The sequence below is a fragment of the Dermochelys coriacea genome, chromosome 4, assembly GCF_009764565.3.
Source record: "Dermochelys coriacea isolate rDerCor1 chromosome 4, rDerCor1.pri.v4, whole genome shotgun sequence".
Taxonomy (NCBI): Eukaryota; Metazoa; Chordata; order Testudines; family Dermochelyidae; genus Dermochelys; species Dermochelys coriacea.
The window spans coordinates 69,597-213,775 of NC_050071.1; the positions used below are offsets into that span (position 1 = coordinate 69,597).

Below are 144,179 nucleotides of genomic sequence, written 5' to 3' on the forward strand. Positions count from 1 at the left end.
AACACGCTGGCCAGTTACATATAGTTCCACAGCCAAAACCTATTTGGCTTCCCTGGGCTCCTTTCTACCCTCCCCAGCTTGGGGTACCTGGGTTCCAGGGTCATCCTTGGTCTTCCCTGGGTAGACGGGCAATGGAAGCCCTGGCAGCTCATCAGTGTTGCTGGTCTCCAGCAATTCAGGTAGCTCCTCTGGCTCCCCAGTCAGGCAGTCATCTCCTGGATGAGGTGGATGAGGCTTTCTTCCGGCAACTCACGGAAGCTACTAGATCGCATGCCCTGATTCTCATGGGTGACTTTAATTTTCCTGATATCTGCTGGGAGAGCAATACAGCGGTGCATAGACAATCCAGGAAGTTTTTGGAAAGCGTAGGGGACAATTTCCTGGTGCAAGTGCTAGGGGAGCCAACTAGGGGGAGCGCTTTTCTTGACCTGCTGCTCACAAACCGGGTAGAATTAGTGGGGGAAGCAAAAGTGGATGGGAATCTGGGAGGCAGTGACCATGAGTTGGTTGAGTTCAGGATCCTGACGCAGGGAAGAAAGGTAAGCAGCAGGATACGGACCCTGGACTTCAGGAAAGCAGACTTTGACTCCCTCAGGGAACAGATGGCCAGGATCCCCTGGGGGACTAACATGAAAGGGAAGGGAGTCCAGGAGAGCTGGCTGTATTTCAAGGAATCCCTGTTGAGGTTACAGGGACAAACCATCCCGATGAGTCGAAAGAATAGTAAATATGGCAGGCGACCAGCTTGGCTTAATGGTGAAATCCTAGCGGATCTTAAACATAAAAAAGAAGCTTACAAGAAGTGGAAGGTTGGACATATGACCAGGGAAGAGTATAAAAATATTGCTCGGGCATGTAGGAAAGATATCAGGAGGGCCAAATCGCACCTGGAGCTGCAGCTAGCAAGAGATGTCAAGAGTAACAAGAAGGGTTTCTTCAGGTATGTTGGCAACAAGAAGAAAGCCAAGGAAAGTGTGGGCCCCTTACTGAATGAGGGAGGCAAGCTAGTGACAGAGGATGTGGAAAAAGCTAATGTACTCAATGCTTTTTTTGCCTCTGTTTTCACTAACAAGGTCAGCTCCCAGACTGCTGTGCTGGGCAACACAAAATGGGGAAGAGATGGCCAGCCCTCTGTAGAGATAGAGGTGGTTAGGGACTATTTAGAAAAGCTGGACGTGCACAAGTCCATGGGGCCGGACGAATTGCATCCGAGAGTGCTGAAGGAATTGGCGGCTGTGATTGCAGAGCCCTTGGCCATTATCTTTGAAAACTCGTGGCGAACGGGGGAAGTCCCGGATGACTGGAAAAAGGCTAATGTAGTGCCCATCTTTAAAAAAGGGAAGAAGGAGGATCCTGGGAACTACAGGCCGGTCAGCCTCACCTCAGTCCCTGGAAAAATCATGGAGCAGGTCCTCAAAGAATCAATCCTGAAGCACTTAGAGGAGAGGAAAGTGATCAGGAACAGTCAGCATGGATTCACCAAGGGAAGGTCATGCCTGACTAATCTAATCGCCTTTTATGATGAGATTACTGGTTCTGTGGATGAAGGGAAAGCAGTGGATGTATTGTTTCTTGACTTTAGCAAAGCTTTTGACACGGTCTCCCACAGCATTCTTGTCAGCAAGTTAAGGAAGTATGGGCTGGATGAATGCACTATAAGGTGGGTAGAAAGCTGGCTAGATTGTCGGGCTCAACGGGTAGTGATCAATGGCTCCATGTCTAGTTGGCAGCCGGTGTCAAGTGGAGTGCCCCAGGGGTCGGTCCTGGGGCCCGTTTTGTTCAATATCTTCATAAATGATCTGGAGGATGGTGTGGATTGCACTCTCAGCAAATTTGCGGATGATACTAAACTGGGAGGAGTGGTAGATACGCTGGAGGGGAGGGATAGGATACAGAAGGACCTAGACAAATTGGAGGATTGGGCCAAAAGAAATCTAATGAGGTTCAATAAGGATAAATGCAGGGTCCTGCACTTAGGATGGAAGAATCCAATGCACCGCTACAGACTAGGGACCGAATGGCTCGGCAGCAGTTCTGCGGAAAAGGACCTAGGGGTGACAGTGGACGAGAAGCTGGATATGAGTCAGCAGTGTGCCCTTGTTGCCAAGAAGGCCAATGGCATTTTGGGATGTATAAGTAGGGGCATAGCGAGCAGATCGAGGGACGTGATCGTTCCCCTCTATTCGACACTGGTGAGGCCTCATCTGGAGTACTGTGTCCAGTTTTGGGCCCCACACTACAGGAAGGATGTGGATAAATTGGAAAGAGTACAGCGAAGGGCAACAAAAATGATTAGGGGTCTAGAGCACATGACTTATGAGGAGAGGCTGAGGGAGCTGGGATTGTTTAGTCTGCAGAAGAGAAGAATGAGGGGGGATTTGATAGCTGCTTTCAACTACCTGAAAGGGGGTTTCAAAGAGGATGGCTCTAGACTGTTCTCAATGGTAGCAGATGACAGAACGAGGAGTAATGGTCTCAAGTTGCAATGGGGGAGGTTTAGATTGGATATTAGGAAAAACTTTTTCACTAAGAGGGTGGTGAAACACTGGAATGCGTTACCTAGGGAGGTGGTAGAATCTCCTTCCTTAGAGGTTTTTAAGGTCAGGCTTGACAAAGCCCTGGCTGGGATGATTTAACTGGGACTTGGTCCTGCTTTGAGCAGGGGGTTGGACTAGATGACCTTCTGGGGTCCCTTCCAACCCTGATATTCTATGATTCTATGATTCTATGATTCCTTCCTCTCCTGACTCTGGCAGCGGGGAAGAGACGTTCTGCTCCTCCGGCAACTCTCCCCTTACTGAGCTGGGGGCTGGCCTTTTATAGTCCAGCTTCCTGTCCCGCCCCTCTGCTTCTGGCAAGGTGGCTGCAGATGTCCCAGCTCTGCCCACCGGGGGTGATTGCGGGTCTCTCCCCTTCTGGCAGGGCGGGAGACCATTCCTGTATAGGCTCCCCCTTTCCCAAAAGTTTCCCCAGTTCCTAATAAATCTAAACTCCTCCTCCCTACTCCATCGTATCATCCACACATTGAGACCCTGCAGCTCTGCCTATCGTTCTGTATGTCACTGGTATCTACATGTACCATGACCACCGGCTCCTCCCCAGCACTACACATAAGTCTATCTAGATGTCTCGAGAGATACGCAACCTTTGCACCAGGCAGGCAAGTCACCATGCAGTTCTCCCGGTCATCACAAACCCAGCTATCTATATTTCTAATGATCTATCGCCCATAACTATCACCTGTCACTTCCTAATAGCTGGAGTTCCTTCCTCCGGAGAGGTATCCTCAGTGCGAGAGGGTACCGCAACATCATCTGGAAGGAGGATCCCAACTATGGGATCGTTTCCCTCTGCTCCAGTTGGATGTTCTCCTTCCCTGGGACTTTCATCCTCCTCAACAGCACAAAGGCTGTCAGACCAGGGGTGGGACCATTCTACTGCACCCCAGAAAGTCTAATCTATGTACCTCTCTGACTCCCCCAGCTCCTCCAGTTCAGCCACTCTGGTCTCCAAAGCCCGTACATGGTCTCTGAGGGCCAGGAACTCTAACATTAGCAGGTTCCTAACATTTTGTTTGTTTTGTTGCCTGCTGCTGCACTTTGAGCATATGTTTTCAGAGAACTATGCACAATGACCCAAAGATCTCTTTCTTGAGTGGTAATAGCTAATATTGACTCCATCATTTTGTATGTATAGTTGGGATTATGTTTTCAAATGTGTATTACTTGCATTTTTCAACATTGAATTTCGTCTGCTGTTGTGTTGCCCAGTCATCCAGCTTTGTGAGATCCCTTTGTAACTTTTCACTTAAGTATCTTGAGTAATTTTGTATCATCTGCAAACTTTGTCACCTCACTCTTTACCTCTTCTTCCATACATCATTTAAGGATATGTTGAACTGCACTGGCCTAATATGGCCTAGTCCTTGGGGTGCCCCGCTATTTATCTCCTTCCATTGTGAAAACTGACCATTTATCCCATAACAGCTTAGTCGCTTAGAGTCTTTGGTGACAGACCTTAAGAGCTTTCTAAAAGGCAAAAGGAACTGGTTCAAAAATAAAACTAAAATGGAAAGTGAATGTGCACTAGTAATGGATATTCTCCTCATCAAGATGCTTCCTCTCAGTTAGAAAATGAAATACAGGATGCAAAGTTTGCTGACTCCTTTGTGCTGACATTACCATCTTGCTCTGGCCCAGGACCCCAGGAAACCTTAATCCACCCCAGTTCACAATGTGCTTCTGCATGGAGCCAGGGAATGTGCATGTTAGGCAGGAAAGTTTATGCTGCAGTTAATGGCTGTGTAACTGAAATATTTACTTCCAAAACCATTGAAGATTAACTCAATAACTTTGGTCTCATGATCTCATTCTTTTTGATCACATGCTTTGGACTCATGGCTCATGCTAATATCCCAACTCAGTTAAAAACCATAGCTCACCTAAATCTATGTGGGCCTGTATTCCTACAGAAGGGGATCATCCTTAACATCTCATTTTGTACCCCAAATGGAAAAAGATTTATAACTTGATAGGTCAATAGAAAAGGAGTACTTGTGGCACCTTAGAGACTAACAAATTTATTTGAGCATAAGCTTTCGTGAGCTACAGCTCACTTCATTGGATGCATTCAGTGGAAAAAAGTTTTATGCTCAAATAAATTTGTTAGTCTCTAAGGTACCCCAAGTACTCCTTTTCTTTTTGCGAATACAGACTAACACGGGTGCTACTCTGAAACTTGCTAGGTCAATATGCATGTAGTCCTTCCACTCTTAGCTCTTAATATAATGTACCCGGAAACAAAAGCTAGGAATACAGGCCCACATAGATTTAGGTGAGCTATGTTTTTCTTGCTTCCTCTGTCACCCCGCAGCTTCTGCCGGGAATGGGTCAGGGGCGCTGGTGGGGGCTTCCCTTATCCCGCAGCTGCTGCTGGGGAAAGAGATACTGTGGGAGCTTCCCTTATTCTTCAGCTTCTGCTGGGGATGGGGTCAGAGGCTGCTGGGGATGGACCTTCCCCATCCTGCGGCTTCTGCCGGGTACGCAGTCGGGGGCCGCTGGGGAGGGGGCTTCCCCTGCCAGCACTGCTGCTGCAGAGTGCTGTCAGAGGGCAGGGATGTCCCCTGTCTTATCCATCCGGCAGCCGGGGCTTCAGGTTTATGCCGGTGGTGGCAGATTTTTCTGGTAGCTCACCAGTTGTCCAGGACCTCTGGGCACGGGCCCAGTCAGCCACTAATAGAGAATATTCTGAGCAAACAGGCGCTAATAGAGAATATTCTAAGCAAACTGTTTTGTTTGTTAGTCTCTAAGGTGCCACAAGTACTCCTTTTCTTTTTGTTTTACAACAGATAGCATTAGAGGAAAACAGGCAGTGGCTGTAGATTTCAAAGTGGAATCCAGCTAGAACAGTGTCATGCAAATGCCTGTTCTCACTTTCAGGTTACATTGTAAATAAGGAGCAGGCATTATCTCCCATAAATATAAACAAACTTGTTTGTCTTAGCAATTGGCTGAACAAGAAATAGGACTGAGTGGACTTGCAGGCTCTAAAGTTTTACATTGTTTTATTTTTGCATGAAGTTATCTTAACAAAAAAATCTACATTTCATAGAATCATAGGACTGGAAGGAACCTCAAAAGGCCATCAAGTCCAGCCCTCTGCACTCATGGCAGGACCAAGCACCATCTAGACCATCCCTGACAGGTGTTTATCTAACCTGCTCTTAAAAATCTCCAATGAGGAAGCTTCCACAACACCCTAGGCAATTTATTCCAGTGCCTAACTACCCTGACAGTTAGGAAGTTTCTCCTAATGTCCAACCTAAACCTCCCTTGCTGCAATTTAAGCCCATTGCTTCTTGTCCTATCCTCAGAGGTTAAGGAGAAATATTTTTCTCCCTCTTCCTTGTAACAACCTTTTAGGTACTTGAAAACTGTTATCATGTCCCCTCTCAGTCTTCTCTTTTTCAGAGTAAATAAACCCAGTTACTTCAATCTTCCCTCATAGGTCATGTTTTCCAGACCTTTAATCAATTTTGTTGCTCTTCTCTGGACTTTCTCCAATTTGTCCACATCTTTTCTGAAATGTGGGGCCCATAACTGGACCCAATACTCCAATTGAGGCTTAATCACCGCGGACTAGAGCAGAAGAATTACTTATCGTGTCTTGTTTTCACCACTCCTGCTAATACAACCCAGAATGATGTTTGCTTTTTTGGCAACAGCATTACACTGTTGACTCATGTTTAGCTTGTGGTCCCCTATGACCCCTGATCCCTTTCTGAAGGACTCCTTCCTAGGCAGTCATTTCCCATTTTGTATGGTGTGCAATGTTGTATGGTATGAATGTTCCTCCCTAGGAGGAGTACTTTGCATTTGTCCTTACTGAATTTCATCCTATTTACTTCAGACCATTTCTCCAGTTTGTCCAGATCATTTTGAAAGTTCATCCTATCCTCCAAAGCACTTGCAACCCCTCCCAACTTGGTGTCACCCACAAACTTAATAAGTGAACTCTCTTTATGCCATGATCTAAATCATTGATAAAGACATTGAAAAGAACCGGACCCAGAACTGATCCCTGCAGAACCCTACTCGTTATGTCCTTCCAGCCTGACTGTAAACCATTGATAACTACTCTCTGGGAACAGTTATCCAACCAGTTATGCACCCACCTTATAGTAGCTCCATCTAGCTTGTATTTCCCAAGTTTGTTTATGAGAAGGTCATGTGAGACTGTATCAAAAGGCTTACTAAAGTCTAGATATACCACATCTACCACTTGCCCCCCCATCCACAAGTCTTGTTACCCTGTCAAAGAAAGCTATCAGGTTGGTTTTACATGGTTTGTTCTTGACAAATCCATGTTGACTTTTACTTATCACCTTATTATCTTCCAGATGTTTGCAAATTGATTCCTTAATTATTTGCATCATTATTTTTCCTGGTATAGAAGTTACGCTGACTAGTCTGTAATACCCTGGGTTGGTCTTATTTCCCTTTGTATAAATGGGTACTATATTTGCCCCTTTCCAGTCTTCTGGAATCTCTCCCGTATTCCATGACTTTTCAAAGATAATTGCTAATGGGTCAAATATTTCCTCAGTCAGCTTCTTGAGTATTCTAGGATGTATTTCATCAGGCCCCGGCAATTTGAAGACATCTAACTTTTTTTAACTTGTTTTTTCCCTATTTTGGCCTCTGATCCTACCTCATTTTCACCAGCATTCACTTTATTAGGCGTCCAACTGCCACCAAACTACTTGGTGAAAACCGAAACAAAGAAGTCATTAAGCACTTCTGCTATTTCCACATTTTCTGTTATTGTTTTTCCCTCTTCATTAAGTAATGGGCCTAGCTGTCCTTTCTCTTCCACTTGCTTCTAATGTATTTGTAGAATGTTTTCTTGTTATCCTTTATGTCTATAGCTAGTTTGATCTCGTTTTGTGCCTTTGCCTTTCTAATTTTGCCCCTACATACATGTGTTTGTTTATATTCATCCTTTGTAATTTGACCTAGTTTCCATTTTTTGTAGAACTCTCTTTTTTGATTTGTAGATCACTGAAGATCTCCTGGTTAAGTCCAGGTGGTCTTTTGCCATATCTCCTATCTTTCCTATACAGTGGGATAGCTTGCTCTTGTGCACTTAATAATGTCTCTTTGAAAAACTGACATCTATCTTCAATTCTTTTTCCTCTCAGACTTGCTTTCCATGAGATCTCACCTACCAACTTCCTGAGTTTGCCTGAAGGTGGAAGACATGGACCTGAGTGTGAAGACACTTCAGGACCTGCCCTTCCTTCTCCAGGGGTAGGTGGAGAACCCCTGCAGGGACTCAGTGCAGTCCTGACCAAAAGAACTCCACAATTGATGTCTGGAAGTTGTCCAGGAAACTTGGGGCCGGGACCAGGGTGTTGAGCTGGGGGAGTCAGAGAGGTACATAGATTAGACTTTCTGGGGCGCAGTAGAATGGTCCCACCCCTGGTCTGACAGCCTTTGTGCTGTTGAGGAGGATGAAAGTCCCAGGGAAGGAGAACATCCAACTGGAGCAGAGGGAAACGATCCCATAGTTGGGATCCTCCTTCCAGATGATGTTGCGGTACCCTCTCGCACTGAGGATACCTCTCCGGAGGAAGGAACTCCAGCTATTAGGAAGTGACAGGTGATAGTTATGGACGATAGATCATTAGAAATATAGATAGCTGGGTTTGTGATGACCGGGAGAACTGCATGGTGACTTGCCTGCCTGGTGCAAAGGTTGCGTATCTCTCGAGACATCTAGATAGACTTATGTGTAGTGCTGGGGAGGAGCCGGTGGTCATGGTACATGTAGGTACCAGTGACATACAGAACGATAGGCAGAGCTGCAGGGTCTCAATGTGTGGATGATACGATGGAGTAGGGAGGAGGAGTTTAGATTTATTAGGAACTGGGGAAACTTTTGGGAAAGGGGGAGCCTATACAGGAATGGTCTCCCGCCCTGCCAGAAGGGGAGAGACCCGCAATCACCCCCGGTGGGCAGAGCTGGGACATCTGCAGCCACCTTGCCAGAAGCAGAGGGGCGGGACAGGAAGCTGGACTATAAAAGGCCAGCCCCCAGCTCAGTAAGGGGAGAGTTGCCGGAGGAGCAGAACGTCTCTTCCCCGCTGCCAGAGTCAGGAGAGGAAGGAGATGACTGCCTGACTGGGGAGCCAGAGGAGCTACCTGAATTGCTGGAGACCAGCAACACTGATGAGCTGCCAGGGCTTCCATTGCCCGTCTACCCAGGGAAGACCAAGGATGACCCTGGAACCCAGGTACCCCAAGCTGGGGAGGGTAGAAAGGAGCCCAGGGAAGCCAAATAGGTTTTGGCTGTGGAACTATATGTAACTGGCCAGCGTGTTGCAGGAGGATCCCCGCTGACCTAGTGGCGTGCTACCCCGCCACTAATTGGGCCCTGGGCTGGGACACAGTGAAGTGGGAGGGCTTGTGTCCCCCTATCCTGGCCACCCCATTTGTGAAGGGTGGCCACCTCCCCACTGATAGGCCAGGAGGCCTGGATTGGTCAGGCGCCCACCCGAGCTAGGGCGCCAGGCACAGTTGCTGTTGCTCCCGCCTGGGAGCTAATTCCCCTACCCTGAATTACTGGGCTGCGTGGTATGGACCAAGCCCCAGCTATAGACTGTTAGCTGCCCCAACCTGAGGGAAGGATGGGGGCAGAAAGGCTTCTCACATCCTTTGCTGATTGCCAGCCAGACCCGCTAATTGCTAATTGCACTGACTGAGGGACTGCGGCCAAAAGACTAATTAAGGTCTGGACTGATTGCTGGCCAGACCTGCTAATTGTCCTGTCCTGATGGAGGGACTGGGTGGAGGGACTAACTGGTACTTGGATTGATCACTGGCAGGGCACTACCCGGCAGCTGCTGGCCCTGCTTGAGAAACAGCAAGGAGGCATAGTCTCCCGTCCTGCCAAAAGGGGAAGAGACACGCACCTCTCCAATACATGGTGGAGAATGCAGGCAACAGCCACGCCCTGAGACAGAGGGGGGACTATGAGTGTGTCTAACCCAGGAGAGACCTGAATGGCAGGATGAAGCTCCAGCCCACTGAGGTGGGCTGAAACCCAGCAGCAGCTACTCCGGGAGTTGGGGGCTGAAACCCAGCAGCAGGACCAACAGAGGCAATGCTTTCAACAACTCACCACCCTGCTCCCCAGAACCCCAGTCCCGGAGGGGCAGGAGCCCCGGTGACCCCACCCTATCCATCTGGCTCACAAAGATGGGTCCTGAAGATGACCCAGGGGCATTTTTGATCACTTTTGAGAGGGTTGCCTCGGCTGCATGTGGGCCCCAGAACAATGAGCCATGCTCCTAGCCCCATATTTGACGGGGGCCGCCCAGGCCACCTACCAGGGCCTTCCTAACGACGAGGTCCGACACTACAGGGCCATTAAGGCTGCTATTTTGGATGCTCTGGACATAGCACCTGAAACCTTCTGGCATAGGTTTTGTGGGAAGACTTATCTGCTGGGGGCGTGACTCTGTGTCGTGGCCCAGGAGTTTAAGGATTCCTGCTGGCTCCAATCGGAGCGATACATGGCCACAGAACTGGCAGGTGGTAGTGGAACAATTTATCCATATCCTCCCGCCCCGAGGGAGGGCGTGGGTTCTGCGGCACTGGCCTACAACCCTGAAGGTGGCAGTTGGACTCATGGAAGACTTCTTAGCGGCTGAGACCCCGGTGAGCCCTGGACCTCCAGGCCCGGTGCTGATGCCCCTGCCAAATTGAGGGAAGCACTCCATACTTCCGGCAGCACCCCGCCCACCCTCAGGCCATGAAAACAGCCAACACGATGGGGGCCCCTCTAGTTCGACCCTGAAGCCCCCCGGCCCTCTTATGAGCTGTGACAGCAGATGAAGGACTCCTCCAAGAGAGATCCCGGATGGTCCTCTGAATTCGGAGGCTCGACTGGATCCCACCGTGATTGGCCTCTGCTTCAGGTGTGGCCAGTTAGGGCACCTCCAGAGGCAGTGCCCTGCCATGGATTGTTCCTTCGGTGAGGTCTATGCCGGAGACTCCCATGCCTGACAATATTCCAGTCCCAAAGTGACTGTCCTGGCCAGTCTTGGGGGGGAAGCTGGTGGATGCCTTTGTGGATTCGGGGTGCAGCCTAACAATGGTGCAGGAAAGCCTTGTCCCAGCTGACTGCTTGACCCGCAGGCCCACCCGACTCCGCTGTGTACATGGAGATGTGAAGGTGTACCCCAGTGCTCTGCTGTCCCTCACAATTGAGAGAGTGACCTGGTGAAACCTTCCCTATCCTGTCATCCTTGGAAGAGACTGGCCGGAATTCAGCCGTGTCCTGCATGCAGCAACCCTCCAGACTGGACCGGAGAGGCTGGGGTTGGAAGGAGACCCCCTTGAGGATGATGAGGAAGGACAAAACCCCGGAGAACCCCTAGACCCCCCCGAGGGAGGTCTGACCAACCCTCCAGATGAACCCCGGGTGGCGCCTGAAGACCAGGGACCCCTCTAGGGCATAGAGGGGGAATTCTGTCGAGATCAGAGAGAGGACTCACCTTAAACTGGGCCTATAACCAGGTGACATATGTCGACGGCGTTGCTACAGACCCCCGGTGTGCAACTCAGTGGCCCTGGTTTGAACTCAAGGGTGATTGCCTCTACCGGGTTTACCAGGACCTCATACCCATGAACCCCGCTCCGACCTGGTGGTACCATGCTGTCACCAGCAGACTGTGTTGAGGATGCCAGTGGGCCACACTGGCCAGAGTCCCAAAAGCACCCCTGGTGCCTGTGCCAGTGGTGGGGACCCCTTATGAAAGCGTCGCTGTGGACCTAATAGGACCCCTCACGAGGCACACAGCAGGCTTTTGTTACATCCTAGTCGTCATGGACTATGCTACCCGCTTCCCCGAGGCTATCCCCATGAGGTCCATCACCACCCGGAGCATCGCAGTGGAACTTTTGAAGATCTTTGCTTGGGTGGGCTTATTGAGGGAGATATTAACCTACCAGGGAACGAATTTCACCTCCTGGTTGCTCCATGAAGTTTGTCGCCTGTTAGGGATCCAGAAGTTGCAAACCTCAATTTATCATTCTCAAACCGATGGCCTCGTGGAATGATTCAATCAGACACTAAAGGGGATGATGTGAAAATTTCCCCCAGAAGAGTTGCACCAATGAGATCAACTCCTCCCACCGTTGCTACAGGCTATTCGAGAGGTACCACAAGCGTCCACCCAATTTTCCCTGTTTGAGTTACTGTGATGGCCAGTGGAGTTCTGTTAGTTTCTTTCTTGGGCTTGTCTGGAGCAAGGACGTGTGGTCTCCTGCCCTGCCAGAAAGGGAGAGACACAAACCCCTCCTACAAGGAAGGATGGGCTCCACCTAAACCAAAATGGAACCAGTCTTCTGGCACTTAACATTAAAAAGGTTGTAGAACCGTTTTTAAACTAAGGTCTGGGGGAAAGGCAACAGGTGCAGAGGAGCACATGGTTCGGATAGAGACATCCCTTGGGGAGGATCTATTAATTGAGAATCTCTATGTCCTCGTAAGGACGAAAGGATGGAAAATGATAAAATACAGGCAGGGTCTGATCAGAAACGGTAAAATAAAGAGTCCCATTCAATTACATCATGTAATGGCAAAAAAGAAAAGGAGTACTTGTGGCACCTTAGAGACTAACAAATTTATTCCACCATAAGCTTTCGTGAGCTACAGCTCACTTCATCGGATGCATTCGGTGGAAAATACAGAGGGGAGATTGATATACACACACAGAGAACATGAAACAATGGGTTTTATCATACACACTGTAAGGCGAGTGATCACTTAAGATGAGCCATCACCAGCAGGAAGGAGGGAGGGAAGGAGGAAAACCTTTTGTGGTGATAATCAAGGTGGGCCATTTCCAGCAGTTAACAAGAACATCTGAGGAACAGTGGGGGGTGGGGTGGGGGGGGAGAAATAACATGGGGAAATAGTTTTACTTTATGTAATGACTCATCCACTCCCAGTCTCTATTCAAGCCTAAGTTAATTGTATCCAGTTTGCAAATTAATTCCAATTCAGCAGTCTCTCGTTGGAGTCTGTTTTTGAAGCTTTTTTGTTGAAGGATAGCCACTCTCAGGTCTGTAATCGTGTGACCGGAGAGATTGAAGTGTTCTCCGACTCGTTTTTGAATGTTATAATTCTTGATGTCTGATTTGTGTCCATTTATTCTTTTACGTAGAGACTGTCCAGTTTGACCAATGTACATGGCAGAGGGGCATTGCTGGCACATGATGGCATATATCACATTGGTAGATGCGCAGGTGAACAAGCTCTGATAGTGTGGCTGATGTGATTAGGCCCTACGATGGTGTCCCCTGAATAGATATGTGGACAGAGCTGGCAACGGGCTTTGTTGCGAGGATAGGTACCTGGGTTAGTGGTTCTGTTGTGTGGTGTGTGGTTGCTGGTGAGTATTTGTTTCAGGTTGGGGGGCTGTCTGTAAGCAAGGACTGGACTGTCTCCCAAGATCTGTGAGAGTGGTGGGTCATCCTTCAGGATAGGTTGTAGATCCTTGATGATGCGTTGGAGAGGTTTTAGTTGGGTGCTGAAGGTGATGGCTAGTGGCGTTCTGTTATTTTCTTTGTTGGGCCTGTCCTGTAGTAGGTGACTTCTGGGTACTCTTCTGGCTCTGTCAATCTGTTTCTTCACTTCTACAACCTATCCTGAAGGACGACCCATCACGCTCACAGATCTTGGGAGACAGGCCAGTCCTTGCTTACAGACAACCCTCCAACCTGAAGCAGATTCTCACCAGCAACCACACAACAGAACCACTAACCCAGGAACCTATCCTTGCAATAAAGCCCATTGCCAGCTCTGTCCACATATCTATTCAGGGGACACCATCATAGGGCCTAATCACATCAGCCACACTATCAGAGGCTCGTTCACCTGCACATCTACCAATGTGATATATGCCATCATGTGCCAGCAATGCCCCTCTGCCATGTACATTGGTCAAACTGGACAGTCTCTGTGTAAAAGAATAAATAGACACAAATCAGACATCAAGAATTATAACATTCAAAATCGAGTCGGAGAACACTTCAATCTCTCCGGTCACACAATAACAGACCTGAGGGTGGCTATACTCCAACAAAAAAACTTCAAAAACAGACTCCAGCGAGAGACTGCTGAATTGGAATTAATTTGCAAACTGGATACAATTAGCTTAGGCTTGAATAGAGACTGGGAGTGGATGAGTCATTACATAAAGTAAAACTATTTCCCCATGTTATTTCTCCCCCCACCCCACCCCCCACTGTTCCTCAGACATTCTTGTTAACTGCTGGAAATGGCCTACCTTGATTATCACCACAAAAGGTTTTCCTCCTCCCCCCCCCTTCTTCCTGCTGTTAGTAGCTCATCTTAAGTGATCACTCTCCTTACAGTAAAAAGAAAAGGAGTACTTGTGGCACCTTAGAGACTAACAAATTTATTAGAGCATAAGCTTTCGTGAGCTACAGCTCACTTCATCAGATGCATTTGGTGGAAAATACAGAGGGGAGATTGATATACACACACAGAGAATATGAAACAATGGGTTTATCATACACACTGTAAGGAAAGTGATCACAAGAGATCCACTTCCTGGACACTACGGTGCTAATAAGCGATGGTCACATAAACACCACCCTATATCAGAAACCAACTGACCGCTATTCCTACCTACATGCATCTAGCTTTCATCCAGATCATACCACACGATCCATTGTCTACAGCCAAGCTCTACGATATAACCGCATTTGCTCCAACCCCTCAGACAGAGACAAACACCTGCAAGATCTCTATCATGCATTCCTACAACTACAATACCCACCTGCTGAAGTGAAGAAACAGATTGACAGAGCCAGAAGAGTACCCAGAAGTCACCTACTACAGGACAGTCCCAACAAAGAAAATAACAGAACGCCACTAGCCGTCACCTTCAGCCCCCAACTAAAACCTCTCCAACGCATCATCAAGGATCTACAACCTATCCTGAAGGACGACCCATCCCTCTCACAGATCTTGGGAGACAGGCCAGTCCTTGCTTACAGACAGCCCCCCAATCTGAAGCAAATACTCACCAGCAACCACACACCACACAACAGAACCACTAACCCAGGAACCTATCCTTGCAACAAAGCCCGTTGCCAACTCTGTCCACATATCTATTCAGGGGACACCATCATAGGGCCTAATCACATCAGCCACACTATCAGAGGCTCGTTCACCTGCGCATCTACCAATGTGATATATGCCATCATGTGCCAGCAATGCCCCTCTGCCATGTACATTGGTCAAACTGGACAGTCTCTACGTAAAAGAATGAATGGACACAAATCAGACGTCAAGAATTATAACATTCAAAAACCAGTTGGAGAACACTTCAAGCTCTCTGGTCACTCGATTACAGACCTAAGAGTGGCTATCCTTCAACAAAAAAGCTTCAAAAACAGACTCCAACGAGAAACTGCTGATTTGGAATTAATTTGCAAACTGGATACAATTAACTTAGGCTTGAATAGAGACTGGGAATGGATGAGTCATTACACAAAGTAAAACTATTTCCCCATGTTATTTCTCCCCCCCACCGCACCCCCCACTGTTCCTCAGATATTCTCGTTAACTGCTGGAAATAGCCTACCTTGCTTGTCACCATGAAAGGTTTTCCTCCTTTCCCCCCCTACTGCTGGTGATGGCTTATCTTAAGTGATCACTCTCCTTACAGTGTGTATGATAAACCCATTGTTTCATGTTCTCTGTGTGTGTATATAAATCTCTCCTCTGTTTTTTCCATCAAATGCATCCGATGAAATGAGCTTTAGCTCACGAAAGCTTATGCTCTAATAAATTTGTTAGTCTCTAAGGTGCCACAAGTACTCCTTTTCTTTTTGCGAATACAGAATAACACGGCTGCTACTCTGAAAAGTGTCAAAAGTGAAATCTGCAAGCTGCATGGAAACTTTTTAAAGACACCATAATAGAGGCTCAATTGAATGTATGTTCCAAATTAAAAAACACAGTAAGAGAACCAAAAAAGAGCCACTGTGGCTAAACAACAAAGTAAAACAAGCAGTGAGAGGCAAAAATGCATTCTTTAAAAAGTGGAAGTTAAATCCTAGTGAGGAAAATAGAAAGGAGCATAAACACTGGCAAATGAAGTGTAAAAATACAAGTAGGAAGGCCAAAAAAGAATCATAGAATCATAGAATCATAGAATATCAGGGTTGGAAGGGACCCCAGAAGGTCATCTAGTCCAACCCCCTGCTCAAAGCAGGACCAAGTCCCAGTTAAATCATCCCAGCTAGGGCTTTGTCAAGCCTGACCTTAAAAACCTCTAAGGAAGGAGATTCTACCACCTCCCTAGGTAACGCATTCCAGTGTTTCACCACCCTCTTAGTGAAAAAGTTTTTCCTAATATCCAATCTAAACCTCCCCCATTGCAACTTGAGACCATTACTCCTCGTTCTGTCATCTGCTACCATTGAGAACAGTCTAGAGCCATCCTCTTTGAAACCCCCTTTCAGGTAGTGAAACCCCCTTTCAGGTAGTGAAACCCCCTTTCAGGTAGTATTTGAGGAACAGTTAGCAAAAGACTCAAAAAGTAATAGGAAAAAGAATTTAAGTACATCAGAAGCAGGAAGCCTGCTAAACAATCAGTGGGGCCACTGGACTATCGAGGTGCTAAAGGAGCATTCAAGTATGATAAGGCCATTGCAGAGAAACTAAATGAATTCTTTGCATCGGTCTTACAGCCAAGGATGTGTGCAATTCTCAAACCTGAGCCATTCTTTTTAGGTGACAGATCTGAGTAACTGTCCCAGATTGAGGTATTATTAGAGGAGGTTTTAGAACAAATAGATAAATTAAACAGCAATAAATCACCAGGACTTGATGGTATTCACCAAAAGTTCTGAAGGAACTCAAATGTGAAATTGCAGGACTACTAACTGTAGTCTGTAACCTATCATTTAAATCAGGTTCTCTACCAGATGACTGGAGGATAACTAATGTAACGCAAATTTTTAGAAAGGGCTCCAGAGGTGTTCCCACCAAGTACAGGACTGTAAGCCTGACTTCAGTACTGGGCAAACTGGTTGAAACTATAATAAAGAACAATATTGTCAGACATATAGATGAACATAATTTGTTGGGGAAAAGTCAACATGGTTTTAGTAAAGGGAAATCATGCCTCACCAATCTACTAGAATTCTTTGAGGGGGTCAACAAGCATGTGGACAGTGGGGATCCAGTGGATATAGTTTTCAGAGTAGCAGCCGTGTTAGTCTGTATTTGCAAAAAGAAAAGGAGTACTTGTGGCACCTTAGAGACTAACAAATTTATTTGAGCATAAGCTTTCATGAGCTACATGCATCCGATGAAGTGAGCTGCAGCTCACGAAAGCTTATGCTCAAATAAATTTATTAGTCTCTAAGGTGCCACAAGTACTCCTTTTCTTTTTATGGATACAGTGTACTTAGATTTTCAGAAAGCCTTTGACAAGGTGCCTCACCAAAGGCTCTTAAGCAAAATAAGCTGTCATGGGATAAGAGGGAAGGTGCTCTCATGGATTGGTAACTGGTTAAAAGATAGGAAACAAAGGGTAGGAATAAATGGTCAGTTTTCAGAAAGGAGAGAGGTAAATAGTTGTGTCCCCCAGGGGTCTGTCCTGGGACCAGTCCCATTCAACATATTCCTAAATGATCTGGAAAAAGGGGTAATCAGTGAGATGACAATATTTGCAGATGATACAAAATTACTAAAGATAGTTAAAACCCAGGCAGACTGCAAAGAATTACAAAAGGATCTCTCAAAACTAGCTGACTGCACAACAAAATGTAGTGTAGTGGGGGGCGGTCACCCCACTCTGGTTTGGAAGGGGTTAAAAACAGCCCTGGGAAAGGGCTGTCCCAGGAAGCCAATCATGAGCGGGCTTGAGGCAGCCAATCAGGACCTGGCCAGGCCAGTGATGAGACAACTGGCTCTGTGGATATGGGGAAAGTGGTGCACGTGACATATTTTGACTTTAGCAAAGCTTTTGACACAGTCTCCCACAACATTCTTGGCAGCAAGTTGAATGGATTATAAGGTGGATAGAAAGCTGGCTAGTTTGTTGGGCTCAATGGGTAGTGATCAATGGCTTGATGTCTAGTTGGCAGACTGTATCAAGCAGAGTGCCCCAGGGGTCAGTCCTGGGGACGGTTTTGTTCAACACCTTTATTAATGATCTTGATAATGGGATGAATTGCACCCACAGCAAGTTCACAGATGACACTAAGCTGGGGGGAGAGGTAGATACGCTGGAGGGTAGGGATAGGGTCCAGAGTAACCTAGAAAAATTGGAGGATTGGGCCAAAAGAAATCTGATGAGGTTCAACAAGGACAAGTGCAGAGTCCTGCACTTAGGAAGGAGGAATCCCATGCACCGCTACAAGCTGGGGACCAAGTGGTTAAGCAGGAGTTCTGCAGAAAAAGACCTGGGAATTACAGTGGACGAGAAGCTGGATATGAGTCAGCAGTGTGCCCTTGTTGTCAAGAAGGCCAATGGCATATTGGGCTGTATTAGTAGGAGCATTGCCAGCAGATCAAGGGAAGTGATTATTCTCCTTTATGTGGTGAGTATTGTGTCCACTTTTGGTCCCCCACTACGGAAGGGATGTGGAAAAATTGGAGAGAGTCCAGCGGAGGGCAACAAAAATGATTAGGGGGCTGGGGCACATGACATCTGAGGAGAGGCTGAGAGAACTGGGGTTATTTAGTCTGCAGAAGAGAAGAGTGAGGGGGGATTTGATAGCAGCCTTCAACTACCTGAAGGGGGGTTCCAAAGAGAACGGATTTTGGCTGTTCTCAGTGGTGGCAGATGACAGAACCAGAAGCAATGGTCTCAGGTTGCAGTGGGGGAGGTCTAGGCTAGATATTAGGAAACATTATTTCACTAGGAGGGTGGTGAAGCACTGGAATCGGTTACCTAGGGAGCTGGTGGAATTTCCATCCTTAGAGGTTTTTAAGGCCCAGCTTGACAAAACCCTGGCTGGGATGATTTAGTTGGGGTTGGTCCTGCTTTGAGCAGGGGATTGGACTAGATGACCTCCTGAGGTCTCTTCCAACCCTAATCTTCTATGATTCTAAGGGCTCCTGTGGAAAAGGAAGTCAGTCTTGCTCCAGCAGTGGAGCAAGAAGGACCTAGCTGCCTCTTAGAGACAGGGGTACCTTGGGCAGAGTATTGCTGGGAAAGGGCAGGCTGAGCTGGGGAGCTCTGGCCTGGTGACCTCCCAGGCTGAGGCCTTGTAGCAAAGGCCTTAGGAGGTACCAGGGATGCAGCCAGGGCAGGAAAAGGCAGCCAGTCCTAACCCATTGCCAGTGATGAGTGGCCATTACAGACTGCAATTTGCCCCTGAGAGAAGGGGCTAGATGATGACTGGCAGTAGCCACTGAGGCAAAGTTTCAGAGTAGCAGCCGTGTTAGTCTGTATTCGCAAAAAGAAAAGGAGTACTTGTGGCACCTTAGAGACTAACAAATTTTAATTTAAATTTGTTAGTCTCTAAGGTGCCACAAGTATTCCTTTTCTTTTTGAGGCAAGGTTGGGATAGAGGGTTGGGGGTTCCCCTAGGAGGGGAGACCCAGAGTGTGGGGACACTGCTGTGTGGCAGCACCCCAAGGAAAGGGGCACTAGGGTTTAGGAGGGATGCGGGGCCTGAACTGGTGGATATAAAGGGACTGCAGAAGGGCGGGTAAGGGCAGGGAAGAAACCAGCCAGAGGAGGGCGCTCCTGAGTGGGATAAGCTAATTCCCATACAGACCAGCAGGAGGCGCCACGGTCACACCCTGCTACAGGAAGATGGAATTTAATGTTGATAAATGCAAAGTAATGCACATTGGAAAGTATAATCCCAACTATATAGATAAAATGATGGGGTCTAAATTAGCTGTTTCCACTCAAGATAGAGATTTCGGAGTCATTGTGGATAGTTAAGAATAATCTAGGCATGGCCCAATATCTAAACAAATACTTTGCCTCAGTCTTTAATAAGGCTAAAGAGGATCTTAGGAATAATGGTAGCATGACTAATGGGAATGAGGATATGGAGGTACATATTACCACATCTGAGGTAGAAGTGAAACTCAAACAGCTTAATGGGACTAAATCAGGAGGCCCAGATAATCTTCATCCAAGAATATTAAAGGAATTGGCACCTGAAATTGCAAGCCCATTAGCAAGAATTTTTAATGAATCTGTAAACTCAGGAGTAGTACCGAATGATTGGAGAATTGCTAATATAGTTCCTATTTTTAAGAAAGGAAAAAAAGTAATCCGGGTAACTACAGGCCTGTTAGTTTGACATCTGTAGTATGCAAGGTCCTGGAAAAAATTTTGAAGGAGAAAATAGTTAAGGACATTGAAGTCAATGGTAAACGGGACAAAATACAACATGGTTTTACAAAAGGTAGGTCGTGCCAAACCAACCTGATCTCCTTTTTTGAGAAAGTTACAGAGTTTTTAGACAAAGGAAATGCAGTGGATCTAATTTACCTAAATTTCAGTAAGGCGTTTGCTACTGTGCCACATGGGGAATTATTAGTTAAATTGGAAAAGATGGGGATCAATATGAACATCGAAAGATGGATAAGGAACTGATTAAAGGGGAGACTACAACAGGTCCTACTGAAAGATGAACTGTCAGGCTGGAGGGAGGTTACTAGTGGAATTCCTCAGGGATCAGTTTTGGGACCAATCTTATTTAATCTTTTTATTACTGAGCTCGGCACAAAAAGTGGGAGTGTACTAATAAAGTCTGCAGATGATACAAAGCTGGGAAGTATTGCCAATTCAGAGAAGGATCGGGATATCATACAGGAGGAGCCTTGAGGAGCTTGGCTTGTTTAGCCTAACTAAAAGAAGATTGAGGGGAGATATGAATGTTCTCTATAAATATAACAGAGGGATAAATACCGCAGAGGGAGAGGAATTATTTAAGCTCAGTACCAATGTGGACACAGGAACAAATGGGTATAAACTGGCCACCAGGAAGTTTAGACTTGAAATTAGATGAAGGTTTCTAACCATCAGAGGAGTGAAGTTTTGGAATAGCCTTCCAAAGGAAGCAGTGGGGGAAAAAGATCTATCTGGCTTTAAGATTAAACTCGATAAGTTTATGGAGGAGATGGTATGATGGGATAATATGATTTTGGTAATTAATTGATCTTTAAATATTCATGGTAAATAGGCCTAATGGCCTGTGATGGCTTATTAGATGGGTGGGATCTGAGTTACCCAGGAAAGAATTTTCTGTAGTATCTGGCTGGTGAATCTTGCCCATATGCTCAGGGTTTAGCTGATCGCCATATTTGGGGTCAGGAAGGAATTTTCCTCCAGGGCAGATTGGAAATAGCCCTGGAGGTTTTTCGCCTTCCTCTGTAGCATGGGGCATGGGTCAGTCGAGGGAGGATTCTCTGCTTCTGGAAGTCTTTAAACCATGATTTGAGGACTTCAATAGCTCAGACATAGGTGAGGTTTTTCGTAGGAGTGGGTGGGTGAGATTCTGCGGCCTGCATTGTGCAGGAGGTCAGACTAGATCAGAATGTTCCCTTCTGACCTTAGTATCTATGAATCTAGTTCTCTGAAAACATCCATTCAATGTGCAGCACAGTCGAAAAAGCAAACAGAATGCTGGTATAATTAAGAAAAGGATAGATAATAGGACAGAAAATATCATATTGCCTCTGTATAAATCCATTTTATGTTCACATCTTGAATACTGTGTGCAGATGTGGTCGCCCCATACCAAAAAACATATACTGGAATTGGAAAAGTTTCAGAAAAAGGCAACAAAAATGATTAGGGGTATAGAACGGCTTCCGTATGAGGAGAGATTAATAAGAATGGGAGTTTTCATCTTGGAAAAGAGACGGCTAAGGGGAGATATGATTGAGGTCTATAAAATCATGACTGGTGTAGAGAAAGTAGATAAGGAAGTGTTATTTGCTACTTCTCATAACACAAGAACTAGGGGTCACCAAATGAAATTAATAGGCAGCAGGTTTAAAACAAATAAAAGGAAGTATTTCTTCACACAACACACAGTCAATCTGTGGAAGTCCTTGCCAGAGAATGTTGTGAAGGCCAAGACCATAACTGGGTTCAAAAAAGAACTAGATAAATTCATGGAGGATAGGTCCATCAATGGCTATTAGCCAGGATCGGCAAGGACGGTGTCCCTAGCCTCTGTCAGAAGCTGGGAATGAGTGACAGGGGATGGATCACTTGATGATTACCTGTTCTGTTCATTCCCTCTGAGGCACCTGGCACTGGCCACTGTTGGTACACAAGATACTGGGCTAGATGGACCTTTGGTCTGACCCAGTATGGCTATTCTTATGTTCTTAACCATTAGGAAAGGAATAGATAAGAAGACAGAAAATATCATAATATTGTGACGGGTTCAGTCCAGAGATCCTCTTAAGACTGCCACTTGATGTGCTGGGATACCACTGAGAATAACCTCCCTGCCAGAATGGGTACCCCTCTGCAGTTCCTTAGACATTGAGATTCACTCAGCCCTGGGGTGTCTCAGTTAACAGGGATTTGTCCAGCACCCAGTGTACCACCTTTTTGGAAGCCTGAACCCCAAATAAATTCATTTTACTCTGTAAAAAGCTTACACAGTGTAAAGTCATAAATATTTGCCCTCTTTATCACTGCAAGAGAGATTGCACAGCAATTTGCCCCCCTCCCCAGTAACAATCACTTACACTGGGTTTATTAATAAACAAAAGTGATTTTATTAAGTATAAAAAGTAGGATTTAAGTGGTTTTAAGTAACAGACAGAACAAAGTAAGTCACAAAGCAAAATAAAACAAAACACACAAGTCTAAGCCTAATACACCAAGAAACTGATTACATGTAGCCTAATACACTAACAAACATACCCTCAAAGATGTTCCAATAAGCTTCTTTCACAGACTAGACTCCTTCCTAGTCTGGGCCCAAGCCTTTCCCCTGGTTCAATCTTTGTTAGTTCCAGGAGACATCTTAGTTGGTAAACCGGGGTTTTTTCATGACTGGCAGGCCACTTTGTCCTGCTCTACCCCCTTTTATATATTTGGCAGAAGTTTTGTGTCTCCATTTGACCCCTCCCCCACTTCTGAATGGAAAGGTACAAGGTTTAAGATTGATTCCAGCATCAGGTGACATGGTCACATGTCTCTGTGAGACCCCAGTCTCCATTGCCCATGCACTGGCCCTCACAATCACAGGAAGGCTTTCAGGTAAACAAGGCCATTTGTAGCCAATTGTCCTGGTAAATGGGAGTGATCAAGTTCCTAATTCCCCATTAACGGCCCTCACCTGGTGTGACTACATCAGTAACACAAGTTCATACCCCATATTTCTAACTTCACATATAAGAAGGATACATGCATACAAATAGGATGAACACATTCAGTAGATTATAACTTTTTCAATGATATGTTATGAGAGGTATTTTGCATAAAGCATATTCCAGTTATGTCATATTCATATTCATAAGCATATTTTCATAAAGCATATGGAGTGCAACATCACAAATCCCACTATGTAAATCCATGGTATGCCCACACCTTGAATACTGCATGCCATTCTCGTCACCCCATCTGCAAAAAGATATATTAGACTGTGGAAAAGTTCAGAGCATATTGACCTATCAAGTTATAGATCTTTTTCCATTTGGGGCACAAAATGAGATGTTAAGAGTGATCCCCTTCTGTAGGAATACAGGCCCACATTAGAGTAGGGTGAGCTATGTTTTTTAATTGAGTTGGGATGATAGCATGAGCCACAGGCCCAAAGCACGTAATAAAAAAGAATGATATCATGAGAAAGAAGTTATTGAGATAAACTTGTAGGGACCCTTCAAAATACTAGTGTTAACTTATTTAAGGTTTGGGCTGAAGTAATAGAAATAAAACATGGTTAATTGGGTACCAGGTGCAGTAAATAACTGGCTATATAAGAAACTGCTCTCACAGTCCCCAGCTAAAATCTGATAATTGGCAATGACACCACTTATTTGCTCAAGAGTATAAAAAATAATCTCTTAACAGGTTCATTGTTAATAGCTACCTGACAAACTGGAGCTGACCAATATTGGTCTAAGCACTCCTGGGTTTATCCTTTTTGTAATTATCTTGATCAAATGCTTATCAATGTTTTGTTCCTGTATGTGTAGTAAACTGCTTATTATTTAGGCTTTTTAGGCATGTTTAGAGCAATTGTATAAATACAGTTCAGCCTTTGTATTTAATAAAGGAATTTATGGTGAAATTAGTGTTATAGTAATACCTTGCATAAATAAGAAGAATTCCAACATCTTCCTTTCTCTAAAATCTTGTGGAAACCCATAACTATTTCACATTTGGTGACAATGTATACCTTCAAATCAGCGGCACTGCGATGGGTACCCGCATGGCCCCACAATATGCCAACATTTTTATGGCTGACTTAGAACAACGCTTCCTCAGCTCTCGTTCCCTAATGCCCCTACTCTACTTGCGCTACATTGATGACATCTTCATCATCTGGACCCATGGAAAAGAAGCTCTTGAGGAATTCCACCATGATTTCAACAATTTCCATCCCACCATCAACCTCAGCCTGGACCAGTCCACACAAGAGATCCACTTCCTGGACACTACGGTGCTAATAAGCGATGGTCACATAAACACCACCCTATATCGGAAACCTACTGACCGCTATTCCTACCTACATGCCTCTAGCTTTCATCCAGATCATACCACTCGATCCATTGTCTACAGCCAAGCGCTACGATATAACCGCATTTGCTCCAACCCCTCAGACAGAGACAAACACCTACAAGATCTCTATCATGCATTCCTACAACTACAGTACCCACCTGCTGAAGTGAAGAAACAGATTGACAGAGCCAGAAGAGTACCCAGAAGTCACCTACTACAGGACAGGCCCAACAAAGAAAACAACAGAACGCCACTAGCCATCACCTTCAGCCCCCAACTAAAACCCCTCCAACGCATCATCAAGGATCTACAACCTATCCTGAAGGACGAGCCATCGCTCTCTCAGATCTTGGGAGACAGACCAGTCCTTGCTTACAGACAGCCCCCAATCTGAAGCAAATACTCACCAGCAACCACACACCACACAACAGAACCACTAACCCAGGAACCTATCCTTGCAACAAAGCCCGTTGCCAACTCAGTCCACATATCTATTCAGGGGATACCATCATAGGGCCTAATCACATCAGCCACACTATCAGAGGCTCGTTCACCTGCGCATCTACCAATGTGATATATGCCATCATGTGCCAGCAATGCCCCTCTGCCATGTACATTGGCCAAACTGGACAGTCTCTACGTAAAAGAATGAATGGACACAAATCAGACGTCAAGAATTATAACATTCAAAAACCAGTTGGAGAACACTTCAATCTCTCTGGTCACTCGATCACAGACCTAAGAGTGGCTATACTTCAACAAAAAAGCTTCAAAAACAGACTCCAACGAGAGACTGCTGAATTGGAATTAATTTGCAAACTGGATACAATTAACTTAGGCTTGAATAGAGACTGGGAATGGATGAGTCATTACACAAAATAAAACTATTTCCCCATGGTATTTCTCCCTCCCACCCCACCCCCCACTGTTCCTCTGATATTCTTGTTAACTGCTGGAATTAGCCTACCTGCTTGTCACCATGAAAGGTTTTCCTCCTTCCCCCCCCTGCTGTTGGTGATGGCTTATCTTAAGTGATCACTCTCCTTACAGTGTGTATGATAAACCCATTGTTTCATGTTCTCTGTGTGTGTGTATATAAATCTCTCCTCTGTTTTTTCCACCAAATGCATCCGATAAAGTGAGCTGTAGCTCACGAAAGCTTATGCTCTAATAAATTTGTTAGTCTCTAAGGTGCCACAAGTACTCCTTTTCTTTTTAGTTGAGTGAAGTTTCAGGCATTTCCCAGAGCACTGCAGTTGGTGTTGATAATGTCAGCACAAAGCAGTTAGCAAACTTTGCATCCTTTATTGCTTTTTCTAACAGAGAGGAAGCATTTTAATGAGGAGAATATCCATGACTAGTGCACATTCACTTCCCATTTTTAGTTTGATTTTGATCAAGTCCCCTTTGTCTTTTAGGGACAGTGATTCATACCAGGGTTTCCTGGGCTTCCTTTTCTTTTTTCCTCATTTTGTGCACTTAAATAAATCTTTCTTTCCCAGCAACTGGCAGCTGCCAGGAAGATAGCTTTCTGCAAAAAATGCAGCACTCTCAGTCATGCAGGGAGGGAACTAGAAGGCTAAAAGAGAAGCCTGCTGGTCTCAGGAGCTCACTCTCCCATTTCTCTCCACATTTGTCACTTGAGGAATAAACCTGGTCATTTCCAAGGCACAGTTGCAATGAAACAGATGCCCAAACCCACCATACCTATAGTTATGCTAATGGGTGTTAAAGACAGAGATAGATAATTGCACCCTCAAAGCGATCTATTTTTAAAGTTTTATATTGTGATTTCGATGTTATTGATGTGAATGAATTTAAGTTTGTAGTTCTAATACATTCACTTTTGCCTTTTAGCTTTAAAAATCAGATGGACACTGGGCTCCTGCTGCTAACACTAAAGGAAGTCTCAAGGAAATAAATAAATAAATACTAATTAATGCAGGGCAGCTGCAGAACTCCATGAGCGGACAGATTAGGTTTCAGCACTTGCCAGCTGACATCCTGCATGTTTTGAAGATAATGGCTGGGAGGACAGAAACACTGGATACAATGTTAAACAGTATAGACAGCAAATGATTTAGGAATGAAAGTTAGATTATTCCATTTTGCAGGACATCTTGCAATTTTGAACAAAATGGATCAAAACCCAAAGAATTCAACATTTCCCACAAACCAAAATTCTGGGGGGAAAATCATTTTGGGTCAAGCAAAATGTTTCAAAACATTTTGCTCCAATTTAGACTTAAAAAATAGTATGAAATACAATTAATTGCTAAATGAAAAATTGAAATGTTCTATTCCAAAAATGTCAAATGGGACAGTTGCTACAATATCAGTTATGCACGGGTAGCATTTGTCTACAGTGTTTTTTAATCATGTAAAAAGAATGGAAAAAATGCACCAAGACAAATCAACTGTATCATCTTTGATTATAACAGCCAAAGCAGAGTCCCCACCATCGGTGATATTCACAGTTTAGAAAGGGTAATTGAAGAACTTCTTCTACCTCTGAAGGCACCTGCTATAATTGATAGACATGCACCATACAGGAATTCTTAAGAATCTTAAGACCACTACTGGTCTTCATGGTCCACACATGAAGCTCTAACACTACCACAAGAGGAGCAGAAGAAATTCCTCTTTTCTGATATAGCTGATCCCAATGGCCAAAAAAAAAAGCTCTAGTTCTGTGATATGTGTGTGGCTGCAGGTGACCCCCACACTGCTCTGTGGGTGTGTGTTTTCAGAAGTTCTTCTTTGTTTTTTCCTGTTACTGACGCCAGCAGCTGAATCTATAGATTTCCCTTCCACTTCTTTGTGGTCATATCTCAAACACAGATAAGCCTTGGCAGGGTGTTTAGGTGCAACCCGTGCAGTGTCGGAGGAAGAAGGGTCACGGTGACAATGGAGGGACTTCTCTCTATTCAGTTGCTTTGGCTTCTCCTTTCTTTTCACTCCACCATAGGTAAGTACCTGCTTTAGTTCTTAGACAAACTGACCCTAAAGGATTGTAATTTGGGGTCCAATAGGTTTTAGTGATTTTTTTTTGCTTTCAGTCACCAATGATGTAAAAAGTAAGAACTGTCTTCTCATAGAAAGAAAATTAAACTAAAGTTGTGTCTGTCTCCTGTAGATAAGTACCAGAGAGAAAGGTACTTCAATAGTTAGGGACTGTTCTCACTCAATCTGCATATTGTACAAAATATCTTGCTCCTGGAGCACTGTGAGCCCGGAACTGTTTATTAGCAGACCCAATGACTCCAGAACTAATTACCACTCAAGTAAAAGCATTAGGGCCAGATTCTTTTCTCAGTACAAGACAGAAGAATGAGGAAGGCCTAGGGACTGCTCTGACTTAGACCACCTGGGAAATGGTGCTCTGACTTAGACCACCCGGGAAATGGCAGTGCGTAGCTGTACTCCAGCAGGTCTCCTTTCATCCCCTAAATGCTCCCCACACCAAAAGTTGGTGTAGGAACCAGGTACACTGGCTTTATACCAGCTGAGAGCTCTTCTTCTCTGGGAGAATTCTGAGCAGGGCAGTTAGCATCAGACTCTGGCCACTCTGTACTCCCTGAGCTGAGTGGCCAGAAAAGGAGCAGACTGGGGGAAGAGAGTCTGGCCTTAAAGGAGGGAGGCCTTTGGCTGGTTTTTCTCACTCCAACTCTCTCCTCCAACTGCAAAATTCTTCCTGTATGCCCCTCTCTGACCCACACTAAACCATCCTATCGGAAACTTCCCAACCTCCTAGCCTGAGTCAAATGTCTGTCTTTTCACTTTGAAAATCTAGTTACCCTACTCTCTGGGCAATGACTGGGGAGGGAAAGGGGCAGCAGTGGGCGTGAGGGAGATCCACTGACTGGGTACAGGAAGGATGGGTGAGCGGGGAAGAGAGGTCATGCATGGCACTGATTAGGGGAGGATGGTGAGGGAAACGGGCAGGCTGGGGAGAAGGGGAACCATTTGCAAGTGGAGCAGTTGCCCCCACCCCCAACTTTTCATATATGTCTCATAACATCTTACAGTGCCACCCAGCCTTTGCAGGACAGACTATCCTATATAAAGGTCTATAAGCTGACATAATTCCCACACCCCTTACTTTTTTCGAAATGCCCCCTTGCTGGGGAGTTCTGTGAGAAGCAAGCGATTCAACAGCTGGTGGGGGTGGCTGATGCAGTGGGTAACTGCAGGTGCTCAGGTAAAGGGGAGGTTTGCTGATTCCCAATGAGAATGTTTTACAGTGATTTGGAGGGAAAGGAAGGTACTTGGTGTCTGGAGGAATTGGATCTAGTGAAAGGTCTCTTGCGGGCTGCCAGAAACATTGCTGTGTATCTTTCGACTGTGACTATGCTCAATATGCAACAGCCCAGATGGATGGTACAGGAGAAGATGAGTGGGATTCAGAAGGCAACACCTTTCACCAGGGGTTGGAACCACTATGTTGTGTGACAGACACTTGACAAAATTACCCTACTTAGTGACAGACAGGGAAGTTTCAGAGTAACAGCCATGTTAGTCTGTATCTGTAAAAAGAAAAGAGTACTTGTTGCACCTTAGAGACTAAAAAATTTATTAGAGCATAAGCTTTCATGAGCTACAGCTCATTTCGTTGGATGCATTCAGTGGAAAATATAATGGGGAGATTTCATATACACAGAGAACATGAAACAATGGGTGTTACCATACAGACTGTAACAAGATTGATCAGGAAAGGTGAGCTATTACCAGCAGGAGAGTGGAGGAGGAGGACCTTTTGTAGGGTCATTTCCAGCACTTTACAAGAACAGTAGGAGGGGAAATAAACAAGGGGAAATAGTTTTACTTTGTGTAATGACACATCCACTCTCAGTCTTTATTCAAGCGTAAGTTAATTGTATCCAGTTTGCAAATTAATTCCAGTTCAGCAGTCTCTCATTGGAGTCTGTTTTTGAAGTTTTTTTTTTGAAGAATTGCCACTTTTAGGTCTGTAATCGAGTGACCAAAGAGATTGAAGCATTCTCCGACTGGTTTTTGAGTGTTATAATTCTTGACGTCTGATTGTGGGGAAGGTTGTCATTCAGTCTTTCAATTTTTTTAAAATTACCATGGACCTCAATTTTTACCATGGACACTTGTGTCTGTGTACAGACATGCTGCTGACCCCTGCCTTCCATCGTCTGATTATAGTGAGTAACATGACTGGGAGAGGGGAGATGAAGCCCACTCTGGGATTTGAGTCATGATATTGACAGAGCCAGATGGGATAACTGACAACAATAAGGATGCTCTCTCATAACCCTGTCCTGTATCTGTCTGAAGGTGCTGATATTCTGAGGCTGGTGGATGGAGGCAGCCCCTGTGCTGGGAGAGTGGAGGTTAAACACCAAGATCAGTGGGGTATGGTGTGTGATGATGATGAAACAGAACGACAGTATCATTCAGTCATTTGTAAACAGCTGGTATGTGGATCTGCTGTTGCCACATCTGAAGCTTTAATTTTTGGAGAACATTCTGGACTGACTTGGCTGACAGAAGTTATTTGTCATGGTAATGAGTCAGCTCTCTGGGACTGCAAACATGGAGGATGGGAATTGAAATCTTGCCCTTATACTGCTGGAGTGCTCTGTTCCGGTAAGAAATCAGCCATCCAAGTCCGTCAAGGCAAAATGGTGTGTATTCATGGGCGATGGCTAACATAGGCAAGGGAAGGCATTGCCTTCCCAAAAAACCAGGGATGGCCTTGCCCATGCTCCAGCAGGCCAGGAATGCTGGGGCCATGGCGCGGATGCCAGGTTGCTCCAGGGGCCGGAGCCATTGACCGCTGGAGCCGCAGCGTGGCTGCCTGGCTGCTCTGGGGCTGCAGTGGATCTGGCGCTGCGCAGCTGCTGGACTGCTGGAGGAACTAGGGCTGCCTGGCACTCAGGGAGGGGGGGGAGATCTGGGGCCAAACGGCTGTCTGGTGCTGCGGGGGGAGAGGAAGGCGCTAGCCTTGGGCAGGGGCCAGTGGCCATAATGGGGTGGGGGTGGGGATGGGGGGCTGGGAGTGCAGGACAGTGGCCACAATGGGTGCTGCGTTCTGGTGGGTGCAGAAGGGGCGTGGCCTTTGTCAGAAAGGGCGGGGCTGTGGCTTGCCTCCCCAAGCCAGCCATTCACCCACCACCCATGTGAGTATCACATTTCTATGACCTGAGGGAGAAATGAATACAATCTGGATTAACTTCTGTATCTATTGCCATTTATATCACTGGCTAATGAGGAAATCCTGGTGTGACTGCTGTGATTTGTAAAGGTTCTGAATTATGCAAATTCCAGTCTTGGCATGAAGAAGCCCATCATAAGAAGGCAGAGATTCTGAGGTAGACTCCTCCCTAGCCAAATGGTGGTTAATTCCTCTCAGTATTGGTGATTTGATTGTCAGTGCATTCTTCTCTGAACTGTTATGTGGGGTGTTTCAGGGATGGACAGCACAGCTCCTCTTACCACCACCTGCTGGAGAAACAGCTTCACTCCATGCATTGTTTCCAAAGCAATGGCATACACAGCTATCTCATTCACTTATGTCCTCTTAAGTCTTCTTGGCAATGGATTAGGTTTTCCTTCCTTCCTGTGACAAGTGGGCAGAGATGTTTAAGAAAAGGAAGAGCATTTTTCTTTGAACTTAAACACTCAAAAGCTTGATCCTTGTCCCATTAAAGTCAATAGCAAAATTCCCTCAGCCTTCAACTGGAGGAGAATCCAGCCCTAAAGCTGTATCCTCCGCTACTTCCATGATGAAGCCTTTTGTATAAAGAGTGAAATTTATTATTCTTTTCTAATCACCTCTATTAAGTCCTTCTATTGCATCTCACCTGATTCCTGTAGGAAACAAGTGGGGGTTTTTAAGCATTGAAGATATTACCTTTTCCATCAGTGTTAGAAAAACGGTTCTTTCTCTCCACTATCTTAACTAGCATTTATGTGAAAATAGTGCTTTGAAAATTTCCATATTTCTGTCCCTCCCCCTTCTCTTTAACCAGGAGATTGGTTTCTTTCTCTGCCTCTTCACCCTCTCCAAGCTGTACATTTGTTTTTAAATCTCTCATCTCCACTTCTCATTTTGTTTTGTTTTAATGCAACATAGTAAGAATTTTTAGTAGTTTGTACAGTCAAAATTAGAAGCTTCGGCAGCTAGAGATCAGCCTGCTTTTGGATATGCTTTGCATTTTCAAAAATAGGGTGTAAATGGCCCTAAAGGAGCCTGAGGGTTAGTTTCCTGAGGGGATTTAGATGTTACACCTAACTTTTAGGTATCTTATCACCCAGTAGAATTCACAAAGACTGATTTTTAGGCACCCAGGCTCCCTATACAATACATGGGAAAAGTCAGATGCCCCAGAATGGGATTCACAAAAGCCAGCATGTTGAGTGAGAAGCTGCCTAAGCTAGCGAAGACTAGATGCTAAGGAGAGAGGTGTGTCCTAAACCCTGTCCCTCAAAGGGAGTTAGGTGTCTAAGTTTGGGCTGGAGAGAGATGGCAATCTCTGTTTGGCATTTACAGCTGTGAACCCTCTTCTGGAGTCAGTAGTGCGTGAGTAGCTCCACACACACACACAGATTGGGGTCTTACATGCAACATCTGGCCCAATGGTTAGAGCACTTACCTATGGAAGTAGGAGAGGCCTGGTTCAATTCTATGCTGTGGCTGATATTACTTGAATGCCTGAAGTACAAAGTCATTTTCAGTCCCTCTTTGGCCCCATGCATATTTAATTATTTAACATACAGTGAGAGCTTCAACAGGATAGCCTGAGATCCCTGTACGTGATACCCAAATGGTTAGGTTTCAAAGGGGTAGCCGTGTTAGTCTGTATCAGCAAGAGGAGTACTTGTGGCACCTTAGAGACTAACAAATTTATTTGGGCATAAGCTTTCATGGGCTACAACCCACTTCTTCAGATTAATGGAGTGGAAATTACAGTAGGCAGGTGTAAATATACTAACACATGAAAAGATGGGAGTTACCTGACCAAGTGGAGGACCAGTGCTAACGAGGCCAATTCAATCAGGGTGGATGTGGCCTACTCCCAACAGTTGACAAGAAAGCATGAATATCAAAAAGGGGGGAACTTACTTTTTGTAGTGAGCCAGCCACTCCCAGTCTCTATTCAGACCCAGCCTGATAGTGTCCAGTTAGAAAATGAATTCCAGCTCTGCAGTTTCTCATTGGAGTCTGTTTTTGAAGTTTTTTTGTTGAAGAATGGCCACTTTTTAGTCTGTTACTGAGTGTCCAGGGGGATTGAAGTGCTCTCCTACTGGTTTTTGAATGTTTCTAGTCTTGATGTCTGATTTGTGTCCATTTATCCTTTTGAGTAGAGACAGTCCAGTTTGGCCAATGTACATGGCAGAGGGGGCAAAGTATGTGGAGTTAAGCATGTTCTGAGCACACCTTCCAGGCCAGGCCTCCCAGATAAGATAGGCAGGGCCAGGTCTAGTTGGAGAATCCCGCTGGGTGTTAGGCATGAGATAGGTATCCAGGCTCCTGCCTGAGGCAACAGTACACATGCACAGAAGCAGCAACTTAGGTGCCCAGAGGTCTTTTATAGTGAAAATGCAGGGGCCTAGCTGGGAAGTTAGGTGCCTCAGGGTTAGATGGCTGCTGAGCAGGGATTCTGTCACTGCCAGTGGCACCTGAATGTTGGAGTTAGGCATCTAAAATGGGATTTTAGCACCTAAGCTCTGTGAATCTGCTGCTGAGTGCTCAGCTGAGAACAGGATAGTGATGAGAGGAGGGGCATAGTCACTTTTCCAGCATTTTTAAATGAGACAGTAATTGGTAGCATGGTAAATAACAATAGGGACACATCAGTCTCCACAGGGATGTAGAGCAATCTGGGTTGCTTGGTAAACTGGGTTTATTTGAACATGTTAACACTGCCAGAAAAAAGAATGGGCAGGACACCATTTGTGCAAAACCATAATTGTGAAAAAGGTTAAAGCCCATTGATTTCAATGGGACTTAGGTGCATAAGGACCTTTTGTGAACCTGGGCCTGAGGAGTAGTGGTGAATTACGTAATTAATGCATGAAAATTGTCTAAACTACATGTGAATATGTATAATTGTACATGAAATGTGCATACTAATTGTAGGTCAACACCAACATCTTGGATTAACAGATTATTTCTGTTGCTTTTCCATAACCAACCAGTATCACCTCAATAGTCTCTGAACTGAGTCTTAGCCAGTTTTCCTGCATCCATGCCCCAGCACAATTAACCCTTCTGGCGGGGCCAGGTAAAATGGAGACAAAGTTCAGATCTCCTCACTAATCTGCTCAACAGCTTCAGGCATGCATTGAACAGAGGTGGCATGATGGGGCCCAGAGGGCAGAGTAGCAATTGACCCACATCACCCTCTAGGATCCCTCAGCAAGGTAGGAATAGAATGACCTGAGAGCAATCCCATCCACATCCTATGATGTGTACATGAGTCCATTTATCATGGTCAGTAGTATCAAAGGCAGGTGACAGACATGTAATACCATTATGAATACCTGGTCTTCAGCCACTATTTCCCCCCCACACACTGTTACTCACACCTTCTTGTCAACTGTTGGAAATGGACCATCCTGATTATCACTACAAAAGGTGTTTTTTTTTCTCCTGCTGGTAATAGCTCACCTTAGCTGATCACTCTCATCATAGTGGGTATGGCAACACCCATTTTTTCATGTTCTCTGTATATATATATCTTCCTACTGTATTTTCCACTGCATGCATCCAATGAAGTGGGTTTTAGCCCACAAAAGCTTATGCTCAAATACATTTGTTAGTCTCTAAGGTGCCACAATTACTCCTCGTTCTTTTTGCTGATAGAAACTAACATGGCTACCACTCTGAAAACTGAATGTTGGGGAGAGGTCATCCACCAGTGCCAACAGAACTGTTTGTGTCATACCAAATCAATAAGTAGACTGACAAAGGTAAAGGATCTGAGGGAGCTTGCCACTACCTTTTCAGAAATTTTGACTCAAAGTGCAAAATTTGATACATGGCCAGAATTGTTAAGATTGTCAGTATGAAATATACTTACTTTTTGAAGAAGGTTGACCATATGCTTCTTTAAGAGAAACAGGCTAGCTGGCCTCCTTTAAGGAAGTGTTGACAAACTCCACACATCTTCCCCAGGCAAGAAGGACATTGTTCTCAAGCACAAGTTGATATTTGAAGGGCTTCCAGTTTCTCAAGAATGACACCAGCTAAAACACAAGAGAATAAGTACTTTGTCCCCTCAAGCACATACTCTCCTCATACAGGGGCAGATGACTGATCACATCCAAGAAATTTTACACAATTCCTCATAGTAAGAGGTACTCAAATGAACAGCAAAGAGGTGGTAGCTTGGAATAACCAAGATACCCATCTCTCAAAGTAAATCTAAAGCCTGAGATTTTATGGATGCTCTAGGGAGGCAAAAAACAATTTCTCTGCTACTTTCACACATATGGCATAAAAGATTTAAAAAAAAGCTTTCATGAGGAATCAAATTGGAGCCAAGGTGACCTGTGAGGCCAAAAGTGGAAGAGAGTTCCTAGTGCTCACTCTATCAACAGCTGAAGACAAATAAGTGTTAAATTCCATCAATCTGCTGACACAGTGGGCTGCTGAAGAACAATCCTGGCCCTCAAAGCCTTATGGAACTGTTGTGGTTCCATCCAAACAGTTACACTATTGCAACACGAGAAGTGAGTCCCCACTAAAATTGAAGGAAGCAATAAATATGTTAAATAATGCCAGGCATAATGACACCCCACCCTTAAACTTTCCCCACAATGAAAACTGACAGTTTTTTCCTGCTCTTTGCTTTCTGCCTCAGCCAATTTCTGATTCATGGCAAAACTTTACCTTTCACCCCATGACGTCTTTGTTTTCTTGATAGCCTCTTGAGAATGATTTTGGCAAAGGTTTTTGAAACTCCAAAGAAATTGTCAACTAGTTCTCCCTTATCTACTATACAGTAGACATTGAAAGAATTTGAATAGATAAATGAGACATGATTTTCCTTTGCCAAAGCCATGTTGGATAGTCATTGCCATGTCATATGACCACCTAAGTGTTTTATAAATCTGTTTTTAATTGGAAGGAACTGAGGGACTCACTATGCTTCGGGTCTCTCTTCTTCAGTTGGTCCATTTATCTTCCCGTTCTCTTCCGTCCATTCTCCCAGTTCTCCTCCTCTCATCCCTACCTCCTCCCTTACCAATCCTTCAGTTCCCTCAACCCTAATATTAGTCTCTCATGCCCCCACCCCCCAGTCCTTCTTTCTAAATCCTGTACTCTCCCACCAAGCCTCTCAGTTCTTACCCTTCCAGTCCCTCACATTTTCATCACACCCAAATCCATTAGTGTCTCAACACTAATTCCGCAACTCTCTGCCTTCCACCACTCCTCTCTGCCTCCTCCTTTACCAGTCCCTCAGTTCCCTCTCCCCTTCTCAGTCACCTCTCTCAGTTGTCTCCACTTTCCCCATACATGTCTTCAGTTCCCCCTGACACCATTCCCTCATACACAGATTCAGCTTTTCTCCTGCTGCTGTGATTCCCTCCCCCTTCTCCTCTTCCCCTGCCTGCTGTTCAGTGATTCATTTGTGGGTTCCTCCCCCAGCTCCCTCTGAAACTTTGCTAGTGGAGGTGAGGGGGCGGGTTCTTAATGTCTGTTAGGGTAATGAGGGAGTCTCAACCACATGCCAAGGCCAGAAAGGGGAAAATCTCAGAGGAAAGGTTGGAGAACTGGAGAAGGGGCCAGAATGCAGGAGCTTTCAGCCATCAGCTGGGGCTCAGATGGCTTTAGTTGGGTCAACACCAAGATAATCCACCTGAGGGAGAAATGGTGGAGGACTATGTAAGAGAGCAGTATGACTGCTCAGAGCTCCAATATGAAACTGGAGAAAAGCCTGTTGAGAGTCTTTGGGTTAAGTTTAGGGGCAAGAGTAACAAGGGTGATGTCGTGGTGGGCGTGTGCTATAGACCTGCGGACCAGGAGGATGAGGTAGACAAGGCTTTCTTTGGACAACTAACAGAAGTTTCCAGATCGCAGGCCCTGGTTCTCATGGGAGACTCTAGTCACCCCGACATCTGCTGGGAGAGCAATACAGCGGTGCACAGACAATCCAGGAAGTTTTTGGAGAGTGTTGGGAACAACTTCCTGGTGCAAGTGCTGGAGGAACCAATGAGGGGACATGATACTCTTGATCTGCTGCTCACAAACAGGGAAGAATTGGTAGGGGAAGTAGAAGTGGTGGCAACCTGGGCAGCAGTGACCACGAGATGGTCGAGTTCAGGATCCTGACAAAAGGAAGAAAGGAGAGCAGCAAAATACAGACCTTGGACTTCAGAAAAGCAGACTTTGACTCCCTCAGGGAACTGATGGGCAGGATCCCCTGGAAGGCTAATATGAGGAAGAAAGGAGTCCAGGAGAGCTGGCTGTATTTTAAAGAAGTCTTATTGAGGTTGCAGGAACAAACCAACCCAAATGTGCAGAAAGAATAGCAAATACGGTAGGCGACCAGCTTGGCTTAACAATGAAATCTTGGTGAGCTTAAACAGAAAAAGGAAGCTTACAAGAAGTGGAAACTTGGACAGATGACTAGGGATGAGTATAAAAACATTGCTAGATCATGCAGGGGTGTAATCAGGAAGGCCAAGGCACAATTGGAGTTATAGCTAGCAAGGGATGTGAAGGGTAACAAGAAAGATTTCTACAGGTATGTTAGCAACAAGAAGACGGTCAGGGAAAGTCTGGGACCCTTACTGAATGGGGGAGGCAACCTAGTGACAGATAATGTGGAAAAAGCTGAAGCACTCAATGCTTTTTTTGTCTCGGTCTTCACAGACAAGGTCAGCTCCCAGACTGCTGCACTGGGCAACACAGTATGGGGAGGAGGTGAGCAGTGTTCAGTGGTGAAAGAACAGGTTAAGGACTATTTAGAAAAGCTGGACATGTACAAGTCCATGGGACCAGATCTAATGCATCCAAGTATGCTGAGGGAGTTGGCTGATGTGATAACAGAGCCATTGGCTGTTATCTGTGAAAACTCATGGTGATCGGGGGAGATTTTTAAGGCCCGGCTTGACAAAGCCCTGGCTGGGATGATTTAGTTGGGGTTGGTCCTGCTTTGAGCAGGGGGTGGGACTAGATGACATCCTGAGGTCCCTTCCAACCCTGAAATTCTATCATTCTATAAACACAGCAGCATTCCCTGCAGTGGAGGTGTAGGAGGAGGCTTTAATGGCACCATATGTGCTTCCTCTTCTTGGACAACTTACATGGAGAAGGGTGAACAATAAGCTGCTGTGAGGTAAGGAGAAGCTCTGCCAGACAGCTCAAGGGACTGAGTGGAACTAAAGAGTGAGGAGACTCAGGGGAAGAGATGTAGACCAGGCTGGGGACTGAGCTGGCTGTCTTAGATCTAATTACTGTAGATTCCCAGAGCATTCCAGCTCTTTGTTACAGAACCCTGCTGAGAAGCAGATGCTGGCAAGTGCTAAGCACCTACAGCTTAGCTCCCCCTGTGGCACTGATCCAGGGTCACTGCTGCAGATTCTGCTATCTGTGTTTGCTGTCCCCCTCCTTCTCATGCAGCTGATTTAACCCATGGATTGGCACCTCTGTTAAATGTCTATAGCTGACACACACTAAAGAAACTCTGATTTCTAGGGAAGGAGGAGATCCACAAGCTCAAAGGTTCTCTGCATCCTGCTCCTGCCCAAAACCAAATGGACTCCAGTGCCTGTCAGATCTTCTGTAATTGTGGAGGTGATGGCAGAAGGCCACAATGAGTACAGATATGTGGACACAATATCTGTGTCCCTTTAAAACCCACATCTGTGAAGTAAAAACATTATCAAACATAGTCCTGGTCTACACTATGAGGTTAGGTCGAAGTAATCCATGTTTGGTCGAATTTATAATTAATACGTCTACACAACCAAGTTCATTCTGCTGACCTAAAGGGCTCTTAAAATCTACTGCTGTACTCCTCCCTGAAGAGAGGCGTAGTCCTAAAATTGACCTTCCTGGGTCGAATTTGGGGTAGTGTAGATGCAGTGCTGTGCAAGTTGATGTTCTTGGCCTCTGGAAGTTTTCCCAGAGTGCTCCAATGTGACCACTCTGGACAGAACTTTCAACTCTGCTGCACAAGCCAGGTACACAGGAAAAGCCCCGGGAACTTTTTAATTCCATTTCCTGTTTGGTCAGCGTGGCGAGCTCAGCAGCACAGGTGAGGATGCAGAGCAGACACGGAATTGCAAATGAGCTCCAGCATGGAGCGAACACAAGACACTGGATCTTTTTTCTGTATGGGAAATTAAATCTGTGCAGTCAGAACGCTGAAGCAGCAGAAGAAACACCGATATCTATGCCAAAATCGCACAGGGCATGGTGGAGAGAGGCTACACCAGGGACGCACAGCAGTGCCCCGTGAAAATTAAGGAGCTCAGGCAAACCTACGAAAAGACAAAGGAGGCAAATGGTTGCTCTGGGTCAGAGCCCCAGACTGCCGCTTCTATGAACAGCTGCATGACATTCGGGGTGGGGGGGTACCCTACCAGTATCCCAACATTCTCCATGGATACCTGCCAGGTGGCAGCCTCAGGAAACTCGGATGAGGATTTTGCCAATGAGGAAGAGGAGGAGGAGGAGAATGTGCAATAGACAAGCGGAGAATCCATTCTCCCTGGAAGCCAGGATCTTTTCCTCACTCTGGAGCCAATACCCTCCTCGAACCTATTCTTCCTGGAGCCTGATGGTGGAGAAGGCACCTCTGGTGAGTGCACATTTGTAATGGCACTGCAGGGGTTAAATGCAATTGTATTTAATGTTTGATCTGCCCCGAACAATTGGGGTGCATTCGCAGCCACTACAGCTAATGGAAAAGTCTGTTTATGTGTCTGGGGAATGGAGCGGGAATCCTCCAGGGACATCATTAATGATCTGGAGGATGGCGTGGATTGCACCCTCAGCAAGTTTGCTGATGACACTAAACTGAGAGGAGTGGTAGATACACTGTAGGGTAGGGATAGGATACAGAGGGACCTAGACAAATTAGAGGATTGGGCCAAAAGAAATCTGATGAGGTTCAACAAGGACAAGTGCAGAGTCCTGCACTTACGATGGAAGAATCCCATGCACTGCTACAGACTAGGGACCGAATAGATAGGGAGCAGGTCTGCAGAAAAGGACCTAGGGGTTACAGTGGACAAGAAGCTGGATATGAGTCAACAGTGTGCCATTGTTGCCAAGAAGGCCAATGGCATTTTGGGCTGTATAAGTAGGGGCATTGCCAGCAGATCGAGGGATGTGATTGTTCCTGTCTATTCGGCATTGGTGAGGCCTCATCTGGAGTACTGTGTCCAGTTTTGGCCCCACACTACAAGAAGGATGTGGAAAAATTGGAAAGAGTCCAGCGGAGTGCAACAAAAATGATTAGGGGACTGGAGCACATGACTTATAAGGAGAGGCTGAGGGAACTGGGATTGTTTAGTATGCAGAAGAGAAGAATGAAGGGGGATTTGATAGCTGCTTTCAGCTACCTGAAAGGGGGTTCCAAAGAGGATGGATCTAGACTGTTCTCAGCAGTAGCAGATGACAGAACAAGGAGTGATGGTCTCAAGTTGCATTGGGGAGGTTTAGGTTGGATATTAGGAAAATCTTTTTCACTAGGAGGGTGGTGAAGCACTGGAATGCGTTACCTAGGGATGTGGTGGAATCTCCTTCCTTTGAGGTTTTTAAGGTTAGGCTTGACAAAGCCCTGGCTGGGATGATTTAGTTGGGGATTGGTCCTGCTTTGAGCAGGGGGTTGGACTAGATGACCTCCTGGGGTCCCTTCCGACCCTGATATTCTATGATCTCCATGAAGCTCTCCTCGAGGTACTCTGAAAGCCTTTGCAGAAGGTTTCTGGGGAAGGCTGCCTTATTCCGTCCTCCACGGTAGGACACTTTACCGTGCCAAGCCAGTAGTCTGGAATCATCGCAGCACAAAGCATAGTAGCAAAGGGTCCTGGCTTTTGGCCACATTCCTGCAGCATACACTCCTTATCTTGCAAAAAGAAAAGGAGTACCCGTGGCACCTTAGAGACTAACAAATTTATTAGAGCATAAGCTTTCGTGAGCTACAGCTCACTTCATCGGATGCATTTTATCTTGCTGTCTTAACCTCAGGAGACTGATATTGCTCATAGAATCATAGAATCATAGAATATCAGGGTTGGAAGGGACCCCAGAAGGTCATCTAGTCCAACCCCCTGCTCAAAGCAGGACCAAGTCCCAGTTAAATCATCCCAGCCAGGGCTTTGTCAAGCCTGACCTTAAAAACCTCTAAGGAAGGAGATTCTACCACCTCCCTAGGTAACGCATTCCAGTGTTTCACCACCCTCTTAGTGAAAAAGTTTTTCCTAATATCCAATCTAAACCTCCCCCATTGCAACTTGAGACCATTACTCCTCGTTCTGTCATCTGCTACCATTGAGAAAAGTCTAGAGCCATCCTCTTTGAAACCCCCTTTCAGGTAGCTGAAAGCAGCTATCAAATCCCCCCTCATTCTTCTCTTCTGCAGACTAAACAATCCCAGTGGTCACCTAGTTGAAATAGGGGAAGTTTAATAAGGGAAGAGTAATTCCCTCTGTGTGCTGATCCCCAATACATTATGACCCCAGGTATGCTGGGCTGTTTGCACTTGGCTAAAAGGGATCACCCTGGAGAACAGCCAAGCTATGTGTGGGGATGGGGGGCATGCCGACAGTGCATGTTGTGCACATCCATCCCAAAACCGCAGCCCCTCCTCTTCAACTGCAAACACAAGCGGCATTGGTTGCTATAGGGAAGGAGGGCTCTGCAGTTTGCAACCATTCCCACTTGTTATCAATGCTAAAGCAAAAAACCCCACCTACCCTTTTGCTTACCATGGCTGCCTGGAAATCAAATTCTGTTGTCCAGCCACGTGTGTTGTGTCACCATACTGGTAGGTGCTCAATTTAAAAGGCAAAATGTGACCTAGTACCTAAAACAGATGTGCTGTCTGCTGTGAAGCGCTTCATTCATTGTAAAAGATTCTCCCTTTTGTTCTCAACAACGTATCTTCACAATGTATCTTCTGTAAAGTCTACCCTTGCTCTTTCCCCCCTGCAGCTGAAAATGTGTCTATACTCTCCGCATCAACTCTGTCCCTGAGGTTATCGCAGATTAGAAGGCAAAAAAAACTGCACTTGCGATGACATGTTTGCAGAGCTCATGCAGTCCTCCCACACCGATAGGGCACAGCTGACTGCGTGGAGGCACTCAGTGACAGAGGCCAGGAAAGCAAACAGTGAGCGTGATTGGAACACGTGGGAGGAGATGCTGAGGCTAATGGGGGAGCAAAGAGACATGATGAGGTGTCTGGTGGAGCTGCAGGAAAGGCAGCTACACTACAGAGCCCCGCTGCAGCCATTGTTGAACTACCTACCCTCCTCACCAAGTTCAGTATCCTCCTCACCCGGACGTCCAAGAACGTGGGGGAGGCTCTGGGCACCCTATCACTCAACTCCAGGGGAGGGTGGGATGATTCTAGCAGCAGAAGGCTGTCATTCAAACAGCTTTGATTTGTCTATGTGGCTACAATAAGCTGTGTGACCTTGTCTTTGCCTTCTTCCCCGCCATGTTATCAGACCCTTTGTACACCCGGGCTTCCTTTACTATTCAGCGGTGCCTATGATCTCAGGTTTTTTTATGAACTTTATTATGAGCTGTGGTCAAAGCAGGGATTGGTTTACAGGGAAGTACATTCAGCGAAGGGGGTGGCTTTGCATCAATGGCAAACACACATATCACAAAAGTGCCTGAAAAAACCCCTGGTTTTCAAAGCCCCTCTGATGAACAGCACGCCTTGATGTGCTCTTCTAATTGCCTTGGTATCTGGCTGCTCAAAATTGGCCACCAGGTGATCTGTCTCAACCCCCCATTCTGCCAGAAATGCCTCCTCCTTACTCTCACAGATATAGATTCATAGATACTAAGGTCAGAAGGGACCAGTCTGATCATCTAGTCTGACCTCCTGCACAGCGCAGGCCACAGAATCTCACCCACCTACTCCTATGAAAAACCTCACCTATGTCTGAGCTATTGAAGTCCTCAAATCATGGTTTAAAGACTTCAAGGTGCAGAGAATCCTCCCTCAAGTGACCCGTGCCCCATGCTACAGAAGAAGACAAAAAGCCTCGAGGGCCTCTTCCAATCTGCCCTGGAGGAAAATTCCTTCCCGACCCCAAATATGGCGATCAACTAAACCCTGAGCATATGGGCAGAATTCACCAGCCAGGTACTACAGAAAATTCTTTCCTGGGTAACTCAGATCCCACCCATCTAATATCCCATCTCAGGGGATTAGGCCTATTTATCATGAATATTTAAAGATCAATTAATTACCAAAATCATGTTATCCCATCATACCATCTCCTCCATAAACTTATCGAGTTTAATCTTAAAGCCAGATAGATCTTTTCCCCCCACTGCTTCCCTTGGAAGGCTATATTATGGATATTTTGGAGCACACAGCAAGCAGCAATAACAATGGGAATATTGCTTTCGCTGAGGTCTAACCTACTCAGTAAACTGTGCCAGCGTCCCTTTAGAAGGCCAAAGGCACATTCTACCACCATTCTGCACTTGCTCAGTCTATAGTTGAACTGCTCCTTACTACAGTCCAGGCAGCCTGTGTAAGGCTTCATGAGCCATGGGAGCAAGGGGTAGGCTGGGTCCCCAAGGATAACTATTGGCAGAAAATACTTTCTTGCAGCTTTCCGAAGAGACCAGAGTGCCTAAAGATACGCGCGTCATGCACCTTTCCCGACCATCCCACGCTGATGTCGGTGAAATGGCCCATGTGATCCACCAGTGCTGCAGCATCATTGAGAAGTACCCCTTGTGGTTTATGTACTGTCTGGCAAGGTGGTCCGGTGACAAGATAGGGATATGTGTTCCGTCTATCGTCCTACCACAGTTAGAGAACCCCATTGCAGCAAAGACATCCACTATGCCCTGCACATTTCCCAGAGTCACTAACCTTGTTAGCAGAAGGTCAGTGACTGCGCTGGCTACTTGGATCACAGCAGCCCCCACAGTAGATTTGCCCACTCTGAATTGATTCCTGACAGACCAGTAGCTGTCAGGCGTTGCAAGTTCCACAGGGCTGTCGCCACACGCTTTTCAACTGTCAGGACCAGTCTCATCATGGTATTCCTGCACTTCCGGGTGGGGGAAAGCAAGTCACAATCTTCCATGAAAGTGGCCTTACGCATGCAGAAGTTTCACAGCCACTGGTCATCGTCCCACAGCCGCAATACTATGTGGTCCCACCAGTCTGTGCTTGTTTCCCGAGCCCAGAATTTGTGTTCCACTGTATCACTGGCATGATATGCCAGTTGCCACATCCCATGCCTTCAGGCACATCTGTCTGCATGTCCTCCTCACAGTCTTCCTCGCGCTGGCGGCTCCTTGCTAGGCTTTGCATGTAGTGCAGGATAATGCAGAAGTGCTCGCAAAGCAGTGTACAGCGGAGCGGGATCCATGCATGCCAAGCTCTGGCATCTGCATGGATAACCCAAGGAAAAAGGCATGAATTGATTGTTTGCCGTTGCTTTCAAGAGGGAAGGAGGGATGCGAGACAGACGACATGTATCCAAAATCATCTGCAACCATGTTTTTGCCCCATCAGGCATTGGGAGCTTAACCCAGAATTCCAATGGACAGTGGGGACTGTGGATAGCTACCCACAGTGCACCACTCTGTGAGTTGATGCTAGTCATGGTATTGAGGATGCACTTCCCCGACCTAATGCACTTAGTGGGGACATGCACCATTGATTTTATAAAAATCGGTTGCTAAAGATCATCTTCTATAAAATCGACCTAATTTCATAGTGTAGACATGCCCATAGGTGCCTAAAGTTAGTCTCCTAAATCCATATTAACACATCTAAGTAAGAGTATTTATTTGAGTACCTAAATATAAATTTATAAGTCAAAATTTAGGTGCTTATATCTGAAAAGCCTGACCTGTGTGTTTCAAGCATAACCTGATTTTAAAAATGTTTGTGCATAGTGTCTGTGTGTGAATTCAAAGTGAAGAATGCACGGTAATAAAACAGTAATTAACAAAAATAATGTATTAGTTTAAAAACACTGGTAACAACTGTGTTTTTTAAATGATGTTGTCTAACTCTGCATTTTAAGCATATAAGACACTGCATCATTGAAACATACTCACAGTGTTATCTTATGGTTTCCCGTGAAAATATTTGAAAGTAATATTTCTCCAGATCAAGGTGTATAAGATGCTGCAGAATGTCAGTGTCTCACTTGCTGGCTTTATTGATTCTCTAGGCCATATTAAGTCCCAGCTGATTGGAGGGGACAGTATCTGCTCAGGACGTGTTGAGATAGAACATGGAGAAACATGGGTTACAGTCTGTGACGCTGACTTCGATCTCAAAGCTGCCAATGTTATCTGTAGTGAATTAAACTGTGGAGCAGTGGTATCTGTCCTGGGAGGAGCTCACTTTAAAGAAGGAGATGGGCCAATCTGGAATGAAACACTTCAGTGTGCAGGGAATGAGTCACAACTCTTCTATTGTCCCAGGGTATCACATTTGAATGAGACATGCTCACATGCAAATGATGTCAGCATTTTGTGCTCAGGTAAGAATTAAAGTGATGACTCTAAAATACTAGAGATGGTTGTTCTAGACTCATGGTATAACAATAAAATGTCTTTACTGCAGGGAGCTCAGATTACTGGGTTGGTATTCAATTGTTTCAAACAAAAAATACCAAAACATTTGTTGTGACAATAAAAGAATAAGCCCCCTTCTTGCCCCAGTTTAATTTTCTTCAAATATTTGTTATTCAAAGAGATCCTATCTCCAAGATCATGCAAGGATTAAGTAAGGAGCAGTGATCCTGTGTAAATAATAATCATGTAATTTACAGAGTGTATCATAAGGCATATGCCCAAGGGAAACAAATGAAAGATACATGGGAAACTTTAATTCTGGAATTTACTTTGCATTTCTCTCTCTCAAATTAATATAATGATGGATGTGTGGCTCATTGCTCTCTCCAGTAACCCCACAATGTGTCTCTTTTTGAAGGAGCTACTGATAAGCTGAGGCTGGTGGATGGAGGCAGCCCCTGTGCTGGGAAAGTAGAGGTTAAACATCAGGATCAGTGGGGGATGGTGTGTGATGGTTTCTGGGAAATGAAAGATGCTGAAGTTGTTTGTAGGCAGCTGGGATGTGGATCTGCTGTTAGTGTCCATGATCAAGCTCATTTTGGGTCCAGTTCTGGGCCAATTTGGCTGGATGAAGTTGCCTGTGATGGTGCTGAGTCATCTCTCTTGGAGTGCAAACACAGAGGATGGGGTGTGCATAGCTGTGATCATCATACGCCTGCTGGAGTCACCTGTTCAGGTAAGAAATCCAGCCTTAAAGGTAAAATCCTTCTGAGAGAAAAGGGAATTAATCTACAGTGTCACATTCCTCTGACCCTATTGAGAAATAAAAATAGAAACCTGTAATTCTTATTAACCTTACTGGACACTGTGGAAACAATTGTGTAATTCAGTCCTCAGTCACTTGTAAACAATTTTCACTATTCCAGCTGTGTTTCAATTTTTATACACCTCCCATTTTAAAGCAATTTTACAGTTCATTTTCTTAATTCCAGTCAGTGGCAGAGGGGAATCATAGCCCACCAGGAGTTCCAGGGCCGTGATGCAGGTGCTTGAGGCCTCTTTGTTGGACAGTTTGCTGTCCTGAGCATTGCTTGTCACTGGTTCTCCTCTCTCTGCCCAGGAGACCTGCCGCCTGTCACTGTTCTCTGTCCCTTGTGAATCTGGGGCAGGGGCAGGGGCAGGAGGAGGGATGCAGGCACTTAGAAGAGTTACAGGGAGGGAGGAGGCGGCTGGTGGAAGAGGCGCCCACAGCTGTATGCACGTTATGGTCAGTGTGTAACATTTTTACAGGTTTCAGAGTAGCAGCCGTGTTAGTCTGTATTCGCAAAAAGAAAAGGAGTACTTGTGGCACCTTAGAATGCATCCGATGAAGTGAGCTGTAGCTCACGAAAGCTTATGCTCTAATAAATTTGTTAGTCTCTAAGGTGCCACAAGTACTCCTTTTCTTAGTGTGTAACATTGGCAGCAGTCAGGAAAAGCAGTCAGGCTGCCCCACTGCCCACTCAGGTTTGGCCCCGTTGGCCTTCTATCCTGGTGGGGGCAGCAGGGCCAAACCTGAGTGGGCACACTGGGCAGTAGGCTGGCCAGCACTGATCCTCCTCACCATTGCTATTGGGCAGCTCCAGCACTAGAACTGCCTCCCTGGGGTCTGCCCAGCCTTGACCAGCATCCAACTGCCTATGTCCCTTCTCAGGGATAGGAAGTGACACTGCACCTGGATGGGCCAGGTTAGAAGGTCGGGGATGAGCGTTCAATGGGCGAAGCGATGGGGCTAACAACTGCAGTGGGCATGGCTCCAAAGGGCGAGACAGTGCATGCTGTGGGAAATTTCTGGGGGTGCCCTGGTTGGTTACTCTCACTCCTCCACTTCCCACTCTCTAGAGCAATAATCATATTCCTTCCTCGTGATAGGATAATGGTGGAGATAAAAAAGCAGAATACAAGAGCTGGCTGCTCTCCCTCTTCTGGGCATCTGTATCACATCATTCCTTCAATGGGCTTCCTACTTCTGGGGTTCCCATCTCCCCCTGCTTATATTCTCTTTACCTTTTAAGGTCCCTCTGTTTCCACCTCTGCAACATCACCCCTCACTCTGCTAATCCTAATGTTCCCTTGTCCCTCTCCACTTCTCTTGGTCTCCTAAGTTCTCTGACCCTCTCTCCCTTCCATATGTTTCTTCTCCTATTTGCCCATTCCCGCAAGGTCCCGAGTCCCGATTGGAATGCGCAGTGGTGAGGGGGCAGGGACAGACATGGGGAGGAGGGTGGCTATGCATAAGCAGGGAGTTATAACTACTAGACACAGGGCTAGATTTTAAATGAATTGGGGTGACTAAAGAAGAAGACAGGCACCTACTGGAATTTTCAGAAGTGCCTAGGGACCAAACTTCCATTGAAATCACTTCCCACCATTTCCACCAGTTCCTGTCTCCCATTTCTTTCCCCCTCCCACTTCTGGCTATGATCTCCTTCCTCTGCTCCTCCTCATGTCTACCTCCACATTACTCACCCTCTACATTCTAAGTTAAGCTGCTTTCCCCTTCTTGCTGCCTGGGGGCAAGCAGGGGGCAAGAAGAGAGACATCTCCCTCCCAGCTCTGGTGCTTAGACCACCTCAACCTGGAACAGCAATTGAAGGGAAAATCCTACTAAGCCCCTGCAGCCCTGGGATGGTGCATGCTCAGTCCGGTCACATATAGGAGCTGTGAGGGACTGGAGTATGCTCAGTACTCAGTATGGAATCTTCAGAGAATTTAGCAACTGAACTCTAACAGGTCTCTGCAGAGCATGTGTGAATTGCAGTTATTCAAAGGTACCTAACTTGGCCAGATTTGTGCAGGTTTTAATGAAAAAAACAAAAGTCATATCCCTGACACCAGAGTGACCTCCCTTCGAAATTGCAAGTCCCTGCTCCAGTGTAAGGAAGGACCAGAGCTTATCAATAAAATGTTATAAGCAATTCACCACTTGGGGAAAACAACATAGTTTTGTCTAATCTCATTCTTGTGAACAGCTCAACTGTCTTTAAAAACAAAAACAAACCAAAACAAGGCATATGCTTGAGATGGACAATCTCAGTGCAACTTGTGAAAGTTTGGCAACGTTGCCAAACAGTGTAAAGCAGGATTTTAAAATGGGAAGCGGCAGGAAATCTTAACTATAAGCATTACTGCTTGCAGGCTTAATGGATGTGTAAACTCTGCGTAATTTATGTGCCCATTTCTGTCTTTGTTTACATACAGTGTGTGTGTGTGTGTGAATGCATATGCAAGACTTAGCAGAATGTAACAACTTTTAAAAATCCTTATGATCATCTATTAATAATCATTGTTCTTCTCTCTTCCTATTCTCTTCCTCATGGTTTTCAGTACCATTCCTTGCATCTTTGTCTATATTTTAAATTGGAAGCAATGCTGGCAAGAAACTGTAATTTTTATGTGAGAGAATGATGTCTAGCATGCTTTGGAGCACTCATTGAATAAGTAATAATTATACAATATTTTTAAAACATTGATAACATCCTTTTCTAAATGGCAGTAGCAGATTGTGATTTAATGTAATGTTAATTATGATAATAGATCCAATGCGTATGTTTTAATGATGTAGCTATATCCTTAGATTGTACAGGACCAAATTTTATTCCTTTATTCATGCTGAATTGCATATTACTCCACAACTAGTTGTATTGAAATTAACATTATAATACATATTGTACATTGTTATAATATTCTCACTGAATATTTCCAGGTCATATTACACCCCAACTTGCTGGAGGGGACAGTGTCTGTTCAGGACGTGTTGAAGTAAGACATGGAGAAGAAACATGGTCTACAGTCTGCGATTCAAACTTCAGTCTCAATACTGCCAGCGTTATCTGCAACCAGCTAAACTGTGGAACAGCCATATCTATCCTCGGAGGAGCTCAGTTTGGAGAAGGAAATGGGACAGTCTGGAATGAAACATTCCAGTGTGTAGGGAATGAATCCCATCTTGTGTACTGTCCCAGAACATCATATGTGAATCAGACATGCGGTCCTGCTCATGTTGTCAACATCATATGCTCACGTAAGACTTCAAAAGGATGACGCTAAAATACCAGTGATATATTCTAGTCTACTGTGTGCTGTATCTCTTGAAGTAGAAAAAAAGACAGGACTTAGCTACAGTGAATGCAAAGGTGTTTGTTTATTTAGGACACTGAAAACAGGCCTTATGGTTGCCCGGCTATATAAACTGCAAACTTGGAACACAAACTGTGCTGCACAGTGATGTTACAAAGAAACTCCCTAAATCCTAGGTCAGATTAAACAATTATGGAAAGTATTGTGGACTACATTAATAAATATACTAGTAAAATGTCCTTATTCTGAATGGAACTTGGATTGCTGGGCTAGTATAAATTTGTTCTAAAACACAAACACAGACATTTTGATGGTATAAAGGAATAAAATTTCCTCATAATACTTGATAATGAATAGCTCAAAGGGTCCCCCTCTAAACTCTTCTCCCTTCTTCCCAGGGCACACAGGGTTCCGGCTGGTGAACGGCAGCAAAGAGTGCTCGGGGAGAGTGGAGATCCAGGTGCATGGTGCCTGGGGAGCCCTGTGTGACTCACATTGGGACTTATCCATTGCCAACGCCCTTTGCAATCAGCTTGACTGTGGATTCGCCATATTGGCTTCGGGTGAAGGATATTTTGGGGAAGAAAATGGCTCTGACTGGACAGACTCACTTCACTATAACAGTTCTGAACACCATTTGGGTCACGGCCCTGTTACCACGTTGGAGGCGTCTCAGTGCCCACATGATAATAATGCCAGTGTGATTTGTTCAGGTAGGTGTAGGAGAAATGCAGGATTAATGACACCTACCCCTCAGTGTGTGACTCTGCTTCTAGTACAGGAGGACCTCTGGGCACGGAGAGAGGAATAGTAGTCTAGATTCTAAATCAAGCTGTAAAAGGAGCAAACACAGCAGGCACATTGGGGGCACAACTGAGCCTTTATCTTCAAATTTTGCCCAGCATCCTTGTTGCCTTTTTATTTTTATTTTTTTCTTCCTTTTAAAAAATAGGCATCACAATCGTCACTTACTAGGCTTTGAGAACAGTTGCTGTTCAAGGATAGGGCATAAAGTTGTCATTAATTCCACTATTTCACACTTCACTTCCTCCAGAATCCATGAGTGCCATTCATCTGGATTTGAGTCTTATTTGTCCACATGTGGAAATAAATGGAAACTTTGAAACACAAGCAGGTCCTTTTCTTATGACAGTAAATTGGGTACTAACCCTTCTGATTTAGTAGCTTATACTGGTAATTCATATGTATAGACTATATCAAATCTAATATACAGTAGTTAGTTCTAGACCCCTATTCAGAAAAGCACTTCAATCCCATTGAAGTCATTGAGACTTGAACATATTTTAAAGGGCTTACATGAATCAGACCTATACTGTTTCCACTCCAGAGCATAGGTAGAGTCCTGCAAATCCACAGATATACGCTTTATATCCACATGGATCACAGATCGATGTAGATCCAAATTTTGTATCTGTGCAGGGCTCTAAGCATAGGACACTCTCTCTGAATAGCTGAAACTTTTAATGAACATAACTGGTGTGTGGAGTAAGATGAGAGTCCCCTTTTATGGTATGTTGGTCAGAGTCCTGGATGGTCTGTGGAACATTAAGTGTCAAGATGCAGAAAGTTTACAACCAAAGCTAGATTTTTGTCAAGACAAAAATTCAAAAGTCATAATTTTAGTTTAAAAACATAAGGAGTCATGACATACTCTGACATCATTTGTGATACAAAACTCAAAAAAAAATCAGCTAGTCTTTGTTTTACATGAATCAATGTTTGACATCAAGAAATAATAGTTTTAAACTATGGGTTGACTATTGGTAAGTCCTTAGTGCACTACACTGATCCAAAGCCCAGTGAACTCAATGGAAACACTCCCATTGACATCAATAGAATTTCCATCATGCTCCCAGAGAAAATATGAAAAAGACTGTCATAAAAATAAAGGGAAGGGTAACCACCTTTCTGTATACAGTGCTATAAAATCCCTCCTGGCCAGAGGTAAAACCCTTTCACCTGTAAAGGGTTAAGAAGCTAAGATAACCTTGCTGGCACCTGACCAAAATGACCAATGAGGAGACACGATCCTTTCAAATCGGGATGGGGGGGGGAACAAAGGGTCCGTCTGTCTGTGTAATGCTTTTGCCAGGAACAGATCAGGAACACAGTCTCAGAACTTCTGTTAGTTAGTAAGTAATCTAGCAGAAATGCGTTAGATTTCCTTTTGTTTAATGGCTGGTAAAATAAGCTGTGCTGGGTGGAATGTATATTCCTGTTTTTGTGTCTGTTTGTAACTTAAGGTTTTGCCTAGAGGGATTCTCTATGTTTTGAATCTGATTACCCTGTAAGGTATTTACCATCCTGATTTTACAGAGGTGATTCTTTTACCTTTTCTTGAATTAAAATTCTTCTTTTAAGAACCTGATTGATTTTTCATTTTTCTTAAGATCCAAGGGTTTGGGACTGTGTTCACCTGCACAAATTGGTGAGGATTTTTATCAAGCCTTCCCCAGGAAAGGGGGTGTAGGGCTTGGAGGGATATTTTGGGGGAAGACATATCCAAGTGGGCTCTTTCCCTGTTCTTTGTTTAACACATTTGGTGGTGGCAGCATATGGTTCAAGGACAAGGCAAAGTTTGTACCTTGGGAAAGTTTTTAACCTAAGCTGGTAAGAATAAGCTTAGGGGGTCTTTCATGCAGGTTCCCACATCTGTACTATAGAGTTCAGAGTGGGGAAGGAATCTTGACAAAGCCCATAGAAGGTAAAAAGCAGGCTGCTAAGAATGACAAAGAACATGATTTTTTTTGTGCAAAAAACCTAAAACCTTGTCACAGAACTCATACCATGGCAAACATTCTGACTCACTTTAACCCTCTTAAGTCTGAATAAGGAATGAGCTCTGTTTGGGTTGAGTATAAAGTTCATAGGAGATAAGACCATCTGACAACTTTCAACATCTCCACATCTGAAACAGCACAGTCTGGAATTGCTGAGTATGACAGTATCATTTGTTTATGTGTTTTTATTTCTGGAATCTCACAAACCTGGTTTTGTTCAATAGGAATATGACATTTTAACAACTGGGATTTATTCCTACAGGAAACAGACAGATCAGACTAGTGAATGGATCAGATCATTGTGCCGGGAGAGTGGAGATTTATTATGATGGCACCTGGGGGACAGTCTGTGATGATTCCTGGGACCTGTCAGACTCCAATGTTATTTGTAAAGAACTGGGATGTGGACATGCCATCACTGCAACTATCTCTGCACATTATGGGGAAGGATCTGAGCAGATCTGGCTGGATGATGTGAACTGCTCTGGGAATGAATCCAGTCTCTGGGAATGTCCATTTGGTGGATGGGGTTTGCATAACTGCAGACACAATGAAGATGCAGGAGTTGTCTGTTCAGGTCTGTTCTGTGAATGCTCTACTAAGCCCATTTAATTGGGAAATAATATATGAGGTAAAAAGAAAAGGAGTACTTGTGGCACCTTAGAGACTAACAAATTTATTAGAGCATAAGCTTTCGTGAGCTACAGCTCACTTCATCGGATGCATTTGGTGCATTTTCCACCAAATGCATCCGATGAAGTGAGCAGTAGCTCACGAAAGCTTATGCTCTAATAAATTTGTTAGTCTCTAAGGTGCCACAAGTACTCCTTTTCTTTTTGCGAATACAGACTAACACGGCTGCTACTCTGAAACCTGTCAATATATGAGGTGAATGTTAACTAAGATGCATCTATACTGCAACCTGCAGTATAATTGCATCACAGGTAAGACATATGTTAGTTTTACCTATATAAGCAGACCTAAAAATAGCATTGTATAAGTGGTACTATGGGCTTCAGCTTGGTTTGTACAAAACTCCAGAAACACTGGATAGGTACTTGCATTGCCAGCCTGTGCTGACCCCTACTACCATGTCTACAATGCTATTTTTAGCTGTGCTACTGTGGCTAAAACTAGTGTGGTGCAGTCACACCTTGGACTGCAGCGTGGACATACCTAAGACTCCTGTTCAGCAAATTATCCCTATTTAGCTAAGCACTGAAGGAGATGCTTAGGTTCCATTTAAATCAAAAGTGAACCCTGATTCTTTTGAATTCTATCAATAAATAATACAGGGAGTATATAAATATTTTATATAAAATATTTATTAATTTATCCAGTGTCAAAACAGTTGTAAACACCAAAAGTTTTCAGAGTCATGGGAGACCACTACAAATTATCATCTCCACATCTCAGTGTTTAATTTCTTTAGCATGCCATCACTATAGAATTGCTCTTCACTGCATCTAGCCCATGAGTCAGTGATCCATCCATATTCAGAAAAGCACTTAAGCATTTGCTTAACTGTAACTCTGTGTTTGAATCTCATTTACATCAATACGATTTAAGCTTGTGCTTAAAGTGAGAAATGCTTACAAGCCTTGCTGAATAAGGATAATATGCACTTAAAATGTTTCCTGAATTAAGACCCTAATCAGATTGACTTGTTTAGCAGAAATTATAAGATGTGGCTGCAATGAATTTATCATTTTCAGCACCAGTGAAATAAAATGAACAGTCTCAGAGCTCATATAATCATAGAAGCTTAGGGTTAGAAGAGGCCTGAGGAGGTCATCAAAGCAGGACCAAGACCAACTAAATCATCCCAGCCAGGGTATTGTCAAATTGAGACTTAAAAATCTCTAAAAATGGAGATTCCAGCACCTCCCTAGGTAACCCATTCCAGTACTTCATTCCCCTCCTAGTGCAATAGTGTTTCCTAATATCCAACCTAGACCTCCCGCCACCGCAACTTGAGACCATTGCCCCTTGTTCTGTTATCTGCCACCACTGAGAACAACCTAGCTCCATCCTCTTTGAAACCCCCCTTCAAGTAGTTGAAGGCTGCTATCAAATCCCCCCTTACTCTTCTCTTCTGCAGACTAAATAAGCCCAGTTCATAGATTCATAGATTCATAGATACTAAGGTCAAAAGGGACCATTCTGATCCTCTAGTCCGACCTCCTGCACAGTGAAGGCCACAGAATCTCACCCACCCACTCCTACGAAAAACCTCACCTATGTCTGAGCTATTGAAGTCCTCAAATCGTGGTTTAAAGACTTCAAGGAGCAGAGAAGCCTCCCTCAAGTGACCGGTGCCCCATGCTACAGAGGAAGGCGAAAAACCTCCAGGGCCTCTCCAATCTGCCCTGGAGGAAAATTTCTTCCCAACCCCAAATATGGCGATCAGCTAAACCCTGAGCATAGGGGCAAGATTCACCAGCCAGATACTACAGAAAATTCTTTCCTGGGTAACTCAGATCCCACCCATCTAATATCCCATCTCAGGGGATTAGTCCTATTTACCCTGAATATTTAAAGATCAATTACTTACCAAAATCACATTATCTCATCATACCATGTCCTCCATAAACTTATTGAGTAAAATCTTAAAACCAGATAGATCTTTTGCCCCCACTGCTTCCCTTGGAAGGCTATTCCAAAACTTCACTCCTCTGTTGGTTAGAAAGCTTCGTCTAATTTCACGTCTAAACTTCCTGGTGGCCAGTTTATACCCATTTGTTCTTATGTCTACCTTGGTGCTGAGCTTAAATAATTCCTCTCCCTCTCCTGTATTTATCCCTCTGTTATATTTATAGAGAGCAATCAAATCTCCCCTCAACCTTCTTTTAGTTAGGCTAAACAAGCCAAGCTCTTTAAGTCTCCTTTTATAAGATAAGTTTTCCATTTCTCGGATCATCCTAGTAGCCCTTCTCTGTACCTGCTCCAGTTTGAATTCATCCTTTTTAAACATCGGAGACCAGAACTGCACACAGAATTCTAGGTGAGGTCTCACCAGTGCCTTGTATAACGGTACTAAAACCTCCTTATCCCTACTGGAAATGCCTCTCCTGATGCATCCCAAAACCGCATTAGCTTTTTTCACAGCCATATCACATTGGCAGCTCATAGTCATCCTATGATCAACCAATACTCCAAGGTCCTTCTCCTCTTCCGTTACTTCTAATTGATGCGTCCCCAGCTTATAACTAAAATTCTTGTTATTAATCCCTAAATGCATAACCTTACACTTCTCACTATTAAATTTCATCCTATTACTATTACTCCAGTTTACAAGGTCATCCAGATCCTCCTGTATAATATCCCGATCCTTCTCTGAATTAGCAATACCTCCCAGCTTTGTATCATCTGCAAACTTTATTAGCACACTCCCACTTTTTGTGCCAAGGTCAGTAATAAAAAGATTAAATAAGATTGGTCCCAAAACCAATCCCTGAAGAACTCCACTGATAACCTCCCTCCAGCCTGACAGTTCGCCTTTCAGTAGGACCCGTTGCAGTCTCCCCTTTAACCAATTCCTTATCCACCTTTTGATGTTCATATTGATCCCCATCTTCTCCAATTTAACTAATAATGCCCCATGTGGCTTGGTATCAAACGCCTTACTGAAATCTAGGTAAATTAGATCCACTGCATTTCCTTTATCTAAAAAATCTGTTACTTTTTCAAAAAAGGAGATTAAGTTGGTTTGGCACGATCTACCTTTTGTAAAACCATGTTGTATTTTGTCCCATTTACCATTGACTTCAATGTCCTTAACTAATTTCTCCTTCAAAATTTTTTCCAGGACCTTGCATACTATAGATGTCAAACAGGTAACTGGCCTGTAGTTACCTGGATCACCTTTTTTCCTTTCTTAAAAATAGGAACTATATTAGCAATTCTCCAATTATTCGGTACTACTCCTGAGTTTACAGATTCATTAAAAATTCTTGCTAATGGGCTTGCAATTTCAGGTGCCAGTTCCTTTAATATTCTTGGATGAAGATTATCTGGGCCTCCCGATTTAGTCCCATTAAGCTGTTTGAGTTTCGCTTCTACCTCAGATATGGTAATATCTACCTCCATATCCTCATTCCACTACTCATGCTACCATTATCCCTAAGATCCTCTTTAGCCTTATTAAAGACTGAGGCAAAGTATTTGTTTAGATATTGGGTCATGCCTAGATTATCTTTAACCTCCACTCCATCCACAGTGTTTAGCTCAGTATTCTTAGTTTCTTCTTTCTTAGTTTTCTTCTTATTTATATGGCTATAGAACCTTTTACTATTGGTTTTAATTCCCTTTGCAAAACTCGACTCGACTTTTAGCCTGTCCCTACATTATCTGACCTCAATAAGGTAGCTTTCCTTGCTGATCCTTCCCTTCTTCCACTCCCTGTATGCTTTCTGCTTCTTCTTAATCACCTCTCTAAGATGCTTGCTCATCCAGCTTGGTCTGCAACTCCTTCCTATGAATTTTTTTCCCTTTCTTGGGATACAGGCCTCCGATAGCTTCTGCAGCTTTGATTTAAAGTAATCCCAGGCCTCCTCTACCTTGAGATCCATAAGTTCTTCAGTCCAATCCACTTCCCTAACTAATTTCCTTAATTTTTGAAAGTCAGCCCTTTTGAAATCAAAAACTCTAGTTGCAGATTTATTTTTGTTAATCCTTCCGTTCAGTTTGAACTGAATTAGCTCATGATCACTTGAGCCAAGATTGTCCCCTACAACCATTTCTTCTACGAGGTCCTCGCTACTCACCAAAATTAAATCTAAAATGGCATCCCCTCTAGTCGGTTCAGCAACTACTTGATGAAGCAAAAAGAAAAGGAGTACTTGTGGCACCTTAGAGACTAACAAATTTATTAGAGCATAAGCTTTCGTGAGCTACAGCTCACTTCATCGGATGCATTTGGTGGAAAAAACAGAGGAGAGATTTATATACACACACACAGAGAACATGAAACAATGGGTTTATCATACACACTGTAAGGAGAGTGATCACTTAAGATAAGCCATCACTAGCAGCAGGGGGGGGAAAGGAGGAAAACCTTTCATGGTGACAAGCAAGGTAGGCTAATTCCAGCAGTTAACAAGAATATCAGAGGAACAGTGGGGGGTGAGGTGGGAGGGAGAAATACCATGGGGAAATACCAATGTGATATATGCCATCATGTGCCAGCAATGCCCCTCTGCCATGTACTTTGGCCAAACTGGACAGTCTCTACGTAAAAGAATGAATGGACACAAATCAGACATCAAGAATTATAATGTTCAAAAACCAGTTGGAGAACACTTCAATCTCTCTGGTCACTCGATCACAGACCTAAGAGTGGCTATACTTCAACAAAAAAGCTTCAAAAACAGACTCCAACGAGACTGCTGAATTGGAATTAATTTGCAAACTGGATACAATTAACTTAGGCTTGAATAGAGACTGGGAATGGATGAGTCATTACACAAAGTAAAACTATTTCCCCATGGTATTTCTCCCTCCCACCTCACCCCCCACTGTTCCTCTGATATTCTTGTTAACTGCTGGAATTAGCCTACCTTGCTTGTCACCAAGAAAGGTTTTCCTCCTTTCCCCCCCCCGCTGCTGGTGATGGCTTATCTTAAGTGATCACTCTCCTTACAGTGTGTATGATAAATCCATTGTTTCATGTTCTCTGTGTGTGTGTATATAAATCTCTCCTCTGTTTTTTCCACCAAATGCATCCGATGAAGTGAGCTGTAGCTCACGAAAGCTTATGTTCTAATAAATTTGTTAGTCTCTAAGGTGCCACAAGTACTCCTTTTCTTTTTGCGAATACAGACTAACACGGCTGCTACTCTGATACTTGATGAAGGAATCCATCAGCTATCGCATCTAGGAAAATCTGAGCCCTATTATTATTACTAGCACTGGTCCTCCAGTCTATATCTGGGAAGTCTCCCATGATCATGCAGTTTCTATTAGTATTTACTTTATTAAAGACATTAAAAATATCCATATCCATATCCAAATTAGATCCCGGAGGTCTATAGCACACCCCAAGTACTATCGTAGGAGAGGCTTTACTAGTTATCTTCCCCAATGTAATTTTTGCCCAGACGGACTGGACTCTGTCTTATCCATTGCATCGCTTCTTATTTCTTTACATTCTACCTCATCATTGATATACAATGCTACTCCACCACCTTTACCTTTATTTCAGTCTTTCCTAAAGAGCACATACCCTTCAATACCTGTAGTCCAGTCATGACTACTATTCCACCATGTTTCTGTTATCCCTATAATTTCTGGTTTCACTTCCTGCACCAGTAGCTCTAGTTCCTCCATTTTGTTATCTAGGCTCCTTGCATTGGTATACAAACATCTTAATTTTTGCTATTTGGCCTCGCTCACATTTTGTACCCTATTAGGCACAGTCATTCTACAGCCAGTATAACCTATTAGACTAGTATCCACACTGCCCTCGCTCCTTATATACATTCTCCTAGCAACGGCTGTACCCTTTCTTACTTCGTCTTCTTCCCTCTCAATGCTAAAATCTGGCATGGAGATTACCTGGCTATCTCCCAACCATCTCCCCCAAATTCCTAGTTTAAAGCTCTCTTTATCAGTTGTGCCAGCCTTGATCCTAGAAGTCTATTTCCTTCCCTACTCAGATGAAGTCCATCCCGAGAGAACTGTCCTCTCTCCGTGAATGCTTCCCAGTGGCCATACATCCCAAAGCCCTAAACCATCTGTTGACAGTCATAATCTTGTCACACCTTTGTCGCCCTTCTCTAGGAACAGGCAGGATCCCACTAAAGATCACCTGAGCCTCAATTTCCTTAAGCGTCTTCCCCAGCCTAGCATAGTCTCCCTTAATACTTTGCAGCGAGAATCTAGCCGTATCATTTGTTCCCACATGAAGGATAATTAGGGGATTCTTTCCCGCTCCCTTTAGGATCCTTTTCAACCTCAGGTCTACATCCCGTATCTTAGCACCTGGAAGACAGCACCCCCTTCTATTCTCTGGATCAGCTCTAGTTACAGGCCTGTCTATTCTTCTCAATAAAGAGTCCCCTATCACATAGACCTGCCTTTTCCTGGTGACAGTGCTATTCTCCAGTCTCTCCCCTGTTCCCTCTGGCTGCAAGTTGTTTCCATTCCTATTTTCCCTTATAATCCTCTTCAACCCATCCTGTATCCTCCTGGGGCTCATATTTGGTGTAATCTCCATTGACTCTTCCCCTTTTCCTATAGGACTAGCCTCTCTTCTCTTCTTCCTTGCCCTTCCACCTGCAGCGACTATCTGCTGAGCCCCTCAGTTCCCTCAGCCTCTCCTCATAAGTCATGTGCTCCAGACCCCTAATCATTTTCATTACCCTCTGCTGGACTCTCTCCAATCTGTCCACATCCTTTCTGTAGTGGAAGGGCCCGAAACTGTACGCATTACTCCAGATGTGACCTCATCAGTGCCGAATACAGGGGAATAATCACTTCACTCGATCTGCTGGCAATGCTCCTACTAATGCAGCCCAATATGCCATTAGCCTTCTTGGCAACAAGGGCACATGGACTCATAGCCAGCTTCTTGTCCACTATAGTCCCCAGGTCCTTTTCTGTAGAACTGCTGCTTAGCCAGTTGGTCCCCACCCTGTAGCGGTGCATGGGATTCTTCTGTCCTAAGTGCAGGACTCTGCACTTGACCTTGTTGAACCTCATCAGATTTCTTTTGACCCAATCCTCCAATGTTTCTAGGTCACTCTGGACCCTATCCCTACCCTCCAGCATATCTACCTCTCCCCACTACTTAGTGTCATCCACAAACTTGCTGAGGGTGCAATCCATCCCATCATCCAGATCATTAATAAAGATGTTGAACAAAACTGGCCCCAGGACCAACCCTTGGGGCACTCCACTTGATACTTGCTGCCAAGGAGACATGGAGCCATTGATCACTATCCATTGAGCCCGATGATCTAGACAGCTTTCTATTCACCTTATAGTCCATTCATTCAAACCATACTTTGTTAACTTGCTGGCAAGAATACTGTGGGATACCGTATCAAAAGCTTTGCGAAAGTCAACATATATCACGTGCATCACTTTCCCCATATTCACAGAGCCAGTTATCTTATCATAGAAGGCAATCAGATTGGTCAGGCATGACTTGCCCTTGGTCAAGATGTGCACCATATTTGCCTTTTTCCAATCATCCAGGACCTCCTCCGATCTCCATGTGTTTTCAAAGATAATGGCCAATGGCTCTGCAATCACATCAGTCAACTCCCTCAGCGCCCTTGGATGCATTAAATCCAACCCCATGGACTTAAATAGTTCTTAACCTATTATTTCACCACTGAAGGCTACTCACCTCCTCCCCATACTGTGCTGCCCAGTGCAACAGTCTGGGAGCTGACCTTGTCAGTGAAGACCAAGGCAAAGAAAGCATTTGAGAACTTCAGCTTTTTCCTCATCATCTGTCAGTAGGTTGCCTCCCCCATTCAGTAAGGGCCTCACACTTTTCCTGACCTTTTTCTTGTTGCTAACATACCTGTAGAAACCCTCCTTGTTACCCTTCATATCCCCTGCTATCTGCAACTCCAACTGTGCTTTGACCTTCCTAATTACACCCCTGCATGCTCTAGCAATGTTTTTATACTCCTCCCTAGTCATCTGTCCAAGTTTCCACTTCTTGTAAGCTTCCTTTTTCTGTTTAAGTTCACCAAAGATTTCATTGTTAAGCCAAGCTGGTCACCTGCTATATTTGTTATTCTTTCTGCACATTGGGATGTCTTGTTCCTGTGCCCTCAATAAGGCTTCTTTAAAATACAGCCAGCTCTCCTGGACTCCTTTCCTCCTCATATTAGCCTCCCAGGGGATCCTGCCCATCAGTTCCCTGAGGGAGTCAAAGTCTGCTTTTCTCAAGTCCAGGGTCTGTATTCTGCTGCTCTCTTTTCTTCCTTTTGTCAGGATCCTGAACTCGACCATCTCATGGTCACTGCTTCTCAGATTACCACCCACTTCTACTTCCCCTACCAATTGTTCCCTGTTTGTGAGCAGCAGGTCAAGAGGAGCACGGCCCTTTGTTGGTTCCTCTAGCACTTGCACCAGGAAGTTGTTAGCCACTTGGAGACTAAAATTATTTGTAAGCTTAGGGTAAAACTTGTTAGTAAAAGGTGTTATGCATTTCAGTCATTTATATGCTTCTTATCTCAAATATTTGCTTTCTGAGAATGTAATGTAGAATTACAAAATGGTCACTTGGATAAATGGAAATAAAAGTACAAAAGAGTCTCTTGCTCTTTGACCAGTAAAGCAGTGTACAGAAGAATATTTCCAACTAGGATTTAAAGCCATTACTCCACTACACAGTGCATATAGTGAGACAAATTTGCAAAACATCATGGAGGAATCTTGCAGGCTACTGAGAATGAGAAAAGAATGACATTTTATGGGAGTAAATTTAAACCTTAAACATCATGGATTTTGTCACAGAGGTCACGGCCATGACAAAATATAACCCTCTCCCCCCTCAAATTTGACTGAGGTATAGGCCCTGTAGGGACTGAGAATTACAGAGTGTACAGGAGATGAGAACCCATCTGGAAACCTGAAACATCTTCACATCTGGAATAGCAGTTAGAAAGATGTCTATCATTTGCTCAGATGTTTTATTTCTAAATTCTTACAAAAAGTTTCTTTTTGTAGGATAAGAAAATGACATATTAACAAATGGGATTTATACCTACAGAAAACAAACAGATTAGACTGGTGAATGGGACAGATCACTGCTCTGGGAGAGTGGAGATTTATTATAATGGCACCTGGGGAACAGTCTGTGATAATTCCTGGGATCTATCAGATGCCAACGTTGCCTGCAAACAACTGAGATGTGGACACGCCATCAATGCAACTGGCTCTGCTCGATACGGGCCAGGATCTGGGAAGATCTGGCTGGATGATGTGAATTGCTCTGGGAATGAATCCTATCTCTGGGGTTGTCCTTTCAGGGAATGGGGTCAGCACAACTGTGGAGATCATGAAGATGCTGGAGTTATCTGCTCAGGTCAGTTTTATGAATGCTCTCTTTAACTTGATTAATTAAATTTAAAGCAATAAAATAAGAAGGCAGCAGATAAAGATAAAGGAGCATCTCCTTACTAGTCACACAATGTTTTGGTATTTGTAGCCTTTCAGATCCTGAGAAGCAAGTTCAAAGCCATATATGAGTCAGAAGTGAGAAGGAGTCTACTGTGTCTCTTTTCTTATTCACTTACTCACATATTTCATTACCTAATATTAAAAAAAGACAAAACACTCATCAAGAGAAGCAAAAGACTTGAGTAGTTAACTTGAATGATTGCTTCAGGTTAGAAATGCACTGGCAGAGCTGCCTGGGGCCCCAGAACAGAAATAGCATGTGAGTCCCAGTGTCTTGATTAATGTGAACTGTCAGCACTGAAATTATTGAGGTACAAAGGTTAATCACAAGTTAATCAATATCTCCCTACATTTGTACTTGTGCTGCCTGTTCATTGCACAGAGCTAGAGTTAATCAAACTAGTCCAATGGGTGTCCCTACTGTCTCCTACTCCCCAGGAAGAGTAGGATATTCAGATATTTATTCTAAATATTATATCAAATCAGTCTTATTATAAAGAGGTACTCACTTTAATTCTATAATATTCTGGGTAGGCAATTTTGGTATCAGTACTGAGCTATATGTCCCCAGTTCAGAATCTTCTCTATTTGCCAATTAGGCTATTATATGTCAGTTTCACTTACACTACTTATTTATTTCTTCAAATGTTTAGAGTGTAATTATAGGCCCTCTGTCTATGGATGTCAATTAAGCTTTATGGAACTGTTCAACCAAAAGTACATTCAAATCTGGAAATTTAAGAATTTAAATAAGTAAATAATTAGAGCTGTCAATTAATCACAACTCAAAAAAGTTCATCGCGATTAATCACAGTTTTAATAGCACTGTTAAATAATAGAATACCAATTGAAATTTATTAAATATTTTGGATGGTTTTCTACATTTTCATATATCATAGAATATCAGTGTTGGAAGGGACCTCAGGAGGTCATCTAGTCCAACCCCCTGCTCAAAGCAGGACCAATCCCCAACTAAATCATCCCAGCCAGGGCTTTGTCAAGCCTGACCTATATATTGTATTCTGTGTTGTAAATAGAAAAGGAGTACTTGTGGCACCTTAGAGACTAACAAATTTATTAGAGCATAAGCTTTCGTGAGCTACAGCTCACTTCATCGACATATAGCTCAGTACTGATACCAAAATTGCCTACCCAGAATATTATAGAATTAAAGTGAGTACCTCTTTATAATAAGACTGATTTGATATAATATTTAGAATTATTATTTCTTGATAATTTCAACACCCAATGTTAAATTCAATATTCTGTGTCAACTCTTATATGTCCAACTTTACTTTTCTGTCTGTAATTTGTTGAATCAATATTATAGCAAAACAACCTTAATTTCCATAAAGTCATACTGTACAAGGTGAAGGTAACAGTTTAATTAAACTCACTTAACCATCTTATGAACTTATATTATATACTGTAGATGCTAAATTTTGCAGTTGAGAACTCCAGAGATATAGCTTCCCTCTACAATTCCCAATCTACACTGGCAACATATATGAATTTCTGAAAGGATCATGGTCTTCCTGGGGAGTAGGAGACAGTAGGGACACCCATTGGACTAGTTTGATTAACTCTAGCTCTGTGCAATGAACAGGCAGCACAAGTACAAATGTAGGGAGATATTGATTAACTTGTGATTAACCTTTGTACCTCAATAATTTCAGTGCTGACAGTTCACATTAATCAAGACACTGGGACTCACATCCGATGAAGTGAGCTGTAGCTCACGAAAGCTTATGCTCTAATAAATTTGTTAGTCTCTAAGGTGCCACAAGTACTCCTTTTCTTTTTGCGAATACAGACTAACACGGCTGCTACTCTGAAACCTGTGTTGTAAATGAAATCAGTGTATATTATTTTTATTACAAATATTTGTACTGTAAGGAATAGTAAAGAAATAGTATTTTTCAATTCATCCACACACAAGTACTGAAGTGCAATCTCTTTATCATGAAAGTGCAATGTACAAATGTAGATTTTTTTGGTTATGTAACAGTACTCAAAAACAAAACAATGTAAAACTTTAAAGCCTATAAGTCCACTCAGTTGGACTTCTTGTTCAGTCAATCACTAAGACAAACAAATTTGTTTACATTTACCGGAGATAATGCTGCCCTCTTATTGGCAATGTCACCGGAAAGTGAGAATATGGTACTGTTGTAGCCGCACTGCAAGATATTTACATGCCAGATATGCTAAACATTCGTATGCTTCTTCATGCTTCAGCCACCATTCCAGAGGTATGCTTCCATGCTGATCACGCTCATTAAAAACAATGTGTTAATTAAATTTGTGATTGAACTCCTTGGGGGAGAATTGTATGTCTTCTGCTCTGTTTTACCTGCATTCTGCCATATATTTCATGTTATAGCAGTCTCGGATGATGACCCAGCACATGTTGTTCATTTTAAGAACAGTTTCACTGCAGATTTGACAAAACACAAAGAAGGTACCAGTGTGAGATTTCTAAAGATAAGTACAGCACTTGACCTAAGGTTTAAGAATCTGACATGCCTTCCAAAAATCTGAGAGGGACAGGGTGTGGAGCATGCTTTCAGAAGTCCTAAAAGAGCAATGCTCTGATGCAGAAACTACAGAACCCGAACCACCAAAAAGAAAATCAACCTTCTGCTGGTGGCATCTGACTCAGATCATGAAAATGAACATGCATCAGTCTGTACTGCTTTGGATTGTTATCGAGCAGAACCCATCATCAGCATGGACACATGTCCCCTGGAATAGTGGTTGAAGCATGAAGAGACATATGAATCTTTAGCGCATCTGGCATCTAAATATCTTGCAACACCTATTGTCACTTGTCACTTGTAAACAAGAAGTGGGCAGCATTATCTCCTGCAAATATAAACAAACTTGTTTGTCTGAGCGATTGGCTGAACAAGAAGTAGGACTAAGTGGACTTGAGGGCTCTAAAGTTTTACATTTGTTTTATTTTTAAATGCAGGTTTTTTGTACATAATTCTACATTTGTAAATTCAACCTTCCTGATAAAGAGATTGCACTACAGTACTTGTATTAGGTGCATTGAAAAATACTATTTCTTTTGGGTTTTTTTACAGTGAAAATACTTGATATCAAAAATAAATATAAAGTGAGTAGTGTACACTTTGTATTTCTGTGTTGTACTTGAAATCAATATATTTGAAAATGTAGAAAACACCCAAAATATTTAAATAAATGGTATTCTATTATTGTTTAACAGTGCGATTAATTACGATTAATTTTTAATCACTTGACAGCCCTATAAATAATGAAATGTCACTTCAGTTCAAGAGTGTAACTCATTTTCCCCATTACCATCTCAACGAGGAACCATCCCAAGAAGGACTGCTCTTCAGGTTTTTTGGTTTTCTTTGTCTGTTTCTTTTGCGAAAATGGACTTCATAATAGTGAATTTCCAGTAGAACTGTCCAGAAAATGGAATTTCCATCCCTTGGGAAATTCAGATATTTCTGTATTTCTTTTCATTCAGAAACAGGACAAAAAGATAAAATATCAATAATTTTCATGTAAGCAAAAGTTCCAAAAAGGTTCTATTCAGAAACGTTGGAATGATTTTTTTTTGGTTGGCATTATTGATTGAAATTAAACATTTTGTTTGAATGTGTTAAAATTTTTGACATTTCAGGATGGTCATTTGAAGCTAAATGTTTCTTGTCTAACTTTCCCATTGAAAAATTGGGAAATTTCATTGAAATTGACATTTTCCTGCTGGGGCAGGGAATCAATGTTGACAAAATCACATATTTTACTGGGGAAATTTTTCTGTTAAAAAATTTCAACCAGCTTTAAGAATGTAATTAAGTAAATAATAAAATGAGACTTCAATTCAAGAGTATAATTTCCTGTCTTGGGTCTCGATTCTGCAAAGTAAGCACACGTTTAATTGCTTTGCAGAATTAGGTCTACACTTCATTAACTCTTTCAGTTCTCCAATTCTGGATACAAATGTGACCTGGTAACAGAGGCTGCTTCTTTTATCAGTGGAGCAAATTCTCTACTGTGGACATTTGTTTAATAATTATAATTTCATACATATAGAACGTATAATTTGTAGTATACTGTAGTAAGTGCTATTCAACATAATCACATCACTCCAGAACTCAGGTCTGATTTGCTCAGAGTGGTGAAAGTTGGAATGATGGGAGAGTCAAGGTTTATCTCCGTGGTGTTCAATGCTGTATCCTGGGTGCCCTGTGGAACACTAATGATGCCAGGGTGGTGTGCAGGCAGCTACAATGAGGAGATTCAGAGAACGCATACAACAAATCCTGCACATTTGTCATAGCAAAAATGCAAAAGTCATCCTTTCAATATGTGAACAATAAGTCATGGCACAACCATTTTTTGAAGCTATGTTATAATTCTTATATAATAGATTAAAACAATGTATTAAACAATGTAGCACTGCACTGGACCTGTCAGTTTTGATCCAAAAGCCTTGTGAAGTGAATGGAAAGAGTCACATTGACCGCATATGGGCCCAATTGAAAGCAGGCTTAGGGATAGCCACATTTCTAAATTCATGGAAGAGTCTAGCTCAGTAGCTGGCTGTCTGTTATGACAAAGAGCAGCCATTTGAGCAGGGAAGCAACTTTAAATGTCTTGAATTTTGGCCGAGGGGTTATGGGCATTATCAACATACTGCCTCACTTACAGTCCTCCAAAGTGTGAATGAGCCACGTGGGAGCCGAGAACCAGTCTCTGCCACAGCACAGTAGGAAGCTGCTGAGGATGTTGGTATAGTTTGCTCAGCTATTTTACTTCTGAAATCTCATGATCATCATCTTGTTCCTATGACAAATTAACAGCTGAGATTTAACCCTACAGGAAGCAAACAGATCAGACTGGTGAATGGGGCAGATCACTGTGCCGGCAGGGTGGAAATCTATTACCAAGACACCTGGGGGACAGTCTGTGACGATTCCTGGGACCTGTCAGATGCCAATGTCGTTTGCAAAGAGTTGGGTTGTGGACATGCCATCAACGCACCTGGCTCGGCTCATTATGGGCAAGGATCAAGGGAGATCTGGCTGGATGATGTGAACTGCTCTGGAACAGAAACCAACCTTTGGGCCTGTCCTTCCAGGGAATGGGGTCAGCACAACTGCAGGCATCATGAAGATGCAGGAGTGCTCTGCTCAGGTTAGCTCTGTTTCTGCTCTATTTAACCGGGGTAAAAGCGAATTATGAATGCACCAATCACAGTTTCATAGTTAAGGATGAATTCTGTTTTGCACTTAAAGCAGGCATTCAACCTCTTTGTTATGTAAAAAACTACATCACACCCTCCCCAGAGTTACTACATTTATTCTATGAGTATAAACTTAATTTTCTGGAAATCACAAGTAATTCCAGTTTTTGAGTTAAAATATCCATTTTGCGTTAAAGTACTAATTTTTAAAAATGTGTCTTTTTGTCCCAAATGATTTTAATAATGGAATAAAACAGATTCTTCAAACTCTCCATACAGTTAAAATTTATTAAAATTTTGTGCATACACTATATTTCAAGAAATTAGGTTATAATTAAGCTAAGTTATTAATGTTTCTTTTATCTAATTGTTGTGAATATATATGCTACAGATAGGCTCAAATCAACAGCTCATGTAATTCTTTATTGGAATCATGGCAGCATCAGTGGTGACTCAATCAGTCACTGCTCTGCTTATACACCTAAACTGCATGCAACAATTTCTGTTAGTTGTAGATGAGTCATTGATATAAGGTAAAATGGGCACATGTTTCAAGAGTTCTCAGTGGTACATTACTTGACTACAACTGCTAGTGCTCTTTAAAGATTTGGTTCCACATGCTCTAATCTATGCTTGAAAGGCTTCCCATGGCATTGCTACCTTGGACCCACTGCACACTATTATCAACACTGCCAAGAGAAATGAGGCAGAAGCATAGATCCCTTAAAGTGCAGTGATATTGGGGCCCATGGACTCCCTTTCATGTAGAACCAGTTTCCAAAACATAGCCCTTTGGACTAATAAGTCAGCTGAAAATTAGAGTCCAGATTCACTAATACACTTTGGCTGCTTTGTTCTGCTCTTGAGGTACAAAGCAGCTGTAAATCTAGCTTCCCTGCCCTGACTGCTTTTACTAGTCGGGTGTACCAGTGAATCTACCTTTAGAAGTTGAAATAAATAATTATTAAAGTTGATATATAAATCTTCAAATCATTATATATACTGAATGGTAGCATTCTCTTGTTTCATATTCTTGTATGAAATGTTTAATAAATAATAGTATTTTTCAAAGGAAGTTCCAAGAAAAAAGAAAATCATAGAATCATAGCACTGGAAAGGACCTCGAGGGGCCATCAAGTCCAGTCCCCTGCACTCATGGCAGGACCAGCACCATCTAGACCAGGGTGGCCAACTTGTGGCTCCGGAACCACATGCGGCTCTTCAGAAGTTAATATGCAGCTCCTTGTCTAGGCACTGACTCTGGGGCTGGAGCTACAGGCACCAACTTTCCAATGTGCCAGAGGGTGCTCACTGATCAACCCCTGGCCCTGCCCCCCTTCCTGCCTCCTCCCCTGAGCCTGCAGTGCCCTTGCTCCTTCCCCCTCCCTCCCCCCGAGCCTCCTGCATGCCACAAAACAGCTGATCGGGAGGTGTGGGGAGGGAGAGGGAGGTGCTGATCGGCGGGACTGCCAGTGGGTGGGAAGCTCTGGGAGCGGTGGGGGTGAGGGAGCTGATGGGGGGCTGCTGACATATTACCGTGGCTCTTTGGCAATGTACATTAGTAAATTCTGGCTCCTTCTCAGGCTCAGGTTGGCCACTCCTGATCTAGACCATCCATGACAGGCGTTTGTCTAACCTGCTCTTAAAAATCTCCAAAGATAGAGATTCCACAACCTCCCTAGGCAATTTATTACAGTGCTTTACCACCCTGACAGTTAGGAAGTTTTTCCTAGTGTCCAACCTAAGCCTCTCTTGCTGCAATTTAAGCCCCTTGCTTCTTGTCCTATTCTCAGAATTTAAGGAGAATAATTTTTCTCCCTCCTCCTTGTAACAACCTTTTAGGTACTTGAAAATTGTTATCATGTCCCCTCTCAACCTTCTCTTTTCCAGACTAAACAAACCCAGTTACTTCAATCTTCCCTCATAGGTCATATTTTCCAGACCTTTAATCATTTTTGCTGCTCTTCTCTGGACTTTCTTCAATTTGTCCACATCTTTACTGAAATGTTGTGCCCAGAACTGGACACAATACTGCAGTTTTCAGAGTAGCAGCCGTGTTAGTCTGTATTCGCAAAAAGAAAAGGAGTACTTGTGGCACCTTAGAGACTAACAAATTTATTAGAGCATAAGCTTTCGTGAGCTATTTGCATCCGATGAAGTGAGCTGTAGCTCACGAAAGCTTATGCTCTAATAAATTTGTTAGTCTCTAAGGTGCCACAAGTACTCCTTTTCTTTTTGCGAATACTGCAGTGGAGGCCTAATCAGCGCGGAGAAGAGTGGAAGAATTACTTATGTCTTGCTTACAACACTCCTACTAATACACCCCAGAATGATGTTTGCTTTTTTTTGCAACAGTGTTACATTGTTGACTCATATTTAGCTTGTGATCCACTATGACCCCTAGATCCCTTTCCGCAGGACTGCTTCCTAGGCAGTCATTTCCCATTTTGTAACGTGTGCAACTGATTGTTCCGTTTAAGTGGAGTACTTTGCATTTGTCCTTACTGAATTTCATCCTATTTACTTCAGACCATGTCTCCAGTTTGTCCAGATCATTTTGAATTTTCAACCTATGCTCCAAAGCATTTGCAACCCCTTCCAGCTTGGTATCATCTGCAAACTTTATAAGGGTACTCTCTATGCCATGATCTAAATCATTGATGAAGACATTGAAAAGAACCAGACCCAGAACTGATCCCTGCTGGACCCTACTCATTATTCCCTTCCAGCATGACTGTGAACCACTGATAACTACTCTCTGGGAGCGGTTTTCCAACGAATTCTGCAACCACCTTATAGTAGCTCCATCTAGGCTGTACTTCCCTAGTTTCTTAATGAGAAGGTCATGCGAGACTGTATCAAAAGTTTTACTAAAATCTAGATATACCACATCTACCACTTCCTCCCTATCCACAAGGCTTGTTACCCTGTCAAAAAAAGCTATCAGGTTGGTTTGACATGATTTGTTCTTGACAAATCCATGCTATTACTTATCACCTTATTATCTTCTAGATGTTTGCAAATTGATTCCTTAATGATTTGCTCCATTATCTTACCTGGTACAGAAGTTAAGCTGGCTGGTCTGTAATTTCCTGGGTTGCCTTTATTTCCCTTTTTATAGATAGGCACTATATGTGCTCTTTTCCAGTCTTCTGGAATCTCACCTGTCTTTTCAAAGATAATAGCTAATGGCTCAGATATCTGCTCAGTCAGATCCTTGAGTATTCTAGGATGCGTTTCATCAGGCCCTGGTGACTTGAAGACATCTAAGTTGTCTAAGTAACTTTTAACTTGTTCTTTCCCTATTTTAGCTTCTGAACCTACCCCATTTTCACTGTTTAAGCAGAGTTCAGGTTGAGAGTACAGATCAGTAAATTAAATGTAAAAATCTGTAATTATCACAAACTTAAGTATTTCAAACCCAGGAAATTCAGAATTAAGGTTACATAAGGAATCTAAATTTGATAAGGTGCAGTAATGCAGAGTTAAAACACCCAACCAACCATCATTTCTGTATACCATTAGCTGTGTGGGTTTCTAACAAAAGTGCTTTCTTAGACTTCTCATTTTTATGTTTCTGTCTCTATTGTAAAAGTATTAAAAAGATTATAGAAATGGAGAATGTACCTGCTTACATATGTCCAAAACAGTGTAATTACAGACTCAAAAATTGAATATAAACTCCAAGATAGGCTGCTGGTTGTACATTTTAAAAAAAAAAACCCTCTCTCCAGAAAATACCAATTTGTTGAAACTGAAACTGGTTGTGGGAAAACAGCAGTTTCAACTAAATGATTTCTCCAGTGCATAATGGATTTATGTGCAGAGAGAGTGCACTCGCCCCAGAATTTCCAATTTCCAATTTTGATTCAGACACAGGTCTTGGACCACAATCACCCACATCCCAGGTACATCCTAATCACCTTGTTACTGGCTTTTTTCATCTCTCCTGCTGGAGCTTTCCCACTTTCTATTAAATAATGAAATATTTGTTGGACAAGGGACTTGAATCTGGACCACCAACATGCCCAGAGGGCACCCAAACTATCAGGCTATTGGCTGTTCTGGGGCTATTTTCTCTTGTGCGCTCACTCTCGCTCTGATTTTTCATGAAAACCTTCAAAAGGTTTCAGTTTCATCCCAACATAGAAAAGGAAAATTTTCAAAATCTTGAAATATTTTGTGGAAAATGGTTTCCTGCCCACACCTATTACTGAGCCAACAGAATGCAAATAATAATTTAAAAGTAATTCTAGATTTAAAAACATGAAAAGGCATGCACACCCCCAAGAATAACTATGCATACTCGGGTACATAGATCTTAAACCACCCATGTAAATCTAGACTCCTCTTAAGCAAGACCAAAATAGCACATAACAAAACATGTAAGATTAGGTCTACTCCCTGCCAAAGATATGTCAGTCCTCATACTCTGTAGCAACAAAAAATATATGACAGCTGCAGAATGCCAAACTGGAAGCTTAAGTTCCCCTATTAACTTCCGTACCAAATGTCTCCTTTTTTGTTCTTAATTTAAAAAAAAAACATCATGATGGTGATGTTCTAGTAACAGTTGTTTAAGAATAGGGCATAAATTTGTCAGTAATACCTTGAACACAGGCTGTTCCTTTTAGTAATGCAGTGCATAGAGTACTACAAGCTCTTGTTTAACCATTTATAATTTCATACTTGTTATAGAACTCCTACTTTCTAAAATATGGCAGTGGGTTTTATTCAGTGGATAACATCGTTCCAGAGCATAAGTGATTCTGAACTGCGGAGAGAGTTTAACTAACATAATCCATGTGCTGAGAGAGTCGATATTTCCGTTCATGACGTGTAGGCAATGTCCCAGATAACTTGTGGGATACCAATAATACCAATTTGGTATGCAAGCAGTTGCAGTATGGAGATGTAAAGAAAATTTGTAACTAAGGCTAAATGTTTGGAATCATTAATATACAAAAGTAATAATTTTTGTCAAAAAAAACAAAGGAAAAGGAAAAGTCATTGTTTTGGTAAATTATGAGATGGTAACTTTTTATTTTGACAAGAAAAATGGTTTAAAGCAACATATTAACTAACAGTCTAAAAATTTTAAAAATCACTTACCACACTGCACTGAACAGGTGGAGCGCCAAAATTCAAATATTCATGACTAAGTCTTGCTCAGTATCAGGATGCCCAGAATGACAGAGCATTATTTATGGGGAAAAATATCATAGATTTTGTCCCAGAAGTCATGTCCGTAACAAACACATAGCGTCACTTTTAAGCCTTGTCAAAGTCTGAAAGATGAACAGGCCCTAAAAGGGTAAAGAAATACAACTTCTGATGGAGATGAGTCCCTGAATAGCAATCTCCATATCTGAGATAGCACAGTAAGGAATTGCTGACAAGGTCAGTGTCTCTTACTCTGCCATTTTATTTTTGAAATCTTATAGACATCCTCCAGTTCTATAATAATGACACATTAATAGCTGGCATTTATCTTTACAGAACACAAGCAGATCAAACTGGTAAATGGTGCAGATCAATGCTCTGGGAGAGTAGAAATTTATTACAATGGCATCTGGGGAACAGTCTGTGATGATTCCTGGGATCTATTTGACTCCAATGTCATTTGCAATCAACTGGGATGTGGACACGCCATCAATGCAACTGTCTCTGCTCATTATGAGGAAGGAACTGGGCAGATCTGGCTGGACAATGTGAACTGCTCTGGAACTGAATCCAGTCTCTGGGCCTGTCCTTCCAAGGGATGGGGTCAGCATAACTGTGGACACGCCAATGATGCAGGAGTTATCTGTTCAGGTAGGTTGTGCAAGTGCTCTATTTTAACTCAAACAATAGAGTATTGATAGAGGTGAATTTAACTAATAGAATTATATTTAAATAAATAAAATATAAAGCATAACATAAAATTTAAAAAAATAAATTGTATTATAAATATTTAAATAAATAAAATAAAATAAAATGCAGCAACAAAATGAAAAGGTAGCTGAGTATGATAAAGGATCATTTCCATGTGGGATTCATGATTTTTTCTGGCATTCAATCCTGTGGAACGATAAGTAATCTTGCGACTCCTGAGGGAGAAGTTCAAATTGATGTTTGGCTCAGAAGTGGCTCTTTCTTTAATCCCCACTGTTCATGCCACAGATTTTACCACCAATGGCAATTTCTGTGAAAGACAGACACTGGACTAAAGCTTTACGATGGCTGAGATGTTAAATAGCAGGAGTCCTGCGGGTCTAGACAGATATGTGTTAGTAGAAGCAAGGACGTAGAGAGCAACAAGTTAATCAATATCTACTCACATCCTAAAAAGAAAAGGAGTACTTGTGGCACCTTAGAGACTAACAAATTTATTAGAGCATAAGCTTTCGTGAGCTACAGCTCACTTCATCGGATGCATTTCATCGGTGCTGTAGCTCACGAATTCTTTTTGCGAATACAGACTAACACGGCTGCTACTCTGAAACCTACTCACATCCTAGTTGCCCTATATCAGTGGTTCCCAAACTGGGGTTCACGAACCCCTGGGGGTTCGCAGAACGATACAGGGGGTTCGCCACAAAAATTTCATTAATTGTAGCCAGAGGACCCTGGGTATTGGAGGCAGCAGGTGGGACGCTGTTGCAGGACAGGCAGCCCGAGCCCCAGGGAGTGTGGGGCCGGGCAGTTGGGGCTGGCAGCCCGAGCCCAGCCCCTGTCAGTGGGGGAGCCAGCAGCCCGAAGTGCAGATATTGAATACTGAGGAAAAAGAGAAATTAATTGAGATCTCCTGTGATTACGAACTGAAAAGGAGTTTCGGAAATCTGTCATTGATCAACTTTTGGCTGAGTTCAAGAAACGAAGAAATGAGTTTTTCCCTTCTGGCAGAAAAAGCTGCTGCAGTTTTGTTACCATTTTCAACAACATACTTATGCAAGAAAGAGTTTTCCTCATATGCACATCTGAAAACCAAATACAGAAACAGACTTGATGCTAAACCAAACCTGAGACTTTATCTTCTCCACTGGTTCCGGACTTCCAAGAGTTGTGCAGAGCAAAGCAAGTGCTTTGCTTCACATTGCATCACATTGAGGAAATTGAAATTTAAATCCCTGGAAACATTCATTTTTAGGAGGGGGTTCACGAGATTTCACAATTTAGTGAAAGGGGTTCGCGGGCTGTTAAAGTTTGGGAACCACTGCACTATATTTATCCTTTGCACATGCTGAGCATTAGGCTAGCAACAATGACACAGCGCTTGACTATTTATGAGAGTCAAGGTGGGAATATAAAAGTCACAGGTTTTGTCAAAGAAACCACAGCCATGACAAATAAACATCCTTCTAAGTCTAAATAAAGAACAGGCCCTGAGAGGATTGAAAACTATGAAGTATGTTGGAGGTGAGATCCTGTGTAACTTTCTCAAAAAGAAAAGGAGTACTTGTGGCACCTTAGAGACTAACAAATTTATTAGAGCATAAGCTTTCATGAGCTACAGCTCACTTCATCGAATGCATCCGATGAAGTGAGCTGTAGCTCACGAAAGCTTATGCTCTAATAAATTTGTTAGTCTCTAAGGTGCCACAAGTACTCCTTTTCTTTTTGCGAATACAGACTAACACGGCTGCTACTCTGAAACCTGTGTAACATTCTGTTATGTCCAAGTCTGAGAAAACACAGTCAAGAATTGCTAAGGATGTCAGCATTATTTTCTTAGTTGTTGAATTTCTGGAACATCCTCATTTTTCAACAGTAATGGAATCTATTAACAGCTGAAATTTATTTTAACAGGGAGCAAGCAAGTCAGACTCATAAATGGAGCAGACCATTGTGAAGGGAGAGTGGAGGTAAATTACAGAGGCACCTGGGGGACAGTCTGTGATGATTCCTGGGACCTATCAGATGCCAATGTTGTTTGCAAACAATTGGGATGTGGACATTCCGTCAATGTAACTGCTGCTCATTATGGGGAAGGATCAGGACAGATCTGGCTGGATGAATTGAACTGCTCTGGAAATGAATCCTATCTCTGGGTATGTCCTTCCAGAGGATGGGGCCATCACAACTGTGGACACAAAGAAGATGCAGGAGTTCTCTGTTCAGGTCTGTTCTGCAAATGCCCTGTTTAACCTGATTAATAGGGAATTAATATGCATGAATGTTAACAAACACAAAGGCAACAATATGAGAAGGCTGCTGGTAATGATAAAGGAGAATCTCCCTACTGGTCACAATTCTTGATAACTTGTCTTTCAGATCCTGAGAGTAGTGTTCAAACCCAGGTTTGACTCAGAAATCAAGAGTCTGGTGAGTCTTTCACCAGAATCCCCATTGATCGAAACCACAGATTTCACCACTTAATTCTTCACAAATGGCAATTTTTGCCTAGGAGAGGCAAATGGGCTAGAACAGCAATGGGTGCTATAGATCGGGATTGAAGTGCACTGATAGAAATGTATGGAAACCTCGGACTGGAATAGAGTGGTGTGGTCCAGGTTTGGAATGAGGAATGCTAGCAGACCTAGGATGTAGAGAGGAGAAATTAATTAGGGCCAGATTTCCAAAGGCATTTAGGAGCCTAAGGAGGGAGATACACCTAGAGATGCTTTTGAAAATCCCATTAGGCACCTGCCTGCATTTTTAGGTGCCTACTTGCCTTCTTAAAATCTGGCCCTTGATGCCTTTGCTTGGTTTTTTTCCTGCTTTAATCCTCCATATTATAGAGGTAGAATTTATCAGATTAATAAAATAAATACCCCTAGTACTTCTACCTTTTGAAGATCATGATCTATTTGAAAAAGCTGCATGTACAATCAATAATAGCTCTAGGAGTTATGGAAGAGGTTAGGGTTAACTTTAATTTAATGGTCATATTCGTGAAACTTGCAAATGTGCATGTTTCAAGAATATGACCCATTACATTAAATTAAATTTGGAAAATCTACCTGCCTGTTAGGAAATTCCAAAATTAAGGTTGATGGCGCAAACTTACTGTTGCCTTCTTATGCATATGCATTATGATATCTTTTTGTTATATAATCCCATAATACTTTTGCTTCTGGAACCTTTCTCTTTCAATGCACAGGATTAGACTGCTGCTTGGTTATTTCTCTTTATACTCATTGTTCAGTGGTCTCCCTGGCCATATTTATTGCAAACCAACAAAACTCTCCATTGAATATAGTATTATCAAATCTGTCAAGAACTTTTCTCTGACACTAATTGCTTTAGTATCTGAATGTCTGACACATTTTAATAAATTAATCTTCACCAGGGCTTGGATGCGGTGTAGTGGGGCGGGGCCTGTGTCCCCCTACCCTCAGCCTTCCCATCCCCAGGGCGGCAGTCTTTCCATTCCTTAGGCCAAGAGGCCTGCTTTGGTGCTCACCCTGCCTGAGTTCTGTTTGCCAGCCCACCCTGTTTGAGGGTCTGGACTTACAGACTGTTACAGCTCTGCCTTGAATATAAGACAGAGTCCTAACTTCTTGTGGCTCTGCCCAACCCGGAGGGAGTCAGAGTTCCTGCATAGACGGTTTGTAGCTGTCTGCCCCAGCCAGGTGGCTGTGGGTTAAAGACTGTTGTGCTTCACCCTGCCTCAGGAGCTGGAGCTCTCCCCTATAAAACTGTTACCTATGGTCTACCAGTAGTGAGCTAGAGGGGGGTCCAGGAGGGCCATTTGGCCTGGGCTTCAAGCTCAAAGGGGGCCTCAAATTTAGACACGTTAATTTTTTGGCATGTCACAACTTGTTTTCCTCAGTAATTAGTGCATTTGCACAGAAAAGGGCTAGAAAAGCATTTGTTAAATAAAAAAAAATCTATATTAAGTGTCACTCTTTTTTTGGTGCCTTATTTTGTTTTCATGTGTCATCATTTTTTATTTTTATTATGGCTAGGTGCCTCAAAAGCTGGAAGTGGCCTGGGCCTCTCTGGACTTCTGAGAGGACCTGCCTCCCTCCCAACTTGTCTGTGAGAGACCACCACAGAGATCAAGACCATCATTTGCAAGCTATTCAATGCCCACACATTTTAGGGGGTTGAATAATTCAAACATCTAGGCCTTAATTTTTCAAAGGCACTGAACACTTGTTTGTACCTTGAGCACCTCTCTCTGCCTTTATTGCCCTTCCCAATCTTTGTCTGTATCATCTATTTTGATTGTAAACTCTTCAGAGCAGACACCATCTGTTACTATATTTTTGTTTAGTGCCTAGAACAATAAAGCCCTAATCTCTGTTGTCTACAGTAATAACAGGTTTCAGAGTAGCAGCCGTGTTAGTCTGTATTCGCAAAAAGAAATAACAGTATCACCAACTCTTGTTTTTTTTCTGCAAGTGACAAGATTTTGGAATGGGCTGGAGGCAGTTTGTGAAGACAGAAGAAGCTCCAGTCCTTTATGCATGAACCAAACGACTATCCTTTCTGTCCCTGTTGCCTCCTGCCTTGTCCACATCACACCTTCCAATTTCTGCAGGAAATCAGACAGGGATCCTGCAGACAACAGCCTCCTTCACTACATAATCCTGACTCATTCCCTTAACGCTATCCATGCTGTGCACTGAATGAGGCAGCGGTCCTGGTGAAATAATAGCATGTAATCATGTAATTAAAGACAGTATCTTAATGCATATGCATAGGAGGGCAAATTAATATTGCATCTTAAGTCTGGCATTTCCTAACTTTTGAATGCTTGACTTTGGAACTTTAATAATGGTCTTTTAACATAGTTTGTGTACTTGTGTGTGTAATATAAAAATTATTTGCAAATATGCTATTCAATTCATTAGATAATCTATGTAAAATGTCACACATGGAGCTGCATAAGTGTTGGAAGCTATATGAGTGTTAGTCTGTGTATTTCCCAACACTCCAGAACATAGTTCATTCTGAATTGTTCAGCATGTTGGTATGGGGAGTCAGTGTGACGAAAGAGCAAAAGCCTCTGTGATGTGTGGGGAAGCAAGCATGATGTGCCGGCAGCTCCAGGGTAGAGATGTGAAGAAAATGAAAAGACTAAAGCCGGTTGTCTGTTGAGGCAAAATAGTTGAAAAGCCATAATATTAGATTTTTTAAAAGGGAAAAAACATGGCACATAATATTATAATAATTATTAAGGTTTCTGTCATCCAAAAAAATTAAGAATTTAAAAAAAAATTACAAGAAAAAAATATGAGACTGTTTTATGATACTTAAATAGCTTAATACCATTTGGAAACACTTATTCCACTGTTCTGGACATATCAAGAAACAATTTTGTAAAAATTCATGGTGGACTTGTTCAATGGCAGATTCCCAGAATCACAAACTGCATAGAATCATAGAGTATCAGGGTTGGAAGGGACCTCAGGAGGTCATCTAGTCCAATCCCCTGCTCAAAGCAGGACCAATCCCCAACTAAATCATCCCAGCCAGGGCTTTGTCAAGCCTGACCTTAAAAACTACTAAGGAAGGAGATTCCACCATCTCCCTAGGTAACGCATTCCAGTGTTTCACCACCCGCCTAGTGAAAAAGTTTTTCCTAATATCCAACCTAAACTTCCCGCACTGCAACTTGAGACCGTTACTCTTCGTTCTGTCATCTGCTATCACTGAGAGCAGCCTAGATCCATCCTCTTTGGAACCCCCTTTCAGGTAGTTGAAAACAGCTATCAAATCCCCCCTCATTCTTCTCTTCCGCAGACTAAACAATCCCAGTTCCCTCAGCCTCTCCGTATAAGTCATATGTTCCAGTCCCCTAATCAATTTTGTTGCCCTCCACTGGACATTTTCCAATTTTTTCACATCCTTCTTGTAGTGTGGGGCCCAAAACTGGACATAGTACTCCAGATGAGGTCTCACCAATGTCGAATAGAGGGGAATGATCATGTCACTCGATCTGCTGGCAATGCCCATATTTATACATCCTAAAATGCCATTGGCCTTCTTGGCAACAAGGGCACACTGTTGACTCATATCCAGCTTCTTGTCCACTAAAAGAAAAGGAGTACCCGTGGCACCTTAGAGACTAACAAATTTATTAGAGCATAAGCTTTCGTGAGCTACAGCTCACTTCATCGGATGCATTTGGTGGAAAAAGCAGAGGAGAGATTTATATACACACACACACACAGAGAACATGAAACAATGGGGTTATCATACACACTGTAAGGAGAGTGATCACTTAAGATAAGCCATCACCAGCAGCGTGGGGGGGGGGGGGAGGAGGAAAACCTTTCATGGTGACAAGCAAGGTAGGCTATTTCCAGCAGTTAACAAGAATATCTGAGGAACAGTGGGGGGGGGGAGAAATAACATGGGGAAATAGTTTTACTTTGTGTAATGACTCATCCATTCCCAGTCTCTATTCAAGCCTAAATTAATTGTATCCAGTTTGCAAATTAATTCCAATTCAGCAGTCTCTCGTTGGAGTCTGTTTTTGAAGCTTTTTTGTTGAAGTATAGCCACTCTTAGGTCTGTGATCGAGTGACCAGAGAGATTGAAGTGTTCTCCAACTGGTTTTTAAATGTTATAATTCTTGACGTCTGATTTGTGTCCATTCATTCTTTTACGTAGAGACTGTCCAGTTTGGCCAATGTACATGGCAGAGGGGCATTGCTGGCACATGATGGCATAGATCACATTGGTAGATGCGCAGGTGAACGAGCCTCTGATAGTGTGGCTGATGTGATTAGGCCCTATGATGGTATCCCCTGAATAGATATGTGGACAGAGTTGGCAACGGGCTTTGTTGCAAGGATAGGTTCCTGGGTTAGTGGTTCTGTTGTGTGGTGTGTGGTTGCTGGTGAGTATTTGCTTCAGATTGGGGGGCTGTCTGTAAGCAAGGACTGGTTTGTCTCCCAAGATCTGTGAGAGTGATGGGTCGTCCTTCAGGATAGATTGTAGATCCTTGATGATGCGTTGGAGAGGTTTTAGTTGGGGGCTGAAGGTGATGGCTAGTGGCGTTCTGTTGTTTTCTTTGTTGGGCCTGTCCTGTAGTAGGTGACTTCTGGGTACTCTTCTGGCTCTGTCAATCTGTTTCTTCACTTCAGCAGGTGGGTATTGTAGTTGTAGGAATGCATGATAGAGATCTTGTAGGTGTTTGTCTCTGTCTGAGGGGTTGGAGCAAATGCGGTTATATCGTAGCGCTTGGCTGTAGACAATGGATCGAGTGGTATGATCTGGATGAAAGCTAGAGGCATATAGGTAGGAATAGCGGTCAGTAGGTTTCCGATATAGGGTGGTGTTTATGTGACCATCGCTTATTAGCACCGTAGTGTCCAGGAAGTGGATCTCTTGTGCGGACTGGTCCAGGCTGAGGTTGATGGTGGGATGGAAATTGTTGAAATCATGGTGGAATTCCTCAAGAGCTTCTTTTCCATGGGTCCAGATGATGAAGATGTCATCAATGTAGCGCCAATAGAGTAGGGGCATTAGGGGATGAGAGCTGAGGAAGCGTTGTTCTAAGTCAGCCATAAAAATGTTGGCATACTGTGGGGCCATGCGGGTACCCATCGCAGTGCCGCTGATTTGAAGGTATACATTGTCACCAAATGTGAAATAGTTATGGGTCAGGACAAAGACACAAAGTTCAGCCACCAGGTTAGCCGTGACAGTATCGGCGATACTGTTCCTGACGGCTTGTAGCCCATCTTTGTGTGGAATGTTGGTGTAGAGGGCTTCTACATCCATAGTGGCTAGGATGGTGTTTTTAGGAAAATCACCAATGGACTGTAGTGTCCTCAGGAAGTCAGTGGTGTCTCGAAGATAGCTGGGAGTGCTGGTAACGAAGGGCCTGAGGAGGGAGTCTACATAGCCAGACAATCCTGCTGTCAGAGTGCCAATGCCTGAGATGATGGGGCGTCCAGGATTTCCATGTTTATGGATCTTGGGTAGCAGATAGAATACCCCAGGTTGGGGCTCCAGGGGTGTGTCTGTGCGGATTTGTTCTTGTGCTTTTTCAGGGAGTTTCTTGAGCAAATGCTGTAGCTTCTTTTGGTAACTCTCAGTGGGATCAGAGGGTAATGGCTTGTAGAAAGTGGTGTTGGAGAGCTGCCTAGTAGCCTCTTGTTCATACTCCGACCTATTCATGATGACGACAGCACCTCATGGAATTAATTTGCAAACTGGATACAATTAACTTAGGCTTGAATAGAGACTGGGAATGGATGAGTCATTACACAAAGTAAAACTATTTCCCCATGGTATTTCTCCCTCCCACCCCACCCCTCACTGTTCCTCTGACATTCTTGTTAACTGCTGGAATTAGCCTACCTTGCTTGTCACCATGAAAGGTTTTCCTCCTTCCCCCCCCCGCTGCTGGTGATGGCTTATCTTAAGTGATCACTCTCCTTACAGTGTGTATGATAAACCCATTGTTTCATGTTCTCTGTGTGTGTGTGTGTGTGTGTGTGTGTGTGTATAAATCTCTCCTCTGCTTTTTCCACCAAATGCATCCAATGAAGTGAGCTGTAGCTCACGAAAGCTTATGCTCTAATAAATTTGTTAGTCTCTAAGGTGCCACGGGTACTCCTTTTCTTTTTGCGAATACAGACTAACACGGCTGCTACTCTGAAACCTTCTTGTCCACTGTAACCTCTAGGTCCTTTTCTGCAGAATTGCTGCCTAGTCATTCGGTCCGTAGTCTGTAGCGGTGCACGGGATTCTTCCGTCCTAAGTGCAGGACTCTGCACTTGTCCTTGTTGAACCTCATCATGACAGTATAGAAGGGGAAAATATTTAAATGTCATAAATTTCTGGCACAGAACCCATGGGCATAAAGACAGGTTTCAGAGTAGCAGCGGTGTTAGTCTGTATTCGCAAAAAGAAAAGGAGTACTTGTGGCACCTTAGAGACTAATTTGTTAGTCTCTAAGGTGCCACAAGTACTCCTTTTCTTCATGGGCATATAGTACACCTTAGTTATAAACTCTAAAATCTAAAAGAGGAACAACAAGACTTTTGACATTTGGAAATATATAGTGTGTTTAGGACATAGCTCCTTTGCTGCACTTCAAAATCTCCATTCCTGAGAGAGCACCATCAAGAATTACCAAGGATGTCAGCTTGATTAATTGTTTTATTTCTGATAACTTGCAAACACTGACTTCTTGTTCAATAGGAATATGACATATTAACAACAGAGATTTATCCCTACAGGAAGCAAGCAGCTCAGACTGGTGAATGGGGCAGATCGCTGCTCTGGGAGAGTGGAAGTCTATAATGATGGCATGTGGGGAACAGTCTGTGATGATTTCTGGGACCTATCAGATTCCAATATTGTTTGCAAACAGCTTGGATGTGGACACACTCTTCTTTCAAATCTCTCTGGACATTATGGGGAAGGATCAGGGAAGATCTGGCTAGATGATTTGAACTGCTCCGGGAATGAATCCAAGCTCTGGGAATGTCCTTCCAGAGGATGGGATCAACATAACTGTCATCACTATGAAGATGTAGGAATTCTCTGCTCAGGTGTGGACAATGAATTCTCTATTGAACCTGATTAACTGGAAAATAAATCATCGATTACAAGGCCAGAAAGGACCATTGTGATCTCTAGTCTGATCACTTATTAAAAAAAAGGACATAGGACTTTTAGTTTATCACTAGAGGCACATTTTCCAGTCCTTTAATAATTCTGTGGCTCTTCTTTGAACTATTCATTTTATCAACATCCTTCTTTAATTGTAGACACCAAAACTGGACATAGTATTCCAGCTGCTATCACTCCAGTGCCAAATATAGTGGTAAAATAACCTCTCTACTCCTACATGAAATTCCTCTGTTTATCCAAGGATGGCAATGCCCTTTTGGCCCCCCTGTTGCACTGGGAGCTTATGTTCAGCTGTTTATCCATTACTACCTCCAAAATCTTTTTCAGAGTCACTGCTTCCCAGGATAGAGTAGCCCATCCTATAAAGAAGGCCTACATTATTTGTTCCTAGATATATACGTTTACAATTAGCCTTATTAAAACACATATTGCTTGCTTCCACCCACTTTACTATGAGATCCAGATTGGTCTGTATCAGTGGCTTGGCTTCTTCATTATTAACCACTCCCACAATTTTTGCATCATCTGCAAACTTTATATTTTCTTCCATGCAATTGATAAAAATGTTTAAATATCGTAGTACCAAAAACTGATCTCTGCGGGACAACACTAAAATTACACCCACTAGATGAGGATTTCCCATTCATAATTACTAGGTCTGTCGATTAATCCAGTTACTGCATGTGATTAACTCAAAAAAATTAATTGTGATTAATTTTTTTAAGTGTCCCATTGATTTCTCATTATTCATTTTCCATGAGAAGGGGGGTATTAATGACAAGAATAGCACCAAGACCAAAGCTGACTTATCAAGGAGTTTAGATACTATGGTCAAAAATGGATGCCTAAAATTAAGGTCCATGTTTAGGCTTTTACTAGCCACTGACATATTTCCATCTATCACTTTCACCATGGGAGCAGGATGGTGGCTGTTGTTAAAGGACTGCCTTGAGGTTCCCAAGATCTAGTTTCCATTTCCAGCTTTGCTATAGGTTTTCTATTCACCTTGGACAAATAAGTTAGGTCCACGTTTTTAAATATTTTTAGGTGGTGCTTTGCTCCTTGTTTCAATGCTTAACTGAGTAGGGAGCCTAAGACTCATTTTCAAAAGTGACTTGGGCACTTAGATCTTTAAAGCAATTTAGACACCTAACTCACAGTGAAATCAGTAGGAGTTAAGCACCTAAATACCTCTGAGGATATGGCTCTTAGGAGCTCAAGTGCCATTTGACTCCTAAATATCTATCACTTTTGATAATGTAACTTAGCGTCCTAAATCACTTAGTTGTTGCAATGCAAAATGGAACAATGCCTAAATACCTTTTAAAAATCTGGATCTTAATCTATCTTTGTCTCAGTTCCCCATCTGTAAAATGGGGTTATTAATACTTTCCCCTACCCTTTGTCTGTCTTGTCTATCTAGATTGTAAGATGTTCAGGATAGAGACTGTGTGTTTAGCAAATATCTAGCACTATGGAGTCCAGTCTTGATTGGGGCCCCAAAGCAGTACTGTAATGCAAATAAATAAAGAAAATAATAATAATAATAATAGTAACTAAAAAGTAGCTTGGTTTTAAAAAATGCTGAACGGCTTACATTGAAAGACTTTTCCTTACAGGAAGCCAACAGGTCAGACTGGTGAATGGGACTGATCACTGTGCTGGGAGAATGGAGATTTCTTACAATGGCACCTGGGGGACAGTCTGTGATAATTCCTGGGACCTATCAGATGCCAGTATCGTTTGCAAACAACTGGGATGTGGACATGCCATCAGTGCAACTGTCTCTGCTCATTATGGGCAAGGATCAGGGCAGATCTGGCTGGACGAGTTGAAGTGCTCTGGAACCGAAGCCACTCTCTCAGAATGTCCTTCCCGGGGCTGGGGGCAGCATAACTGTGGGCATCATGAAGATGCAGGCGTGCTCTGCTCAGGTCTGTTCTGCGAACACTCTGTTTAACTGATAAACAAGGAATTAATATGAGAGATGAATATTAGAAAATGGAGATGGAAAATCAGAAGGCAGTTGAGTGTGATGGAGAAAAATCTCTCTGCTGGTCATGATTCTTTCTGGCATTTATTCCGGCAAAATTATAAATAGTCTCCTCCTAAGAGCTGAGTTCAGATCCATCCCCTTGACTGTAGGGCTTTGTGGGATGGGGACACACCTTCCCCCAAATTGTATAAACCCCAGAATTTTTCATGTCATCATGATGTTACTTATAGCAGGGGAAAAATCATATTACATGCCAGAGTTGGCCACACTGTATTTTGCAATCTAACTAATGTTTTAAACTCAGACTGTTGAACTGGGAAATTAAAACTGTAAATGGAGCTGTCAGCTACAGTGTGGAAATGCAGAGAAAACCTGCAACTTAGCCGCATTGTCTCTAAAGGCAAAAAACAGAAAAGTCATAATTTTAAATTGAAAAAAGAAAAGTCCCAGGATACGTTAAGTTATTTGCTATAAGAAATATTATGAGAAATTTAATATTCTTTATTTTACAAGAAACAGAATTTGAAACCAACTAATTATATTTATCTAATATTTTAAACCACTTAAAAACTCACAATCTACTATACTGAACATATAGAGACCCAAATTTGTAAAAATTCACAAAGTAGACTTGCTTACAAGCACATAGACCAGAATGACAAGAAATATGAATTTGTGGGGAGAGGGGAATCAAACACCATTGACTTCTGTCATGACTATGACACACACAAAATTTCACTCATAATCCCCTCAAGTCTGAATGTGCATTTCACTACCCTATGCAGTTGCAAAATACATTGTAAATTGGAGATGATACCCACCAGCTGCTGCAATACCTCCAGATCAGATATTTACTGTCATGAATTGCTGAGGTTGTCTTTGTAGCTCAGGTGTTTTCTGAAATCTTACTAAAGTCCTGTTCTTCGATAGCATCTGGAATTTCTCCCTACAGAAAGCGAACAGATCAGACTGGTGAATGGAGTAGATCGATGTGCTGGGAGAGTGGAGATTTATTACAATGACACCTGGGGCACAGTCTGTGATGATTCCTGGGACACATCAGATGCCAATGTTGTTTGCAAAGAATTGAGATGTGGACACGCCATCAATGCACCTGGCTCAGCTCATTATGGGCAAGGACCAGGGCGGATCTGGCTGGATGATGTGAGTTGCTCTGGAAGCGAATCCTATCTTCGGGACTGTTCCTCCAGCGGATGGGGTCAGCATAACTGTGGGCATGGTGAAGATGCTGGAGTTCTCTGCTCAGGTCTGTTCTGTGAATGCTCTATTGAATTTGATTAACAGAATTAATATAAGAGATGAATATTAACTAAACAAGATGCAATAAAAGGAGAAGGTAGCTGAGTATGATGGAGAAGAATCTCCCAATTGAACCCAGAATTCTTTCTCACATTTGTTTCTACTAAAATTCCTTGTTTCTGCGCTAAACAGCACAATGAAGTTGGGATGGAATTTTGTCCTTAGTGTTATCACCAGATTTCTCCAACTCACGGCCTCTTTCTGCTCCAAATCATTTGTAGTCTGAGGTTATGAATTAATAATTTAAAATATAATGAGTACATCAGGCGTGGCACTAGCCTATGAGGCATCATAGTATTCACGTTTTTTGAGGTGCAGCCCTTATATGATTCTTTTTAGCCCTTGACTTTGTACTATTACACAACTTTTTCTCTTACTGTGTGGTTATTTTCCTTAATAATTTTTTGAGATTTTATTCAAAGATTTTGAAAAATACAAGTAAATTACATCTCTCCACTTTTAGCTGCTCTTTTAGTGATATTTTAAAAACTCATATGTGAGAGTTTTTCCATACAAAAATGCCTTTTCAACCATATGTACTTATATTTAGCCATATTGTCACATCAACCTATATTTAATTAGACTAACAAGTATCATCACATGTTCCTGATGAAATACAAATATAAATTGCAACAGCAGTATGGGGGAAAGAAGTAAATTGGACAGAGACGTTAGGTATTAACCACTTCTAGTATTGTAAAAATGCTCATTATCTGGAGGGAAGAATTGAAATCTTCTAAAGAATGCATTAATATAGTAATATTATCAGGTAATATAACCTATGACAACTTCCCTCTTGGCCAGCACACTGAAAATTGAATTACAGACCTCCAGAACTAAACACAGAAGTTGCTAGAGCTTGAACTAAAGCTCTCGAGCTTAGGCTATAACAGACTCATATCCTCTGTGGATCAGGCACATAATGTAACACACTCACCAGTGAATTATTCTAATTCCTCCCCTGCAGATTTAGAAGGAATGCTCATTACCCAACAGTCAATTTTTACTGAAGTTTTCTAAGATCTCTTTCTTTTTAGATATTAACAAATTATCCTTTTACAGGACTTTGATCAATATTTTATTGTTCTGTTGTTTTATTTCCCGGGCTGGCTGACATTTTTCTCCATTCCATTTCTCAAAAGCTTTTAAATCCTGTCTGTCCTACTCTACAGCCGGGTTATCTTCTTGGCACTGTAGCTGCATGTAAGAGACTCAGAATACTCAATTTAGCTTCAAGGTGTTGGACTGATAAAAATCTCATTTCTAATGAAGCTTTAGGCATGATTCTGTACTCCCTGAGATTTAGAGTGAAATCCTCACCCCCCTGAAATGAATGGGAGGTTTGCCAACAAACGGAATGGGGCCAGGACTTCATCTGTTAAATATTCATTTTAACTCCCTGCAGTGGCATGAAGTGATGGGGGATCTCTACGGGAACTAAAGTATAATTATTCTCATCCTTATCAGCATCATTAATATCCTAGATGCAATGGGAGTTTCTAACAAAACGGTAAAATTGTAGCAACCCTTAGATGTAGGCGGCTGCACGTTTCCCACTATAATGCATTCTTGCAATCATTTTTCAAATTTTTTTTTAGAAGCTCTGACACCTTCATTGTTTGCAGCAGGCTTGGATATTTAGTAGGGGAAACTCCCTCAGTGTAGCAAAGTGTCTTGTCTTTGTCCTGTGAAATTTTGTTCTGATTTAGCTGAGCTGGCGAGTGTTGCAAGTCACCATTTCCCTTCTTTCCCTTGGGTTCTTCAGAAAAATGTCAGCCTTGAAGATTCCAAGGTTGGGCTCAGGCCACTGCCAAAGCAGCAGCAGCAGCTACTGTATTTTGACCTAGCAGAGCAGCTGTAGCAGGAGGGGGTGGAAAGAGCTCAGCTCACTCCCCCCTGTCCACCCAGCCCTTTTTCCTACTCCTTTCAGCCCAACACATGGTTCCCAATATGCCATCCTTCCCCACTCTGGGGCAACACATAGGCAGGAGGGGAGCTCCCCCAACTACCAGTATTGGCGAGAGAAAGTTGACCCTGCCTTGTGCAATCCACTTGGATGTATGCATTATACAACTGTCTTTAATTTCCACAAGACCCCTGCCTCATTCGGTGCACATACTGGATGCATAAGGGAGAAAAATAAGGTGGAACAGGCAACCATAAACCAGGCATTTCCCAACTTTCAGGTGTTTGACTCTGTAACCTACCAATGGTTTCAGAGTAGCAGCCGTGTTAGTCTGTATTCGCAAAAAGAAAAGGAGTACTTGTGGCACCTTAGAGACTAACAAATTTATTAGAGCATAAGCTTTCGTGAGCTACAGCTCACTTCATCAGATGCATCCGATGAAGTGAGCTGTAGCTCACGAAAGCTTATGCTCTAATAAATTTGTTAGTCTCTAAGGTGCCACAAGTACTCCTTTTCTTTTAACCTACCAATGTTTGTTTGTTTAACAAGTGCTTGTAGGTAATACATATAGCTATTAATGTTATTCACTGAATTTCCCATGACTACAGAGCAAAGATCATTCTGATTTGCATAGAGTGCTGAATGTAGAAAATCAGTGTTCTTGGAGCATGGAGATTTTCTTGCATGATGTGAAGTAGAATTCTGGATAATAATCTGCATGACACTAGTCATGCCAGTACAGTGTGCAGGTATCTATAGCGTAGAGATAGAGAGAAAGCTTATAACTGACTTTGTTATGACAAAAATTTCTTGTCATAATTTTAGTTAAAAAATAAAATCAGAACTTCAGAATCAGAATAGAATTTTAATTGTTTTTTAAAAATTAGGAATCATGAAAAGTGAAATCTGTTTTCATGCAAAATTGATTTGAACCATTTAATAATCTTTAACTAGCAACTAAACACAATTTTAAAAACATACTCAAAAATATTCATTATGTGGAACCTGTTGATATCAGTGTGATTCCTTCCATTGAGTTCAATGGGCTTTGACCCCATTTTAGGTCAATAAAAGGACAAAAGTGTAACATATGTAGAGGACTTTTGCTCAATAGCCAGCTGGTGAGAGTGAAAAAAAACTAAATGTCATGAATTCTGAAAAAAATATACAACCCTGCTTCTAATCATTGCTAAGATTGAATGTGGAATGGGCCTATGCAGTTCTGAAATGAAGGAATGTAGGAGACGAAACCCACCAGCCACCGCAATAGCTCCACAGAAGATATTCACTGTTGTAAATTGCTGAGAATGTCATGTTCATTTGCCCAGGTGTTTCCTGAAATCTTACAAACATCTTCTTCTTCAATAGGAATGACATTAACATCTGAAATTCCTTTCTGTAGGAAGCAAACAGATCAGACTGGTGAATGGAATAGATCCATGCTCTGGGAGAGTGGAGATATATTACAATGACACCTGGGGCACAGTCTGTGATGATTCCTGGGACACATCAGATGCCAATGTTGTTTGCAAAGAATTGAGATGTGGACTAGCCATCAATGCACCTGGCTCAGCTCATTATGGGGAAGGATCAGGGCAGATCTGGCTAGATGATGTGAATTGCTCTGGAAGTGAATCCTTTCTTCGGGACTGTTCCTCCAGAGGATGGGGTCAGCATAACTGTGGGCACGGTGAAGATGCTGGAGTTCTCTGCTCAGGTCTGTTCATTCTCTATTGAAGCTGATTAGCTGGGGATTAATTTAAGAATTGTGTATTAAGTGACAGTAGAGGAAAATCTTCCTGCTCATCACACACATATTACTGTCTGGCATTTCTGAGCACATTTCCCAATCTGAAATCAGGTGTATTGGCAGTGGTGGTGTATTGGGTGGTGTACTGTGTAGAAGCCTGCACAGTTCCTGCCCATATTATATTCATGCTATAGCTATCCACTACAGATCTCCAGAGTTAATCAGAGGGTCCAATGAGTGCCTCAGGGTACTGCCTAGCACTAGGAAAACCTAGTTTTTGAACAAACTGTATGAGCTGCAAATATTGCCTCCCATTACCTGCCTTTAGAGCAGTACAGCAGGGCATCAATCACAGATATATCATACTTGACACCCTCCACTCAACAAATACTTCTTCTCTACCTTATACAATACCATGCAGCACTGGCAGAATTTTGTCCTTAATGTTAACAGCAAACCTCATCAGCTTGCTACCCTCTGCACCTCCAACTTGTTAATATCTGACCATATGATTTAGTTGGGGATTGGTCCTGCTTTGAGCAGGGGGTTGGTCTAGATGACCTCCTGAGGTCCCTTCCAACCCTGATATTCTATGATTCTGTGATATCTGAATGTGTTGTTTTAAATATCTTAAGGAACCTTGGCTCCAGCATAGACTTCTCAAGCATCTCACTATTAAACACTTCCATACCTGCCCACATTTACAGACAAAACCCACCATGTTCTAATGTGCATGTATTTGTATAAATATTCATTAACTTCCATAAACATATATTAGTTTACAAACACACTGCCCATTTGTCCTATTTACACTTTCTCCATAAATGTATTCCATGCAACTTGATCGGCATTCATCCTGCACCAACTTTCACTGCAACACATCTTTCCCCCACATGCTGGTAATGCGCATATTCCCCAGACAAAACTTATTCCACTTCCTAACCCTATTCATTCCACACACATGCCATCTCCGCACTCTATACCTACCCATTCTACATTCACCCATCTCTACTCCACACATTTCATTTTGAATACATCTCCCCACTCATTCCACACACACATTTAATCAGTTCCAAACAGTCTAAGGTACGTGAGAAAAGGGAACACTCAGACAGAGGCCCTAGCATTAATAGGTAAAGCCCAGGGGAAGGATGTTTTCAGTGGAAGTCTCATCCATCCCAGTAAACATCCTTGGGTGCCAGTATTTTCTCTGTACATCCACAGAAAGATCGGAAAACTCACGGTATATGAGGAAAATTGTAGAGTTGTAAAGTGTGCACTTTTTAAAAATTAACTAAGGTATTTTTATGGCCCCCATCCCCATATAATCCCTCCAAATTTTTAAAGAATTTATCATTGCAACACTCCTGTGAGGTAAGAAACTGAGGCAAAAGCATATAAGGGACTGTGTCCAAGGTCACACATAAAGTTTATAACAGAAAAGGGAATTAAGACCAGGTCTCCCAACTCAGTTCTCTTACCTTTCTTACCTTGCTGAGACATAGCTTTGTAATAGATCAAAAAATGGTCAAAAGGTTGGAAACAAAGACGCATGGTGAAGGGCTATTTCCCCTTACACCATGTTTATTTACTTTCTTCAGTTATCTTTCTGACAGAACTTTTCAAAAAAATTCTAGTCAGTTAGAGAATCCTGATTTTTCAATTAAAAAAACTTGCTTGTTTGATCATATCCAGATGTAACTGTTTCTCTGCTCTGTCTCCAAGTATTTGCTCTGTCAAGAGATGATTGATAAGACCACTGGTCTAGCATCAGGAGAATCTCCCTGTTCTCCATTTCCTCCCATTTTATTTATTCATTTGATGTGCTGTCGTTTTAAATTCATATGTATTAAATACCAAAACCCACAATAAAAAAACAAAGGCAACAAAAGAACAATATACATATAAATGTTCTAATGAAGAATAAAAGGCCTCAAACCCAGTTCAGGTTCTAAAGGTCATGAGATCCAACGTCAGAATTATTATTATTACCTTAGACTCCACTTAATATTTTCTTGACTATAATAAAAAAGGATTTTTCATCATTATATTTTTTTCCTGGTCTTTATATAGAATTAGTTTTGCTTTAGAATATTGGTGTCATTTGTTCAGATGTTTTCATTCTGAAATCTTCACTAGCAATATGCTATACTAACAGCTGGGATTTTTCCATATAGGAAGCAAACAGATCAGACTGGTGAATGGAGCAGATCATTGTGCTGGGAGAGTGGAGGTTTATAATGATGGCACCTGGGGCACAGTCTGTGATCATTACTGGGATCTACTGGCTTCGAATGTTGTTTGCAAACAACTGGGGTGTGGACACATCATCAATGTAACTGTCTCTGCTTATTATGGGGAAGGATCAGGGCAGATCTGGCTGGACAAAGTGAAGTGCTCTGGAACTGAATCCTATATCTGGGAATGTTCTTCTAGTAGATGGGGTAAGAATAACTGTGGACACAGCAACGATGCAGGAGTTCTCTGCTCAGGTATGTTCTATGAATGCTCTATTGCATCTTATTAAAGTGGAACTGTGAAGATACCATTCAGGACTAAATGGTTATAGCTGTCTTGAGATTCTCACTTAAAGCAGGTATTCATCTTCTACATAGGAATATAATATTAAAAGCTGGAATATTTTCCTACAGGAAGCAAACAGATCAGACTGGTGAATGGGGCAGATCGTTGCTCTGGGAGAGTGGAGATTCATTACAGTGGCTCCTGGGGGACAGTCTGTAATAATTCCTGGGCCCTTTCAGCTGCCAATGTCATTTGCAAAGAATTAGGATGTGGACACGCCATCAATGTACCTGGCTCGGCTCATTATGGAAAAGGATCAGGGCAGATCTGGCTGGATGAAGTGAGTTGCTCCCGAAATGAATCCTATCTTCGAGACTGTTCCTCCAAAGGATGGGGTCAGCATAATTGTGAGCACGGTAAAGATGCTGGAATTTTCTGCTCAGGTCTGTTCTTTGAAAGTTTATTTGAATATAACTAACACGGAGTTAATATAATGGGTGGGCGATAACTAACAGAGAAGCGATAAAATAAGAAGAACCTGAGTATGAGAGTGGAGAGTCTCCTTCCTGGTCACACAATTCTTTTGATATATATTCCTGTAGTATGGTAACCAGACTTTCCAGCTGTGCCAAACCCAAGTATTCAAAAATCATGAATCGGTCCCAAAAATCAAGTAATTGGTTGAAAATAATGTGATTTAAAATAATAGAATCATAGTGTTAGAAGGGATCTAGTCTAGCCCCTGCCAAAATGCAGGATTTTTTGTGTCTAAATCATACAAGACAGATGGCTATCCTATCCAGCTTCCTTTTGAAAACCTCCAGTGAAGGAGCTTCCACAACCTCCCTAGGCCTCTGTTCCATTGTCCTACTGCTCTTACAGTTAGGAATTTTTTCCTGAGATTTAATCAAAATCTCCTGCACTGTAGTTTGAACACACTGTCTTTTGTCCTGCCCTCTGGGGCAAGAAAGAACAAAGTTTCTCCATCATTTTTGTGGCAGCCTTTCAAGTATCTGAAAACAGTGTCACGTTGCCCCTTCATCTCTCCTTTTCCAAACTAAACATACCCAGTTCCTTCAGTTTTGGCTCATATGAGTTGCCTTCAGGGCCGTCCCTAGCTATTCTGTGGCCCTACGCAGCCCCCTCGTGGGTGTGTGTGTGGGGGGAAGGGGGAGGGCAGGCCTCCACGGGAGGGGCAGGACTGGCTTGTGGTGCAGGGGGAACCACCACCCCCAGCACTCACCAGTGGCGCAGAGCGGGCTGGGGCCAGGTTGCTGCACTTCCCGCCACTGAAGCAGAGGCGGGAAGGGGCGGGGAGGGGGCAGAACAGGGCAGTGGCTTTGGGGAAGGGGTGGAGTGGGGGTGGGGCTGGGGAAGAGCAGGGGTGGGGGCTATGGGGAAGAGGCAGGGCAGGAGCAGAGCAGGGTGGGGGCTTTGGGGAAGGGGTGGAGTGGGGCAGGGCTGGGGCGGAGCAGGGGCGGGAAGAGGCAAGGCAGGGGCTAGAGCAGCAATGCAGCTGTGCAGGGCACCAGGAAATGTGATGCCCCAAATTTCCTGGTGCCCTACGCAGCTGCATACTTTGCATGTGGGTAGGGACGGCCCTGTTTGCCTTCCATCCCTTTGATCATCTTTGTTGCTCTCCTATGGACCCTTTCCAGTTTCTCTACATCCTTTAAGAACAGATGCATCGATGAAGTGAGCTGTAGCTCACGAAAGCTTATGCTCAAAAAAATTTGTTAGTCCCTAAGGTGCCACAAGTACTCCTTTTCTTTTTGCGAATACAGACTAACACGGCTGCTACTCTGAAATCTACATCCTTTCTATATGTTGGTGACCAAAATTAGACACAGTTCTCCAGCTGAGGCCTAACCAATACTGAGTAGAGTGGTATTATCACCTCCCGTGACTTGAGTGCTATGCCTCTGTTAATGCAACCTAAAATTACATTTGTGGGTTTGTTTGGTTTTTTTGCAACAGTATCACATTGCTGATTCATGTTGGGGATGTGATCCACCACAACTCCCAGATCCTTCTGAGCAGTGCTGCTGCCAAGCCAGTTATCCCCCATTCTGTATTTGTGCATTTGGGTTTTCTCCCCTAAGTATAGTACCTTACATTTGTCTTTGCTGAATTTCTTTTTGTTGTCTATAGCTTAGTTCTCTAATTTATCAAAATTCCTTTGAATGTTAGCTCTATCCTCCAAAGTGTTTACAACCACCACTAGCTTTGTGTCATCTGCAATTTAATTAGTCTGCTCTCTATTCCTACATCCAGGTCATTAATAAAGTTGTTAAATAACACTGCACCCAGAACAGATCCCTGTGGAACATCCCTCATGTGAGACCTCAGTCCAATATGACATTATTCCATTAATAATCAATCTTTATTTGCTGTTGTTTAGCCAATTATGTATCCACTCAATGGTAGTTTGGCCAAGCCCGCATTTCTCCTGCTTACTTATCAGAATGTCATGTGGGCCTGTGTCAAAAGCCTTGCCAAAGTCCAGATGTATTATGTCCATTGCATTCCCCCTATCCACCAAACCACTCACCCTGTTAAAGAAGAAAAGCAAGCTGGCTTGGCATGGTATGTTCTTAGTAAATCCATAGTGGGTGATCACCCCTTCATCCTCCAGGTATTCACAAACTGCATGTTTTATACATTGTTCTAGTAGCTCCCAGGTATTGAGGTCAGTCTGACTAGTGTGTATTTCCCTGGCTTCTCCTTTTTAAAGGCGGGCACTACATTAGCCCTTCTTCAGTCTTCCAGGACTACTCCTGTCATCCATGAGTTGCAAATATTATAGCCAGTGATTTATATTTATATTTATATTTATTGTTTCAGAGTAGCAGCCGTGTTAGTCTGTATTCGCAAAAAGAAAAGGAGTACTTGTGGCACCTTAGAGACTAACAAATTTATTAGAGCATAAGCTTTCGTGAGCTACAGCTCACTTCATCGGATGCATTTGGTGGAAAAAACAGAGGAGAGATTTATATCATGATATAAATCTCTCCTCTGTTTTTTCCACCAAATGCATCCGATGAAGTGAGCTGTAGCTCACGAAAGCTTATGCTCTAATAAATTTGTTAGTCTCTAAGGTGCCACAAGTACTCCTTTTCTTTTTATATTTATTATAGCTTCAGCTAATTCCTTCAGTACCCTTGGCTGAATAGCATCAGGCACCACTGACTTGAATTCATTCAGATTAGTCAGAAGATCACAGGAATATGATATTAAAAGCTGGGATTTTTCCCTGCAGGAAGCAAACAGATCAGACTGGTGAATGGGGCAGATCGTTGCTCTGGGAGAGTGGAGATTCATTACAGTGGAGCCTGGGGAACAGTCTGTGATGATTCCTGGGACAAATCAGACTCGAATGTTGTTTGCAAAGAATTGGGATGTGGACCTGCCATTGATGCCCTTGCCTCAGCTTATTATGGGCAAGGATCAGGGTGGATCTGGCTAGATGATGTGAGTTGCTCTGGAAGCGAATCCTATCTTCGGGACTGTTCCTCCAGAGGATGGGGTCAGCACAACTGTGGGCACAGTGAAGATGCTGGAGTTCTCTGCTCAGGTCTGTTCTTTGAAAGCTTTATTGAATCTAATTAATAGGGCATTAATATAAGAGGTCAGTGTTAACTAACAGAGAAGCCATAAAATGAGAAAAAACTGAGTATGAAAGTGGAGAATCTCCTTGCCTGTCACACAATTCTTTTGAGATATAGTCCTTTGGAATGGTAACCAGTCCTTTGGAATTTCCAGCTCTGCCTAACCCAAGCGTTCAAAAATCATGAGTTACGACTAAAATATCAGGAAATTGGTTAAAAATAAAGAGATTTAAAATCATACAATCCTTAAATCATAGTGCCATAGTGTTAAAAGGGATGAATAAGGTCACTGAGTCTGACTCCTGCCAAGATGAAAGATTGTTGTGGTTAAACCATCCAAGAGAGATGGCTATGTAGCCTCCTTCTGAAAACATCCAGGGAAGGAGCTTCCATAACTTCCCTCGCAGTCTGTTCCATTGTCCTACTGTTGTTAAACTTAGGAAGTTTTTCCTGAGATTTAATCTAAATCTGCTCTGCTATAGTTTGAACCCATGCTTCTTGCCATACTCTCTGTGGCAAGAGAGAATGATCTATTCATGTCATATTGACAGAAAGCAGAAGACCAGAAGTCCACAGTGCAGGCAATGTGATATTTATTGGGGTTAGTTTCAAGCAAGCATATCCATAGCTCTGACACTTCAGAGCCTTTGTCCCAGTGTTCCAGTTCCCCCTTCCTTAGCAGGCATAATTATACGTGTAATGCATAGTGTTGATTCCACCCCTTACAATTTATGGTCAAGTTCCATTTTGGAGGGTCTTGAGTCTGGGGGCTTGGTCCCACCTCTTTTGTATCCCATTGGAGGGGTAGGGAGTGAGGTTGTGTACTGGCCAACGCTAAGCTTTCTTTGGCTTTTAATGTTTCTTATGTCTCTCCCCACCCCCTCTTGCTCCTCCTAACTGGTTGCTTGATCTTGGCTTGAGAGAGGAGCCAGGCAGCCTTCCAGTATATGCTCATACATACTCCCAGCATACCCAGTAACACTTTAACTCTATTTCTTATCGTTTTCTCATTGTGCTAAAAGCTCCATTTGGTTGTGAGAAATATAACACACAGTGTCTTTGGTCTTTGTTCACACATATTAGTAAGGATATAAGAGTATTAAAAAATCAAACTCAAAATTCTATCTCAGGCAAACAAACAGGTCTATGTACTAACAGCAGCCTTACAAGTATTTTAAGGCTGCTATCACTTCCCCATGGACTCTCCTCTATTCCAAACTAAACATACCCAGTTCCTTCAGTTTTTGTCATATGGGTTACATTCTCTTTCTTTGCTCATCTTTGTCGCTCTCCTCTGGATCCTTTACAGATTCTCTACAACCTTTCTATATGCTGGTGACCATAATAGGACACAGTAGTTTCCCAGCTTAGGCCCAACCAGCTCCAAGTGGAGCAATACTGTCACCTCCTGTGATTTGCATGCTATGCCTCTGTTAATGCAACAGTAGCAGGCAGCTTGGAGGGCTGAACAGCCTAGTGGTTAGAGTGCCTGGCTCTCAGCCCTTTGATTCATTGAGTAGTCTCAGTGTTTATGGCCTAGAGGGGTATTGAGATCTGGGCCCTTCCTCTCCATTGGGTCCAAACCCAGATCCCTCAGTAAGTCAGCCCCTGAACAGGGAGAGGATCCCTCCCAGCAGGACGTCAAAATCCTCTTCCATGGGCTACTTCCTACTGGTCTGTTCAGCTTGAGGAATGGCCCCTCTAGTGCAGTTTGCTGAATGGCTTGTTTCCTGCAGGGTTCCCTCTTGGACTAGGGCAGTGCCTTGCTGCGATCTCCAGCTCCTTCAGGCAGGGCAAACCCCACAATGTCTCTGGTTTCTACTCAGAAAGTTACTTCAGGTGCTGGAGGCTCCTTCACAATCTCCCTTGGTTGTGGAGACAGTGCTTATTCTGAGTCAGCTACCCTGGCTGGCCGATTACTGCTCCTTCCCTTCAAGTAGGGAGACAATGAGCTTCTGACTCCTCACCAGTCAGCACCAAACTGAGCCAGCCTCTCTTCACCCCTGCCCCCATGCCTGGCTTACACTGAAGATATAGCATGATGGGGCTAGCTGAGCCCAAAGGCTCTCTTTAACATTTGCTGTGCAGGCTGGCAGTTTCTCTTTTTCAACAAGCAACTTACAATTGCATTTGCCTTTTTCCCAACAACATCACAGTGTTGATTCATGTTGAGGGTGCGATCCACCACAACTCCCAGATCCTTCTCAGCAGTGCTGCTGCAAAGCCAGTTACCTCCCATTCTACATTTATACCTTTGTTTTTTCTCCCCTAAATATAGAACATTACATTTGTCTTTGTTGAATTCCCTTTTTTTAATCTGTAGCCCAATTCTCCAATTTATCAGGATATCTTTGAATTTTAGCTCAATCCACCAAAGTGTTGGCAACCCCCCTAGCTTTGTGCTATCTGCAAATTTGATCAGTATGCTCTATATTCCTCCATCCAGGTCATTAATAAAGATGCTAAGTAACACCAGACCCAGAACAGATCCCTGTGGAACCTCACTTGACACCTCCCTCCAATCTGACATCATTCCATTAATAGTCAATCTTTGTTTGTGGTTGTTTAACCAATTACATATACACCTAGTGGTAGTTCTGCCAAGCCTGCATTTCTCCAGCTTACTTATCAGAATGTCATGTAGAACTGTGTCAAAAGCCTTGCTAAAGTCCAGGTATATTATGGCCATTGCATTCCCTCATCCTCAAAACCAATTACCGTGTCTAAAGGCTTGTCTACGCTACCAAAGGGGATCGATTTAAGTTACGCAACTTCAGCTACGTGAATAGCATAGCTGAAGCTGACCTACTTAGATCTACTTACCACGGTGCCGGTGTCTTCACTGCGTTAAGTCGACAGCTGACCCTCCCCCGTCAACTCCACCTGCACCTCTCATTCTGGTGGAGTACCGGAGTTGACGGGAGAGCGCTTGGTGGTAGATTTATCGCGTCTATACTAGATGCAATAAATTGACCCCCACTGGATTGATAGCTACCCGTCGATCCAGCATGAAGTGCAGACAAGCCCTTCAAATAATATCAAACTGGTTTGGCATGATTTGTTCTTAATAAATCCATGCAGGATGCTAGTGATCATACCTTCATCCTCCAGGTAATCACAAATTGCTTGCTTTATACATTACTCTATTAGTTTCCCAGGTATGTAGTCAGGATGCCTGCCTATAGTTCTCTGTTCTCCTTTTCCCCCTTTTTAAAGATAGGCACTATGTTAGTTCCTAGCCAGTCTTCCCAGACCTCTACTGTCATCCATGAATTTGCAAATATTATTGCCAGTGGCACCAAGATTTCTTCAGCTAATTCCTTTAGCACACTGGGGTGAATAAAATCAGGCCCTCCTGACATGAATTCATGCAAACTAGTAAGAAGATCAAAGGAATGTGATATTAATATGTGCAATGTATCCCTACAGGAAGCAAACAGATCAAACTGGTGAATGGAATAGATCGATGTGGTGGGAGAGTGGAGATTTATTACAATGGCACCTGGGGGACAGTCTGTGATGATTCCTGGGACACATCAGATGCCAATGTCGTTTGCCAAGAGTTGGGATGTGGACACGCCCTCAATGCAACTGGCTCAGCTCATTATGGGGAAGGATCAGGGCAGATCTGGCTGGATGATGTGGGTTGCTCTGGAAGCGAATCCTGTCTTCATGACTGTTCCTCTGGTGGATGGGGTCGGCATAACTGTGGGCATGGTGAAGATGCTGGAGTTCTCTGCTCAGGTCTGTTCTTTGAAAGTTTTATTGAATCTAATTGATAGGGGGTTAATGTAAAAGGTTGATGTTAACTAACAGAGAAGCCATAAAATGAAAAGAACAGTGGAAAATCTACTTACTGTCACCCAATTCTTTTGACATATTGTGGCAAGTCACCTCCTTTGTCTCACCAGACCTTAGTGCTTTCCCCTCTGGCGATGGTGAGCCTGGGTTAATCAGCTCCTTTCTGTGCAGGGTTTGCCTTTCCCCTTCTGTGTTCCCTTGGCCATACTTTCAGGATAGCCCTGACAGTCAGCCTAAGGGATGATCCTTCACCAAACAAAAAAGAAACAGTCTCATAAACTAAAACCCCAGTAAGATACCTTTTGCTACCTCCTCGCTGGTGCAGGGTGTTGCCCTGTTGGTTTTCCCTGGGCTCTCAGTCCTTACCTAGCAGGCACTCAGGTTTGGCTGTTTCCCCTATGGGTAGGAACACAGCCCCTCACCCTGGAGAAACTTATTTCCCTACTGCCACTAGCCTGGCAGCAACTTGTTTCTCTCTTCCCCTTTCCTCTACTCAGCAGAGGGGTTTTAAAAGGCCCTTAATTGGGATCAGGTGCCTCTAGCTGACCTGGGGTAACTCCCTCTCAGCTGGTAGGGAAAACAGCCTTTAATATTCATATATTCTTGTGGAATGGTAAACAGACTTTCCCGCACTGCCATATCAAGTTTTCAAAAATCTTGAGACAGGCCCAAAAATATCAGGAAATTGGTTAAAAACAATGTGATTTAAAATCATAGAATCATAGCATAAGAAGGAACTGAAATGGTCATCTAGTCTAACCCGTGCCAGGATGAAGGATTTGTTTCTAAAAAATTCAAGACAGATGCTATCCAGCCTTCTTTTGAAAACCTCCAGTGAAGGAGCTTCCACAACCTCCTGAGGCCTCTGTTCCATTGTCCTGCTGCTCTTACAGTTAGGAAGTTTTTCTTGAGATTTAATCTAAATTTGCTGTGCTGCAGTTTGAACCCACTGCCTCTTGTCCTGCCTCTATGGGAAGAAAGAATGATGTTTCTTCATCTTTTTTATGGCAGCCTTTCAAGTATTTGAAGATCATTGTCATGTGTCCCCTTAATCTCCTCTTTTCCAAACTAAACATACCCAGTTTCTTCAGCCTTTGCTCATATGGCTATTTCATCCCTTTGATCATGTTTGTCACTCACCTCTGGCTCCTTTCCAGTTTCTCTACATCCTTTCTATACACTGGTGACCATAACTGTACACAGTGCTCTGACTGAGGCCCTACCAGCACCAACTAGAGCATCACGGTCACCCCCTGTGATTTGCATGTGGTGCCTCTGTTAATGGAATTGTAACAGGTGGCTTGGAGGGCCACGTGCCTAGTTGTTGGAGTGCCTGGCTCTCTTCCCCCTGATTGGTTGAGCAACTTACGTCTTTAAGGCTCGGGGGGTAGGGGAACCCAGGTCCTCCCTCTACACTCCTCCCCGCTGAGGGCCCTGTGTATGTCAACCCCTGATTGGGGGCGGGGCGGGGAAGGCTGGATCAAAGGAAGTGGAGAAAGCTGTCTTTTCCCTGGATTCTGCTGTGATAGGGGTGTGCCAACATTTCTTCTTCAGATCCAGGTGATGATGTATTCTGTTTCCCCTAGCCTGTCAAATAGTTTGTCAATGCAAGGCATCAATTACACATCAAATTTTGAGACTGTGTTAACCTTTTGGAAGTCATTTCTAAACCAGGTGGTCCAATCAGGCTTGGGGACCAATACTACAGGGCGTTTCCAATCTCTGAATGATTCCCCAATTACTCCTAGTTCTAGCATTGATTGGGGTTCTCGCTTCATGGTTCCCCTCAACTCTTGGGGAAGGGGTTGAGGATTTTCTCTGACTTTAAGCCCCAGTTTCATCTGAATGTTATGGGTTATGGGTCTGTCTAGGTTGAGTAGAAAATACAAAAGGAAAGACATTGATCACCTGTTGAGTCTGGGGTCTCTGGTCTGGGTGAGATTTTTTCCAGTCTTGACCATTGCTGGCTCTGAGGTCTTGCCAACCTGAGGGCCTGATTCTAATATTGGTAAGCTATTGGGCTTTACAAGGTATTTAAAGATTTATATGGTAGATTTGGTGTACCTTTCACTTTTTTCAGTTCTCAGATTTTGTAGTTTACTAGCCCTACTCTTCACACCACTTTATAGGTCCCTTGCAAGCAGGCTAGGAGTTTTAATTTGGGTAATGGCAGTGGGTAATAACAGAAGAACCCAATTATTGGGTTGCAATTTGCAGAGGTGAGCCCTGTTTCCTGTGTGCTCTGGGTGTGTAGGTGGTTCTCCCTGTCAAATGAGCCCTGGGCATTGAGCTTCTCCAATAGGTCCAGGATGTTTTGTACTATGTTATTGGCTTGAGATAGCTGTTCTTTCCACATTTCTCGAATGAGTTTTACAATCCAGTGGGGTTGCCTCCCATATAACAGCTCAAATGCTGAGAAGACAGTGGAGGACTGGGGGACTTCTTGCCTGGAGAACAGGGGAGGAGGGAGTAACTGATCTCAGTGTCACATATCCATCTGTAAGGACAAACTTCCAGGGCATCCTCTTTAGTGTTCTGTTGAATCTTTCCACCAGGACATCTGTTTGGGGGTGGTGAATAGATGTCTTGAGAACCTTGATTTTCAGCAGTCAGCACAGTTGCTTGATCATCTGGGGCATAAAGTTCATTCCCTGATCTGTTGAGATCTCCCATGGCATCCCAACCCAAGCAAAGATTTTCATGAGTGCAGTGGCCTCCATTTTGGCATTCATAGAATGTAATGGTACTGCTTCAGGGTACCTAGTTGCATAGTCTACTGTAACTAAAATGAACTAGTAGCCTGATGCACTGTTCTCCAGGGAGTTGACTCTGTCCATTCCAATCCAGCCGAATGGCATACCTACTAGCAGGATGGAGAGGCTCTCTGTGGGCTAAGGAGCTGTAGGCTGACACTACAGGCATGAGGCACAGAAATCTGGAACATCTTAGTAGACTCCAGGCTAGAATCTGGGCTAACATCTTCTCCCACCCTAGGTGTCCTGCGAAGGGTATGGCATGGGTGAGTTGCATCACCTCCCTCCAGTAGAGTTGGGTACCAGAAGCTGATTCCAAACTTCCCCAGTCTGCTGGTCCTTTTCAATGTAGTATAAGTGTTTGCCCTGAATTTCAAAGTGTGTATACAGTCCTGCTTCATGGGGCTTGATGGTCTCCCCATTTACCACTGCCACTTGAGTGTATGCTTAGCTCAGCATGTTGTCTGCCCATTGTTCCTCTACAAAGTTGGAGAACTGGGTCAGAATATCAGACTTAGGTAATGGAGGGGCATCCTCCTGATGCTGTGACAGGGCCCTGTTTTGCTGGGTTGGCCCAGATACATGGAATGCCCACTCAACTGCAAGGGTTGGGGTCTCAGCAGGACGTGTGGTTGGAGGCAGGGAGATCCCGCAGTCTGTAGAGGGTCTTGCAAGCTCCTTTAGCAACTCCCCAAAACAGTTCCAGCCTCAGCCAACAATAGCAGGGTAGGCAAATATTGGTGCTGTCAAGACTGATTCCCCTCTCTGGCACTTTGAGCACAGAAGGAGGGGGTCCCACAAAATCCTTAAAATACTTTGCCACTCCAGGCTTATATTAAACTCCCAAGTTTACAGATTCCTGGCCTTGGAGTATTGCTGCCGCCACCTAAATGCAAAACCCTTTTGAGAGCCCAGGAAGGTTCACTTGGGAATTCCTTCCTGGGGTACCCCCAAGCTCTTTCACCCCCCCTCCGGAGAAGAGCAGAGAAAAGAAGAGAGCAAAGAAACCAGCTGTTGTCACCAGCTGACCCTAGAATCCTTTGTTCCTCTTAGTAGCTAAAAGAATAACCTGTGCACAGACCCCCTCTTCTTTCTAAGACACAGGAATGAAATCATATTCTTAAAAAGATTATTTGTATTTAAAGAAAGAAAGAAAGAAAGAAAGAGAAAGAAGAAAGAAAGAAACACATCTGGAAAATCAGGGCTGCTGCTTGATGTTAAAAAGCAACTGGAAGATTAAACACCAGGAATTGCTCCCTTGGGGTTCAGCTTAACCATTACAAAAGAACAGAAGTACCTGTGTTCAGCACAGAGGAATTCACAAGCCAAAATAAAGATATAAACTTGTTTGCGTCTATCTAAACATTTCCTGCCCTACTTACATCTATGTAGTTCCACATAAATTATTCTAGGTATGGATGCTGGGAAATTTCCATACCTGGTCCCGAGCTTCTTACAGCAAACCTGCTAGCTTGGTTCTTTCAGACAAAAGACAAAAGACCAGCCGACAGAGGGGCAGATTTTTTTCCAATTTGAAAGTTGCTAGTCTTCCCGTTGGCTCTTTTGGTGAGGTGCCAACTCACTTCCTCTTACCTAAGCATTTCAGTGAGACTTCTTCACCCTTTACAGATAAGGCAAGAAGAGTACAAATACTAAGAAGGATTTTTATAGCTAACTGGCTGGGTGTCCATAAAAGGGTGCTACCTGCCTCCTCATTTACCACAGGTGCAGTGCCAACCAACAGGGACTCTGTGTTCCTCTACTGTTGGAGTCACTTAAATGTGTGGATAAGGTTCACATCCCCATCGACACATTGTAGCAGGATGAAGCCACAATTTGGTCCAGAATTAGGAATCACCAAGGTTTGGACAAGGGTCTGGCCACACCCTTAGTCAACAAGCTCCACAATTTCTATCTATTCACTTGTACAGGGCTGGCCAACTTTGCAGGTCTGCCCAGTCAAGCTTGTCCCCCTAGTGTCCAGATCTTCCCAAAACTGCACGCCATGGAGGGGCAATCTCGGAACCAGTGCCCGGGACAGTCATAAGTGAAATACCGGTCTTGGTCTTGGCTGTGGTGACTGGCTCCACATCCATGTATTTGAGGGGTCCCATCCCCTAGGAATCCCCTGAGTTCAGGATCCTGCAAAACCCCCAGATTTGAGTGCCTCAAGATCCTGGTTTCCCTGGGCTGCTCCCTCCTGTGGTTGTGTGTGGCTTTAAGTCCCCCCAGACCAATGTTGCAGGATCATTTATAGGGGTTTTGGCAGCCAGGTAATTTTCAGTGAGCCGAATGATGTCTGCTATGATCTCTAGATGATCTCTAGGTGCCATAACACCCTCTCTTTTCTCTAAGTGGGCAGTATCTGGGTGAACTGCTCAAGTAGGAGCAGCTTGGCTACCTGAGTTCCCATCCTTGTTTTGGGTTTGAGCCACCTCCAGCATGTATCCTGTAACTTCTGGGTGACCGCAAGGGGGGCCCATATCAAAGGCAAGCAAAGGCATTGCCTTCCCACACAGGTGTCGCAGATGTGCAGCCAAATGCTGGGACCCTGATGGCCCCGCTTCTTCCCCTCCCTGCCTTCCACACTTCAGATGTTTGTTTATGGTTCATGCAGGTTCTCAGGGTGGCTGGGAAGGCTGAGTAGCAGATAGTCTCCTCAGCTGCCCCTGAATGGACAAGCAAGCTCAAATTTCAAGTCAGGTATGCTTTCCCAGCTGCTGGCCCCGATCCCATCCTGCTCCTTGGGTCAGCTAAATGGGTTTCCTCCTGGCATCCCCAGCCACAGCCAGGGAGTCCCCCTATCTTTGCTCAGCTTCCCCCCGATTGCTCTGTGTGGGGTTTCCTCCTCTCCTGCCTCATTGCCCCAGCCCAGCTGCTGCTCACTGGGGTCCTCCTCCCCTTGCCCTCTCCCCCACCCTAGTCCTGCTCTCCCTGCTCAGCCTCCCTCCCCCTCCTCCTCTTGCTAGTGCCTGGAGTGGTGATGGGGGTTTCTCCCATCCAGCTGCTCTGCATGGTCACCACAGTCCCCTCTCTGCTCAGTCTCCCTCCCTCCCCTTGCTAGTGCCTGGTCAGTGGGTCCCCCCCCACTCATGCACCCAGCTGCCGTTTGCACCTCCTGTCCTCCCCTTGCCCTGCAAACGCTTGCTACAATTCTTCTCCCATCTCCCCACCCAGGCTCTCCTCCCCGCCACTTGCTACATGGGTTTCCTCCTCACCCCCCTCCCTGTCCATCTGCTCCCCGGGTTCTTCTTCCTCTCCTCTTCCTGTTCATGTTCGGCCCCCTGCCACTCACTCATTGCAGTCCCCTTCTCCCCATTCACTCAGCCAGCCCTCGGCTCCCTCCCACTCGCTAGGTGGATTTCCTTCCCACCCCCAACTTGTCCCCCCATCCACTGCTCTCCTCGTCCTCTCCTCTGTGCAAAGGTGAAAGTAGGTCGGTGCGCCCCGGTGCGGTGCACCAGTAAGAGAGTGGCTGGCTGGGGGCAGGGCTCTGGACGCTGCCGGCTGACCAGTAAAATTCCTGTCCTGGTGCTGGGCATGGCCGGCCCACCCCTCCCCCTCTGCCATTCCCCACAGGAGCCCAAACCAACCCCCCCCCCCCTTTGGCCGCCAGCCCCAGCAGTGGATGGCCGCTGGGGTGGTGGGCTTGAGCCAGCACCCACAGCCCCTGGGCAGCAGAGCCATAGCGCCCCCAGGGTCGGCCAGACATCATGGTCCCCTCTGCCCCAGCCAGCCCGGGGGATCTGGCAGCCAGGCAGCTCCCCACACCCCTGCCCTGAGCCCCCTCCAGGGGGGTTGTGATAGGACAGTACCTGTAAGAAATTTAAGTTACTTTCACCCCTGCCTCTGTGCTCCCCCTGCAACCGCCCTCACTGCTCTCCATTTCCACCTGCCTTCCTCCTCCCTCGCTTGCCCTACCTGAGTTGCTCCAGCATCAGCTTTGGCTTGGTGTTGAAAGCAGAGGTAGAAGTGTGAAGATCTGGGATTTTATTAATGCCCTCCCCCGCCCCCATCCCAGACTTCCAGTGTGGCACTGGACCCATCATTTAAGGCTTGATCTCAAGGAGAGTCTTTCCACTAATGTAAAAAGGCAGCGGATAGGGGACTTAATTAGCCTCTGCCTCAGTTTCTCCATCCAAAACCAGGGATAATAATAATACTTGCCTGCCTCACAGGAGTTTGTGTAATTTCATTGGTTTCGGTTAGGTGCTTTGCGGTTATCAGATGGAAAGTGCTTAAAAGTGCTACAATTTTGCAAAGTGCTTTTTACAATTCCAAAACCTTTATGCTTTATTCATGCAGTAGGCCCTCCTCCTGGATCACTGGAGAATTTCAGTGTGGGACTGAATGGGACCATGATTCTTTCCATACAACTCCACAGAAAGGGGCAGAAGCAGGACCCCACCGGGCCTGCCCCCATTGTCACTTTTCAAAGTAGGAGGCGGGAGGGCTAGGCAAAGACGCAGGTAGGCCAGCCAGCCTTATGCTCTGTGTGCTGTCAGTCAGTGTGCTCCAGGGAGGGCTGGATCACTTGTGGCACCAGGCACCCTATGCTGTCCAGTCCTCAGGGCCAGCTAAGCAGGACTGGGCAGCTGAGGCTGAGCAATAAATGGCCAGGAGGAATGGATCCCCAGCCCCCTTGCCCTGGGCCAGAGCCCCTCAGAGCATGCCCAAAGGTAAGCAGTGGACCGGGGCAATTAGGTTTCTTGTTTAACTTCTGCACTGGGTGGGGTGGGGGAGCACTCAGCTCAGGGGAGAGAGGTATGGAGAGAAGAAAGGGAGGTCGAGGGAGGAGGGATGTGGTGGTGGGGAGGAGAGGAAAGAAGGCATTGGTAGGGTAAAACTCAACTCTTTTCAGTGAATGGGATTTGACTGTTGGCCAGTTTCTCATGAGAATGGGGCTGGGGATTTGGTTTCTTCAGCCCGGGGATATAGGGTCTGCTGGTCTGGTGCATAGAGCTGGCACCACCACACTGCCTCAGTGGGACTTTTTGCCTCCTTAGTTCTGTGAGCTGAGCGGGTGTTGTTGTTAAAGTAGCAGTCAGTCTTTATTTTACTGCCAGGATTCATGTCCCTTTGGCAGTTCTTATTCATTGCCGAGGTGCTTACTGCTGTTAAAACAATAGACACAGGAAGGCTCCAGCTTGGTTGTGTGAAGAAGTGAAAATGAGGTGGCAGCTTTTGCAGTCTGATTTCAGCCATTTTCTTCTTGTCAGGGTGCAAATGCCAGCTGAGGATGAGGCCTGACACCTTGTTTCTTTGTGAAGAAAGGGCAGAGTTTTCTCAATCAGCTCTAACTGTTGCTTGCCTTTATATGTTCCCCAGGATCAAGGAGAGGGGTCGAGGCACTTGATAAGGCCTTTTTGTAGGCTGCATGCATGTCAGGGTATATCAAAAAACCTATGACTGCCATTTTTTATTCCCAAGTTTACTGCTTTTAATTAGGTACCTTCTGCATGTCCAGTCTTCACACACACCCTCTGGCACACAGTGCAAAACATGCTCCATTTTCTTTAGAAGGAAATTGCAGAAAAGTGGAGGGTTATTTTCAAATATCATTTGCCTGGGTTCAGGGGTTTGGCTGGAAGGGACACGCATATGGTGAGCAGGAGGGGGGAGCAGGGAGGGGGAGGGAAGAGAGGAGGGAGACTGGGACGGGAGCAGGCCGTGGGGCTTGGGGCAGAGCAGGGATGGAGTATGGGCGGGGCCACAGGCAGAAGAGATGGTCTGGGAAGCTACTGGCTCTCTAAATGGAAGCTTCACCCAGCGCCCCAGCCATGGTGACTGGGCAGGGTCTTGCTCCTGGTGGGTACTGCTCCCCAGGGAAGCGTAGCCAGAACATCTCTTCTGAGATGTCCAAGGCATTGAAAATTGCTGCCTTGATATAAATATAATTTTGGACTCACCAAGGTCTAATGCACAATACGCCACCTGTGCTACTTCTATTACTTGTGGGCCAGGCACCACAGACCACTGGTCTCAGGGCAGGGGGCTACTGTGATCATCGGCTTAAAGGTTTCAAGAAAGGCCTCGGGATCATCATTGGGCCCCATCTTGGTAAGCCTGATGGGATGGCAGTCACAGTGGGGGCTCCACTGGAATGTGTGGCCGTAGTATCCTGGCCAGCTGCTGGACCAACTGCTGCTGAATCTCTGAATGGAGGGAGGAAGGTGGGGGCCAACCCAGCTGGGAGTCAGAATCCACTGCCCTGGGCTACTTCCTACCACTCCGTTCAGTTTGAGGCATGGACCCTGTAGTCCATTTTGCTGGGCGGCTTGTTTTATATAGGACTCCCTCTTAGGTCCCAGACAGAAGCAATTTGGTAAGAGTGAACCACACAGTGTCTCTGTGGTCTGCTCACTCAGTTACCTGAGGTGCTGGAGGCTCCCCTCCTTCACAGTCTACCTTTGTTTGGGAGACAGTGCTTACTCCCCAGATGGCTGCCCAGGCTGGCCAGCTAGTGCTTTTTCCCTTCAGGTAGGGAGACAGCTAGCTCCTGCTTCTTCACCAGTTAGCCCAAACTAAGCCAGGCTTTCTTCTCCCCATGCTGCTTCCAGGCCTTGCATTGACTGCAGGTATAGCACAGTGGGTCTAGCTGGGCCCAAGGGCTCTCTAACAGCTGTCCGCAGTTTGGCAGTTTCTCTGCTTCATCACAGCAACCTAAAATTGCATTTCCTTTTTTCCCAACAGCATTGCATTGTTGATTATGTTGAGGTTGCAATCCATCACAACTCCCAGATCCTTCTCAGCAGTGCTGCTGCCAAACCGATTTTCCCCCTTTCTGTATTTATGCTTTTGAATTTTGTTCCCTAACTTTAGCACCCTACATTTCTATTTGTTGAATTTTGTGTTGTTGTCTTTAGCTCAAGTCTACAATTTACCAAGATCCTTTTGAATTATTGCTCAAACCTCAAAATGTTGGCAAACCCCTCTAGCTTTGTATCATCTGCAAATTTGATTAGTATGCTCTCTAGTCCTACATCCATAAAGGTGTTAAATGACATCATACTCAGAACAGATCCCTGTGGAGGCTTACTTGAGACCTCCTCCAATCTGACATCATTCCATTAAAAGTTACCCTTCGTTTGCAGTGGTTTAACAAGTTATGTATCAACTTAATAGTAGTTCTGCCAAGCCCGCATTTCTCCAGCGTACTTCTCAGAATGTCATGTGCGACTATGTCAAAAACCGTGCCGAAGTCCAGATATATTATGTCCACTATATTCCCCCTATGCCCAAATGAGTTACCCTGTCAAAGAAGGAAATTAAGCTGATTTGTTCATAGTAAATCTATTCTGGGTGCTAGTGATCACCCCTTCATCCTCCAGTTATTCACAAATTTAATGTTTTATACATTAATCAAGTAGTTTTGAAGGTATCAAGCTCAGGCTCACCTGTCTATAGTTCCCTGGCTCCTTCTTTTCCCCCTTTTTAAAGATGGGCACTTAACCATTCCCCAGTCTTCTGGGACCTCTCCTGTCATCCATGAATTGGCCAATATTATTGCCAGTGGGCCGAGATTTCTTCAGCTGATTCTTTTAGCGGACAGGGGTGAGCAACATTGGGCCCCGCTGACTTGAATTCATTCAAATTAGTCAGAAGAACATAGGAATATGCTATAAAAAGTTGGATTTTTTTTCCCTGCAGGAAGCAAACAGATCAGACTGGTGAATGGCGCAGATCAATGCTCTGGGAGAGTGGAGATTCATTACAGTGGAGCCTGGGGAACAGTCTGTGATGATTCCTGGGACATATCAGACGCCAATGTTGTTTGCAAAGAACTGGGATGTGGACGTGCTATCAAAGCACATGACTCAGCTTATTATGGGCAAGGATCAGGGCAGATCTGGCTGGATGATGTGGGTTGCTCTGGAAGCGAATCCTATCTTCGGGACTGTTCCTCCAGAGGATGGGGTCAGCATAACTGTGGGCATGGTGAAGATGCTGGAGTTCTCTGCTCAGGTCTGTTCTTTGAAAGCTTTATAGGTGGGTGGTAACTAACAGAGAAGCCATAAAATGAGAAGAACCCTGAGTATGGCTGTGGAGTGTCTCCTTGCTGGTCACACTATTCTTTTGACGTATATTCCTGTAGCATGGTAACCAGACTTTCCAGCTCTGCCAAACCAAGTGTTCAAAAATCATGAATCAGGTCCCCCAAATCAGGAAATTGGCTGAAAATCATATGATTTAAAATTATGGAATCACAGAACGTAGGCTTAAAAGGGACCACATATGTCATCTAGTTGAACCCCCTACGAAGATGTAGGGTTTGTTTTGTCTAACTATCCAGGACAGGTGGCTACCCAGCCTCCTCTTGGAAGCCTCCGGTGAAGAAGATTCCACAACCTCCCAGGCAGTCTGTTCAATTGTCCTGCTGTTCTTACAGTTAGGAAACTTTTCATGAGATTTAATCTAATTCTGCTCTGCTGTAGTTGTCCTGTCTGTCCTGTCCCATTCTTGTCCTGCCCTCTGTTGCAAGAGAGCAATGTTTCTCCATCTCTTTTTGGGCAGTCTTTCAAGTATTTGAAGATCATTATCATGTACCCCCTAAAGCTCCTCTTTTCCAAACTAAACATACCCGGTTCCTTCAGGCTTTGCTCATATGGCTTGTGTTCCATCCCTTTGATCATCTTTGTCACTCGCCTCTGGATCCTTTCCAGTTTCTCTACATCCTTTCTATACACTGGTGACCAAAACTGTACATACTACTCCAGCTAAGGTTCTACCAGCACCAAATAGAGTGTTGCTATCATCTCCCATGATTCACATACTATGCCTTTATTAATGCAACCTGAAATTGCATTTGCTTTTTTTGCAACAGCATTGCATTGCTGACCCATGTTGAGGCTGTGACCCACCGCAACTCATAGACTCATAGACTTTAAGGTCAGAAAGGACAATTATGATCATCTAGTCTGACCTCCTGCACAACGCAGGCCACAGAATCTCACCCACTCATTCCTGTAACACACCCCTGACCTATGTCTGAGCTATTGAAGTCCTCAACTCGTGGTTTAAAGACTTCAAGGTGCAGAGAATCCTCCAGCAAGTGACCCGTGCCCCACGCTGCAGAGGAAGGCGAAAAACCCCCAGGACCTCTGCCAATCTCCCCTGGGGGAAAATTCCTTCCTGACCTCAAATATGGTAATCAGCTAAACCCTGAGCATGTGGGTGACTCACCAGCCAGACACCCAGGAAAGAATTCTCTGTAGTAACTCAGATCCCACCCCATCTAACATCCCATCACAGGCCATTAGGCATATCTACCATGAATAGTCAAAGATCAATTAATTGCCAAAATTAGGCTATCCCATCATATCATCACCTCCATAAACTTATTGAACTTAATCTTGAAGCCAGATATGTCTTTTGCCCCCACTGCTCCCCTTTAGAAGGCTGTTCCAGAACTTCACTCCTCTGATGGTTAGAAACTCCCAGATCCTTCACAGCTGTGCTGGTGCCAAGCCAGTTATCCCCCGTTCTGTAGTTATGCCTTTGGTCTTTCTTTCCTAATTGTAGCACCTTACATTTGTCTTTGCTGAATCTTATTTTGTTATCTATAGCCCAGTTCTCCAATTTATCTAGATCCTTTTGAATTTTAGCTCAATTCTCCAAATTGTTGGCAACCCCCGCAGTTTTGTGTCATCTGCAAATTTGATCAGTATGCTCTATATTCCTACATCCAAGTCACAAATTAATGTGTTAAGGAACACTGGGCCCAGAACAGATCCCTATGGAACCTTACTTGAGACCTCCCTCCAATCTGACATCATTCCATTAAAAAGTTACTCTCTGTTTATGATTGTTTAATCAATTATGTATTCTCTTATTGGTAGTTCCACCAAACTGGCATTTATCCATCTTATTTATCAGATTGTCACGTGGGACAAAAACTTGCTAAAGTCCAGGTATATTGTATGCACCATATTCCCCCTATGACCAAACGAGTTACCCTGTCAAAGAAGGAAATCAAACCAGTTTGGCATGATTTGTTCGTAGTAAATCCATACTGGGCTCTAATGATCATCCCTTCATCCTGCAGGTATTCACAAATGGAATGTTTTATACTTTGCTTTAGTGGCTACCCAGGTATGGAGGTCAGGCTGACAGGTCTATAGTTCCCCATATTTCTTTTCCACCCGTTTTTAAATGATGGGCACTATGTTAGCTCTTCTCTAGTCTTCTGGGACCTCTCCTGTCATCTCCCTCCAAGTTTGTAAATATTATTACCACTGGGCTGAGATTTCTTCAGCTAATTTCTTTAGCAGACAGAGGTGAACAATATTGGGCCCCGCTGACTTGAATTCATTCAAATTAGTCAGAACATAGGAATATGATATTAAAAGTTGGATTTTTTCCCTACAGGAAGCAAACAGATCAGATTGGTGAATGGGGGAGATCCTTGCTCTGGGAGAGTGGAGATTCATTACAATGGCACCTGGGGTACAGTCTGTGATGATTCCTGGGACACATCAGATGCCAATGTTGTTTGCAAAGAACTGGGATGTGGACAGGCCATCAGTGCACCTGGCTCAGCTTATTATGGAGAAGGATCAGGGCAGATCTGGCTGGATGATGTGGGTTGCTCTGGAAGCGAATCCTATCTTCGGGACTGTTCCTCCAGAGGATGGGGTCAGCATAACTGTGGGCATGGCGAAGACGCTGGAGTTCTCTGCTCAGGTCTGTTCTTTGTAAGTTTTATTGAATGTAATTAATAGGGGGATTATATAAAAGGTGGGTGTTAACTAACAGAAAAGCCATAATATGAGTATGATAGTGAAGAGTCTCCTTCCTGGTCACACAACTCTTTTGTTATATATTCCCGTGAAACGGTAACCAGACTTTCCAGCTCTGCCAAACCTGTGTTCAAAAATCATGAATCAGGCCCCAAAAATCAGAAAATGTCTAAAAATAATGTGATTTAAAATCAGAGAATTACAAGATTAGATGGGACCACCAGGGTCATCTAGTGGAATCCAGCCTCCTTTTCAAAATGTCCAGCAAAGGGGCTTCCACAACCTCCGTAGACAGCCATCATATTCCATTGTCCTACTGTTTTTACAGTTAAGAAGTTTTTTTCTGAGATTTAATCTAAATGTGCTATGGCATAGTTTGAATGCACTGCCTCTTGTCCTACCCTCTATGGCAAGAGAAAACAATTTTTCTCCATCTTTTTTGTGGCAGCCTTTCAAATATTTGAAGTCCACTGTCATGTCCCCCCTTAATCTCCTCTTTTCCAAACTAAACATACCGAGTTCCTTCAGCCTTTGCTCATACAGCTTGATTCCATCCCTTTGATCATCTTTGTCCCTCACCTCTGGAGCGTTCAAAAGCTGTGCTGAACAGGGAATTAATATAATGTTGGGTACAAAACTAAGAGAGAAGCGGTAAAATGAGAAGATAGCTGTATGTGACACAAGAGAAACACTCTGCTTGTCACATGATTGTTTCTGGCATTTTTTCATTGGAATGATAACTAACCGTTCAACTCCAGACGGCAGAGTTCAAATCCATTTTTCGGTCAGAAGTGAGTAGTCCGGTATTTTCCATGTTAGTCTCCATTGAGTATACCGCAAATTTCACCACACAATTCTGCATAAATGGCAATCTCTGCTCAAGAAAGGTGAATAGCTGGAACAGCAGAGAGTTGTATCAGGCAGAACTCTTTTGAAAATAGGCCACTTATTACTGAGCCTAAATGAGCTCTGTTGAAAACTCTGGTCCAGTGTGTTGATTTAATGTTTTGCAAATATATGAAACAATAAGAATGGTAAGCACGGTCCTCTGTTCTGTCATAATGCCCCTTATGAGCCTTTAATGTGTGCCAGATTCAGTTCCCTCAAGCTGCTCTTTCAGACACCACTGGAACAGGCATATCCTTCCCTGAATACTAGGTTCATCGCCCACTGATGTCAGTGTGGTGCAGACTGAGGGTAGTTTATTGACCATGCTTTATCAGGGAAATGTATTGAAATTAAAACTTTTGTAAATGATGTCAGGTTTAGGGTGCAAGTGATAAACAGAGAACACATTTTTTAAAAGATTTATCTCTGTATTTAATTATACAAAAACTATCTGTTGGACAGATTCCTTTTAAATTGTTCCCAGCCATCATTGTCCTTCTGTACCTACCTGAACCTATCCACGCAGACTCTTCTCAGTGGGTTTCCTCTTTAGACAGGCCCATTACAGCAATTTAGAGGGGAATTTTCACAGGCCCTCCTTTGGATACTCTATTGAAGATTTAGGAACTTTTGGGAACTCAGGCCTGATCTACACATACACATACATTAGGGTGCTACAATGGAATAGTTATAGTATCCATAGTGTAGACCAGTCCTAAGACAAGAAGTGTTGCTTTCACAGCAGAATTGGAGTGGCGTTTGGTCTTTGTAAACCTACTCTTATCATTGACATCCAGTTTGTCTAGACTTGACAGGTTGCCCAACCATTGAATTTTTAAAACCTCACTACTCAGTGATGCTGTATTCTCCTGGCTCTGATGTTCTCCCTCTTTCTAAATGTCACAGTTTGTGTACAAATTGCCCTTCTCTGTTTTGCAAAGTTTTCAAAAGCTTGGGCAGGATCTTGTTAGAAGGATAAATGTGCTGCCTCTCTTTCCTCTGGCTCTTTCCCCAGAAATGTCTCTTAATGTACAACCCAAACATGGTGAGGTTCTTTACCACAATTCTCCTTGGTGCTGTCCTCCCATTGCACAATCCGCCAGTGGCCCCCTCCCATGAAGCCACCTCCTTCCTCTCTACTCTTAAACCACTGGTCAATGTATGATATTCAGTTCTTTGCTTTTAAGTGCTTGAGTTTTACAAGCGATGTGGTGCAGTAAGTTTTGTCACTCAGCAAATCTTGCTAGTGTTTATTGGGATATACATAAACCTAATGGATCAATACTTGTCCTGGGCCCAGTTAGAAGAATAAAGAGGGGATAACATCTTATAAATACTGTAGGATGCATAGCCTTGCTATACTAGTGCATCTAAATATAGAACGAGTACATTTATTAGAATATTTTATATATATTTATAATATAATATACACATTTAATATATTTAATATATTATTTTCAGGTTAGAGTCTGCATTCACTAAGAAGTGAAAATGGTTCTTGGTTCATGAAAGACAACCTCTCATGACCCAGACTATGAAGAATCTGAACATAGTAGCACCCTTGGATCATCAATAGAAGAATACTGAGTTTAGATAAAATACAGCATGAGTCAGTAAACTCTTTATGATCAGCTTCTTTCCTTGAGAAAAGCTCAGCTGTGGCACACTGATATAATACTGTTCATAGATACTAAGGTCAGAAGGGACCATTATGATCATCTAGTCTGACCTCCTGCACAATGCAGGCCACAGAATCTCACCCACCCACTCCTGCAATAAACCTCTCACCTATGTCTGAGCTATTGAAGTCCTCAACTCGTGGTTTAAAGACTTCAAGGTGCAGAGAATCCTCCAGCAAGTGACCCATGCCCCATGCTACAGAGGAAGGCGAAAAACCCCCAGGTCCTCTTCCAATCTGCCATGGAGGAAAATTCCTTCCCGACCCCAAATATGGCGATCAGCTAAACCCTGAGCATGTGGGCAAGACTCACCAGCCAGATACCCAGGAAAGAATTTTCTGTAGTAACTCAGATCCCACCCCATCTAACATCCCATCACAGAGAGGCTTCTAAAGTTGCAGGAAATACAAGCGCATCTAGGAAAACGTTGCCAAATTTTCTCTGTATAATTTTCCATTGATCAAACTGTGTAGAATTTTCCTGCTTTTTTATTCATGTAATTTTTCCAGCTTGAATTTCTGTTTTTTCTTATTAAAATCTTTTTTAAAGTCTTACCAAAATTTGATGCTTCTGTCCTGAGATGAATTGTGCAGCTTCCCAGGGACAAGAGATTAAACAAAATCACAGAGCAAGTGTCACCTCTGTGAGGAGAGGTGTCCGGGCACCAACCACTTGCAGCAGCATCCTCCACCCCAGCACTCCAACCCTAATCACAGCTTAGTGCAGAGAGGAAGACCTAGGGTGCAAGGAGAGTGGAGTCCCAAGGTCCAAAGAGAATGGAGTTAGGTGTTCTCAGTGGTGGCAGATGACAGAACAAAGAGTAATGGTCTCAAGTTGCAGTGGGGGAGGTTTAGGTTGGATATTAGGAAACACTATTTCACTAGGAGGGTGGTGAAGCATGGAATGGGTTACCTAGGGAGGTGGTAGAATCTCCTTCCTTTGAGATTTTTAAGGCCCAGCTTGACAAAGCCCTGGCTGGGATGATTTAGTTGGGGATTGTTCCTGCCCATGAGCAGGGGGTTGAACTAGATGAATCCTGAAGTCTCTTCCAACCCTAATATTCTATGATTCTAAGACTGGATAGCACGCATGCCCCCCGCTCACTTGGAAGCAATGGCTTCTGTCTGGGCTGGACTCAGCTTTCTGCTCTTGGCATTGTGACCCAACAAACAGGGTCACAGTTCCACATAACCCTGCACACCATGTTACATCACCCAGACCAGGAAGGTGGCTCAGCCCCACAGAACAGGAGCCACCTCTTCCAAGTGAGTATGAGACAGGCATGCTACCAGCCCTGTGTGAAAATTCACGTTGTACACCTCCCTTTCTCAGTTGCATAATGTATATGAAAAGGCACCCCAACACACACACACATACCCATAATGGCCATTGGGGGTGAGGTTACCTCCCTTGCCCCTCCTATTAGCCCTGCTACTGCACACACCCATTAGAAGAGACCTGACTTTTGCCTGAGAGAGTGGAGGCTGACAATTTCTTATGAACCAAGGAGGTTGCTGCAGGAGAGGGGTACAGATGGGTGACAAAGACAGGCTGTGGAGGTGTGGGATTTGATTATTAGAAGTATTGACATTTGAGTGACTGGCAATAGTACTTCTTGGCACCAAAGATGATGTAGAGAGATATATTATATCTCAGTCAATGAGTGACCTGATAACGCTAATGTTGCTTGCCGTCTAATATAGAATTGATTTTGCAACATAAACAATTTTTTAACATAGGATTTTTTAATGTAATTTTATTTCTAAGGTAAACTATTTCAGCTTCTACAGAAAGTGATGTGAGTGAGAGTACATGGTACTCTTTTATCTGTGTCAGTACTGAACCCAATGCCCTCTTTCAGAGGAAATGCAAAAGAGGTCCTGACTAGAGTTGGGTGAATAACTGATTTTTCAGTGCCCTGGCCATTCTGGAAAAAGAAATCATTTCATGTAGGCCCAAAATGTCTGAGCTTTCTTATTAACCTATTTTTTAAAGTTATGAAAATGGAGTAAAATTTGAAACAAAAGTTAGTTTCAAATGGAAAAATCAGAACATTTAATATAGAAAAAAAAGTAATTTTTATTTTTTATCAAAATAATTCAGCAAATTCAGCACAAATTTACAAAATGTTTCTTTCAAGTCTAATTTGTATTTTTTGGTGAAAAATGTTCTGGCTGAAAAATTTCACGTAACTCTAATTGTAACCATTTGGAATGATTAAAGATACCCTCGAACTTACAAAGAGCCTGGTTTAATTCTAGTTTGGATAATTACCTTCTGCCTAAAGCTGTCACATTAATGGGATTTGGTATTCTTCTAAGCTTCTTGTAGTGTAAAGCTGGTCTGTAGGGATACTGAAACCATTCTGCAATTCTCCAGAACTGGCTGCATGTTGGAAGTGGGCAAGGTATCTATTTAGTTTGTGTATTCTGTAAAGCATGTTCAAACCCGTGAAGGGGAACTATATAACTCACTAAATAATCACTATTTCTTAATAGTTGATGATCCACTGACCTTTTGAAGATCCAGAGACATTGTCTCCAACATTTAAAAGCCAAGACCCAAACATTCCCCTCAGTTTATGATATGAAGATTAAACTCCTGAGGGTGCAGATTGCAGGTGCAGAAATCACAGCAGAGATGCAGATGCATCTTGAGAAGTGTCCAAGCAAGGAAGAAAGTGGTTTCTCTCCCACTTATTTCCACCTTTTCAGTGTTAGTGGCAAGATGCAAAGAAATAGCATCTAATAAAAAAGTTAATAGCAGCTGAAACCCAAGCGCATATGGCCCTATTCTACCGCTACAGGATACAAATAACTCCCAGTCCCATTAAGTTAATATGCATATCTGTATGTTGTCTCTGTCTGTTTTTCTTATTCATGTAACTGTTTTGCCAGGTGTGGTTCACAACAAAAGGACAGATTTAATTTCCTGGGAGTTTCCTTAAAGACTTAACTAATGCTGCGTTGACCCTCACCCAGAAACCTCTGATACTGTATACCCCACCCTGGATGCCCTGACGGGCAATTCTTTACCGTTTATTTGGGCATAAACTTTCATGGGTTAAAAAAGTGGGTTTTTTTACCCACGAAAGCTTATGCCCAAATAAATCCATTAGTCTTTAAGGTGCCACCAGACTCCTCGTTGTTTTTGTGGCTACAGACTAACTCGGCTACCCCTCTGATACTCTTTACCATTTGCATACACTAAGGGTTTGTCTACACTGGAAAGTTTTGTCACCAAAAACTGCCTTTTGGTGACAAAACGGCAAAAGCGTACACACTGCAATGGGACTTTTCTTGTGAAAAACGCCCAGTTTTGGCAACAAAAATCTTCCACCCCATGAGAGACTTTTGTCTTTTCCCCTCCCTTTATTGTTGACAAACATCCAGTGTAGACACCACGCCTGGTTTTTTTTGCTTTTATTGGCCTCCAGGAAGTGTCCCACAATCCCCATGCTGCCGCTCTAGTCAGTGGTTTGAACTCCGCTGCCCTGCAGCCAGGTAAACAACAATCCTCCCCTCACCGTGGCAAGCCCTGGGTATTCTAAATCCCATTTTCTGTTTGCTGGCTCAGCGTGTCCTGATGTCCTGGAGTCTTTCCAGGTGAGCATGGCTGGCTATCACAACAAACACGCTCCTGCTTGGACCACTGCAGAGCTGTGGTGTGTGATCAGTATATGGGGAGAGGAGGCTGTTCAGTCACACCTGTAGGAATTGGGACACATATGGGCAAATTTCTCAAGGCTTGTGTGAAAAGGGCTATGGCCGGAACATGCAGCAGTGCAGAGCGAAGATAAAGGAGCTGAGGCAGGTGGACCACAAGGTGCGGGAGGTGAACCGTTGCTCCGGTGGTGCACTTAAGACCTGCTGTTTTTATAAGGAGCTGAATGCTATCCTCAGTGGTGACCCCACCTCCATCATCAATTGCCCCGTGGATACTTCGGAGGCAGCAGAAGGAGGAGCTAACCCAGAAGCTGACATTATTGATGAAGAAGTTGAGCTAGAAGAGGATGTGGTGCTTCCAGTGGGGTTGCCCGCTGGGGCAGGCAGCCAGGAACTGTTCTCCCCTCCTGAAGTGCATAGCGAGCAGGAAGCAGGAGAGGAGATGCAGGGTAAGTTGCTGTGGCTTGTGTAGGGAATCAAAAAGTGGGAGGCAGGTTGTGTTTCTGTGAGCTGGACATTGCCCAGTGTAGCTACTCGGCATGGCCAAGCAGGGTGTTGATGGACATCGAGATCTCCATGGAATCCTCCACAGAGATGCTCTGGAAAGTTTCCAAGAGGTATACGTCCTACCTCTTTTAACTGCTACTCCTTGGTCCGGCAACATCCATTGTCCGGCACAGGTGGAGCATGCTGGCAGCTCCCACCCAGGGGCTCCAATGCAGCCCCAGGTCCCCACCACTGACACCTCTGCAGCCATCCAGGGTCCTGGCCGCCAAGCCCAGGTCCCCATCAGCACCCTCTGCAGCCGCCCATGGTTCAGCCGCCGGCACCTCTACAGCCACCAGGTTCCCGGCCACTGGTCTTTGCTCCTGGCTCCGACCCGAGGCTCCACAGCCGTCCCCAGCTGTGGTCCCAGACCTCCAGCCTTGTCCCCCCTGTCCACGCCCCTCACTGCCCCAGGCTGGGACCACAGCTTGGGGCGGCTGCAGAGCCCCGGGTCAGGGCCAGGAGTGGAGACCGGCGGCCGGCAACCTGCCAGCTGCAGAGGAGCCAGTGGCTGAACAATGGGCGGCTTCAGAGGGGGCAGACGGGGACCTGGGCATGGTGGCCAGGACCCTGGGTGGCTGCAGAGGCACCAGCAGCGGGGACCTGGGGCCGGCAGGGCCATGGGCAGCTGTGACCTGGGGTGAGCGGCTGGGTCCCGGGTGGCTTCAGACGGGTGTTGACCTCCCCTGGTCTGGCAAATTCCCTGGTTCGGCACTGGTCAGGTCCTGAGGGTGTCGGACCAGGGAGGTACAGCCTGTATTTGTTAATACTCTGCTACAGGTTCCATGGCAGTGCAGACTTGTTATTTCCCCCATTGTAGGAAACTGTCCCATGCCATTCAGCAATCACTGGAGCAGGGACCAAAGCGGCACGTAGCTGAGCTGCATATAGACCAGGGTGAAAGCCGCAAGCATTCATTAGTTGTGACCTGGTTTCCCTGCTTACCTGCAGCAGTGAGATGTCTGCTAGAAAGGTGCCTGCCTGTGGGAAAGTGAGGGATAAATTTAGAATGATTTCCCTGCAAAGCTGCATGGCAAGCAGTGACTGTTTGTCTTTTGTCCATACACAAAACCACCATCCCCCACAACCCCAACACTCACCGTGGTTTGGGTGCTTGCAGAGATGTGTGCCTACCTAGAGTCAGGGAAAAAATGATTGCTACTAGTGGCAAAAGGTTCTTGTTAGTGAAATGTTTCAGTTGTTTGCTGGAATGTAATAGTCCCTCTTCTGTGCATTGTCCACAGCAGCTGATACCTTGAGGAACACACCCCGCACCCCTGCCGACCTCCTTCGGCAGAGAAGAAAGAAGCCGAGACGCAGCAAAGAAGACATGTTCAGAGAGGTGCTGTAGCGCTCTAAAACACACACAAGGGAACGAAAAGAGTGCTGGGAAGCTGAAAGGCAGGACATAAAAGAGAATCAAGCGTTCGCTAGGGAAGCGACTGAGCGGATGATAAAAGTGATGGAGGAGCAAACAGAGATGCTCAGGTCTGGAATAAAGCTGCAGAGGGAGCAGATCCGTGGCTGACCTCCACTGCAGCCTGTGCACGTGCACAGTTCTTTGCCCAGCAATCCCCCCTCTATGCCCACCAGCAATTAACATTCCTTTTCACTTGGTGATACTCCTCGGTTTCCCCATCGGTCCACCCTCTCGCACAGCTTGGACAATGAGAGCTGGACCTGTGCATAGTTGTGAGGTTTTGCCCTTTTTACCAGTCAATAAAGGCAAAGGATTTTAATGGTACAATGTTTTTATTCTGTGTTCTACAAAATTGCATAGCAATCAATTCAGTCTTGGGCACAGACTTCTAAAGCATTTTCTTGCATGGATATTTGGCCTTAAAATTGTACATGGATGCACCAGGGAAGCAACTCCAAAGCAGATGTGTTAGTGCCCCTCATTGTCAAAGTGTTTCCTCAAAGCCTCTCTGGTATTAATAGCAGCCCTCTGGGCTCCTCTGACAGCCCTAGCTCAAACTGTGCAGCCAAGCTCTCTGCCTCAGTGCTCCACACCGGAGCAAACATTTTACCCTTCGATTCACACAGATTATGCAAAGTGCAGCCCGCGGCTATGACCACAGGAATATTATCCTCTATAAGGTCTAGCCTGCTAATGAGACACCTCCAGTGAGCTTTCAAACAGCCAAAGGCACATTCAACTACCATGCAGCACCTGTTGTTAAAACACTCCTTGCTACTGTCCAGGTGCCGTGTGTACGGTTTCATGAGCCAGGGCTGTAAGGGGGAAGCTGGGTCTCCCAGGACCACTATGGGCATTTCCACATTCCCCATTGTGATCTTGTGGTCTGGAAAGAATGTCCCCACTTGCAGATTTCTGTACAGGCCACTGTTCCCCACTCCAAATTGATTTGCAACTGTCCGGTAGCAGTCTGGATTCGCCAGCTTCCACACAGCAATTGCAACACGCTTCTCTGCCAAAAGGGCAGCTCTCATTCTGGTGTCCTTGTGCCGCAGGTTGGAGGCCAGCTCAGCACATAGCTCCAGGAAAGTTGCTTTGATGAATCCTAAAGTTCTGTACTCATTACTCTTCATCCCACACCTGAATGACAATGTGATCCCACCAATCAGTGCTTGTTTCCCTAGCCCAAAAGTGATGTCTACTGTATGCAGCTGCTCTGTGAATGCCAAAAGCAGTATGTTGCTGCTGTCCATAACACTCAGAATGTCGGGCGCCTGCGAGTCTTCCTCTATCAGTAACAACTTTGCGAGTAACTGTGCTGCCATGTCCTCATGACAGCTAACAGCACATAGGAGAGATGTACGGGATCCATCTTCTCTCACTGTAGATGCTGCAAATGCATCCGATGAAGTGAGCTGTAGCTCACGAAAGCTTATGCTCTAATAAATTTGTTAGTCTCTAAGGTGCCACAAGTACTGCTTTTCTTACTACAAAGACAGACAGTTGGAAAAATGGCACGAAAGGAAGCCAGAAACCATTGGAGGGCTGGGACACAAAGCAGTGCATGACGGGACATTTTGCACATCCCAAGATGTGCTGCGCTCCATTTCCACGTTCCCACAACACCTAGCGACAGATGATGTCACAGGCACTGTTGGATAAATACCCACAGTGCATTGCTCACACTATCGATGATGGTGCCCCAAATGTGGACATGATCTGTGGATAGAGGGAGCAAATGTAGACACGCTTTGGTGACTTTGCTTTTGTCGATTTTTTTGTGTCAACATTAATTTCATTGACAAAACTTGGTAGTGTAGACAAGCCCTGAATCCAGAGGTTACAACAAAAAGAACTTTATTGAGGGAAAGGAGTGGGGATGGAGGAAGAAGAAAACAGAATGGATTTGGGAAAACCAGCAATTAACTAAGTCTGTGATGTAAGGCTCCCACACTTATCAGGTGTCAACAGTAGTCCCAAACTCAGTCCTCCTTTGGCCAGTGTGGTGTCACTTTTTTGGTGAAGCTTATCAAAACAGTTCTTTTTGTTAAAAAATGCTTTTCCAATGAAAAATAGTATTATTGAAAGCATTTTACTAGGAAAAATCAACTTTTGTCTGGAAAAGATGAATTCTTGTGCCAAAATGGATTGTTGATGTTTTTCATCACAAAAACGATCATTTTGGCTGAAATCTGTGTTTCTTCCAAAGAAATATATTTTTTCCAAGCTTTAATAAGGGGTCCTTGAAAAGTAAACTTCTCTCCTTAATTAATATATATACCCCCAAAAAAGGCCAAGCTTCTTTTTTTAATCTGTTTTTTAGGGAGCTAGGAAGTTTGGGGGAAGGGGATATTACTCTAGGGGGGTATTTTAATGAGGAGCTGAATCCCATTTTGGATTGATCAAATCCAAGGTCAACAAGGTCAGCTCCCAGACTGCTGTGCTGGGCAACACAAAATGGGGAAGAGATGGCCAGCCCTCTGTAGAGATAGAGGTGGTTAGGGACTATTTAGAAAAGCTGGACGTGCACAAGTCCATGGGGCCGGACGAATTGCATCCGAGAGTGCTGAAGGAATTGGCGGCTGTGATTGCAGAGCCCTTGGCCATTATCTTTGAAAACTCGTGGCGAACGGGGGAAGTCCCGGATGACTGGAAAAAGGCTAATGTAGTGCCCATCTTTAAAAAAGGGAAGAAGGAGGATCCTGGGAACTACAGGCCGGTCAGCCTCACCTCAGTCCCTGGAAAAATCATGGAGCAGGTCCTCAAAGAATCAATCCTGAAGCACTTAGAGGAGAGGAAAGTGATCAGGAACAGTCAGCATGGATTCACCAAGGGAAGGTCATGCCTGACTAATCTAATCGCCTTTTATGATGAGATTACTGGTTCTGTGGATGAAGGGAAAGCAGTGGATGTATTGTTTCTTGACTTTAGCAAAGCTTTTGACACGGTCTCCCACAGCATTCTTGTCAGCAAGTTAAGGAAGTATGGGCTGGATGAATGCACTATAAGGTGGGTAGAAAGCTGGCTAGATTGTCGGGCTCAACGGGTAGGGATCAATGGCTCCATGTCTAGTTGGCAGCCGGTGTCAAGTGGAGTGCCCCAGGGGTCGGTCCTGGGGCCCGTTTTGTTCAATATCTTCATAAATGATCTGGAGGATGGTGTGGATTGCACTCTCAGCAAATTTGCGGATGATACTAAACTGGGAGGAGTGGTAGATACGCTGGAGGGGAGGGATAGGATACAGAAGGACCTAGACAAATTGGAGGATTGGGCCAAAAGAAATCTAATGAGGTTCAATAAGGATAAGTGCAGGGTCCTGCACTTAGGATGGAAGAATCCAATGCACCGCTACAGACTAGGGACCGAATGGCTCGGCAGCAGTTCTGCGGAAAAGGACCTAGGGGTGACAGTGGACGAGAAGCTGGATATGAGTCAGCAGTGTGCCCTTGTTGCCAAGAAGGCCAATGGCATTTTGGGATTTATAAGTAGGGGCATAGCGAGCAGATCGAGGGACGTGATCGTTCCCCTCTATTCGACACTGGTGAGGCCTCATCTGGAGTACTGTGTCCAGTTTTGGGCCCCACACTACAGGAAGGATGTGGATAAATTGGAAAGAGTACAACGAAGGGCAACAAAAATGATTAGGGGTCTAGAGCACATGACTTATGAGGAGAGGCTGAGGGAGCTGGGATTGTTTAGTCTGCAGAAGAGAAGAATGAGGGGGGATTTGATAGCTGCTTTCAACTACCTGAAAGGGGGTTTCAAAGAGGATGGCTCTAGACTGTTCTCAATGGTAGCAGATGACAGAACGAGGAGTAATGGTCTCAAGTTGCAATGGGGGAGGTTTAGATTGGATATTAGGAAAAACTTTTTCACTAAGAGGGTGGTGAAACACTGGAATGCGTTACCTAGGGAGGTGGTAGAATCTCCTTCCTTAGAGGTTTTTAAGGTCAGGCTTGACAAAGCCCTGGCTGGGATGATTTAACTGGGACTTGGTCCTGCTTTGAGAAGGGGGTTGGACTAGATGACCTTCTGGGGTCCCTTCCAACCCTGATATTCTATGATTCTATGATTCTATGAAATGCAAAAGAGAAAGTCTGGGAAGAGTGAGTGCACACTTGTTGCACCACTTAGAAAATGGGGAGCTGGTGGATGATTAAGCCAGATGCCAGGTACTCTAATGCATTATTTTGTTACTCAAAGAATGAAATGATTTTTGTTTCCAGCTATAAGGAGCCAGGGGCATGGAACTCAGGTCTGCAGAAAAGTGCTGCTTCCTAGTAACCACCAGAGGGCCAGATAACACTGCCACTGAAGGGAGCCGAGAGGCTCAGCCCTGCAGGAATTCCTGCCCTAAGGCTCATGAGTGACAGCCCCACCTGATTGGCTGACACTTCGCACATAGACCGCAAGTCATTTCTGGGAGTTGTTTGAGCAGCACAGATATCCCATAAAAAAGAAAAGGAGTATTTGTGGCACCTTAGAGACTAACAAATTTATCTGAGCATAAGCTTTCGTGAGCTATAGCTCACTTCATCGGATGCATTCGGTGGAAAATACAGTGGGGAGATTTATATACACACACAGAGAACACGAAACAATGGGTTTTATCATATACATTGTAAGGAGAGTGATCACTTAAGATGAGCTATTACCAGCAGGAAGGAGGGGGGAAGGAGGAAAGCCTTTTGTGGCGATAATCAAGGTGGGCCATTTCCAGCAGTTAACAAGAATGTCTGAGGAACAGTGGGGGGGAGGGGAGAAATACCATGGGGAAATAGCTTTACTTTATGTAATGACCCATCCACTTCCAATCTCTATTCAAGCCTAAGTTAATTGTATCCAGTTTGCAAATTAATTCCAATTCAGCAGTTTCTCGTTAGAGTCTGTTTTTGAAGTTTTTTTGTTGAAGGATAGTCACTCTCAGGTCTATAATCGTGTGACCAGAGAGATTGAGGTGTTCTCTGACTGGTTTTTGAATGTTATAATTCTTGACATCTGATTTGTGTCCATTTATTCTTTTACGTAGAGACTGTCCAGTTTGATCAATGTACATGGCAGAGAGGCATTGCTAGCACATGATGGCATAGATCACATTGGTAGATGCGCAGGTGAATGAGCCTCTGATAGTGTGGCTGATGTGATTAGGCCCTATGATGGCGTCCCCTGAATAGATATGTGGACAGAGCTGGCAATCGGCTTTCTTGCAAGGATAGGTTCCTGGGTTAGTGGTTCTGTTCTGTGGTGTGTGGTTGCTGGTGAGTATTTGCTTCAGATTGGGGGGCTGTCTGTAAGCAAGGACTGGCCTGTCTCCCAAGATCTGTGAGAGTGATGGGTCGTCCTTCAGGATAGGTTGTAGATCCTTGATGATGCGTTGGAGAGGTTTTAGTTGGGGGCTGAAGGTGATGGCTAGTGGCGTTCTGTTATTTTCTTTGTTGGACCTGTCCTGTAGTAGGTGACTTCTTGGTACTCTTCTGGCTCTGTCAATCTGTTTCTTCACTTCAGCAGGTGGGTATTGTAGTTGTAAGAATGCATGATAGAGATCTTGCAGGTGTTTGTCTCTGTCTGAGGGGTTAGAGCAAATGCGGTTATATCGTAGAGCTTGGCTGTAGACAATGGATCGTGTGGTGTGATCTGGATGAAAGCTAGAGGCATGTAGGTAGGAATAGTGGTCAGTAGGTTTCCGATATAGGGTGGTGTTTATGTGACCATCACTTATTAGCACCGTAGTGTCCAGGAAGTGGATCTCTTGTGTGGACTGGTCCAGGCTGAGGTTGATGGTGGGATGGAAATTGTTGAAATCCTGGTGGAATTCCTCCAGGGCTTCTTTTCCATGGGTCCAGATGATGCAGATGTCATCAATGTAGCGCAAGTAGAGTAGGGGCATTAGGGGATGACAGCTGAGGAAGCATTGTTCTAAGTCAGCCATAAAAATGTTGGCATACTGTGAGGCCATGCGGGTACCCCTTGCAGTGCCACTGATTTGAAAGTATACATTGTCCCCAAATGTGAAATAGTTATGGGTGAGGACAAAGTCACAAAGTTTAGCCACCAGGTTTGCCGTGACTTATCGGGGATACTGTTCCTGACGGCTTGTAGTCCATCTTTGTGTGGAATGTTGGTGTAGAGGCTTCTACATCCATAGTGGCTAGGATGGTGTTTTTAGGAAGATCACCAATGGACTGTAGTTTCCTCAGGAAGTCAGTGGTGTCTCGAAGATAGCTGGGAGTGCTGGTAACGTCGGGCCTGAGGAGGTAGTCTACATAGCCAGACAATCCTGCTGTCAGAGTGCCAATGCCTGAGATGATGGGGCGTCCAGGATTTCCAGGTTTATGGATCTTGGGTAGCAGATAGAATACCCCAGTTCGGGGTTCCAGGGGTGTGTCTGTGCGGATTTGTTCTTGTGCTTTTTCAGGGAGTTTCTTGAGCAAATGCTGTAGTTTCTTTTGGTAACTCTCAGTGGGATCAGAGGGTAATGGCTTGTAGAAAGTTGTGTTGGAGAGCTGCCTAGTAGCCTCTTGTTCATATTCTGACCTATTCATGATGACAACAGCACCTCCTTTGTCAGCCTTTTTGATTATGATGTGAGAGTTGTTTCTGAGGCTGTGGATGGCATTGTGTTCTGCACGGCTGAGGTTATGGGGCAAGTGATGCTGCTTTTCCACAATTTCAGCCTGTGCACGTTGGGGGAAGCATTCTATGTAGAAGTCCAGTCTGTTATTTCGACCTTCAGGAGGAGTCCACCCAGAATCCTTCTTTTTGTAGTGTTGGTAGGAAGGTCCCTATGGGTTAATACGTTGGTTAGAGGTGTGTTGGAAATATTCCTTGAGTCGGAATTAGTTTTTCCTAATGTCCAACTAAAACCTCCTTTGCTGCAATTTAAGCCCATTGCTTCTTGTCCTATCCTCAGAGCTTAAGGAGAATAATTTTTCTCCCTCCTCCTTGTAACAATCTTTTAGCTACTTGAAAACTGTTATCATGTCCCCTCTCAGTCTTCTCTTTTTCAGAGAAAACAAACCCAGTTACTTCAATCTTCCCTCATAGGTCATTTTTTCCAAACCTTTAAACATTTTTGCTGCTCTTTTCTGGACTTTCTTCAATTTGTCCACATCGTTCCTGAAATGTGGTGCCCAGAATTGGACACAATACTCCAGTGGAGGCCTAATCAGCGCAGAGTAGAGTGGAAGAATTACTTCTTATGTTGTCAAGGTTCCTTCCCCACTCTGAACTCTAGGGTACAGATGTGGGGACCTGCATGAAAACCTCCTAAGCTTATTTTTAGCAGCTTAGGTTAAAACTTCCCCAAGGTACAAACTATTTTCCTTTTTCCCTCAGACTTTATTGCTGCCACCACCAAGCATCTAACAGATATATAATCGGGAAAGAGCCCTCTTGGAAACGTCTTTCCCCCCAAAATCCTCCCCAAACCCTACACCCCCTTTCCTGGGGAAGGCTTGATAAAAATCCTCACCAATTTGCATAGGTGAACACCTTGGATCTTAAGAACAATGAAAAAACAAACAATCAGGGTCTTAAAAGAAGAATTTTAATAGAAGTAAAAGAATCATAGAATCATAGAATCATAGAATATCAGGGTTGGAAGGGACCCCAGAGGGTCATCTAGTCCAACCCCCTGCTCAAAGCAGGACCAAGTCCCAGTTAAATCATCCTAGCCAGGGCTTTGTCAAGCCTGACCTTAAAAACCTCTAAGGAAGGAGATTCTACCACCTCCCTAGGTAACGCATTCCAGTGTTTCACCACCCTCTTAGTGAAAAAGTTTTTCCTAATATCCAATCTAAACCTCCCCCATTGCAACTTGAGACCATTACTCCTCGTTCTGTCATCTGCTACCATTGAGAACAGTCTAGAGCCATCCTCTTTGAAACCCCCTTTCAGGTAGTAGCAATCACCTCTGTAAAATCAGGATGGTAAATACCTTACAGGGTAATTAGATTCAAAACATAGAGAATCCCTCTAGGCAAAACCTTAAGTTACAAAAAGACAGAAAAATAGAAATATCTATTCCATTCAGCACAGGTATTTTATCAGCCATTTAAAGAAATCAGAATCTAACGCATATCTAGCTAGATTACTTACTAAGTTCTAAGACTCCATTCCTGTTCTGTCCCCAGCAAAAGCATCACACAGACACACACAGAGCCTTTGTTTCTCCCTACCTCCAGCTTTGAAAGTATCTTGACTCCTCATTGGTCATTTTGGTCAGATGCCAGCGTGGTTATCCTAGCTTCTTAACCCTTTACAGGTGAAAGGGTTTTTCCTCTGGCCAGGAGGGATTTTAAAGGTATTTACCCTTCCCTTTATATTTATGACATATGTCTGCTTACAACACTTCTACTAATATACCCCAGAATGATGTTTGCTTTTTTTTTGCAACAGTGTTACACTGTTGACTCATATTTAGCTTGTGGTCCACTATGACCCCTAGATCCCTTTCCGTAGTATTCCTTCCTAGGCAGTCGTTTCCCATTTTGTATGTGTGCAACTGATTGGTCCTTCCTAAGTGGAGTACTTTGCATTTGTCCTTATTGAATTTCATCCTATTTACCTCAGACCATTTCTCCAGTTTGTCCAGATCACTTTGAATTTTCATTCTATCCTCCGAAGCACTAGCAACCCCTCCCAGCTTGGTATCATCTGCAAACTTTATAAGTGTACTTTCTATGCCATGATGTAAATCGTTGATGAAGACACTGTAAAGAACCAGATGCAGAACTGATCCCTGTGGAACCCCACTCATTATGCCCTTCCAGCCTGACTGTGAACCATTGATAACTACTTTCTGGGAATGGTTATCCAACCAATTATGCACCCACCTTATAGTAGCTCCATCTAGGTTGTATTCCCCTAGTTTGTTAATGAGAAGGTCATGCAAGACTGCATCAAAAGCCTTACTAACTATAGTCACTCTCTCAAGACTCCCTCCTACAAACTCCCTCTCAAACTCCTCTGGTCGCTTAGCCTCTGGCTTTTAAGGCCTTCTCTGCTAGGTCAGTCCTATCCCCTCATTAATCACACAGGGGGAGGGTGATCACTAGGATGATTGACCCTGACCAATGGTGATCAAGGGAACAAAGGCTCAAACAGTCCCCAGACACACAATCCCAACTTACTCAGTAAAGTTACCTAAATAAACCTAAAAGAGAAAGAAAGACAAAAACAAACAAACAAACCTGGTTTACTAGTTTACCGTCTCTTCTCCGGGCCCTGGCCAGGGTGCATGACTCATTCGGGGTGTGGACAGGTGAATTTCAGGGGACAGTTGAGTTTTGGAGGGATGAGAGTTGACAGTTATGTTCTTAACATGTTTTACATTGGTTCGGAGCGGGGTTACTGCTGATGTGCAGGACAGCCTGAGGCCTGTTTCAGCTGTGGCTCATATGAGCACTTCCGTTGTGGGTGCTCTCACCCTTGCTGTAAGACCCCGGAGTACAGGACGGAGCACTGCTGGCAGGGTATCCATTGTCATTTGTCATTTGTGTGGGAGGTGAGAGCACGTGTACTGCACCTGCCCAGAGGCGTGTCATGTGCAAGAGGAGGTGCACTGGTGATAGCGTAGAGCATGCACACCGATGCAGAGTGGTCAGACAGCAAGGATACAGGAGTGGCCAAGCAGACACCAGCCTCAGATGTTAAAGGAGTGGAGAGTTCATGCCCCATGGATGGGGAGAGCAGCGGACCCAGCGGTAGCGTAGAGAGCCTGGAGGAGCTAGTGCAGACGTGTGGGAAAGCAGTGGGTAAGCACAGTAGTACAGTCAAGTGAGGCTGGTGGCGATGTGCCACCTGGAGTAACAAACCCCATGTAACCAGGATGACAGGGCCCAGCTGTATTGTGAGTTGCCTGACCTCTGCATGGACAGGCAGGAGGAGAGCAGAGTAATTGGGGAGATTTTCATGAAGGTTTCCCAAAGGAAGAGGTGGGAAGGAAAGTGTTCTGTGGTTATTAATCTCCCACCAGCTGTGTTAGGGTCACGTGACTGTATCACACCAGCTGCGACTGAGGAAGGCAGTACCTCGCTCCCCAAAGAAAAGAGTTTTGCAGCATTGGGCCAAGAAGAGATGGAAGGGGAAGGGATGGAAGAGGAATCTGCAGCAGTAGAGGTGGCCTGCTTAGAATGGGGTGAGTGTTTGTCTACAGAGAAAGGCAATCTGGCAGATCAGAGGAGTCGGTGGGAGGCTCCTCACATCAGTGTTTTTCTCCCATGCTTTTGGAGGGCAGTGCAGAGGGTTGCGAGGTGTCTTTCCCATGTGACTCTTTGGTTGACCCAACAGGACGGGAAGTGAGTGAGGCAGAGCAGCCCTTTGGGACAGTGCCAGAAGGAGTTCTGGGCAATGCAGGGAGGGTTTGGGGGAGAAAAACTTCTCTTCACAGCTACTCAGCAGTATGGGGGAAGTTCCATCTGTCACAGTAGCCACATGGAATGTGGCAGGGATTCAGGGGCCCAGGAGGAGGTGCTTGATATTCAGTGCCTTGGAGCATCTCGACCTGGATATGGTGAGCGTGCAGGAAACGCACATTAACGACTTTAGGGAACTCGTTGGGCAGAGGGAGACTGGAGGAAGGGCCCATATGATGGGGCTGGAGTCTTGTTCTTCACATTCACGGTGCGAGTACAAAAGGTGGTGGAGCTCCAACCGGGGATGGCATAGTTGGTGGATTTTGTGCTCTGCTTCACTGGTTACCACTATATTTGTGTGTCTGGTCACCAGTTAAGATGTCAAAGGAAAAAGAACTATTGAAGGACTGGGATCCCTTCCGATGGGCCTCATGGTGTTTGGGGGTTTTTTGGGGGCAGAGAGGGGAGGGAGGAGGTTAATTGTGTCCACTGGCCTGAAGACTGATGGTCCTGCTTTCCTGACCAGCAGGGGAAACTCTTCAAAGATGAGCACAACCTAGCTCACTTGTGGAGCTTGGCTTAGGGATGTGTTTCTGCTCAGTGGAGCCAGTGAAGGGCAGGTGGTAGCCTCCTACTCTTCTTCTCCATGTTCAAACCAGACACAGATGATGTACACCTTTCTGCAGGGACAGGCATGGAGTTACATTGACCAGATTTGTGCAAAAGAAAGCATGTTGACAGCTCAGTGTGGGGTAGTGCCAATGGACTGTTCTGATCATGCTGCACTCACCATGTGCCTGAACGTGGGAAATTCCTTGACCCATGGCAGAGAATATTGGAAGTTGGAACATCCAGAGCTTTCAAGATAAAGGGGTGAGCAGAGAGCACAGGCAGTGCTGGACGAACGAGACACCATCAGACAGTTCTATGGCAACCAGGGGGATTGGTGGGAGTCAGTAAAGGAGGAGTTGGTCGGGTAAACATCACAATATTAAAGAATACCAAAAGTGCCAAGTCCTGTAGCATTGCCTGTGGGATTTTCACAAGACCATCCAGGCAGGGGAGCCAGTCAACGTGCGATTGCACGACCATATCAAGGGACAATTGGCTGCAGTCTGGGAGATGAGATGGCAGCGGGCCCAATTTGAGTGAGATCATTGAGTGAAAAAAGAGGCAGCCTCCCAAGATATCTTAGCAGCCTACAGGGAATGGAGACAAAGTATGGAGATCCGGGGACTCAGGGTGGGACCTGCAGATCTGGTAGTGCAGGACCACAGTAGAATGTTGGCCATCATGGAGGCCTGTTATGCGGAGTTGTTCCAGGGCCGGGACATTGCTCAGCCGGCGCAGGAGCAGTCTCTCTTCTCAGCCAGGAACTGCTCACAGCTGCTGTCAGGAGACAACCAGTGGAGTTTTATTGAGCCGATCAAGGAATGTGATGTGAGGGAAGTGGGTCCATCACAATATGATGTTATCCTGGTCTTGCTGGCCAAGATGAAAGACCTGGCTGAAATGCAAAACTGGAGGCCCATTGCCCTGTTAAATACCAACTACAAAATCTACTCAAGAGCAGTCTGGGAGGGGTAGCAGACTGGCTGATGCATTGTGGTCAGTCCAACGTGTTGCAAGCTCAGACTGTCACAGATCCCTTAGGCAGCATGTGGGAGGTCTGCAAATTTGCAGGTTGGAGGCAGTGGGATGGGTACCAGTTGGCCCTGCAACAATTCAAGGCCCTCGCTCGAGTCAACCTAAACTATTTGTGCAAGTACTTCAACAGTATGGTGTTCCTGGGGACTTTATCGGATGGCTGCAGGTGCTGTACAAACAGGCCTTGATCTGCCTGTTAGTGAACGGTTGCCAAGGGAACAAAATCCCTGTGCAATCAGGACATACAACAGGGCTGTCCCTTGAACCACCTTCTGCGCGTGTTCTCCTTGGACCTTTTTCTGAGAGTTCTCCACAGCAGTAGGGCAGTGCAGGGCATGGTTTGCCTTGACCAGAGCCTGGTGGGACTGAGTGATGGAGCTGATGCATTGAAGGTGGTCGCTCATGCAGATGATGTGATTATGATAGTAAGTTCCCCAAGTGACTGCTGGACTTTGGTGACATTGGAGGAGTATTAGGCTGCAGCCAGAGCCATGGTGAACCTGGAAAAGATTAGGGCCTTGGGGGTGGGATTGGACCCTGGAGGGGGGTTTCCCTCACCCATCAGGGATTTGTGAGCAGTAGCCAGCCAAGATGGAAACACCCCCACAGTAGTTAACATCTTGGGGGTACTGTTTGGGGTCAGCAACAACATGGAGAACATGACCTGGGAGAGGTAGCTGTTGACCTCTGAGGAACAATTCGGTCAGTGGCGTAAGTGAACTTTGTCATTAGCCCAGAAAGTTGTCATGCTCAAGACCTATCTTTTGGCTGCAGGAAATTTCCTCTGCCATGTAATTCCTCCTGCTCCATGAGCACTGCTGCTATTGAACACAATGGCCTCCCATTTATTGTGGGACAGGAGGGTGACTTTAGTTAGAAGTGTGGCTTTTCTGCCACTGGTTGGGCATGGTGCACTTTGAAGCCATTTATGTCTCCAACTTTTTGTTTTTCAACTTTTAGAGGGTGGCCCAGATAGGGCACGTTAGGCCTCAGAGAAATAGTGGGGCAACCAGAAAGACTGCAACTGACTTTTCAGATCTGCCACAATTTTTCAGAGCCCGTTGGGTGACACATTAGGTTTGGGGCAGCTGGTGATGGCAGAATGGGGAGGATGGATCAGTTGGGGCCTCACCCTCTCTTGTGTTGTCCCCTTCCCTCCAATCACAACTGGTTGAGAATGCAGGAACCACTACCCCGCTCTGCTGGAAGACTGAGAAAGAGAAAAGGAAGAGAGAGAGAGAGAGAGGGAGGCCAAAGAAAGCAAAGGGGACACAAGTGATGGGGAGCTATGGAGATAGATAAGATGTTGAAGTGCCTGACCAAAAGTCAGCAACAGCATCTACAGCTCTTTCAGTGGGTGGCCACCCATCTCACCACCAGCAGGCTGCACAGCAACAACAGCTTATATGGGAGTTGGCAGCTCAACAACAACAACAATAACTATGGCTGGTCCAACAAGTAATCACCCTCCTCCAGTCACAGGGGGTCAGCTCTGGTCTGGCTGCAGAAGGACTGAGTTCCCCAGTTACCAGTAACCCCCCCAGTGAAACAGACGAAGATGGGCCCTGGCGATGATCTGGAGACATTCCTGATCACCTGCAAGACGGTGGCCGCAGTGGTGCAATGGCCCCCAGAGCAATGGGCCATACTATTGGCTCCACATCGGATACTCCTGGCCCAGACTGTATATCGGGGTCTAGACCAGAAGAAGTGCAGAACTACACCAGATTTAAACCACCATCTTGGATGCCTTTGCAATCACCCCTGAAATGCAGCACCAATGCTACTATCAAGAAAGATTCCCTGTAGGCGCTGGATCCCAGGCCATGACTCAGCACCTCAAAGAACATTACTGGAGGTGGCTGCAACTGGAAAGGTAGACAGGGGAACAGGTACTGGAACAAATGGCTCTGGAACCATTCACCCAGGTACCCCCAGATGGAAGTAGGGATACTGGCTTGGAACGTTTGGCAGAAGGCACTATAGGAAGGCCACCCATGTCAGTGGGTCTAAGACTAGAAGTGTCATGCCTGAGGAGGTCCCAAGGCTACTGGGGATGATACGCATGTGGGCGACCGGGCTCAGGCCTTGACCCATGGGCCAGCAGGGGCCTGGACCTGATCATTGGCACAAAGTCCCAGATTGATAAGACCCACAAGCCCTCACCTGGCATGAGAGAAGAGGCCCCTGAGAAGTCTGAGCCCTGGATGCCATGTAGGGAGAGGGGGAGCCCCCTGGCCAGCCCCTGCTACTCCTGCGAATGCCCTGGTAATTTCTGACATAACTTCCCCTTTATGGATTGCTCATACGAACAAACCTGGATGGCAGACAGCTGGGCCAGGAAGAGAGGGGCTGCCAAGCTTACCATTAAACTTTTGGTCAACAGAAAGTCTGCGATGGTGCTAGACTCAGGGTATAGCCAGGTTTCAGAGTAGCAGCCGTGTTAGTCTGTATTCGCAAAAAGAAAAGGAGTACTTGTGGCACCTTAGAGACTAACAAATTTATTTGAGCATAAGCTTTTGTGAGCTACAGCTCACTTCACCAGACCATGGTCTGGCAACAGCTGGTAAATGCAGAAGATGATGTGGACACAGTTTACCTCAAGTGTGTCCATGGAGATGTACACCCATGTCCTGTGAAAGAAATTGAACTCAAGATAAGTGGGCACACTAAGATGATGTGGGTTGTAGTCTTGCACACTCTCACAGACCAGTGATTCTGAGGTGGGATTTAGAGGAGTTTGAAGAGATCGTGAAAACTTGGGGCAACTGACACTTCTGGGAAGAGGGAGGTCCCTGGGGGCAGAACTCCATTCCCCCAGAGATGAGGACCCTGAATCAAGCAAGGGGTTACGATGATGACACTGGAAAAGGCCACTCTGTACAAGGACTGTCAGAGGGGAGGAAGGGGAATCCTAACCCCCAAGCCTTGGGCGCTGTGATGATGGAGGTCGACTTTATCAGCATCCAGAAGAAGGACCCAACACTAAGCCAGATCTATGAAAAGCTTGTCAGTGTTAATGAAGCTTGAGGAAGCTATGGCCCCATTTCAATCTGCAGGAGAAGACATTGTATCAGGTGACCACAGACACACAGAGAAACTAGACTAGAGCCCAACTCCTGGTCCCCAAGAGGTTCCAGTGGCAGGTGTTACTGTTGGCCCATGCAATACCCTCTGGGGGCACCTCAGATGTTAGAAGACCCTGGACCAAGTAACACTCAGGTTCTATTGACTGGGGGTACATGCCTAGGCCAAAGGTGATTGTGTCTTCTGCTGCAGTGCTTCTCAAAGCCGGTCTGCCATTTGTTCAGGGAATACCCCTGGCAGGCTGGACTGGTTTGTTTACCTGCTGCGTCCGCAGGTTCAGCTGATCGCGGCTCCCACTGACTGCAGTTCACCGCTTCAAGCCAATGGGGGCTTTGCGAAGGGTGGCCAGCATATCCCTCGGCCCGCACTGCTTCCCGCAGCCCCCATCGGCCTGGAGCGATGGCCAGTGGGAGCCACGATCGGCCAAACCTATGGATGCAGCAGGTAAACAAACTGGTCCGGCCTGCCAGGGGCTTTCCCTGAACAAGCGGCGAACCGGCTTTGAGAACCACTGTTCTGCTGCAATTATCAACTAGCAGGCACCAAGAAACTCCTAAAGACACCACTAGTCCCTCCCCTGTTGGTCAGGTTGCCATTGAAGAGGATCGGGATGGACCTGGTGAGAACCATGGAGAAGACAACGACTGACTACCAATACATACTGGTGATATTGGTTTACATCATCCGATACCTTGAAACCATACCTCTCCGGTTGACAACTGCTGCCCACATTGCACCCAGGTTGCTGAAGGTGCTTGAGAGGTAGGGGTGCTTAAAGAGATGCTGATGGAGCAGGGGACCAATAATGACAGAACAATGTGCCCCTTTAAAGATAAAAAAATACCAAAGACATCTTTCACTTGAGAGGAGTTACTTTGTTTCCTTTCTGTATATATTTGTTACCACACGGGGAGGGTTCTTCCGCTGAAAGTGCAGGATGCTGTATTTCAAGTTTTGGAGTTGGCATAGATTCTTCAGCATTTATGGGATATTTTGCCAGTAGTTTATCTAGTAGACAAGCCTGAATTCAGTACATCAATGAAAACTGTACTTTCTATTATTTGGATTCCCTGTAGATCTTTTATAAGTGTTTTTTTGCTGGATCCACTATCTAAATTAAACAAAAATTCTTGTTTGGGGAGTAAGATGTCCCAGGTTCAAATCCCAGAGAAGCCCTGCCAAAGTGAGTCTTTCCCAATGGCAGGCAGGGCAAGCCTGGACAGCAGCCTTGGCCACTCTTGGGAAAAGTGAATTGAGGTGATGACCCGTGAAGTCAGTAGCAGTGCCTCCAGGCTGACCCATAGGGATGTCCCCTCCGTGCAGATCATGCTCCTGAGCACAACTGACAGAGGAAGTACAAGTAGAGCTGTAGCGAAGGGTGGGAGAGTTTTTCATAAGCACCCCACTGAAGGGGAGAGGCTTAATGTTTGGTCTCGGGAGGGTAAGGTTGAGGTTCCTAGACCGGATCCACCTACCAGGCAGAGGCAGACTCCCCTCCCCCTACCAAAGAGGCAAATGGAACAGCCAGCTCAGACAGAAAGGAGCAGCAGGAGCTATGGGTGCCTGGACCTGATCTGTCCACCTGTCAGGGTCAGCCCCACAAGCTGAGAATGGAGCACCTCATTCAGCCAGAAATGAGAACTCTTGAAGCTTTCCTGGAGTTGTCTTTTACACATTCTTCACCTAATTGGCATGGATTCAAAGCATCCTTCCCTGGGAAGCAAGGACACAGGCATGGAATGCTACCTATTGCACACACACACATCCACACAGACTGTTTCCTAGGGAATTGTGGCACTGTAGAAGCTCCATTTAGAAATGGTTAAATTTTACAGCTAGATTTGTCTGTTGCATTTTAGACCAAACAAAAAACAAACAAAAAAAAACAAAAACAAAAAACAACAACCAGAGGTCTGACAATGGCAGCAATAGCAAAACTTGGCTTTTTGGTCTAGAGGTATGATATTCCCTTCTGGTGTGAGCTGTTCTGGGTTCAACTCCCCTACAAGCCCTCCCCAAAGTGAAGTTTCCTGCTGTACCTTCAGATTGCCTCTGTGTGTGGCTTTGTTCATTTGTTTTTGGAAATTTCTGAGGAATGCTGGTTTCCTTATATTTCTGAGAGGGCACAAGAGGTCCTGGGTTCCAATTTCGTCCAAGCCCTTGTCAAGGCTGGCTTGCTGCTGTCCCTTTAGGGTTTTTTGCCTGTGTGTTTTTCCAACATCCTGTGGAGTGAGAGCTGCATTAGGGTCTCAGTTCATTGGTCTAGGAGTATAACTCTCACTTAGGTCACGAGAGACAGTGGGGAAGACTTTGGAAAGGTGAAGTCAGGTTCAGTACTTTTTCATTCTATGCCTAGCTCTGCCCTGCCTGTTGTTGTGGAGTTTGTTTAGTTTTTTTGGTTTGTTTCTTTTATTTTGTTTTTGCCAAAGTTTTGAGAAATTATATTTGCTTTTGCTGTGTTGCATGATCCTTGTGTTTGTATCCTTCATGGAATTGAGCCATCAGAGAGGGACAGGATCCATAATCTGCTGGAAGGGGTTTCCCAATAGATGCTAACCTCTGAGCTTCAACCACCCATTTCACCGCCAGTGCCTCTTTTTCTATCATTGAGTACTTGGTCTCTCATAGATTCATAGATTCATAGATACTAAGGTCAGAAGGGACCACTCTGATCATCTAGTCCGACCTCCTGCACAGCGCAGGCCACAGAATGTCACCCACCACTCCTATGAAAAACCTCACCCATGTCTGAGCTATTGAAGTCCTCAAATCATGGTTCAAAACTTCAAGGAGCAGAGAAGCCTCTCTCCAGTCAACCATGCCCCATGCTACAGAGGAAGGCGAAAAACCTCCAGGACCTCTCCAATGTGCCCTGGAGGAAAATTCCCTCCCGACCCCAAACATGGCAATCAGCCAAACCCTGAGCACATGGGCAAGATTCACCAGCCAGATACCCAGGAAAGAGTTTTCGATAGTAAATCAGATCCCATCCATCTAATATCCCATCTCAGGGGATTTGGCCTATTTACCCTGAATATTTAAAGATCAATTACTTACCAAAATCCCATTATCCCATCATACCATCTCCTCCATAAACTTATCGAGTAGAATCTTAAAACCAGATAGATCTTTTGCCCCCACTGCTTCCCTTGGAAGGTTATTCCAAAACTTCACTCCTCTGATGGTTAAAAACCTTCATCTGATTTCAAGTCTAAACTTCCTGGTGGCCAGTTTATACCCATTTGTTCTTGTGTCCACATTGGTGCTGAGCTTAAATAATTCCTCTCCCTCTCCTATATTTATCCCTCTGATATATTTATAGAGAGCAATCATATCTCCCCTCAACCTTCTTTTAGTTAGGCTAAACAAGCCAAGCTCCTTAAGTCTCCTTTCATAAGACAAGTTTTCCATTCCTCAGATCATCCTAGTAGCCCTTCTCTGTACCTGCTCCAGTTTGAATTCATCCTTTTTAAACATGGGAGACCAGAACTGCACACAGTATTCTAGGTGAGGTCTCACCAGTGCCTTGTATAACGGTACTAAAACCTCCTTATCCCTACTGGAAATGCCTCTCCTGATGCATCCCAAAACCGCATTAGCTTACTAGATTAAAGATTAAATAAGATTGGTCCCAAAACCGATCCCTGAGGAACTCCACTGGTAACCTCCCTCCAACCTGACAGTTCGCCTTTCAGTAGGACCCGTTGCAGTCTCCCCTTTAACCAATTCCTTATCCACCTTCTGATGTTCATATTGATCCCCATCTTCTCCAATTTAACTAATAATTCCCCATGTGGCACGGTATCAAATGCCTTACTGAAATCTAGGTAAATTAGATCCACTGCATTTCCTTTATCTAAAAAATCTGTTACTTTTTCAAAAAAGGAGATTAGGTTGGTTTGGCACGATCTACCTTTTGTAAAACCATGTTGTATTTTGTCCCATTTACCATTGACTTCAATGTCCTTAACTAATTTTTCCTTCAAAATTTTTTCCAGGACCTTGCATACTACAGATGTCAAACTAACTGGCCTGTAGTTACCCGGATCACTTTTTTTTCCTTTCTTAAAAATAGGAACTATATTAGCAATTCTCCAATCATTCGGTACTATTCCTGAGTTTACAGATTCATTAAAAATTCTTGCTAATGGGCTTGCAATTTCAGGTGCCAATTCCTTTAATATTCTTGGATGAAGATTATCTGGGCCTCCCGATTTAGTCCCATTAAGCTGTTTCAGTTTCGCTTCTACCTCTGATATGGTAATATCTACCTCTATATCCTCCTTCCCATTTGTCATGCTACCATTATCCCCAAGATCCTCTTTAGCCTTATTAAAGACTGAGGCAAAGTATTTGTTTAGATATTGGGCCATGCCTAGATTATCTTTAACCTCCGCTCCATCCTCAGTGTTAAGCGGCCCCACTTCTTCCTTCTTAGTTTTCTTCTTATTTATATGGCTATAGAACCTTTTACTATTGGTTTTAATTCCCTTTGCAAGGTCCAACTCTACTCGACTTTTAGCCTCTCTCACTTTATCCCTACATGTTCTGACCTCAATAAGGTAGCTTTCCTTGCTGATCCCTCCCATCTTCCACTCCCTGTATGCTTTCTGCTTCTTCATAATCACCTCTCTAAGATGCTTGCTCATCCAGCTTGGTCTACAACTCCTTCCTATGAATTTTTTCCCCTTTCTTGGGATACAGGCTTCCGATAGCTTCTGCAGTTTTGATTTAAAGTAATCCCAGGGCTCCTCTACCTTTAGATCCATAAATTCTTCAGTCCAATCCACTTCCCTAACCAATTTCCTTAATTTTTGAAAGTCAGCCCTTTTGAAATCAAAAACCCTAGTTGCAGATTTATTTTTGTTAATCCTTCCATTTAGTTTGAACTGAATTAGCTCATGATCACTTGAGCCAAGATTGTCCCCTACAACCATTTCTTCTATGAGGTCCTCGCTACTCACCAAAATTAAATCTAAAATGGCATCCCCTCTAGTCGGTTCAGCAACTACTTGATGAAGGAATCTATCAGCTATCGCATCTAGGAAAATCTGAGCCCTATTATTATTACTAGCACTGGTCCTCCAGTCTATATCTGGGAAGTTAAAGTCTCCCATGATCACACAGTTTCCATTAGTATTTACTTGATTAAAGACATTAAAAAGGGCTCTATCCATATCCAAATTAGATCCCGGAGGTCTATAGCACACCCCAAGCACTATCGTAGGAGAGGCTTTACTAGTTTTCTTCCCCAATGTAATTTTTGCCCAGATGGACTCTATCTTATCCATTGCATCGCTTCTTATTTCTTTACATTCTAACTCATCATTGATATACAATGCTACTCCACCCCCTTTACCTTTGTTTCTGTCTTTCCTAAAGAGCACATACCCTTCAATACCTGTAGTCCAGTCATGACTACTATTCCACCATGTTTCTGTTATCCCTATAATATCTGGTTTCACTTCCTGCACCAGTAGCTCTAGTTCCTCCATTTTGTTACCTAGGCTCCTCGCATTGGTGTACAAACATCTTATTTTTTTTCTCTTTGGCCTCGTTCATATTTTGTACCCTATTAGGCACAGTCATTTTACAGCCAGTGTAACCTATTAGACTAGTATCCACAATGCCCTCGCTCCTTATATACATTCTCCTACCCATGGCTGTATCCTTTCTTACTTCATCTTCTTCCCTCTCAATGCTAAAATCTGGCGTGGAGATTTTCTGGACATCTCCCATCCATCTCCCCCCAATTCCTAGTTTATTCCAATTCTCATGGGAATAATGTCTGACTCAGGTGTAGGATGGGATGTTCTTCATCATCCAGTTCCTGGGATGACACGGCCCTGAGACCCATTTTGGAAGCATCCATTTGGAGGATGGTTGGTTTTATGAAGTCTGGGTGGAATAGGACTGATCCCTGGCTTAGCCACTCCTTTAAGGTCTGAAAGGTCTTTTCACATTCCTCCATTATACCCTCCGAGGTCAGGAGCCCACCTTGAGATCTGTTTAAGGGGTGGCTCTTGTTGCAAACTCAAGTATGAAGTGCCTGTAACAGTCAGACAGTTTGAGGAATTACCTCACTCGTGAAATGCCAGGAGGGGCATTTCAAGTGGGAATGTTCCTACATGAATTTTAGGTATGGCCAAGTGTGGATGGCAGTCCCCTAGGCTCAGAAGAGAGGCCCAGCCAAACTCCTGGTCCTAGTGTGAGTCAATGGTATGCCAGTGATGGGCTTGGTTGACTCCAGCTGCAGTCAGATGATCATTCGGGCCAATCTGATGGAGTCTCCATACGCAGCATGGGCCTCCCCCATCTACCTCCAGTGCATTTATTATGATGTATGAATTTACCTGGCTACAAGGCTGTGGCTGTGGAGGTAGGAGTCTGCGAGGAGATGTGCCAGGTCGGTTTAACAGTGGCCCTAGCATATCCAAAAATCTTGGGACAAGACTGGAGGTGGTTTGGAGAGGTTCCACAAGGCTGGAGTAATAGTCACCCTGCCAAAACCAACCCAGAACCAAAGCAGAGGGGGCAACTGGGCCAGAAGGGGCCAGAGGACCAGGCCGAAGGCCCTCAAGATAGGTGGAGACCCTGGTCTTGCGCCCCACAGTGGTGGAAGTCTCGGATGAGACTGGCCATGAGTAGCTGGATGACAATGGAGATTTCATAAGGGAATAATGGGAGGATCAGACTTTAAGTCACTCCTGGGAACAAGTGGTTGACCCTGAGGAGGAAAGTTGGAGAACAGTGGGTACAGCAGAGCCTCATTTTGAGATCCACAATGAATGTCTCTACCGCATAACCAGGGACTTCCACACACAGAAGGTGTTGCGACAACTGCTGGTTCCTTTGAGGTTCTGGTGGGGCTTACTATGGTTAGCCTAGCCAGTACCCTGGGCCAGACAGTGGAGGCAGGAGAAAACACACCAAGAAGTGGCCCTCAGGTTCTTCTGGCCTGGCATTCATAGGGAGGTACATGACTTCTGCTCCTTCTGCCCCGAATGCCAGCTTGCAGGGCCCAGGTGGGTACCCAAAGTTCCCCTGATCCCTCTAGTATTTCTCGGGGTGCCATATGAGTGGATCAGAGTCGACTTGGTGGGACCCTTAGAGGAAAGCACATTGGGATTCCATTGTATCCTAATGATTGTGGACTATGCAATGTGGTGCCTGAAGTCTATCCCATTATGGACCACCAACGCACTTACCATAGCGGCAGAACTTATGAAAATCTTTGCTAGGGTTGGAATCCCAAAGGAAATCTTGACCAACACGGGATCCAATTTTTCATGTTGACTAATGAGAAAATGAGCCAGTTATTGGGGATCTGGGACCTCAAAACATCTGTTTACCACCCACAGACTGATGGAATGATTTAATGGTACATATGGGTCTGCACAGCAGTGGCTAGAGTTTAAAGAGCTGCCCTCCCATGTGGCAACAGTGATTAAGGGCAAACACAGGGAGGGTGGGGGAACCAGGATAAACCCTGCACCACCGCATTCTGACCCAGGGCCTATGACAACCAAATACTGTAGCATAGGGTTCCAGTCACAGAATGCCCAAATACATCTCTGGGTCACTTCCTACCATTAGTCCAGACTCTGTAGCTCCTGAGTTGGTAGCGGCCAGGCATCCCAGTCAGCCTCTGCAGTCGGCTGGGCTCTGTGGCATAGTGAGGGTGATACAGT

The 144,179-nt window shown here is 44.3% G+C and overlaps 1 protein-coding gene, 1 long non-coding RNA gene and 1 pseudogene across 3 annotated transcripts; 2 read left to right on the plus strand and 1 right to left on the minus strand.

The window, feature by feature from the left end:
• The first annotated feature begins 26,996 nt into the window (after positions 1 to 26,996).
• Positions 26,997 to 116,315, plus strand: LOC119854499 (deleted in malignant brain tumors 1 protein-like). Its single transcript, XM_043514025.1, has 22 exons — positions 26,997 to 27,239; positions 29,573 to 29,884; positions 44,645 to 44,959; positions 45,412 to 45,729; positions 48,739 to 49,056; positions 49,511 to 49,825; positions 52,176 to 52,490; positions 61,647 to 61,961; positions 66,917 to 67,231; positions 72,780 to 73,094; positions 75,069 to 75,380; positions 82,409 to 82,723; positions 84,425 to 84,739; positions 85,754 to 86,068; positions 89,430 to 89,744; positions 91,955 to 92,269; positions 92,429 to 92,743; positions 95,560 to 95,874; positions 99,338 to 99,652; positions 110,113 to 110,427; positions 112,831 to 113,145; positions 115,551 to 116,315. Exons 1-22 carry the CDS (start codon positions 27,179 to 27,181, stop codon positions 115,553 to 115,555), a joined length of 6,366 nt encoding a protein of 2,121 aa, XP_043369960.1. The 5' UTR covers positions 26,997 to 27,178; the 3' UTR covers positions 115,556 to 116,315.
• Positions 85,962 to 100,291, minus strand: LOC122460080. 2 transcript variants are annotated; one of them, XR_006281151.1, is made up of 5 exons: positions 99,766 to 100,279; positions 99,411 to 99,679; positions 95,625 to 95,632; positions 89,283 to 89,774; positions 85,962 to 86,086 (listed from the first exon to the last, which is right to left on the minus strand). It is a non-coding gene; the product is annotated as an uncharacterized LOC122460080 (long non-coding RNA). The 2 variants fall into 2 exon arrangements; XR_006281152.1 differs by lacking the exon at positions 85,962 to 86,086 and adding an exon at positions 86,472 to 88,324 and having other exon boundaries at positions 88,551 to 89,774; positions 99,766 to 100,291.
• A 14,664-nt stretch (positions 116,316 to 130,979) lies between the features above and the next one.
• The window catches only part of LOC119854500, a 19,626-nt pseudogene continuing 6,426 nt past the window's right edge, over positions 130,980 to 144,179 (plus strand).

Excerpts from the sequence above, each read along its gene's own strand:
- LOC119854499 (XM_043514025.1), top strand. The coding sequence starts at position 27,179 with ATGGAGGGACTTCTCTCTATTCAGTTGCTTTGGCTTCTCCTTTCTTTT. Across the intron at positions 29,885-44,644 it reads TGCTGGAGTGCTCTGTTCCG|GCCATATTAAGTCCCAGCTG; the intron begins GTAAGAAATCAG and ends TTGATTCTCTAG. Across the intron at positions 49,826-52,175 it reads TGCCAGTGTGATTTGTTCAG|GAAACAGACAGATCAGACTA; the intron begins GTAGGTGTAGGA and ends TTATTCCTACAG.